This window comes from Lathamus discolor, chromosome 7 (genome assembly GCF_037157495.1).
Source record: "Lathamus discolor isolate bLatDis1 chromosome 7, bLatDis1.hap1, whole genome shotgun sequence".
Lineage (NCBI taxonomy): Eukaryota > Metazoa > Chordata > Aves > Psittaciformes > Psittacidae > Lathamus > Lathamus discolor.
Window position 1 is genome coordinate 23,237,065 of NC_088890.1, and position 128,003 is coordinate 23,365,067.

Here is a 128,003-nt window from a genome sequence, read left to right on the forward strand (position 1 = left end):
AAAAAAGTAAGAATGTGAATTGTTTTTGAAACTAACTTCTGTAAATATTTGTATTACCATCTTAGCCAGTGGCATCTCCAAAAAGCACTTATGTCTAATTTTGTTTGTCTTAACCTCATGAAACTAGCTACATGGGGACTTTCAGGTCTGCTTCTCTTTATCGTTAGGCCTCTTGAGCCCATCTGAATTCTGCCCTGTTCCTCCTCTGGGAAGTTATGAGTTTGTTTTCATGAAAACATGTTTGTTTGCATGAAACAAACAATCACTAATGGATTACTGAAGCCACAGAACCCAGGAGTGTTACATTTGCAGGCAGATTCCTTTCCCGGAGACTAAATCCAGCAACATCTGCAGCCTGGAATGCAGCTGGTGACCCACCCACTACACTCAGCACAGGCGACATTCCCTCCAGGCACTGCATTTTTTCCCTAAACGGAAAGAGTCAAAGACATTAATGTTTTTAATGGAGCCATTCACTAAACAAGCTTTTAAACTAAATATTCTCCTTCTCTTGTATTCTTATTTTCTTAATAAAGCATTTTTGAATCACACTGTTGTACTATTTCAGCAGGTCTGTTCTTATTCTTCTGTCACTTGCATGCATACAGATACTTGTATTTCTCCCTTAGATCACCCTGCAGATAAAGCTTCCACTACAGCAAATGCAGAACTGCACAACCAGGGCAATTATCCTAGCAAATACGTTCAGATAATTTACTGCACACAATTCAACAAACATCCCCAATGCCTAAGTAAAAACTGTTACATCACTCTTCAGTAACAATATAAATTATGTTCATTAGAATCACAGAATGGTTTGGAAGGGACCTTAAAGCTCCTCCAGCTCCAACCCCTGCCACAGGCAGGGACCCCCTCCACTGGAGCAGCTTGCTCCAAGCCCCTGTGTCCAACCTGGCCTTGAGCACTGCCAGGGATGGGGCAGCCACAGCTTCTCTGGGCACCCTGTGCCAGCACCTCAGCACCCTCACAGGGAAGAGCTTCTGCCTAAGAGCTCATCTCAGTCTCCCCTCTGGCAGGTTCAAGCCATTCCCCCTTGTCCTATCACTGCAGTCCCTGATGAAGAGTCCCCGATTAACTTGTGTAATGTAACTCACTGCTACCGGGAATATAAACAATAAACAAAACAGTTCTAGGAATCCCACCTGGGGACTGAAAAGTTGTTAAACTATAGCATAGAACCATATTCCATCAATCAAGGAATATCCTTGTATTGATGGGGTAAACCTCAGCCTCACCCTCAAGACTGTAAGCACACTCCTTCAGGGTTGTTTGTCAATTCTACTGGATAAACAACATCTTAATACATTTTGGAGAGTATATGAGAAATTAAGATGTAACTTCAGGAAGACTTGTCGCCACTGCCACCAAAAGCGTTAGTCCTACTCTCCCTTGTACTAGTTTGTGTACTAGTATGAGTGTTTGCATACTTATTCAGTGAAACCACTCAGATTAAACCAGTCTGATCAGGGCCAAAGCTAGTCCCCGAGAATCTCATGGAACAGCACACGGGGTAAATATGAGCACAAGTAATCAGTTTGCTAGACCTGCAGAAAAGTGGGGTTCAAGTTTTTAGTTTCTCTCAGATAAAAATTACCATTTCTTTAGCCCCACACTGAAAATGGCTCAGGAAGACTAACTGAAATGACGCCACCTCAAAGCAAAAACACCAAGCAGAAAATGCAATTCCTGTTTTCTTTTATTGAGACTGCCGATGTGACTACCTTTACGCAGGCAGATCTTTCCTACATTCAACATATTTCTATTCATTTGGAAGTAAGGTTTTGCCCTCTTTACCCCTCAGGTCACCCATGAACACACAGTTACACTTCTCAGAAGTTTCCACATTCTCTTTTAAGTTTTTTTTGTGGTTTTTTTTATATTTTATTTACTTTTTTTTCCAAATCTGTGTAAAGGTTACTTGGCAGGAATACATGCATATGATGTTAAATGGAGACCAATCCACCAGTAAAAGGTAATGCACATAAAACATAATACAGTACTTGGACATCATTTCAAATAAATACCCACATACAAATGTAGTTATTTTAAATGTAACAATATTTCTTATGAATCAATACTGTAAAAGAAGATGGAAATACAAGTCCCCACATCTAGGAATAATAACGTTCTTTCCAGCAAACAGAAATCTTTTCCCCACTGTCAATATTATTTCAATTTGAACTTTTTTTGAGTAGTGGGAATGCTCCCCCTCAGCAAGTACCAATTTAATCATTCATGTGAGCCTCAACAAACAGCTGAGCAATAGGCACAGCTTGTTGATGCACTTCTCTGTTTCTGTTTCCTGAAATTACAATTAGATACAACATGCAAAAGAAGATATCAATGCTTTGCTGTTCACATTCGCAAACAATACTATGGTTAAATGCATCCACCACCAACAAAGCTAACATAATATCAACATTCCCGATATGCTTTCTGTACTGTTACCACAAATGTGTTTTGTTCAACATGAGTCTGTTTGGTTCCCACAGTGTATTTGGGTTTGTTTAGGTTTGATGGTTTTGTTTTGTTGTTTTTTTTTCTCTACAGCCCTGAATTTGCAAGGATTTGACTGACGAAATATCACTGACTAACAGAATTTGTTACAATTCCTTGAATATATAATCTCTAGAGTAAGACTACCCATTAAAACGTGCGAAGGGGGAGTTCACACAGTTTCACTTATTGCTCCATGTCTTCAATAAATTCCAAAACAGCTTTTCCATTTGTTCTAAGTTACAGGACTTAGACTAAGCTATTCTAAGAGTCTCCCTTAAAATGATTAAAGGCACTACTGGCAATAATTAATGACAGAAAGGCGCTGATATATAACACCCTATCATTGACAACTTTAGAATTTTTCTTTCTAGATGTACCATAATTTGGCACAATAAAATGAAAAAGTAACAAAACAATTCCAATTTGGAATTTAACTGGTATAGTTGTATAAAATTCTGTTAATCAATAATACTTCAACTTCCTAGAACCCAGGAATTCTGGAATTTATAGGTAATACTACTTAAATATTTTTCAAGTGCCTATTACTGTTTTAACCAGAGCAGAGTCAAGTTTTCTTCTTGTTACATTGAACTATTCCTAAGAATAATAATACAATATGAAAAAAACCCCAGAATTTGAATACCCTGGATTTCTTAATTAACATGGCAGTTAAAAAAAAAAAAATCAGTAATTTAAACATATAAAGCTTAATATTTTATAATAAAAAAGCTGCTGAAGCACAGCACAGTTTAGCAGAGCTCCTGTTTTTTTGTTGAAACTCTTTTCTAACTACAACCTAGAGTCCCCAAAAAATCTCTGCCACATGCTGATGTAGAATTCAAAAATCACAAGCCCAAATTGGAAAGAGACTATGAGCACAAACCACTGCATTTATATAAATCATTCTACAAAAGGAATTAAAGAAGCTAAAGAAAAATATCAAAATATCAAAAGTGCACAGGTTTAACAATCAGATAAAAATGAGCATCTGCAATGAAATAAATTCCTCCATCTGAACATTTCTAGTAGATCATAAACTAATATGGTGATCATTATATTTGAAGTAGGTTTCTTCAGCACTTGTAAGTTTTCTTACTGCAGCAGCACTTTTAGGTAAAGCTTGTTTGTTTTATAGCTTCAGACATAAAAAGGAAGTTTCAAGTAGTATATATAGGAAAAGGTGTTTTCAAAATTTAGGATCAGGTCAGTGGTTTTCATTCTTTGTACAATGGACTACCATAATGAAAGAGGCTAAGAAATGTTGTTGCACTGATGGAAAGGCCTTCTCCAGGAACTATTCTACAGCTGGAAAATGGAAAAATAAAATAGCGTTAGGGAAAAAAAATAAAAAATCAGAATCTGTTTATTTCTCAATTAAAGAACTGAAAACAACGTGCTGCAAAAGCAGGTTAGTTGGCTGAGGGTGTCTGTTAGCTTATTGGGGTAGAAGCAGCCACCTTAGCTCACCAGTCAAACAATGCTGTATGAGTTTAGCCTGGAAGCAATAGCTTTGCAGAAAGAACGTTTCTTACAAGTACTGAATAAAGCTTTGCTGTTCAAGCACAACTTAATAGCAATGAATGTGCAAGAAACATTTTCAGTGAAGCTTCAGGTTCTCCAGAAACATGCAGGTCAGTTATATCATGCAGGCCAATGCAGAGAATATAATTCAGAAGAGCCTGCTTGCAGAGGTAGGTGACGGCTTAAGGAATTTTCCATGCTTTATCCCAACCCATTGGAAGTGATATGAAGGACTTACAGAAAATGTACCTTTCAAGAAACTGTTAATCAAGAACGACAAGACTCAATCTTAAATATTATTTAAAAATACAAACAGCAGGATCAAGTCACCTTATCACCACTCTTCACTTCTTTTTGTAACACGTGCTCCAAGAAGTCAAACCATAAACTTGACAAGCTCAAACAGCAGTCAGGTTGGCTTTTTTGCTTGGTTTTTTGATGATTCACAGAAATTAATGAAGATGAAAATGACTACTGAGGCTACTGGCATAACAGCAAAATTGTTCCTACTTGGAACTGAAAGCATGAGTCAAGACTGATAGCAATAGTCTGGTACCACTGTCTGTCTGGTACCACTGTGGTGGTAACACTGAAGTCTTTAAAGAAAGTTCCAATTTGAAATAAACTAACAATGCATCCAGTTATGGTTTCCAATTTACCTTTTTGCCATTAGTATTTTGAAAAATTACTGCCGTTAGAGACATGGAAGCAGTGAAAACTGTATTAAAGATTCCTACCTTTAGTAGTGGAAACAAAATTGTAACTGTTTCTATGGAACCAGGGAAAGTTAGCATTCAAATGTGGCTTTTACAAAGTATTTTTAAATTATTCTTAATGCAACAATGAGAAGAATAAGGGCCTTTTGGAAGACTGTGCAGCAACAAGAAAAGCAGGATTGAAAATTGTTAAAAGATGTCTCGCTTCTAAAATATCAGACCTGCTACTGAGCAAAATTAAAGCTCAAATTCAGGAGAACCCAATGTTTCCTAAAAAGAAAGTAATAATAGATGCATAGGGCCTGGTTTCCTAAAGCCATAATTGCTATTTCTTTAAACTTATCAAGCAGTGAAGTTTGAGAATATTTGAGTAATAATGAAGTTAAGATATTAAGAATTAAATCACTTTTTCCTCCTCTCAATAATGATAAATGCAATTCTGGCACTGAGCTGTGGCATTCCAATGTTCCCAGCTTTGTAGCAAGGTTTCTAATATTACATTTGTTTAAAGACTCACTGCATGAATTTAGAAGTCTTCCCTTTCCCCCTCCCCCAGTATCTGGGAAGCCAAAATTCCCTCTGGTTTCCTCTCACTGGAAAAACAAGCTGTGCTCCTTATTACCTTATATTAGTACTGTGGTATCTCCTGACTACTTATAAGCAGAGTGGCAATGTGCAGGAAGCAAGCTGCTGACCATCTATAAGAAATAGTAGTGAGATGAGGCAGTACCACACCAGGAGTATTAGAATGGCATTATAAAACAGCACGACCAAGCAGACAACTTGCAGTCTCACACTGCTTTTAGTAATACTAGAGGCATACAAAATTATTTGAAAGAGTACAAAATGAACAGGGCTTTACACTAAAATAAAGTTTGAGGCACTTTAAAACTCTGGTTTAGAGAAGTGTGCCTTCCTGTGCTCCACAAGTTTTCCACAATTTTAGAAGCAACATTTTCAATCTTTTTCTCTTATGTAGGCACCAATTATGAAGTACACTTCTGTATTATCAAATATACCGTAATTAAGTGGCTAAAAAGGCCTCTTAGAAGTTTAATAGCAGACAAAGGTTTGCTTGCTTTTAAAGATTAACATGTATACTAAGCTACTTCATAAATAATTATTAGCAGAATGATCTGGTTCAATTTCCTGTGCCTATAATGTAGAGCCCTGTGAAACATGCGCTTGCATAAGGAATACAGTATCTTTTGCGTATTTAAAAAATAAATAATGATCAGAGCTCTGAAATACTAACCCTATTTAGGTTAATACTGAAAGCTGAGAAAACCTGTTTTGTGACTGACAATACTAGACCATAGTCACATTAATTCTACACATATATGTTGTGTGGCTACAGTAATATATAGAACATATTCTTTCCAAAGAGTTATGTTTGCAAGGAGCTATATGAAACCACAAAGATCCTTTCAGGACATGACACTTTTCCACAGCATAACTTCTTAAAGTGGAACTGTCTACCACATAGGATCCCAACTCTTCAAATTTTAAGTTTTATATCAGATGGGGTAAATATTGCATATTTTTAATATAAATGTGCAAGTTTATTCTGTTAACCCTCTGAAGAGAGGGAAGCAGAGTGTAAATAACATACCCTACCAATATTTCTTGTAGCTTTTATAGCCTATAAAAGCTTTAGGACTTTGGACAGTGATGATCTGACAGCAAGTTCTTAATATCTGCCACAATAGGCAAATTAAGTTTGGTTCCAGTTTCAAAATGCTCTGCATTTTAACATTTGCTTTTCATCACTTCTTAAGCCACAATAACAAGGAAGGTTTTCTGTTTGTTTCTGCCTGTAAATGCTTTTTCTGAAGTATGCTGCAACCCTGGAGAAAGGATCACATTTGTACTACACAAACTACAATTAGTAGCACCAGATATGCTATATCAGGTGTACTCTTTTAACACTTACCATAAACAGCAAAACCCATACATGTTAATTGTGGAAAAAAGCTAATTCCTTTCCACTATTAACTCGTTAATAGCATCCCCATACTTATGAATTAGTTACAGTTAAGACCACCATAATACAATTTGTATTACCTGGTTCAACAACATACTAGTACAAGCCAACTCACTGCGACATTAGATAGTGGGGATTTACGCTGACATTTACAGCATAAGGTAAGATACATAATGTGATTTTTTCTACATACCTGTCCTAGTCACAATAGATTTTATATTTCTCATTACAAAACACCTGGTTGTTAAGGACAGATCCTTCAGACCTGTCTCCGCAGGACTGAATATGACTTACGCCCGGGTTACTGCTCTTGGCTTTGGAAGATTTTGTACGTGCCCTTTTGGACTGCTCATGGTCAAGCTCCAAATGCTCCAGCCGCTGGGTCAGTGCCAGTTTCTGCTGGATAGCCATCCGAAGCAAGGAGTTCAGAGTCTTCTTCTCATCCTCAGCTGCTGCAAGCTGCCGCTGCATTTCATCCAACTGTGTGACATATTCGTCACATCTGCAATGAAATATATAAATCTTTAGCAATCCTGTTTCCATCTATAACATATGAATCCCTTGTGTCTGGCCAATATTAGCAGGGATAGCTTTGCAGTTGTTTGCATACACACTCTTTTACATAGGAACTTGAACCACACTGTAGAAAATCACAATTACTTTCACTGGGGTTCTTACAATCCCACATACCACACGTTCATGCCTTTCAGGATGTAGCAGAATTAACAGCAACCTTAAACTATGAAAGTGAGGGGCCTGATATAAAAGTACTCATGTCTAAAGATTAGTCAGATGTTCCTTCCAGTGAGCAGACACAATGCAGTCAAGTTACTTTTATCTCTACCTCTACAGAGACCACTATAGTTCTAACCTTTAGGCTGGAGTCTGAGGAGTGCTGTAAAATGACCATTGCTATTTTACCATTTGATGAGCATCTGAAATTCATAGTTTGTTACTTCACACTTTGGGTTGGAAAGGACCTTAAGATCTTTTAGTTTAACCCATCACGGAGGGACACCTCACCCTTGACTATGTTGCCCAAGGCTCTGTCCTACCTGGCCTTGAACAGTGCCAGGGATGGCTCATTTACCACTTCTTTGGGCAACCCATGCCAGTGCCTCACCACCCTCACAGTAAAGAACAAATAACAGATTTCCACTGGTGACTGAGCAGCAATGTTACAAGCAAGCATCTTTCATAATTCTATTTTAACCTACTCAGATTCCTAAAAAAATCTATAAATACTGGTTTATTACTGTTATCTCTACAGCAAGTGGCCTTTATATAACTGTTTTCACCTTCAGAATTAATTTTAAAACAGATAAACAAAGGAACTGAGTGTTACTGGGAATGCTGCGCGGGGGCGGGAGTGGGGGGTAAGCTGTATAGATGCCTGCAAGCTGTTTCGTCTATGGTCATTTTCACTAAGCTTGGAAGCTACTACTTTAATTGCACAGTGTGTCATGGGAAAACTTGTGTCTTTACATGTAGATGCATATTTACTGCACACATAGAAGACCAATTACGTATATGGTAGAAAAATAAGTATTCATAGGTACCAGGTGGAATTTACAATGGCCATATCTGTAAAATAAAACTTCATAAAAGCAAAAACAATCACAAAGAAGCTTATTTTAACATCAAAGTGGAAAAAACCCTGACTTAATGGGACATTTATCATCATTCATTAAGGGCCAAACCTTACCCCATTTGCCATGAACACTAAAGAAGAACACAGTCTGAAATGGCTCCAGGAGGTCTGAAAAGACAACAGTACATCCTGTGGGCACAACATCCTCCCCTCTCAGTGAAGGATGAGGGCATGGCTACAGAAATAAGCAGCTCACAACATCACGACTAACCCTGCAGCCTGCTGCTCTGCTTTGGCAGAGATGTATTTTCTTCACTTGGTGGGGAACAAGGTACAGACTGAAGATCACTGGGAGGCCTGGGGGGTTTCTCTCCAGTTTTCAAACACTCCTGATATTTGAGGTGAAAAGCGCAAGTCTGGTTATATCACGAGTTACCTTTCTTCTTTAGTTTCTACCCACACCTCAAACCTGATTCCTTCAAAGCTCCATGCATGCAAACCAGGGGAATGTCCAGAAAGTGTTACAAATTCCTTGAGGAATGTAATGTGATTGCTTCAGCAAAATATGATCCGACACTGGAGTGACCTGTCCCTGTCACCCTTGTTTCACTCTCAGTATTCCCCTCCCAAGAGATAAGGGCAAGGTGAAATTATGGGGAGTTTTCAGGCTCCCCCTTTCCTAGCTCCTTTCTTGTGAATCAAAATGTATCCACTTTTTTTGTGTACAAAACAGGATGTTAAATTAGCCCTGGGGTTTCCAGTGCAGTGAAGCAGTGTCAAGATTGCTGTAGACTGTCTACTTACTGACACCAATCAAAGCCACCCAAGGCAGGTGGCAGGTTTTTCCCTGCCCCCCTGCCCCATTTAGAAATAAAAGAGGAAATAAAAAGAAAATAAAACCATTGCAGTAAAACAGAGTAGGGAATGCCACATAGTCTTGCTTATGTCCCTTCATCCTCTTCTCTTAATGTTTCTGGTATTCAAACGCCTCTCGATCTAACAAAATGCCAAACCTGAGAGCTCACTGGTAACACAGACAAAGCTTGTCAAGTGTCTAGAAGGCAATACAGTTGTTCAGACGTGAGCCAAGCTATAATTAAAGTCCTGATTTTGATTTCAAAAGGTTATTGTAGAAAGTCATTATCTCATCAAGCTTTCTGTTAGCACGGAGGTTTAAAATTATAACATCAAATAACTCTCCTTAGAAATTACAAGGCATTCACTATTTCAAATACCTAAATTAGTTCATCTTTCCCTCCCTGCCTTCCTTTTCAACAAAAAAAGAAGTGTTACCAGTAGCATTCCTGCAGCTGCACTTTCTACTGTATTCTAGTAAGTGTTCTCTCCTATACACAGGAGGATCAGGGAGAGGCAGGACTGTTAACTACTATGACTATACACAGTCATACATCCTGAACCTGTTGTCCTGATCTTTAAGTCAAATGAAGTGATACAGCTTTGAGACCTGTCAAGGGTCAGAGGAACACTACACTATGCAAAACACAGCAACTGCTCACTTGATCAGAACAAGTGGGGATTGAAAAGTTTCCTAGAAGCGGATGTAAACATTGCATGTGGAGAGGGATCTGTCTTCTGTTCACTGACTCCCAATTTCATTTTCTCCAAAAAGCTAGCCTCCCTAAGCACTGAAGAGGACGCAGCCTCTAACACTTCCCTACCTAGAGGTAGTTGCTACGTATTGTTACGGTATGTGTATCTATTCTTGTGGCTTTGCAGATACAATGATAAAAGATCCTTCCCTTTTCCAGTTTCATCTGCCATGTGCTGAGCTACTTCCCAGCTGTATATTCAATACAAAAGCCAATGATGGAAAATGTTGTCATTTTAAAACCATCTTTGACAGAAAATAATTGAGTTTTCATGCTTTAAAGAATATGAAATAACTATAAACCTGCTGTACATTTACACATTCACAGTTTTAAGTGGATAGCAGGCTTTGATGTTGCCTGTTTTCTTATGACTGGTAATTAACAACAACAAAAAGGGATCTTAAGGAGACATCAACTGGATTTTTCAAAACAACAACAGCTGAAGCAAATATCTACACAGAGGAAATATCCTGAATGATAAATGTAATGATACAAAATAAAAACTAAATCCTCTAAAACACTATCTGAAGCCAAATTACTGAAAACTAGAAGGGTTGTCTCATTTTCAAAAACTGCATACCACTGCTTCCCACAAATGCCAGTTGTGTCTTATTTCTACATACCATTTTAGTTAAGCTTTAGTTTGTACTATATTCAGTAGCATTTATAGCTTAATTCAGTATTGAATCACGATCTGTTCCAGAAGGAAAAAAGGGATGTAACCAAATGCACCTGGACATAATTACAACTTTTCCCCCTCCTCTGCAATCACTATTAGTATCACATGACAACTTCTAAAAAGCAAAGCAGATGTGACTGAAGATGTGACTGAAGGAAACCTTTAACTTTTAGCTCAAGAGATCACAAGACCTACACAAGAAATTAAAACAGTGATGATTAAAAAAAAAAAAAAAAATCACAATTTTTCAGCTTTATTAAACATTGGGAAACATATTAGCAGAGAAGCAGTTAAAATTATGTAATTGAGTACTGCCTTCATTCTGCTATAAAGGCTAGCTTATAGTCTAGCCAGCTGCTATTTCAAACTGAGTCTTTGTATTAGAAATTAATATTAATGGCTGAATTTTACCACCTTCCCCCACTTGACTGCAGGAACAAGCCCCACTGCTGAGTAAGCATCTTTTAGACATTTTTAGGCTTGCACAGTTGTAAGCCATGCACATCCCAGCTTCAGTAATGTGGTCTTCAAGAATCCCTGAAGAACAAAATAAAGCACAAATCCTGAAGAAGGCAGAAGAAAGAAATCCCAGATTTAGGCAGTTTAGGATTATAGATAAGCAAGTTTAAGGGAATATCTATGGAAACCTTAGCTAATTACTAATTTTCCTCAATACCTTGATCTTGTCCGAGCTCTGTATTTGTATAAATCATTGTGATTTTCACTAAGAACAGAGAATGGCTTATAACCAGCTATAGCTTTCCAGAATGTTCCTAATAAGCCCTGTATAATCAATGTCCATTAGTAAAAACTATTAAAGTAATCAGACCACAAATCTCTCTTGTAGTTTGAAGCATATGGGAAGAGTTATCTCCAGCACTAAAAGGGAACAAGCAGCTCAACACTGCTGGACACTGCACTGCTGGACACTGCAGCTCTTCTAAATGTCCACCGATAAAAACTCTCAAGGAGTAATCATAAACTTTATGGCAAACACCCTCCTCCTAGAATTTAAAAAAAAGCTTCTTTTGTATATTTCAAGGTTGAAATTAACAACCCTATTGAGCTACATTATAAGGAAGTTTAAAGCTATCACGCAGGCAAGACATTTTTCCCAGTTCTTCACTGAAGGAGTTAGCAAGGCCTGGAGAAACTAATCCTGAATTTTCCATCCCTTTCTACCCAAGACCGCTGAAGATGTGCAAGTGCTTTGTTTTTTACAGGCTATGAGCACCTACACTTCATATTAACTGCCAAATGAAACCAAGACTTGCCTATCTAAAACACTATGGATACAAATAACTGCTGCTGCAGTAGTCTCCCGTATCAGGTCACCTAACTTGCTTTCCATTTTCATTAAAAGCAAAAGGGCAAATAGGCAACAAGAGTTGGTATTGTCACTACTATGAATATTTCTAAGGCACCTCCTATGTTTTATTCTCCTTAACAACAGGCATACAAACAAAGCACCACACAGAGGAATTAGTGGTGTGGACACAGCCACTTAAAAAACATCTGGGAAAAGAAGAGTGGGAACTCATCCCTGCAACCCAGGTCCAGCGTCTACCTACAAGGGGCACAATCACCAAGGTCAAGTTTCAATATATCCAGCATTACTTGCAGTACACATTTTAACTGCCAGACACATTTACAGTCTAGAGCAGGCCCACTAGTGTTCTAACCATGAGTATGTGCAAGACATATCTCATGGGCTTTTGTAGCCTGTATATAAGATAGTTGAATGCCTTTGTTCACTCTGGATGTCTCCTTGCTTTCATGTGTGTGCTGGCAGCCCAGGCATTTTTCTCTTCAGACATCATTCATCACCTCTAGATCTAGCATCAAGAATAGGAGGCAAATGCTGGTACTTCCATCTGGGAATCCTGTTCTGGAAATCTTCAAAGTTGTATTTTCTGTGTCTGGGTCCTCTGAGCATTTACTCTACAGGACATTGTTAGAGAAGTTGAACAGTTCTACTGTGTGGAGTCCAGGATGGAGACCCTTTAGCAACAGTTCTCAGTTCTGTTCTGTTCTCTGCTTTAAACTCCTTTATATTCTGCAGGCCTTTGCTGTCCATGAACACAAGAATGTTTTCCCAAATGCTTTGGATACTTGGAAAACTGACAGAGCTTGTATTACTCTTACGTATGCATTCATTTGAAACACCTTTCACCGTTAACCAACAAAAGCTAGCTGCTGTTCCTTATGTGTAATCATGCCTTTGTTTCTTTATCACAAGCACTCTCTTGTAATTATAAGCTCATGTTAAGCACTGTCAGTCTTTCCGGTATGGCCTAATTTTTTAACCACTTGTCCCCTTGCTGACTGCTGCAATTGTTTGTATCTCCCTTTACTTATAATTTATGAAACACTGGAACATGGGAACAGCAATTAATTACAAGTAGGCACATTTGTTCTCTGCTTTTGAAAAACCTTCTGCTAGAGTTCTCGATTACTGTCCTATGTTCATTTTATAGGGATGAGAAATGTCTGTCCTCTTACTATCCCTGCTTCTTCTGAGGCTCTGGGAAAGAAATAGAGAATACATGACTAGCAAATTTGAGAAACCTGCGTCTTTAATCAAAGGAGTGAAGATGTGTCCCAAGTCACTTCTCAGAGACACTTTAAGTCTGTCAAGGTTTATTAGGACAAATGCAACTTCATATAATTGTTTGGGTTTGTTGCCTTCCTTGACCACATAAGCCAAGAAGGAGTCAGCTTGGCTGGGTTTAGCCTGCTTTACTCCATCCACTGCAAGAGTGGCTGTGACCTGTCACACAGGAGGTACTTCTAGAGAAAAGAGATTATGGTGTCCTCCCATGAGGGCACGAGTACTCAACATGTAGGTTAAAGAGACAAGAAACTTGCAAGTTATATCAAATGACAGAAAACTAGTAGTAAAATGACACAGGGAAGAGAAAGCTGAAAAACCATACTGTACTTCCACTGTGTATGGTTTCTGCCATTTCCTAGATTCAGTAGAAATTTTATAAGGATGCTTACTCAAATTCTATTAATTCCAACTCAAGGAAAAGACTAGCATAGCAAAATAAATACCCTTTGCTTTTTAACACGCAGATTTGTGTTTAAACTGCTCTCTTGTCCAATCCATTACAAGCTTTACTCAGTACATTCTTTTTTTGGCTGTGAAGTGATGGCCATACTGGCCTCCTGCTTTTCCTCTAACCATCCTTTAAGGACTTTAACCTGAATTGTGAGTTGCTGCATCTACATACCTGTGCTTCATTATTAACGACAGTGTACTCTGGAAACTGCAGGTTCAGAGGTGTTCTCCAAACAACTAGCAGAACCCTACAGTCTTCTTACCCTCTCCTTCCTTAATGCAAAGTTAAGTGAAACAAGACTCAAGCTTAAATTCTAGATTTTTCTCCTCTGTTTTGATACAGTATTTTTTTTCCTCCAAAATCAATTTTAAGAAACCTAAACTCTAATGTGCTTGCAATTTTGAATGACAAATTGCTTACAGGCAATCTAGAAACATACCTTGACCTACAAGACAAGGAAACTGCTTCACTCCCACCCCAAGTCATTGGAAAACGGGCCATATACACTTCAAGTTCCCTCAAAGCCTGCGGGAGAAGCACTTTGTATAGCAAAGACAGGAATCAGTCTTTCTTCTGACAGTATTTTAAAGGAAGATGAATTAATTTATCTCAAATTTGCTACTAAACTCCCTCCTTTAACAAGGGCAAGTGTAGAGTCTTGCATCTGGGGAAGAACAACCCCATGTACCAGTACAGGTTGGGGGTTGACCTGCTGGAAAGTAGCGAAGGGGAAAGGGACCTGGGGGTCCTGGTGGATAGGAGGATGACCATGAGCCAGCAATGTGCTCTTGCGGCCAAGAAGGCAAATGGCATCTTAGGGTGCATTAGAAAGGGTGTGGTTAGTAGGTCAAGAGAAGTTCTCCTCCCCCTCTACTCAGCCTTGGTGAGGCCGCATCTGGAATATTGCGTCCAGTTCTGGGCCCCTCTGTTCAAGAAGGACAGGGAATTGCTTGAAGGAGTCCAGCGCAGAGCCACAAAGATGATTAAGGGAGTGGAACATCTCCCTTATGAGGAGAGGCTGAGGGAGCTGGGTCTCTTTAGCTTGGAGAAGAGGAGACTGAGGGGTGACCTCATCAATGTTTACAAATATGTAAAGGGTAGGTGTCAGGATGATGGAGCTAGGCTTTTTTCAGTGATATCCAGTGATAGGACAAGGGGCAATGGGTGTAAACTGGAGCATAGGAAGTTCCACGTTAACATCAGGAAGAACTTCTTTACTGTAAGAGTGACAGAGCACTGGAACAGGTTGCCCAGGGGGGTTGTGGAGTCTCCTACACTGGAGATATTCAAGGCCCGCCTGGACAAGTTCCTGTGTGATGTATTGTAGGTTACCCTGCTCTTGCGGGGGGGTTGGACTAGATGATCTTTTGAGGTCCCTTCCAACCCTTGGGATTCTGTGATTCTATGATTCCTTGTAGGGATTTATATTATTTTGCACATTAAAAAAAAATAAAAAAATCTTCCTATTTTCTTAAGCTACTAGGTAAGAGTTTAAAAAATAATTTAAGCCTACCATACTATATTTTTGGAGGTTACAAATTTTTCCCAGGAAGGAAACAGCAGCAGCTCCTAGCTCTCTGCTGCCCACACTCCACTTTGAAGTGACCTGAATACCAGCACAGGATCTACTGCTAGTCTGCTAACTCCTCACTCATTGTTTTCTCATTATATGGGGCTTTTAACATAGGGTGTTGGTCACATTAAAATCAATAAATACTCAACAAACACTTTGAAAGTAGCCCCCTGATTCATATACACCTGAACAAAGACCTGAGTAAGACGAGTTAACCGCAAATATGTGGTCTCTATACAATTTTGTTATAGTGCAATTAAAACTCAGAGGCAGTTCAAACTCTTAGAGCAAACTGCATTTTTAAGACTCATTCTGCCTTTTTGAAGATTTTATTTGAAAACAAATCAGTTCTTAGGTTATACTGTGCAAGGTCCTACACCTGGGTCGGAGCAATCCCAGGCACAGCTATAGGTTGGGCAGAGAAGAGATTCAGAGCAGCCCTGCAGAGAAGGACTTGAGGGTGTTGGTTGATGAGAAACTGAGCATGAGCCAGTTTCAGTGTGCTCACAGCCAGAAAGCCAACCGTATCCTGGGCTGCATGAAAAGGAGCGTGACCAGCAGGTCAAAGGAGGTGATCCTGCCCCTCTACTCTGCTCTTGTGAGACCTCACCTGGAGTATTGTGTGCAGTTCTGGTGTCCTCAACATAAAAAGGACATGGAACTGTTGGAACAAGTCCAGAGGAGGCCACGAGGATGATCAGGGGCTGAAGCACCTCCTGTATGGAGCCAGGCTGAGAAAGTTGGGGCTCTTCAGCCTGGAGAAGAGAAGGCTGCATGGAGACTTCAGAGCAGCCTTCAGTATCTGAAGGGTGGGCTATAAGGATGCTGGGGAGGGACTGCTCATTAGGGACTGTAGTAATAGGAGGTAATGGGTTAAAACTTAAACAGGGAAAGTTTAGATTGGATATAAGAAGGAAGTTCTTTATTGTGAGGGTGGTGAGGCACTGGAATGGGTTGCCCAGGGAAGCTGTGAATGCTCCATCCCTGGCAGTGTTCAAGGCCAGGATGGACAGAGCCTTGGGTGGCATGGTTTAGTGGGAGGTGTCCCTGCCCATGACAGGGGGGTTTGAACTAGATGATCTTAAAGTCCTTTCCAACCCTAATTATGCTATGATTCTATGAAGGTAAAAATTCTAACATGAGTGGTTTGTGTAAAGCCTTATTTTCTTTCACCAATTTGCAAGAATTTAGTCTTTAAAATACAGGACATACCCACTCAGGTATTACTGTAACTCAGTGTTGCAAGTGTAGTGTAAAACTGACTGCCTTCTGTACAATGTTCAATTTTATGAAGACAAGCTGCTCTGTTTTAAATGCCTAAGTAAATACATTTATAACCCTCTAAAAGCCAGAAACCACACTAGTGAATTTTGTACAATGAATTTTGAGAAAGATTATTTTGGGAAGTTCTCTTTTCAAACTGCTGCTCCAGAGAGCTGGTAAAGTACAGGAGCCAGTCTGTATCTCTAGAGAAAAAGAAGCACCACTTCACATCTTGTAATAACGCTGAAGGCTGCACCCTAATGAACATTTGCTACATTGTTTGCCGTTGATTTACATTTTGCAGCACCCAAACTGCCTGTTAGCAAGTGCAAGCCTAGACGACACAGTAAAACAAATGAGATGTTCAGCTTTCCTTTGGATTTTAAACTGACAAGTGACTGCATTCTTTTTTTTTTATTATTATTTTTCAGGAGATTATAAAGTTTACTAATGAAACATCAAATATTTGATTGCAATACAACGATACATAAATACCTACTGCAGTCTAATTAAGCAGATATTTCCATTTTCAGCTCTACAGGTCAGGTTTTCACCTGGCTTCCAGTCTGTTTGTAGATACAACAGGGATATTTGTTTTAATTAAGAAACTCTGGATTTTAACAACACAGCTATTGCACATATATCTATAGTACATTACACAATCCCTGATTTACTCCTTTGTCCAACAACCTGATTTTAGCCATACAGTGTTGTCTAGAGTGCTGGAGCAGACCCTCAGTGCTGGAAGTGTTAATCTGTGTTTTGTAAACTTTCCTTTTTATCAGGCTGAGGTCTTTCTATATTTTCATTACTTATTAAAAATAGCTGGTAGTATTGTCAAATCAGAGGGATTAACCTACTTTGAAAAGGAAATTAGGTCAGTTACTATATTCATGCTCAGCCTTCAACTCTCATGTACTGTTACAGTTCTTATGCATCCTACAAAATGGGCATTTTCCTGTGAAAATACCTATCTGAGGGCAGCAGCAGTCTGCTTTATCCCACACTTGAACACAACACCAAAACAAACACATTGGGGTAAAGAACCTGTCATTTGTGATTAGGCTCTGCTGACACAAACACCTTGGCGAGAGAAAAAACACAACTTACTGCACACTTTTAAGTGACTCAATTCACAGGTTTGTGATGGTGAAGACATACTTCTGATATTTGAAACACACCTAAACACCAGATTCCAAGTGGCTTTTGAGGTTGTCTTTGCCAAAGCACTTAATACCCCTTCCAAACTTACCTTACCTGAAAAAGAGACTTGGATGAAACAGCCACTAACAGACAACAGCACTCAGCCAACCACCAAGCTACTACCAGTCTCTGACTAGAGATCAGGGAGGAAGGGGCAGCAGTACCCTACCTGCAGTAATAGCTCCTGATAGCTATTGTGGCATCTGAAACACCGGGCACAGCGGAAGAAAGCAGCAGTTCCTCATGATCTGCGCAACTGCCACTGTCCCAGGCAAAATATGAGGCCTGGCTGCTTCCCTGCCATGCCTCCACTGGGAATGCAGATGCTCACAGGACTTGCAGCTCAGAAGACCACATCTCCACTCACTCTACCCTCAGTTTTTTTAGACCTCCTTTGCTCTTGGCTCCTTGTTTTTTTCACTACTCTTACTAAGTAAAGCTTAACTGCAGATACTGCAGTTGTTCACTTAGGCAGAGGATCTGTTGTGCATCCCCAGGCAGAGTTCACTCCTGCCTCTCATCACCTGTGAGAGCTCCAAGACAGAGCTCTTAAGTCTGTCGCTTTCAGAAAAACCTTTATTCTGCTCCCAGTTTCCCCACATCAAGGAATTCTGATTGTCTTCCCAGTAAAAAAACAAGACTGACCTCTAGATAATGCATCAAGAGAAAGGCAGAGAGAGGATTACCCTCCAGCATGTCTCTGATAGTTCCTCTCCAAACTATTCACAGTCACTTGATTTCACACTGAGGCAGGAAAATAAACGTGTAGGGAAAACATACTGCAGTTATGTGTAATTCAGACAGCTAGCTCTCTGCATCTAGGAAAAAGAACTGAAAGTTAACAGCATGCTTCCTCTCCTTCCTCTCACCATCAGGCTGATCTACAGCTAACAAAGAGATTGCAATTTCTGCATGTTAAGTACACTGCAGAGGAGCAGAGAGAGGGGAAAGAAAGCAGGACAAATCCACACTGTACAGGGCATTCTTTTCTCTGGCATAATGAGCTGCTGCAATTCAACCTTTAGCATTCCTTGGTATCCATTTTTCCTTTCTATGCTTACCCACATGCACTGATATTGCTGAGAAAGGCTGTATCATCAGGAAGCCTAAGATTAGCCAAGGAGCACAAATGCTGCTGCAGAACCAGCCCCAGAAAAGACCATACTGAAAAGCCTCAGGAATCCTCAGAAGCACTCTTCTGATTCCTTTCTATGGTACCTTTTAGCAGATGATAGAAAAAAATCTTTTCTGTGATATTGGTTTAAGGTTTTTTTTGTTATTTTTAAACATGCCCACAGAAGGCAGCAGCATACAGTGCACACAGACTCCCCCATCTCCTTGGGTTGGCTTAAAAGCAAGTGTCTAGGTTACATTAAACAGCATCCTTTGCAGTCTCTCTTCTCTATCTGCACAGAATATGCAGGCAATGGAACAGGAATATTATATGAATATTATGAATATATGAATTATGAATAATATATTACCAGCGGTCTCCCTGTAAACTCCACAGAGCTGGGATTGGCAACTTTTAAATAAAGATTTTTCTGTTCCCATCTTCCAGGATCATCTCCACACAGGAGCAACTGAATGTTCCTTACCTGTGAAGCAGATCTGGATTTTGTAATGTGATGTTGCTGCCTCAACATTCACCAAAAGAAACATGTAGACTTAAGGAAGAAACCAGTGACAGTAGCAATAAGCAACACGCAGATCAAAGTAGCATTTATCACTTCTACAGCATGTGGTATGTCAACAAGCACAACTAAGAAACAGAAGCAAGTTCCAAAGACATGTGCAACCCAAATCAGCTCATGCAGGTAAATGAAATGTCAGAGATGGCAAGAGCAGGATGGACAAACTAAGAATAGTACAATGTTTGCAAAATCTTTACTTTTTCTGGATTATTACAGGTCAAGCACAGTCGTATCTTTATTGTGTAATAAACGCTCTATTTGTCCTGTTAAATGTCACTCCTTCTCAGAGTTAACGGCATCAAGAACCAGGGACAGTCTTGCACCAGAATTAAATACCACCACCACAGGTTCCTGGTTTGTATCAACATACTATATCCCTGGCATATCACAGACAAACACTGTAAGCAACACACTTGGAAAAAGGCATTTTTCTCCTCTGCATGGGGAGGTGGGCAGGGTGTTCAGCTCTTCCCCCACACAAGAAATGACATTTTGCAGAGTTCTTACGTTCTTTACCTTGTAGCAAACATTGCTCTCAGGGAAGAGAAGGTAGCAGCATCTTCTTTCAAAGCCTTCAGCTCATTTCGTAGCTTCATCATGGTCTCTGTAACCATAGCCTTCTCATTTTCATACTTGCTTTTTAGGTTGGCAAGGGCTACCTCTGCAGTCTGTTTACCAAAAAGAACAGAAACCTGCTAATTAATGAAACTTCACAAAGTGGCTGGCTAAGGCACCTGTAATCACTATTCACATGATGAAACATTCACTTTGTACTGGAATGTTAAAATTTTGGTCAACTTTTCTTGTACAGATTAAATAAGATCTAGTTTTTGAACACTGGAAACAGATTGGACATATGGGTCTCCTACTCCCATTAACCCTGCAGCAGCATCTAGGGAAGTTACAGAATATACATTTAGTGACGCCCATCTCCAACCACTAAAAGAAGTTAAACTTTACATACTTCAAATACAAAACAGTCTATCTAGTATCTCTATAATTAAATGCATTCATCAATCACTTGCACAATTCTCTAAACCCTACAGCATTTTGCCTTTTTGCCTTTTGTTTTGAGACACCTTTATTAAAATGTGCAAAAACCCCCTGAAAGTATGTATATATTTCTTAAACAACACTATACTTTTTTTAAAGACAACTTTAATTTGCATTACTTTAACTTCAGAGGAGACAATGAAGCATGTCACATGTGTCTTAACGGCAGTTATTTTCATCTACAGCACTAAGGTGTATCAAATGGCACAGACCAATCCCCAAGCCCTACTTAAAACCTTTCACCCCTGTTATCTGGACCATGTTCTTATATCACATCCTCATCTTAGTAGGCTTTTATTTTGCAGCTTGAGAGAGAAGAGTACTTAACTCTTTTGAGTTACTACTCAAAATTAATACTAGAATTAGGTTGCTACTAGGATTCTTTCAAGTAGAAAGTAAGATTTACCTCTTCATTTTAGGTGTCTTACATGAAATTTAACCTGATATAATTCAGACAGGCAGTAAGCTTAATAAATAATCTCATGAGTATGTGACAAGCAAAAGTCAGTTAAAGCCACCGTCCTGAGCTTTACAGGACAGCTGTGTGCCTCTAATGAAACAGCCTGCTTCAGTCTGGTACCAACTGAGGGTATGGCAGCATGACCTCAAAGATTCATTCTCTTGTGTTTATGACTTTACTCCCTGACACTATAACCTTCACATCTCTTAAACCTAGTTACCTGTTTATTGGCCTTCAGTACAGTTCTCAGAGTTGCTATCTGTTCTCTCTTGGTGCTCAGCAGGGACTTCAACTTCAGGATTTCTTCCATGAGTGCTTCTTTGTCTTTGTCCACCACCGGCCCAAGTTCTTGAGTGGCAACACGCTGCCTGGACAACTCGGTGGTTCTGTCTACAGCAGCTTGCAGGTGTTTGATCTGATCCCGGATTATAGCAATCAAATTGTAAATATTCATTGGTTCCTTCTGAGGATCTGACATAGGCGATGGCAGCAATGACACTGGAGATGGACTGCTGTCACCACTTCCATTCTCTGCTTTTCCTAGCTCTATAGTTAACAGCCCTTTAGAAAGGAGAATGGGAGACCTTCTTCCCTTGGCCTCTGGACTACTGTGTCCACCTTTACCTTCCTTGTAGTAATCCAGCATCACTCTGTTTGGAGTTTCATTGTTGCACATGCAGACATGGTGATATAAATTGGCCAGTTCTTCACTGAAGGTGACTAGCTCATCTTGGGCCACACTGAGGCTGCCCTGTGTTTCTCCAGCAACATCACTGACTTTCTTTAGCTCCTTCTCCAGCCTGGCCACCTGTTCTCTGTCATGCCTACTGGATTTTTCTAGGGAGGTGATCTTTTCAGTGAGAGCTTGGCTCTCGGTCTCGTATCTGCTCTTCTCTTCCTCATACTTAGACTCACATTCTTTGTATTTGGCCTTAACATTTTTGAGCTCCTCTTTTAGGTCAGTAATTTCTGCCACAGCCACTTTGTACTTGCATTCCAGGATCTCTGGCCCATTGATATCAACTTCATAATAGTCTCCATCTTCATGGCTGTCTCTGTCCTTCTCATTGTCCAGGGCAGACTGATGTTCCTTGCTAACCTGGAGTTTCTTCATCGCATTTAGGTTTTCTGTGAGTCTGCCAACTTTTTCATGCTGCTCAGAGAGGGCCCCCCGTGTATTTTCCAGCTGCTTCTGCGATTCCTGTAGTGTTGTTAACAAGTTCACCTTTTCTCTTTCCATCTGAAATGCACAAACACGAACATATACATAAAGGAAACTTTGTATCACTTAAATGGTTTTATTATAAAAGACAGCAATTTAGCCAAGATCCATATGGTTACAGAAACCCAATCACTTGCACATTACGTGTGCTATTTAATTTATTCTAAAGGTTATTAATTTTTAATTTATTAAAAAGCTATCTCAGTCATTCTAACGCTATGTCGAGCACAGTGTTCCTTGCCAATTCTTTCTCATTTTCACTTCAAAATCCATATTATACATTCTTCCATAGCTGATGGTCTCAGTGTCAAAATATTCTTCCAGCTGAAGATAAGCAAAAGTTTACTATTATCTTTCAAATTATCAAGTTATGAGAAATAGCATTAGAAAAAACAATTAGAAAACTTGCAGCTAGCCTATGGTGGAAACTTGGAGTTTCATGAAAGACTCAGAAATACTGAAACTTTCTCCTCTGAAAGGTTTCATTTTGAAAAAATCCAGCTATTTTTTCCACAAAGGCTTTTTCTATGGAAAATTTAAAAAGTGCTTGACAAAACTTTAAAACATTTCTGGGCAACATAAATATACATCTTGTTTCAAACTCTCCAACCTCGCAATAGCACAAATGTAACATAGAAATGCTTGGTACTTATTAAAATTTCATGTTCTTTGAACTAATTAGAGAAAGGAGTTCTGGTGTATAAAAATTTTGGGGAAGATAACTGGGGTAACTACCAATTTTCAAACAAAGTACTATCTTTCTCGCTAGGAACACAATGAAGTAGACACACCATGTACTGCACAAAAGATGCACTACAATTGTCCTCCAAACACAGGACATGACTGCTAGTTTTTCTGCACATGAGAACAGCAGCATGCTGTATTTTTTCTCTGACAAATTTTTAACACCCTCAAGTTCTAAATCAATCAGAGCCTTTACAAATATAGTTCATACTGTATGCAGTCCATGTGAGATATTGAAAAGACTGAAATAACCCCAGTAAACTCTAGCAGCTATTTGGAACTACACAGTTGTTTAGGAAGCTCATATACCTGTACAAGCTGTTGTTTCAGCTTCTGGATTTCAGAAATGTTTAATTCACTTAGAAGATCTGAAACCAGACTTGGGGCTGGTGGGAAGCTTTCATTTTTCTTGGGTGTTGATGTACTATTCTTGCCACTGCTGAGCTTGCTGAGGCAGTTTTGTTCGAATCCATTCATGATTTCATCATTATTGGGCTCTGTGGCCTCATCACTGAACTTAAGACCATCTAAAGAGATATTTAGATGGCTGTTGTACATGGAGTCATTGATGTTCATGTAGTGAGAGAGCTCCTTACGAAGGGTGTTCTTCTGCTCTCGCTCTGTCTTCAGTGTCTCTAAGGCTTCCTCAAGCTGGCGTTCGGAGATCTCCTTCAGCCGTATGGCATCTTCTAGCTGGCTGTTGAGAAATTCTGTTTCCTCTTCAAGCCTTTTGATTTCATGTTTCAGGCCTTCAAACTCCACCTGGAGATTATACAAACACAGGGGGCACAGGGGAACAGTAATGAAAATGTCTACCTGCAAGGCACCAAATACTTTTGAATGTTTGGTTCAGCAAATATGGTGAGAATAGATTCACTTTTTTTCAGTACTAGAGTCTAGTTTTGGCACTTTGACTCTAAGCTGCTTACACTACTTACCTTCACAAAGAGCATGGAAGAAAATTTCTAAGCAAAACACAAATGAGCTGATCTATTCCAGCTTAATTGAGACAGGTGGGAGATAAAGGATGTGATAAAGGAATAACAAAACAGGCTTTCCTAGCACATTATGAAAATTCCTTCTCTGATTAACAAATTCCCTGTCCAACCTTCCCACAAATTCAAGCTCCACATTTTTAAAATCCAGCATTACAAAGCTATGCTTTTGACACTCTTGCTGCACTGATGTAAAAATATGCCACCAGGCTTAACTCTGCTTTATATATTCAAAATAAAACATTTTATCATCTCTGTCACCATCATCATTTTCAGCACATTTTGAAAGAGCTACAATTTACAGACTCTACACTTCAGACTCTCAATGCTGCTACATGAAATTTGATGTCACATCTAAGTTTTATGTATAAAATTGCCTTTTTTTAAACCTCTCTTACACTGAAGTTATGAACACCAACAGCTGGGGTAAAATTTTGAATCCCTTGGACAAAAAAAAAAATGCCTAAAGAATACTTTATCTTAACCTTGAAAGGAAAACATGCCACATGATACATTTATTTTTGCCAGCTGCTAAAGGAATTTTAGATGCCAACATATAGCAACCTGGTGGTGCTGAACCACACCTGATTTAAAAACCAGGAACCAATTATGCTAATTCAGTTTTGCAAGTTATTCCTGGGAAAACTTGATGGCTTCTTCTAGTTTGTCAGTAGGATAATGAAAGCTTACTGAAATTCATCAAGTAAGATTAGCAATAATCCACTACCATGAACAGAATTAGCTCTTTGTTCTATATATGTCTATATATGAGATCAAATATTCAAGACTGCAGTCTATTTCCAAAGGCTGCAGAATACAAACAGGTAGCCAATAATTACTAGTAACTCATAAGCAAGATAGCATCTGAGCGAAAGTTAGCTCAACCCATAATGACAGCACTCTTGAACATTGGTATTTTAGAATGTGAACACTGAGCTTCCACTTGCTCCTCCAAGTACAATGAATGAAATAAAAATGTCCCTATTTTGGGCACATGAGCAAGGCCAAAATGAAAAAAACATTGACATGGAATTTCACCTGGAGATAAATGAAATATATCCAATATCCCAAATACCTTGCTTGGCAGGCAGCTTTCATTCAGAACCCTGAAGGAGTTCTGAAGCAAATCCTATAAGGTTTTTGCTATGTGTTCATTACAACAGATGGTATTAACACTATTTTTTTTTAGGAGCTTGTATTTTAGGAATATTATACCATTTTCTCAAATGGAATCTGAAGTTTTATTTATATAATAAGGATGACGGGTATCTGAAGAATAAAAATAACAAGTCCCCATCGGACAGGTGAAGATAAGCAAATCATGCCAAAGGCCACATCTAACAACACATCTAAGCTAACTACCTCTGCTAATGGTGACTCAGGAAAATTCTTCAGTTGTTCAAAAAATGCAGTTTTCTAAAATTCTGAAAATAGCAGGAACTGCGCAATTAAAAATGTGACCTTTTGGATGAGCAGTCACCCAGGTCTGACATTATAAAGCAAATGTAACAGTAGCCCATGTTTAATGAAAGTAGCTGCAAGAGAGGAAGAGTATACAACTGGAGAGACAAAGTAAGAAATAAGTAGCATTAAAAATGTATGTTCAGAAATGTATCTGCTTACAGATACTGTAGAAGAGGACAGACGAATGGGTGGATGGACGGGTAGATGGGAGAGTACTGCAAAGAGACATTGAAAAACTAGTGTAGCAAAGACTAAACCAAGTAACAAAGCAGACTGGTAGAAACTTCACTTCCATCAAGGACAGAGCAGGCAGTGGAATGACTTGGAGGTCAAAGTAGAAGCAATAAAGTCTTAAGACAGTGTATAAAAAGAGACAGAAAGGACTTAAACATTTTGGGACAACTCTTGGTACTAAAAGACAGAGATTATAGTCTCAAAAGCAGTACAAAAAATAAGTGGTTGGATGCTGAAATGAAACAGAACCATGCTGTAACACAGGAATTAACTGTTGCTACCAAATCAATGCTCACTATTTTGAAAAACTTGCCTGGTTTTGCTTCAGAACAGACACTTGTTTCTGGAGAGAGATGTTTTCCTCTTCAAGCTCAGTGTAGTCTTGCAGCAAACGTGCTTCTCTGAATTTATATTCCTTAATATCATCTCGTAGACGAGCCCTTTGAATCTCCACATTCTGATTGACCTGGAAAAACAAATGAACCCCACAATGATGGTGATTTGGACAGATAATTATTAATTTTTCTTACGTGCACTAATCAATTAGATTCTATTCAAATAAATTCTTCCTCCCACCTCCCCCACTCTCCCAAATGATATACAGAAACCCAAGTCATTTATACACAATAATTAAATTTTATTTTCTGTCTTCTCTTACAAATTCTCACCCCTGACTCAGAGAAAAGTCAATGAGCAAGCAGGGAAAGCAACATTCACACCTGCATCTCACTGGCTGTCAAAAGTTTTCCAGATCAGAAGTCAATGCCGGAATCTGTTAACACTTAAACAAGATGGGCCTTTTCACAAGAGACAGACAGATGCAGATGACTCCAGACTTTTTGGACATGTATTTGCTGCTGCTTTTCAACAGACCTTCCCTTTAGCCCAATGCAATAATTTGGAAATATGTTCTAACGAAACCCTTTGGAGAGAGACACTTTGAGTTAAACCTCAAACGAAACCCAAGATCCAGGTAGAAAGAAACTAACTGTGGTTGACTTATAAAATGTTCCCTCCCCTCAGCCCCAAGACTTGTGCAAGACCTCAAAGAAAGACCTAAAAAAAAAAAATTAAATAAAAATTAAAAAATTAATATACTGATGGAGGATGATCTTTAGATCTTTTGTGACTATACAAAGACACTTGAATAAATTGAGCTAGCACATATCTAGTTGTGTGAATGGCTCAATGTACTTAGCCCTTATTTTTTCAACATTATTTTCCTTCAAGCCACATTTTAAATCCTCAATTAAAACAAAGGGGAAAATACATCCTGAAACATTAGCAGAAATTTTTTCAGAGATGGGAAAATAGGCAGTATAGTTGCCTATGAAAATAGTGTCCAGGTATTTTAGCAGCTGTACCTGTGAAGTCACAGGATGGTTTTCCAAACAGTTCTAAATCAGTGCAAAACAAAGGTGAGCTCATGAAAGAAGCTGCCTACCAATTCAGCTATGTAGGTTATGTATTTTGTTTCTGGTTCCATCTATCTAGCAGCCTAGCTGGGAAAGCCTAATCCTCTGGTATACAGACTCGGCTTCCCTTAGCATTCTCCACTTCTGGTTAGAAACAGGAATGCCATCAATGAATAAAATCCAGTCTCAGTCCCTTTGCAAGCATGCAGCAGGAATACACAGAAGAAATACAACACAAGTATCAACAGACCCCTACAGAAAGCTAAGAGATAAAGGAAATGTTCACAGCAGAAGCAAACTTGAATCTGATACGTTCTGAACACAAACACAGAATCACCTGCAACTGTTAAGACCAATACATGTAAATTGTAGCTCCCCACAAGTCAGGTACAGAAAGATTATATGCTAGAAACCTGCCTGCTTATTTTTAGCAATGAAGACCACTGCTTCCCAGCACATTGAGAAGCTAAAAATCAACATTAGTTGCTGAAACCAGACACTACAGCAAAGCAATGCAAATAAAAAGTTGCTACATTCCATGTTCCAGGCCTAAGCAACTGTTGGCTCTATCTTTGCACAGACCCAGGGCGCATAGGGAAAGGTGCCTGAAGGTATCTGAAGGCTACCAGCTGACATGAATTCAAATCCCGACTTCTTCCTCCTTAACTGCAATGAAGACCTCTTGCCTTTGGCAGAGCCTTCAGCCAGACAATCCAAACTGTTTAACAGTTAGTCATCGTCTCAGCTTTGCCTCAGCAGAGTTGTGCAAGGAGTCCCTCTGGCCTGCACGGTGCTAGAAATCACAGGGACCAGTTTGAATCTGTCCTTGCTTGCATGTAAGCAATGATAAACAGCTAGGATGCTATTTTCCACACTTTCTACAGGAGAATAAATGTGGTGTGAGTTGCACATATTGCACCTCTCTTTTGATTTTTGTACCCTGCAGGATACCCTGTTGTGGGTATCAAAAAGAGTTTTGTACAAATTAGGAGACCTTATCCATAATTTTCCCAGTTCCTGAATAAAACATTCCGAAGTTTCACCCAGTTCCGAAGTGAAATGGAAGACCTCCCACAAAGTTACTGGTGAGCTGCTCTCCCCACCATTCAGGTTGCGTTGCTCCTCTTACTCTCTTGATGATATAATCTTTGCAGAGGTCAATGCCTGGAGAAATCACTGGAGCCAGTCTTTTCTGAAGAAGGAACGACTTCTGCCAAATTGTGCCCATTTAATTCAGAGCAGCAGTAAGAGCTCGTTACTTAATGTGAAAGTACTGCCATGTTCAGCCTACCACAAGAAAAATCATTCCATTGCAGTGTGTGCAGAAAGGCCAGGTTTAAAAATAGCTCCCTTGCTTCCTGACTGGGGAAGGAAGATATAACCCAGATTTATTGGCTGTTTAGCAAGCTGTGCATTCAGCTTGCTCTTAACATTTTCTTGTCAAATAAACGTGCATGCTTGCAAGCTGCAGGGTTAATTAAACTGGGTGCCATGCTAGCTCATACATCTGACCAAATGCCAAGATTTTTTCTGCAGGGAAGTGAAGCTGCTGCATCCTTCCTTAATCAGATTTTTCTGTTACCCATATGGAAAGTGGTATTTATGTGTTTTAAGACAGACACTGCACATGTCCTCACAGGTGGTGCTTTACAATTCCCCAAGTCTATAGAAATGGTGAGCTGCCCTAGCGATATGTTTTAACCTTTGTGTAACTCTTGTTCCTTCAATGGCTTCTTCCTTCCTCCTCTGTCTGCAATACAGGGGACAAGGGGGAGCGGGGTCACATGGGCAGGCCTAGCTGGGCTCTCAGCTTTATGAAATCCTACTTCCACCTAAAGCAAATCACACAGCACTTTAGAATATCAGTTACCACAGTGGAGAACTGATGGCTGCTGAGTATTCATCTACCTAACAAAATTCCTCAACTTCTCAACCTAGAGAATATTCCCACTACACAGAAGCCTCCCATCCATCCTGTCTAGGAAAAGACTGCAATATGAAAGTGATTTTGACTGATCTAAAGGCCATAGACCAACCCTGCTCCTGCTGCTAGAAAGCTGATCTTCAGCATTTTCATTCTCTCAGCTTTGCCTTGGCAGAGCTCTGCAGAGTCCATCTGGGCTGCACAGTGCTAGAAATCACAGGGACCAGTTTGAATCCGCCCTTGATTACATGCAAACTATGATAAACAGCTAGGATGCTATTTTCCACACTTTCTGCAGGAGAATAAATGTGCTGTGAGTTGCACGTATTCCACCTCCTCGTCTGATTTTTGTTCCCTGCAGGATATCTGTTGTGGGTATCAACCTGACTGTGCTCGGAAACAGTGGGTATGTGCCATGTGAACTGAAGATCTTCAGATCTTGTCTCTTGGTCCAAGAATACTGCAACTTCTGTTAGGAAAAAGAAATCACGCCAGGTTTGCTCAGAGGAAGATGAGGGAGAAAAAGCCATCATAAGAAGGTGCTGCTGGCTACACATGGTTGCTGGTCTGCCTCTGCCCCAAAAGCATTTACCCACTGCCAGGGACTGCGAACAGACTTGTCATGCAGGTGATCTCCACTGCTGTGTGAAAGTCGAGGCTTCTAATAATTAGAACAGTTCTAACAGCTTAGAAACAGTTTGATCTAATGGAACTTTCGGTACTTTTTTTTTTTTTTCTCTCATATAGTTTATATATAATTATAGAATCAATCAGGTTGGAAAAGACCTTTAAGATCACATCCAACCACTACCCCAGGACTGCCAAGACCACCACTAAACCATATCACTGAGGGCCTCATCTACATGGGTTTTGAACACTTCCAGGGATCTTGCTTGTTACTTGGGAGAAGAGAATGACCCCCACCTCACTACAACCTCCTTTCAGGTAGTTGCAGAGAGTGATAAGGGTCCCCTTGAGCCCTCTCTTCTAAACAACCTAGAATTAAACTCCCCAGGTCCTTCAGCCATTCTTTATTGTACTTATTCTCCAGAACATTCACCAGCTCTCCATTGCCCTTCTCTGGCCCCCTCCAGCACCTGAATGTCTCTCCTGCAGTGAGGGGCCCAGAACTGAACACATGGTTCGAGGTGTGGCCTTCACCAGTGCCCAGTACAGGGGGTCAATCACTGCCCTGGCCCTGCTGGCCACGCTATTTCTGGTACAGGCCAGGATGCCATTGGCTTCTTGGCTGCCTGGGCACAAGCTGCTCATGTTTGGCTCCGTCAATCAGCACTCCCAGGTCCTTTCCCATGAGCAGTTTCCAGACGCTCTTCCCAAGCCTGGAGTGTTCCACAGGATTGTTGTGGCCCAAGTGCAGGACCCAGCACTTTGTCTTGTTGAACCTCATCCCATTGGCCACAGCCCATCAAGCCAGCCTGTCCAGATCCCTCTGCAGAGCTTCCTACCCTCCAGCATATCAACATGTCCACCCAATTTGGTGTCATCTGCAAATTTACTGAGGGTGCCCTTGATCCCCTCATCCAGATCATCAGTGAAGGTATTAAACAACAGTGGCCCTAACACCGAGCACTGAGGGACACCACTAGTGACCAGTCTCCAACTAGATGTGCTGCCATTCACCACCGCTCTTTGGGCTTGGCCATCCAGCCAGTTTTCAATCCAGTGAAGAATCCTCCTGTCCAGGTCATGAACAGCCAATCTGCCTAGGAGAAAACTGTGGGAGACACAGTCAAATGCTTTACTTAAGTCCAAATAGACAATGTCCACAGCCTTTCCCTCATTAACAGGCAGGTCACTTAATCATAGACTGAGATCAGGTTGGTCAAGCACAACCTGCCCTTAATGCTGACTGGGCCTGATCCCTCCGTTTTCTTGCACATGCTTTATGATCTCACTTAGGATGTTTTGGGATAATGCTCCCAAATAGCTCTGAAGTTTTAATGGAAAACAAGCAGCTGCACTGAAACTTTTGATCGCAAATGTACAAAAATGGCCTTCATTCTGGTTGTGGGGTGGTTGGGTTTTAGGGTATTTTAATGTATTTATTTTAATATTGTTTTATTTATTCGTTTGGGGTTTTTTTCAGGGTTTTTTATTTACCTGTCCTCCCATTATTAATGATGTGAGGGCTGGAGAACCTGTGCTCTGGAGCCAGGCTGAGAGAGCTGGGCTGGGGCAGCCTGGAAATGAGAAGGCTCCTGAAGGGGAGAACTTAGAGCAGCTCCAGTGCCTAAAGGGGCTGCAGGAAACCCAGAGAGCGGCTTTGGACAAGGGCCTGTAGGGACAGGACAAGGGGAATGGTTTTAACCTGCCCGAGGGGAGACTGAGATGAGCTCTTAGGCAGAAGCTTTTCCCCATGAGGGTGCTGAGGCGCTGGCACAGGGTGCCCAGAGAAGCTGCGGCTGCCCCATCCCTGGCAGTGTTCAAGGCCAGGTTGGACACAGGAGCTTGGAGCAAGCTGCTCTAGTGGAAGTTGTCCCTACTCGTGGCAGGGGTTGGAACTGGGTGAGCTTTAAGGTCCCTTTCAACCCAAAGCAGTCTGTGATTCTGTGGCTAGCCAAACACCCCGTGAAAAGTTCATGGGACCTGATGAAATCCATCCACAGGTCCTGAAGGAGCTGGCAAATGAAGTTGCTAAGCCACTGCCCATTATATTTGAAAACTCATGGCAGTCAGGTGAAGTTCCTGATGACTGGAAAAAGGGAAATATAACCCCCATTTTCAACAGGGGGAAAATGGAAGACCCAGGGAATTACAGACCAGTCAGTCTCACCCCTGTGCCTGCCAGATCATGGAACAGATTCTCCTCAAAACCATGCTGAAGCACAGGAAAAACAACAAGGTGGTTGGTAACAGCCAGCATGGCTTCACTAAGAGGAAATCCTGCCTGACCAATCTGGTGGTCTTCTATGATGGGGCCACAGAACTGATGGACAGGGGCAAAGCAGTTGACATCATCTACCTGGACTTGTGCAAAGCATTTGAACTAGATGACCTTAAGGTCCTTTCCAAGCCTAAGCAGTCTATGAACCTATGACAAAGCCTCTTAGCATGGATACATACACCTCAGGGTTTTCTTTAGTTGAGATTAATGCTGTGTCACCACCTACTGATGTACTCAGCTCAACATTTAATTGGTTTTCTTTTTTTTCTTTTTTAAACCATTAGATAGAAAGCTGTGAAGCTGTGACATTAAGAATGGGTTATCACAACACTAGAGAACAAAGAAATGCACTGTCACGAATTTCTTTTCTGCACAATATTAAGAGACCTGAGCTGAGACTCAGTTTGCATAGCGTATTCTGGAGCCACTTAAAACTGACAACTGCTTAGTCAGCATTAAGTCTTACTACAGTATGTATATCCTATTACTTAATGTGTTGCTTGGTATCTGTTCAAACATTTGATCCAGTCCAGAGTAAAATCCAAAGCACATTCTCAAACCCTTTCATTTTCATGGGGAGGGTTAATATCTGAACACTTGTAGTAATACATCCCTTACTTTTGACTAAGTTCTTTGTATAAGGATGAAGCCTTGCTCTAGCAATGCTCTCCAGCTGGAAGCTTACAACCCACGTGAGGATAAAAACACACACCCCTTGACCCCTAATGGGTGCTCTTCGTCTGGAAGTCCACTGGGCACTAAACACTGGCACTGGTGCAAGCCCACAGACACAGCAGCAGTGGTGCAATGTCTTCACAAAAACAAACAGATCAGTGCTGTAGAAGAAGCTGGGAGGACTGGAATGAACCTTGTGATCAGAAATGGGGGCACTGATAAGTCTCTGAGATCAGAGGATGACTTCTTGAATCCATCTACAGCTGCTTTTCAAATTTCAAATCTAAATGCTTAGCAGCTTTCCGTATCCTTTACTGCCACAAAGAAAAGATTTAACCCTTCCAAGGTCTGACAATAAACTTTTAGGTAGCTGTCATCATCTTTTGACTCCAGAAGGGCTGGCTGAGCCAAGCCAGCTCTAAGAAGGGTCACTGCTACCCAATGTGACCCAAAGCAAGTTTTGAAGGGTTTTCCATGTGCTGTGTTTGCATTTTCAGATGCTAATAAAACAAGCTTGAGGCTTCCCTCAAGCTGAAAGGAAAAGGAAGAGCTCAGTAGCTGAGACAACAGCCCTCTGCATTCAAGGCTTGCCCATCATCTGCCAGGTTTGGGTAGGGCACAGGGATGTCCTTCCCTGGAGGACAGCTGAACTCAAGATACACCTCAGGAATAGCTGAACTCAAGCTCTGACTGCAATAGTTCTCCCTGTGGATGCAAACTAGCAAGGGACTGTTTAGATGAACCATGCTTCCGGGAAAACAGAATGAACAGTAGACTAGCTAGACTTACACTAGAAGCATAAAGAGCCTTTGCTGTCTCTTCTCAGTTTAGTCTACAGCCCACACTTAGGGGAATAAATTAGTAATAAATATGTATTTCCAATAGTAGCTCTAAGTCACATTTAACTAAGTACAGATAGTGACACACATATATATATACGCACACACATCGTGACATCAAACATACTTTTTATTTATATTTCAGATTGAGACTGCTTATCAAAAGCTAATAACCAAAATCAGTCTCCCCTATATCTGCACTCCAGAGAAAAGAGCCATAAAACCTACAAGTGAGATACTGCTCTGCCTGGAGAAGCAGTGGTGGCTCTAAAGAGTTACAGAACAAGAAATCACAGAGCAAGCTTGGAAACAGTAATTTGATGAAATTGATTTCAAACCTTGAAAGCTCTCAGGGTTTCATTTCCCAACTGAAGCATATAATTTAGACTCCTCTAATGCATCAAGTGTCTTAGGAAAGTCAAAACCATGAAATCTACTGTGATAATTTGTTACAGAACAGCCTCAGGACAGATGCAGTGATGAGCTGGCAGTAATGGCGAGGATGTGGCAGGGAATACCTTCAACACCACTGGACCTTTCCTTGACATCATGGCAGCTGATATCCTCAACAGTCTTGCTTGTTCATAACCAAGCCAAAACAAGTCTAATGTTTCAGTATTTTCATAAACCTCTTTTTCTAGCCCATTGATAGCTTCTAAATGCTTTTCTCCCTGGTAAAGTTCTTTTTTCATTGTTACCTTTGTTTTCTGATTTTAATATACTTCTGTTAATCTGTGAGAATTACTGACCAAAACCCTCCCACTTAATAACACTACAGAAGAACTACTCTGTGCTGTGCTCTGTAGTCTAAAACTGCAGTTGCACTCTGCTGTTGTTCCTTTGCAAATCCATGTTAAGTTTGTCCCACCAGGAATATCCACAAACCACATATTTTCAATAATCATGAGTACAACATTCTCTTGTTAATTAAAAACTGCCCTCCCCTGTTCCAAGGTCTGTTGGAGGCTCATTTATTTTCTTACTCATATCTCTTGCTTTAATATTAAAGGCCTATTTTAAAGTTTATAACCCATTTACGGTGGTGACGGTCTTTCTCAGGCAGATTTAACACTGGCAGTGTGACAGCAGGCCAGCAGCAACTTTATGGGTCTGCAGCACTAGACACCATAAATACAGACTTAACAGAATTTATAACCAAAACAATATTGACAAAAAAGTAGAAGTTAGTACAGCACCAAAAATTAGAGGTCTCCTGTTGACTTAATTTGGCCATAACTAATTTCTATGCAAAGCGTGAGAAAAAAAGCTTTGGCTAAATTTGCACTCCCAGCATTAGTAGCCTGTTTTCACGAGGTGCCACACCTCCTGGACGTGGAAAGTGCTTAGTTTACACTACCCAATCTTTCCAATCTTTCAGCAGCCTTGTTTACCACTTTGCAGGACAGACTTTAGTAACTTTCTAATGACTTAATACAATTACTTCATACGTCTTATGAAACCTCTTTCCCTTTTCACAGCTTTATTTCAGACAGTGTGTTACATCGAGCTTGTATTCTTCAGAAACAGTGTAGGGACACAGCAATTGGATCTTCATCAAGCAATGACCAGAAGCTGTTTCCAGAGATTTCTTATTTCTCAACTATTATCTTAGAGCTACAAGAGGCTTTGAAAAGCCAAAAGTACCAAAGGGTCAGTTGCACTGAATATACTTATGCCACAGTAGCCTTTTCCTTGCAGGACACACTGTGGAGGGAGCAGTCAAGTCCTACCTGCACAACCTGGTACACGGAATCTGTGTAGCAGTAATTAGTAAGATCCTGCTTTCTCCACTCAGAAAGTGCACACTCTGTGCCTGTTATTATGCCACTGACCTATATTTCCATAAAGGAAGAAAAAAAAAATAAATCCATCTTTGGCCATTATTTTTCTAAGAACTCTTTTGATTAAACTGAATTTAATTGATTTGATTAAAATATACTGTATAAAAAATCTACATGTAGGCAAATTTGCAGTAAAACAGAAGAGTCCCTTTATCATGAAAAAAGCTATGTTCATTGACCCCATGCTAGCTTTTCCTCCTGCAAGAGCTTTTGTCCAAGTTCCAGTGAACACAAATGAACACATTGTGAAGATCAAACAGCTCTGTTAGAATAACCACCAGAACATACACCACTGTCATTAAAACACAGAAAGGGCAAGTCTTCATTCTAGATTCTTCATTTTAGGGCAAAATACCATGACAGCAGAAGCAGTGGCACCCCATTTTCGGAAGCAGCTGCCAGTGCCTATGCTGACACCCATCTACATTGCCAGTTAGCTGTAAGTAGTCCCAATACTGCTCCTAGAACTGCTTACTAATCTGTTACTTATCAGGATTAAATCAGTCGTTTTTTCAATCTCTGCAACACTGGAGGGTCAGAATAACCCAGTTAAGGAAACCCAAGGATACCTCTTTGCTTCCAGACCTAAGCTACCCCGTGCATAAGCGGACTGGATTTCACCGCATGTGATTATTGAGTACCTGCTTATTCTGTTCAGTGTTTCCCCTGTCAGTCTAACACACAGAGGGCAAGGCAGCTTTGGTTCATGGCAATGCCAGCGATGCTGTGTTTCTCTCACCTGCTCAGCTCTCACAGCAGCACACACCTCCCTCTGGGCAAACAAATGCTCGAAAGCAGCAGGGTTAATGAGTTTGCTACAATCACCAATTTCACTAGAGGGAAAGAATACTGAGCAATGTCAATTAAAAGAATCTGGATCCCCTCCATCTACAGATGATCCAGTGGGCATATACAGAGAGCTACAGAGGAATACTTGGTACATTACCACCCCAAACTTATTTCCCCTAAAAAAATGATCAAGAGGAATACCAGTAAAGTACATCAAAACTAAACTTCAAAGCCAAAACACAGGGTAAAAAAACCCAGATTTTGATACGGCCCCAAGTGTGGCAACAGCCCAATGTTATTTCTGATAGTACAGGCACAGCCCCTCACTAGCTTCTTATGTTTCTGCCCAAGTGCTGTTTTGTCCCAAGCCATGCTCTTAAAACCTACAGAATGTGACTTGAACACAAATCTCAGGTGCTGTTCTAAGCCAGTCCATCAGCACAGAACTGCTAGGTGAAACAAAGCAAATCTTTTCCCCAAGTGTATCCCAGTACTACTTTGTGGCATACTGTACTACATGCTCTTTCCTATTTTCAAAGGAATTCCACTCTGACTTAAACAAATCTTGCTTGCTTGGATGGCCAAGGGTCATCTACTTCAATGGAAGCAGTGCCAAGCCCAGGTGCAAAAAGGCAAATCTGCTTCTGCATCCTAAAACAGTGCTGCCAGCACAGCAGAAGTTTTCACTGAGAAGAGGGAGAGGGAGAACAAACCTCTTGAATTAACAGCTTGTAAAGTAACTTCAAGCCATGATTTCACTGATTAGAGCATTTCCACCTACCCCTGCAATAATGCATATCGATTTCACACTTTTTATAACATCACAGGTGCACGCAAGAGACTTCCTCCCTCCACTGCTCATGCTAGTCAAGACACCCTGGGCAGGCTAAAGGTTGTGATGAAGGTTACCAGGAGCTGTGACTAACAAGAAAGACTCATCCTGCTCTTCCTGCAGCTCTGATAGGCACCTAGCAATTTAATTAGATCAGAACAATGAAAAGATCACCCGGCACAGCAAGCATGCTACCTACGAGTCTTCACACAACAGAGGATTGTGGAATCTGAATTAAGACTTTGAGAATCATGTAGAGTTTTATCATGTCAGAAGAATAGTAATTTAATATTTCTTTAAAATCTGAAAATACACAGTGTTTAATACAGTGTTCAAATGGTGACTTGGAAGACCCCAATTTCCAGTATTAATTCAGTTTTGGCAGCAGCCAAAACAGCAGCCATTACAGCATGAGAAACCGCAGTTGACATCCTCCCTTTGAATGTATCAGTGCCCAACAACAGAGAAACCACAAGCAGATGCCTCCTTGAGTATGTGAAAAGCAAGCCAACTGAATTTCCATGACAATTCATCTTCTTTGGAATGTATTTTTATTATGCTTCAAATGATTACCAACTACATGCAGTGCTTCCTCCTTGTAAAAACACTCAGCTCTCACCATTCTTAAAAACAAACACCAAAAAAAGGGCTTAGCTGATCCCCAGCTGCACTGCTCACATCAGATGTAACTCCTTCAGCGTATTTTAGCACCATTTAAATACAATCCTGTCCACACAGTTGAAAAAAAAAGAAAAAAAGTAACGAATCAATGAGTATCTGCTATACACTGCTGTGGGGTATTATTTGAGCGTTACACTGGAATCCAGAAGGGACCTAAAAAACCATAGGTAATCAGCTCTGCCAGAACCTTTGTGCTCAGAGGCTTTTCCATTAGAAGTCAAGCATTGCTATGGAATTCTTGAAGAAGAAGTGGGGAAGAACCATCTTCACCCCCACAGCACTACATTGAAAGCCATGCCACACGGCTGCTTTGCTCCCATATTCGGTGCTGATGAACACACCAGTTTCTAGGAGCTCTTCTGCAGCCTCTCCTGTACAATGTAGGGAATGGCAGCACACAGTGATGTGGGATATCAACCCTGCAGCCTCTCCTGCAGGCTGGGCAACCACACCATGACCAAGCAGAGCAACCCTCAGAAGGCCTCACTGTAGCCCACCACGCAGAGCAGGACAAACACTGTGCTTTTTCTTCTTTTCTTTTTTAACCAAAATACCCTTTTCTCCACAACTCACTAGCCTGCAACCTGGTTTTATAGAAGTTCATGCAAAGCTCTCAGCTCTCTCACACAGTTCTGTTTGCTTGTATGGTTTTTGTCCGCACCTTGGCTGTAGAACTGGCCCACCACCCTCCGTATCCAACTCTCCCACTCTGGCTAACTTCGGGTTGCTGGTGGTTATATCAGCACTCAGGCAACTTCATATGGTATACAAAGCTGAAGCATAAAGCCACCCTCAAAGCAGAGGCTTTGAGCCTTGTCGTGGTTTAAACGGATCCACACAGCTCGTCCACTCACCCTCCCCCGGCTCTCCTCACTCCCGGAGGGACGGAGAGGAGAATCAGGAGAATGTAACTCCCACGGGTTGAGATAAGAACAGCCCAGTAACTAAGGTATAACACAAATCACTGCTGCTACCGCCAATGATAATACTGATAAGAGAAAATAACAAGAGAATACGATACCACCGCCAAACGAGTTTGACCCCCCCTGAAGAGAGAGTGTGCCCTTCCGGGTAACTCCCAGTTACCTCCCTGGGCATGACGTGCCATGGTATGGAATACCTCTTTGGCTGGTTTGGGTCAGGTGTCCTGTCTCTGCTTCCTCCCAGCCTCTCCTCGTCCCCAGCAGAGCATGAGACTCACAAAGTCCTTGGCCAGAATAAACATTACTTAACAACAATTAAAAACAATCGGTGTTATCAACTCTCGGCCCAGGCTGGAAGTCAAAACACAGAGCTTGCACCAGTTACTAAGAAGGAGCAAAACGGCTCCTGGTAAACCCAGGACAAGCCCACAGATGCTTTCTAGCAAGGCTCACCATATTCTTCAACTAAGCCATCACCCTTTGGTTTAGCTCCTTAAGCAAAAGAAGCTCAATCCTTGCTCTTTGTCAACATTCAACCCCAACTCTCCATTTTCTTCTTGCCTTTTTCTCTAGATTAACCACCCTGCTTCCATTTCTTTTTCTCTCCCAATTCACCCTGCCTCTATGGGATCTCCAACCCTCTGTACCTCCTAGAAGCAAGGCAGAAGTCTTTATTTATACCTTCCCTCAGTGTGACCAAAACTCTTGCACTATCAAAACTCCAAGCTGTATTGCTCCATAGCAACCAAATCTACCATCAACTTCCAGAGCTTTCCAGCCTTCCTCACTCCAATTAATCCAAATATTACTACTACAGACATCTTCTTTTCCCTTGCTCTAAGTCATATTCTCCATCAAAAATGTCCTTTTCTCTTGCTTTCTGAATTTGACACTAGTGCCATTCAGACCTCTTTTTCCATTCTCCAACACTTCTGCTTCCAAAAGCTGCAAATCCTCCTCTGCTACTGTCCTTTCTGCTTGGAAAAAGCTCTAGAGATCAAGTAGTTTTTTCTTCCTTGCTTCCCCAAGATTCTTATCATGAAAGAAAATAAATCTTTCAGCACTTGCACTTCTTTAAGCTGTTCACCTATATAAGCAGCATTGCAGATTAGATACTATTCAGAATGGGGAAAATGGTTTACTTCACACTATGCATATGTGTATGGAAGTGTTCTGTAAGCATATTTTTGCTATATGATTAACATTACCTCAAGTTTCTTTGACCTTTGTAATATATCAAAAAATATTACAGCAACAATGCTGGGAATTTAATATGATTTAGTTGCATCAAAAATGTATCCCCCCTTCCTGTTTATTTAAAAAAGAAAGAAAGAGCCCTCTTGTTTGATGCAGAAACACACATCAGACTACATGAACCACAGGACTTTAAATCTAGAATACATTGTAATAAACTAACACACTTCTGGCCACTTACCAGTAGTGCAGAGTCTGTAACTGAGAACACAATAAAATGTTGTTTCCACTTATTCTCTGCTATAATAAAAGCAATGCCTTCTTCAATCATGACTCCTGATACAGCTCTTAGGGCACAGAGGAGATGGAAGCTCTACTTCCTTGGCTGCAGGGGAGATCTGTTGTGGTTTTTTTCTGTATGAGTTACCAGTGTGTTCAAGAGGAAGAAACAGAAAGCAACCCAAAGGATTATTCAGCATCTTAGTTATAAATCCTAGTGGGAAAGAGATATACACCTGTTGTGGCCCGTAACTCAGAACCATGCAGCCGTTCTCTCACTCCCCGACTTCTTCTTCCCCCACTCCAGGAGGGATAGGGAGGAGAATGGAAAGAATGTAACTCCCATGTGTTGAGATAAGAGCAGTCCAGTAACTAAGGTGTAACACAAACCACTACTGCTACCACCAATAATAACAATGATAAGGGAAATAAAAAAGGGAACAGAATATAAAACTAAAAAGGCAAAAGGAAAAGAAAACAATAAACACCAGCGATGCACAATACAATTGCTCAGCACCCACCAACTGATACCCAGCCTGGCCCGAACAGAGATCTGGGCCTTCAGCGTAACCCCCCGCAGTTTCTATACTGGATGTGACATGCTGGGTATGGAATTCCCCTTTGGCTAGTTTGGGTCAGGTGTCCTGCCTCTGCTTCCTCCTCCCTTCCTCTGCCCCATCTCCTTGGCTGAGCATGAGACTGAGAAGTCCTTGATTGGAGTAAACATTACTTAGCAACAACTAAAAACATCGGTGTTATCAGTGCTGTTTTCAGACTAAAGTCAAAAACGCAGCACTGCGCCAGCTACTAAGGAGAAAAATAACTGCTCCTGCTGAACCCAGTACAATAACTATAACCTTAGGAATACCCTTCCTTCACTGATGATGTTAAAGAAACCTGAAGAACTTCAGCAATCAGATTACTGTATATTTACAGAAGACTTGACAGCCACCATCACTCTGAGCAGACAGGGTCACATATAACAACTTAAGCCATTAAGCTCCAAAAAATAAATGCTTCTTAGCAATTAAACCAGTCAAATATCAGAATCAGAGTCATGGAATGGTTTGGGCTGGAAGAGACCATATAGCTCATCCAGCTCCAACCCCCAGCCACGAGCACAGACACCTTTCACTAGACCAGATTGCTCCAAGCCCCGTCCAACCTGGCCTTGAACACTGCCAGTGACAGGGCAGCCAGAGTTTCTGTGTTCCAGGGCCTCATCACCCTCAGAGGAAAGATCTTATTCCTTGTATCTGATCTGAACCTTGCCTGTTTGAACCCATTACCTTTGTCCTATCACTACAGTTCCTGATGAAGAGATGTGAACAGAGGTGGGAGAGACATTGCTGGGAAGCCCAGGACACAGTATGTTCATTGTTCTAACTGCAAGGCCAAGAAAGCTGACACAAGCACCTGCAGTGTTGCTGCATCCAAGGATATGGAGAGATGACTGCAGGCAATTGCATTACTGAACATGTAAGCAGTCATGGTCAAAGGGATCTAACAGAATGTGTCTTGTTTCCAGTGACTGAAGATCAGCTTCCACTCAAAGCTTTTCTAATCAGAGTGCTGGCAACTGTGTCCTTCAGTGAAGTGTTTGGCTGCCCACAACCAGAGACTAAATTCTAGGTCTTCAACGAAGAATAAAGATGCCAGGGCTGGCTGTTTATTTGTTTTAGGTTTTTTAAAGAGCATGGATGAGCTTCATAAGCTGTAAACTCAGTTAAGAAAATTATTTACAGGATTTGACTAGAGCATGTGTGAGAGACTGATCTGAAATCAGACTCCACTGTCCACTGTCTCAAAGACTGGTATGAGAAGCTGAGATGGGATTCCATGTATCTTTTGTCTCAGAGATGGGTGGGAGGAGTTGAGGTAAGACTCTTGACTGTCCATTTCCTGAGGGATGAGTGGGAAAGAGCTAAGACCCTTAAGTCCATTACCTTGAGGACTGGTGTGAGGAACTGCAACCCATTATCCTAAGAATTGCTGCAGACACATGTGTGTACAGATGCGTGAAGTCAAAGAACTGGTTGCAAGACCAGGGGAAGTGGGCCACCAGGGAAAGCGGGCCACCAGGAATGTATAATAAGTGACACGAAGAGCAGAGGTACTCCTCCCAACTCTTCACAAAAGGGGAAAAAGGTAATCCCCAAGAGACACATTGCCAGGGAGCCATGGCCATGAGGATGACTCCAGAAAGACACCTCCACGAGGACACTCCACTAATGACTACTACGGATCCTGAGGGACACCCTCCATGAGACATCGCCGTGAGGGCAACTCCACAAGACACGCTCCATGGGGTAGCTTCAAAGGGACTCCCGAAGGGTGCCTACACAAGGACACCACATCCAACAGATTCTTGGGGGACACTCTGCTCCAATACCAACTACAAACCCTGAAGAACTCCCACCACTGATGACGACGACAACACATCCCTGGGACACTGCTGGATCCATGGTGGTGACTCTCTATCACTCTCTGCACCCTGAATACTTCCTTCATTTTCTGCCTTTTTTCCAATCTGTCCTATCGCTATCCCCTTTATTGCAATAATTTCTCTTTTTTATAATAACTGTCTTTTTGTAATTTGTAATAAACTGTCTGATTATGGTACGTGACCTCATCTGTGTCTTAATTTCACCACTGGGGTCACGAACTGAAACAGGGTCTGGCACTGGGGTTTTCTCCAATCAGACCCTCACAGAATGAGACTCTGGTTAAACAAACTCATGACCAATTCCTTCAGTGTGAGTGAGACAAGGGAATAGAATGGAGGAATAAACCTGACAATTTTATAGAGGTTTATGTTGCTGGGTATTCCTTTTCTTGAGAGTTAAAAACAATTAAAAAAACCCCAAAACCAAACCACGATAAACAGTTGCATGTCTGTGTTTGACACAGACCTGAGAATCCCAGCATTATCAACCAAAGCAGCAGACAGTCCCCCACACATAGCAGGGCCTGGAAACCACATACCGTTCATTAACCTTCAGACTGACACACACTTTCCTGATAAAACCTATTAGATATACATTTTGTCAGAATTAAAATATACTCATTAAACTATATTTCCTTCTTTAGTTTACATAATCGGAACACCCTTTACTTTCCTGGGAAAGAATTGCTCATTTATTTTTCAGCTTCTCTGGGCATGGCTACCTCATGACTTCACAGCCAAATCACCCTCCGAAATCTGTTTTGGTGCCACTAAAACACTGGCAAGATGAAGAATATTAAAAAGGAACAGCAATTAGCAATTACTCAGGAGCAATTACTCCCAGTGACTCTTCCAGGACAGAGGAACTGCTGAGCTAGCTAATGACAGCAGTAAAACTCATAATCAGTAATCACTCTGCCAGCCTGTCTCAACAGGCCAAAGTTAGGTAATTCAAAAGAAAGCGTCAAAACCACTTGTGCCTGCTCCAGTAACCCAGGTGTTCTGAATGTCTTCTTCCAACAACTCACTGGTTCTATGCAAGTGTCCTGAGAAGACAAAAAAGGAAAGATAGCATATCAAACATGCAGTCATGAACGCACCTCCAACCCATGTGGGTCAACATCTGGTTTCAACCCACCACCACTGCTACTGCCAGCAGCATCTCAAGAGGAGCTGCTGCCTGATGCACTCAATCATCCTCCTTGGGATGCTACTAAAAGCTTCAGTAAACCTCTTGTGTCCTCTCAGATAGCTGCAAAAACTTTTGCAACCAGCCCTGCCAAGCAAATCTCCCTTAAAAATAAGGCAGAGATTCAGCCTCAGTTAATTTCCTGAGTTTTGGTGGTGGGTTTTTTTTTGCTTTTAAACTTCCTTTTCATTTTGACAGAAGAAGCCCTCTGCCTGACCAGAGGACACACAGATAGGCATTTTCCACATCCTTCCTCTTATCTGGACCAAATCCAGAAGAGTTGCAATGGAAGCAGTTTCCTATTCCCCCAGACAACTTGCAAGTCAGTTCTCTCAATAGATAATACTGGACTTCCAAAATACACACTATAAAGAACAGATCTGCCTACAAGTCTTCTCCATCTTGTAGAGAATGGCCACAGCATTTTTTCTTTCATCAGCAACCAGAAGAAATGAAGGTAGCAGTTTCCACCGTCTCCACAGTATAAAGGAGTAGATCATATTCCGCCTTCTTCCCCAACACTTCCAGACTACAGCAGAACTCTATAGCACAGAATCTCCCTGGACAAGTATCAACATAAGACTTTAACTACGAAATGGGCTAAAGCTAAGCTTGGCAACAGGGACTGGAGAAAACCCCACTGCTCATCTTGCTCACTACCTTACAACCACAACACCTCCTCCGTGACTCCTCGTACACAACACTTTCAAATTAAATTTGCTATTAGATCTGCAAATCCCCACAGGAGGCCTGTGCATATCACCCTGTTTCTAGATACATGGACAGCAATGAAGAAACAGCAACTATTTGAACTTCTGCCACATCTTTTGATGTGCATCTTTTGACAGAGAAGCCATGTCCCTAAAGATGGTCATGTTGCCTTGTTTTTTTGGTGGGCCAGGAGAAGGCCGATAACTCTGCTCACACACCTTGTGTCACTGTTTCCTACCAGTAACTACAAGGCAATTCAAACCAAAATGAAACACACAAATAGGCATCTTCAGAATTGTTCAAGGCCAGGTTGGAGCAACCTGATCTAGTGGAAGGTGTCCCTGCCCATGGTAGGGGGTTTGAGCTGGATGAGCTTTAAGGTCACTTCCAACCCAAACCAGCCTGTGATTTTGGTCTTCTCATCTTCAGGAGAAGAATCTCAAACCACACACGATCAACTGGCACAGGTGTTTTCATTTTAACACTACAGCTTTCATGTCATTTCTTTTTCTCCTCCTCCTTTCTTCACCTCACCAGAATTTACCAGCAGCAGAAGAAACAGCTAGGCTAAAAAAAGGCAAGGAAGAAGAACACACACACTGAGATGACACAAAGTGACAGGCAGGGAATCCCCTAACTGCAAAACTCCAGCTGTTTACCAAATTAGGCTTTAATTTTTATTTTTCTGTAACTGAATTAGGTTTCCATTCAAAGTTCAACATCAGACACATCCAATAATTATCATCAGCCTTTATTTCCAGTCTAGCAACTAACTGCATCTTCCCCTGTTCAGCAGATGAGAGCATTTAAAAGAAAAAAGAAAAAAAGAGGAAAGTATTTAAACCAAATTAAAATTTTGACAAGAAACCTGACATCCCTAGCCTCCCCTCTTCCTGCACTCTCCAGTTCTCCCTGGAGTCCAACTCACACAAGTCTGTTTGTGTAAAAGGGGGTGTGAGTGAGGTAGAAGGGCAAAGCACAAGAAAAAAACACACCCTAAATCCATGCAAACTGACAGCTCATTCAAGCAAAACACAGCTCAAAGCAGAGGTGGCTGAAACGTAGCAGTATCTAGAAGGAAAAAATCACCTTCAGCTGCCGTGACACAGGGAGCTGGATTGAAATCTGCCGACCACATGCTTTTGAGCAGCATCTGGAACCCATTATGGATATGATGCTGCCTTCAGGGTGAGGAGGTTTTCTTTTAAACTGTCCTTATAGGTTAGGAAATACAGACAAGAGTTGTGTGTGTGCTTGCAGGGACTGGTTCCTTGCCTAAGCAGAGCACATGGCCTGATTCCAGCTCTGTTCTCCTACAGCCAGGACCTCAAGGGGAGCTTGACTGGCCTGTTTGATCACTTGTGACAGTCTGTCCCACAAATCTCCTTCTTTGTCATACCCAAAGAGAGGTAGTAGTGAACCCTCAAATCTCCACTGAACACACTTCCTCATTAATTTTACCACCAAATATTATCCACGTATTTGTTACTATGACCTAAAGAAATTAAATTAGACATTTCTGATTTTTGGCTGTGATTGTGCATTGTACATGGAGATTAAGACATAGGCTCTTAAGTAATCTCCTCTCCTGGCAAGGGAGGCCAGTCCATTATCCCAGGACTAGATGAGACTAGTATCCAGTGCTTCAAAGAAGATGCAAGAAAGCTCATGAGTAGTAATTGCTAGATGTTTACCACATCCATCTATGGTTTGCAATCTAACTTTTGCTGTCTAAATTTAAGCAATGGCCTGAGCTCTCAAAACAATCTTTTCTTCATCAGTGCCACAGAACTCTTGCTGAGCTACAGATTTCATAAGGAATTAAACTTTTTTACGTCAATTTCTCAGCAACTATTTGCTCTCAGAAACAGGCAGTTTCAATATTAAACAATAAAAGGTTAAAGATACTTTGAGGTAGTAAGATGAGCAACCCATGAAAAAATAAAACCCATCACTTTCATGACAGAAAACACAAGACTATAAACTTTACTGCTACTCTTTTTTAATGTTATGCTCCTGTATCCTGAAAGATAGGGTGGGAAAAGAGATAAAAGGGGAAAGTACGCCCCAAGTATTTTGCAGCAAGAATTGGGAGCAAGGCAGAAAAAGCACATCCCCAACACCACTGTGCTTGGACTAAACAGATTCCTCTGCTTCTTAATGCAGCGGGAACTGATGTGGGGTACGCCCACAGCACCAGTGTGGCTCAGACAGGCAATCATCTGTCAGTCAAATCACCTCTGACACAGAGCAGTGGTTTCTGCAGAATTAGCAGGTATTTGAACAAGGTGGAGTGAATTTGTACTGGATCAGAAGCACTGTGGCCACCACAGGCTGGTTCAGTGGATGGATCCACCAAGCTGCATTTACTGCATTGCTGAATTAGAGCTTCATCTGGATGTAATATTTCACTGAAGAGACAATGCATCTTATCAGCTGCCAGTATTACCGATCAGCTCAAGAATTTTCCTTATTTTTATTACCCAGGACAAGAAAACATAACTACAATACAAGCTGTGGTGCACACTGCGCACCTTCACTCACCTCTTTCAGCTCCTGTGCAACAGAATTAAGGCGTTCATTTTCAGACTGAGTGTTGGCAAGGACATTTCTGAGCTGCTTCAGTTCAGTCTGCAACTCCATAACCTTCTTCATGTAGTACTCTTCCTTGGTAGCAGATTCCTGAATCAAGGTCTCCTCTCTGCTCTCTCCATCTGCTGCTACCTTCTTGTGGTTGGTATGTGCCTGCCCAAAAGCCTAGGACAGTCAGAAAATACACCTTTTATTAGTAAACCTAGAATTTTGTGTAACTTGTATTTTAAAGAGTTGAAAACATTTATGCTCCTATTTCTTTGATGCAAACTTTGGAATAGGCCAGGCCAACCAGAGCAGGGGCAAATGTTCCTTTAAATGTACCTCCCAAGATGAGAGCCAGAAGACCGACCACCTTAAGTGTATACCAATGCAGGCAGCCTGGGGAACAAACAGGAGGAGCTGGAACTCTGCACCAAGTCAGAAAGTTATATTGTATCATTGTAATAACTGAAACATGGTGGGACAACTCACATGATGGGAGGATTGCGATGGATGGCTATAGGCTCTCTTAGGCAGAGGAGAGGAGAAAGAGGAGTTGCGCCCTACATTAAGGAAAGCCTTGAATGTATGTAAGTCAACTTCAGCAATTGTGGAAGCCCTATTGAATGCCTCTGGGTCAAGATCAGAGGGGTCACCTCCAAGGGGGACCTTGGAGTAGGCATCTGCTAACAACCTCCAAACCAAGACAATTAGGTCAGTGAAGCAATATTTGGGTCACCAGAACCTGGTTCTTCTGGATGACTTCAACCACCCAGACATCTGTTAGAAAAACAACACAGCAGCCCACCTGCCACCCATCAAGTTCCTGGAACACGCAGAGGACTGCTTCCCTGTATACGTTAGATGTGCCAACCAGGACTTGCTCCTCACAAACAAAAAAAAAAACCAAAACCTGCTTTGTAGTATTTTGGTTAGTGACAGCCCTGGCACTATTGTGAAGTTGGGCTTCCAGCTGAGCATGCTGAAGGTTAGTGTTAAGACAAAGGTTTTAGATTCTAGAAGAGCAAACTTCAGCTCACTCAAAGCTCAACTGGGAGGGACTCCATGGGAAGCTTCCACAGAAGATACAGGAACTAATGAGTAATGAGAGATTTTCAATAACACTCTCCTGGAAACACAAAACCAGTTTATCCTCTTTAAAGGTAAGGGAAGTAGATGGAGAAGGAGATCCCCTTAACTTAACTGTGAGCTTCTGAATCTGCTCAAAACCAAAAGAGAAGCATACTGGAGATGAAAAAGCAAATAAATACCCATTGAGAACTACAAGGTCACTGCCAGGGTGTGCAGAGATGCAGTTAGAAATGCAAAAGCTCGGCTCAAATTGAAATTGGCCTGAGATATCAAAAACTACAAGAAAGGGTTATTCGGGTACATAAACAACAAGCAAAACAAAGAAAATACTGGCCCACTGTTCAGCAAGAGAGAACTGGTCACAAACAAGGCTGAAAAGGCAGAGATTCTCAACACTTTCTTCACACCTCTGTCATTATCAGCACTGTTGAGCCCCAGGCCTTAGGAACAAAAATCCAGGTTGATGCAAACACAGACCCACAATCAGTGAAAGAAGAGTTAGTGTGTGAAATACTTCAGAAGTTTGACCCCTCAAAATGATGGGCCCTTACTATATCCACCCCAGGGATAGAGAGCTGGCTGATGACATCGTGAGGTTACTCTCCATAATCTCTGAGAAATTGTGGAGACAGGGGGACATCCCAAAAAACTGGAAGAAGGTTAACATCACCCCGATCTACTAGAAGGGCTTAGAGGAGGATCCAGGAAACTGTAGGCCTACTAGTCTTACTTCAGTGCCTGGGGAAAGTTATGGAATGAATCAAGAACAAAAACACCAAAAAAAGGTGATACAGGGAAGAGCTGTTTCTGAGCAAGAGACCAGCATAGTATCCTCTGCCAACTTCTGCAAAAAGCTGACACCCCTAAAGGTCTGCTGAGATCTGACACTAGCCCACATGCTGCACAGGGCTCTTAAAGGCTTTGGAAGCTGCCCTGGGCTGCCTCACTGCGCACAATGCTTTTAGCTAGCATGTAAGTTGAAGCACATGCTGAACCAGAGCAAGAATTGAAGGTGAAGAAAAAGCCTCGGAGCTGCTTAAAACAGACACACAGGCAAGTGAATAGTCACAACACCACCCTCCCCCAACCCCCGTCTCCCCCCCATGTCACATAAAAGCAAACAGCAGAAATAGGATCTCTCCCTCTTAGTCAAAATGATGGGGAGGTTCCTGTGCCGTGAAAGAATACACCCAAGAAACAAGAAATCAACAAAAAACTGTTTCAGTGAAGGCGTTTTGTCAGGTAAGTTGCTTACGAATTCATTTGTCATATCAAACAGAATTAAAATGTTCTCCATTTAGGCCTAGGGGCAGGATAAAACAACTGCTTATGCATGATTTGAAGGCCTAAGAAAGGGAGGGAGTTCTTGGAAGGGGACTTATGGCTCCACAATACAGATCAATGTCTGGAGAGCTCATGTCATCCCAGCAACACCTATAATCTGATTCCTTCAGATTTAAAACAAACAAACAAACAAACGAAAAGGGGAAGAAAAAAACCCACCACCCACCAGAAACAAACCCCAAACTTCAGCCTGTAGTAAACATGAAAAGCTTCCCCTCTTCTTCTCTCCCCACCCCCACCCCCACTCCCCCACACACAAAAAAAAGTGGAATTGGTGTAATTCTCCAGCCTCAACACAAGCCAAAATAATCTTTTTAAAGAAAAATCCTTTGGTCAGCTCATCTCACATACTTTGGTTGCTATTATAGAAACAGTTGAGAATTAACAAAAGAAAAACACAATTTCTCAATCACGCATCAGAAACCAAGGTCAGATTTTCAGAGATGCAGATATTTGCTCAACCAGATCATACACAACCTAGAGTCAAGTACTGGACACTGGTTACCATTTGCAGAGAATGTTACCAAGCTTGCTCATGCCCCTTCACACAGGGGACAAGAATGGATCATGCTGTCCTTTTTGCAACTAGCCATTTGCGATTTCATCCCACCGCTGTAGTACACAGCTTGTTTTCACGTACTAATTGCTCATTCCAGTTGGGCATGGGTTACTAAATGCTGCTCTCAGGAGCAGCAGGGAGAAAAAAGCATTAAAGCTGTTTGTTAGTGATTTAAATATTTACTCCGTCATTGCTTGAAATACACATTTACATATACTCATGAAGTGAAAGCACCACAAACTTGAACACATCTTTCTTGGTCTACAGAAGTCCTACCCAAGGATGCATAAGAAACCCCACGTATAACAGTAAATTGCTTTTACCACCTTTAACTGAAAGCTAGACAAGGATATTTGCAGCCTCTAAGTGGCTTTAACACTGTGCCCAAGTTGCATCATCTGACTGAGAAACAGCTTCTCAGAGGGAATAAAGTTTTGCTATTGTGCACCAGTTGTTTCCCTAAAGAAAAACAGCTCAGGAGCAAAGGAAAAAGGGGATAAGGTAAAATTCAAGTAAATAATCCATTTTTACCCTGCACACAGTTCCCGTTTGCTTGTAGTCCTTAGAGCACACAGACTGCCAAAACAGACTGAGCACAGTACAAAAAACAGGGGCTGGTGTTTTTTGGTCTTGGGCGTTTTTTTTTTGCATGACAGCACTTACAAAATCCTCAGTTGCTCCACAATCACGTACACAGATGCTGTGCTAGACAGAGGACATATTCACTGTTGAGAAGCAGGACACTCCTGGCAACGAAGCTGTACACATCTATCAAGGGACAGCAAGGGAAAAAGATGACCAAACACAGTGCAGTTTTGTTCCTAATGCTTTACAGACCTAAAAATTAAGCTGATTTTTCTAAACAAGGATAAAGAAAGCTTGAAAAACACCAACACAAAGTATCACTTAAATTTTGAAACAAGAACATCAGAAAGGGCAAAGTGGCAATAGTCAAGCTTAATGTCATTAGCAGGTGGGCAGGCACAGAATGAAGCTCAGCTGAGGTCTGAGTCCTGGGCTCTGGAGGCAGAGACACTTTGAGGCTCCCAGCACAAATTCCTAAGACAGAGGTGAAGTGCAAGCAAATCACCCTGCATCCCAGTTACAAAGGGGAATCATAAGGTAATGTCATGAAGAAAATCAGAAATCCACGCAAAACCTTGCGTTTCAAAAAACTTCACTGGTTTACAAATACATGTTTCAGTGGGATTTACCTACAAAAAGCCACCAAGGAAAGGTGATATTGCATGCAAGAGCATCACAATGGAGGGAGCAAGTAAGAAGCACTACCAGAAGGTAAATGATGGCCATCCAGCTAGTCTTTGACCTGTACATCAATCAGTCAACTCCAGAGTTGTTTAGAAGTGAGGGTGCACAACCCATCTTGCATAAGGAATAAAGGAAGAGACATCTATGTTCCACTTTGAGCCTCTTACTAATTTGCAGCGCAAAATAAGCCTCTGACACTGCCCATCCAGAGCTACAGCTGCCTGGGGTAAAGGGTTCACTAATACTGATTACTAATATTGATTACAAATACAGGACTCCTTTTAAGGAGTCATGGGATGCAGCTGCTTAAGTATCTGTAGACATATGGAACAAAGGGGAAAATAAGATTCTGAGCAGAATGCTGAGAGCAGAGGACAGACACCAGCTTTACAGCTGCAATGCTCCAAGGTGGAAACATCAGCAGTAGTCAGTAAGAAAACAAGACTGTGCCAAAAGCTGCCAGCACTGTCCCCAAGGTATCGCAGATGGGGAGCAGGGGAATCTAACCCTAAGCCTTCACATACTGATCAGGATTAGGGACACAGAACCACACAAATGAACCACCTGAAACTGCTGGGGATGTAACAAACATAAAAGCACTATCCTTTCAGGATTCATATAATTTTTCAAAATATTGAGTAACTGGATGCCTTTACTACTAATAGCAACTTAGAAGTTTCAATTTCCTTTCTCGCATAATGCATAACAGTGCTGAATGCATGGCCCTCATACTCCCCCACTGACAGTAGAGCGCTACCTCCAGCAGTCCTAGTTTTCCAAAAAACATTAATGGACATGCATTACAAATGACATCCAGATTACGAACCATGAAGCACCTACAAGCTCCAGCTTGATTTAGGCATGACAAAAATTCAGTATTGCAGGTTTCAAAAGCTTACATGCTTTAATTTTTCCCATGACTTAATTTTCCCCACTACAGAGAGCCTAAACCCAGAGCTGCCAACCTTCCTTTGTTTCCCCAAGCCACTGTATTTGAAACACCTTCTTTGTACGGTAGGTTCTTTTGCTATCTTGAGGGGTCAGATTGCTTGATTCACATAAATACGGAGCTAGGAGAAGCTGTAGTTACATGGTCTCCGCTTATCACAGATTCCCAGACAGCATTAACGTTTGGTGAACAAGCTCTGAATTAACAGCATACAAAAATCACAGGTCTTTTGCAGATATTTCTTGCCATTGATACTGAAATTTGGAAATGTTTCTCTGCTTATTCCACAAACCTGGTACACGAGCAAAAAAGCACACAGAGTCTTAAAAAAATAAAAATAAATAAATAAATCGAAGACCAATTCTAAAATCCTGCCAGTTATCTGTAACTGAAAAAGAGCCAGGGAAAATATAACTATCACTGCAATGGAAAAGGAAAATTAATCCTAGCTTCAACCACAAATCCTTCAGCTGAAGGAGAGTCAAGATGTTAGAAATGTATTTGCAGTAAAGCAATTAACATTTTATATCTACCTTGGAAGGAAGCTACGTGCATTTCTGGAGTAGCTTCAAATTTGTTTTCATCTAATGTCTAGCAAAAAAAAAAAAAGAAGTATTTCAATAAAAATATAAAGAATAAACCATGGTGGGTTGCTACAGAACATTGAATAAAATTACTGGGATGAAAATACCAGCAAGACATTGGCCATTTTGCACATAAAACCCAGAAACAACATATGCATATAGAAGCAAAGGTCAAGACATTCTGGAAGAGTTGTTTAAGGTCAGGCACTGGGACTTAAGCTGGTCTCTTGCCGTTAGGGATCGCTACCTTGTGCTGGTAGCATCATTCTGCATCTTCCAGATGCCTTTTTTCAGATGTTGGTCATTGGCAGAAACATGCTGGACTGAAGAGATAACAGATCTGATTCAATATGGTGATTCATTCGTGCACCTGTACCCCCTTCCCACACCGAGAGCAGCACCTTGGCTTTTGCTGTCAGTGACTAGCTGCTCTTAAAACCTCACACTCAACTGCCATGAGAAAACAAAACCAACCCGAAAACAGGCACATGAGCATGAGAGGTGAAATGCTTTAAATCAGGCCACCCATCCTGCAAACAGGCCCAGGGTGACAATGGGCACAAGAAGTCTCTCCCCCAGGCCCCACCTCTCCCCAGTCTCTCACCCCCTGTCCTTTCCCCCCAGTTTGGGACTTGGTGGGAATTTAATCTGCTTAGGGCAGTTTTACCTTCAGAATTGCAGACTGTGGCTTTTCTGAACTGCTGTGTGGAAACCCAACTTGCAATTGAGTTTAAATATGCCTCTTACTGTGAAAAGCATTTCTCATCAGCAGAGCTGGCCAGGCAACAGACAAGCTACAACCACCTTTGCAAACAGTTTTCACAAGTTTTGAGCAACCTGCTCTAGTGGAAGGTGTCCCTGCCTGTGGCAGGGAGTTGGAGCTGGATAAGCTTTAAAGTCCCTTCTAACCCAAACCATTCCATGATACTGTGATTGAGTTACCCTGCAATTCTGGTATTCTCCCCTCTCTATGAGAAGATCCCACATTTTCATATTTTGCTCATAGCAACTTAACTTCATGTTAATTATCAATATGTCTCATTAGCATTATTATCAATCATGGTATATTAACATGCATCAGAAGATTAATTAGCACTAAAAGCCACTCAATTTTTTTTATATATATTTTTACACTGTCAGTCTGAATTTCATTACAGATTTTAGGACCAGTTCAGCACCTAATTCTTTCTGCTTATCAGATTCAAAATAAAAGATGTTTTCCATAGCTTCAGCAAGCATTGCACATTTTTCATTAATAAAGAAAGTTCATTATGACCATAATGAACTATAATAGCAATAGCAGAGTGCAAAACCACAGCTCTGAAAGGACTGATGCCTCTTTACAGAGAGCAAGGAATTTAACAGAAGCGGTCATAATCCTCTTGTGCACTGCATTCGTATGCTTTCATTTTTAATTTTCTTACATGGTTGGTGGTGCATTCTTCACTTACTAGACCAGCGCTTTGACTAACAGTTTCTCAGTAGAGTCCTTAAATGAATATACCAGACTTATATCAAAGCCTGAAGCTGTATCAACACAAGCATTTTCATATGCTCCCAGAAAGGTCATAATCCTTTGAGTACAACCTAACCTTGACCAGTTCCACTCAGCTCCCAGGTACCCCAGCTGGGTGACCAGGGCTGATGGCAGTATTGGCATGATGGAGGGGATGGACTGATGGAGGGGCCCAGACTGGGGCTAGAAGACACTCACACCTCCTTCCAGCAACAGCCTGCTTAGATGGCCCACTGAGACCAAAGTCCTTAATACCAGCAAGGCTACTGAGCTCCTTCACACTTCTAAATTGTTGAAAGACCTTCAATTGGAGCCTTGCTTCATCTCCGTGTCCTTTATTCAGCGATAACAGTTGGTTTTGGGTTTTTTTCTCCTTCCTAGTAGATGGTGCAGTGCTTTAGTTTGGGAATAACACTGATAACACATCGATGTTTTAGTTGCTGCTCAGTAGCGCTTACCCTCATCAAGGACTTTCTGAGTCTCATGCTCTGCCAGGGAGGAGGGGCATGGGAAGCCAGGAGGAAGCAGAGACAGGACACCTGACCCAAAGTAACCAAAGGGATATTCCATACCACAGCATGTCATGCCCAGTATAGAAACTGGGGGCAGTTAACCAGAAGGCCCAGATCGCTGCTTGGGTCATGCTGGGTATCGGTCAGCAGGTGGTGAGCAATTGCATTGTGCATCACCTGTGTTCATTGTTTTCCTTTTCCCTTTTAGTTTTATATTCTCTCTTCATTTCCCATATTGTTATTATTAGTCTTGGTGGTAGCAGCAGTGGTTTTGTGTTATACCTTAGTTACTGGAATGTTCTTATCTCAACCCATGGGATTTACATTCTTTCCATTTTACTCCCCATCCCGCCCAGAGGGAGGGTGTGGGGGCAGTGGGTAGTGAGTGAGCGGCTGCGTGGTTCTGAGTTACCAGCTGGGCTTAAGCCATGACACACAGGCACCAGGGAAGCTACAGCCATAGCGGAACTGGCATTTTGTGCCATAACAATACTAGAAGAAAGTGCACTACAGGAGCTAATGTTTTTAAGAGACTGAAATTTGAGTCAAAAAGAAAATAAAACCACCCAAAACCAAACATGAGGTTTTTTGGATACACAATAGAAGGTTAAGATGATTTCTGGGTCTTGTGCTGCATGAATTATTCCCATGCAGGCTCCTATATGTTCCTCTCAGAGACAAGAGGGCAGCATGGCAGAGAAGCCAGCAGCACAGTCTCCCTGCCCTAACGCACCTGCCCCAGTAGACCAGAAGGGAAGCTTTGGCAATGCTAAAGAATGAGCCAGGAAGGACAGGATGGCATCAGAGTGGTCAAGCTCTGGTGCTCCTTTGCATCCAATTCAAGCTGTGCTAGTGTGACCATCAAACTTCCCCAAGATTTGACAAGGTTTCAAATTCAGCAGGAAGAAATGCAAATGCCTTATAAGATCAGTGTTCTCCCTTCACAGATTACAGGGACATTTCAGAGATGATTTAGAGGGATTGTTTGGGTGTTTTGTGGTGTTTTTTTTTTTTTTTTATGGTAAAAACACACTGAGGCCTATATTTAGAATATATTGCTTCAGTGCACTGCCACTGGGATGAAAAGATTTGATGACAGGAGTCTAATTTAGCCTGTCAGCTTAGTTATCTAGACATTTAACCTTATTAACTTGCACAGTCCACAGGGCTAAAGGCAACTGTGCCTAAATCCGTAGCTAAGCAGGAACTCTACATCTTGTTACAAGAGCTAGTTGCCAGATGTTGGACACAGCTGGGAAAGGGCTGTAGCCTCCTCTCACATCCTTCAATATATACTCCTTTGATATGACACACCAAAAAAAGTATGTAAATCTGAGGGATAAATCACAGGCAACTGAAAGCAGTGGAAATGGCTCAGAGTAATGCAGGAGCCACTCCACTTAAAATCACCAGCACTTGACCGCTTTTGTTCAAGGCATGAGTACTCCATTTCCATCACTTTTCCGATTTGGTATGTAGGATTCTCTTGCAGGCTGAACGAAGGGATCTAGAGGTTTTAAGAGATTACTGAAGTACAGAGTTTGACTTCAGGTTGGAAATTGCTCAAACAGCTAAAAATCAGTAGGCTTCCAGACTGAATTCATGTGAAAAGGTGTTAACATGACAGGCCTTGAGTCACAAGATTTAGAAACACACACAAGATCCAGCATGATGAGAATCAACAGCGTCAGTTCTTCCCTTCCTGGCCCTACCTTATCTGCCCTTGCAGAGGCAGAGCTGCTTCCCTGCCTGCTCTCTACTTGGCCAGTCACCTGGAAGCTATTCCTACCCATTATAATTCTTGCCCTTCTTCTCCCTCGCTCTGCAATAAAGGTTTGGCTCATTAGCAAGCAAAGCATTATAATACTGCTCGATTTACTAAGTGCAGGCAGATCAGACAGCATGAGCTGAGCAAGGGCAGCAGCAGCAGTGAAGGCACAAGCTTTCCATAAACCACTCTTCCGCAGGCACAGAAGTTCGAGTTGACAACTACTTGGGGAAAAAAAGAAAAAAAAACAAACAAAAAAACCCCCAACAGAGAACAACAAAACCCACACAAATGCACAACACAAAAATTACAGCAAAACCAACAGTGTGAAGACAGTACTGCAAAACAACCCAGCCAGACTTCTTCCATGATCTGTATGCAAAAAGGGTAATAGCTACATACTTCAAGACTAGAAAAGTGCTATTTTGAGACTTTCGCAAAGAAACTAGAAATCTCTTTGGACAATGTAGCTGTGCACCTTCCAGAACAATTCCCCACTCATCTCACGCATTCAAACTGCTTTCTTAATTTCAAAGTTGTCATCACATGGACACCTGCCCATACCAAAACCATCCCTTTGTTTCACAAAGGCCACACACCAGGAATGCAAGCAGCCGTCATTGCTGGACACTCCTCAAGCAAGGTGAAATTTCTTGCGCTGTCCCATCCTGCCCTACTACCAAATTACATTTTGAGGCAGCTCCTATTTTCCTCATGGTATGCAGATAAAACACAGCAAGGAGGGGCAAATGTTGCTTTTGGTCATTTAAAACATCTACTTAACATGCCATCCCACAAAATGGCCCCGTGAGCATCACAGAGACACAAAAGGCAGACTGGGAAGGGAGGAGCCATGGAGGAGCACCACCAGGAGCAGCCACCAGCCTTCATGGCAAAGGGAATCCCTCTGACTGCAGTGACCTGCCCTGCACTGCAAACAGATGGGGCCTGAAAATGGGTCAGGCTGTCACACATAATTCACAGGAGCCTCCCCATGAGTTGTTATGATTAAGCCAATAGCTCTGTGCTGTTACTAAAAGCAAAATCAAAAGCCGGTCACAGATGAGTCACACTCTTCCGATCCACCTGGAACACACACCCTTACACAGACTGCAAGGGTTGTGTTAGGTGTAATGCTACACTGAACAGCAGTGTAAAAGTAATGAAACACGTTTTAAGAAAAGGCTTTTGGATTTGATGGAAAGTAAAAGACTTGCATTGCGTGTCTCTCAGACTGCAGAGAGAAGATGGCAGCTTAAGGTAGCAAATTCATGCTGCAGACTTTCAGTACCTCAGGTCTCTTTTTCTGAGAGAAGACCTACATGACCAACACTTGCATTAAGCTACAGAAGGGTCTCAATTTACTGTAACACACACATAACACTAGGTAAGGATTTACACTTACATCTTTGATTCCTGCTGCTCTTAGAAGATGCTGGAACAGGGGAACTGACAAGCTATTTACCAAAGACTTGCACATTTTTAGTCTCTCTCATCCTGGAAATGTAACTCTCACAGAAAGGAAGAAGTGTTACTTCTTTATGAGAGAAACTGAGACAAACAGGTTGAAGGCCTTACTCAAGGATAAACATCAATCAACATGAGAGAAAGAACAAACCCAAAGCCTGAAGAGTCTCCTAACCAGGCAACCTTCAGCTTCATTTCTCTGCCTCTCTACAAATACATTGAGAATTTATTTCTGCTTGCACACTTTCTCAAACAGTAGTATCCAGCTATCCAGCCCATGCCTAGTCACTACAGCACTGAAAAGACAAGTATGCAACATGCAGAAAAAGTGATCCATCAAGGTACCTGTGAGAAAAATCACAAAATCCCAGACTGATTTGGCTTGGAAGGGACCTTAGAGCTCACCCAGTTCCAACCCCTGCCACGGGCAGGGACACCTTCCCCTGGAGCAGGTTGCTCCAAGCCCCTGTGTCCAACCTGGCCTTGAGCACTGCCAGGGATGGGGCAGCCATAAACATCCAACAGGTTTCTTCAAATCTAAATCAATACACTTAAGAAAAAAAAAAAAAACCCAAAACAACCCAAAACCTAACACCTCATCTCTGGAGAAATGCAGGGGGCAAGGGGGCACCTGAGCAGACAATAAAACCAGTAACATCATGTATGTGGCAAACCAAATTTGGATACAAACAAAAAAAGTCCTTTCCAAAACAACTTAAAGAGCTCCAGGGAGAGGGGAAGAGATTTCGTGCCACACGCCCTCCATATGCGTGACCTACTTCTGTCCCATTTCCTTAGGGTCTTTTTTTTTTTTCCCTTCCTTGTTCACCCAATCTTATGCTGAAGAACAGAGAATGAATTAGAGAATGACACCAGGAGAACGATTTCACCTCCAAGGTCAAAAGGCTGGTCGATAATGTGACAACACTAACTTGCATAAAACAAGATCACCAATACAAATCCAGCCCAAGTTTAGCACAGGCGCAAAGATCTATGCTAGGAAAGGAAAGAGTGGGCCAAAAGGAACAGAGAGAAAAATCCCCCTATGCTGGTGACGCTGTTGTTAGGTACTGCCTTTTCCCAACCCAGCAAACTGCTGGCATAGAGGAAACTCACAACCTTCCCCTGCCTAAAAAGAACAGAATTCTCCTGTCCTCATCCAAATTTCATCCCTCCCAAACATTAAAGGAAACATGCTGCAGGGGGGAAAAAAACCCCACCAAAACAATCAGGAAACCAGTAAGAACAACAAAAAACCTGCCCTTGCTCACAAAACTGCTTGCTCATATTAAATGTGGAATCTAATTTTTGAAATTGCTTCCCTTCAGATAGACTTTGTCAAGTAAGAAAGTAAAGTATTAATAGTTAAAAATCTCCAGTAAACTGGTTTTATTCCCAGCACTTCAATACATTTCCCAGATGACTTTTTGGACAACTGTTTTATCACTTTCTGCTTCAGTTTCCTGACCTACTGTAGGGAAACAAGAGTCCAATGCCCTTTGAAGTACAAGACAGCAGTAAATCTACAAGAAAAGGAGGACAGGAACACAATAAACAAGTTTTGGTTTTATGTTTCACCTACTGCATTCTTCCATTTATATGAAGCAGCAGGTGAAACCAACCTAAGCACTAGTGCAAAAATATGGTTACCGCCAGAAGTGATTTATACAACCAGGAAGAAGGACAAACTTCAGGCCTGGTAACACCCCAGCACTTCTATGTTTTGCAGCCGTTTTCACAGGCAGTCCTTGAATTAGTAAGGTTTCTTCATTAACTTTGTTACAAACTCAGGTTGCAAGGAGAGCACTTACTTGTGGGCATCATACTGAACGCAAGACGCTTGTGGTTACTCCCTACTTGCACCCCAAGTCATGACTAGTATTTCCCATGTGTTTCCATATGATCACACCACTGGCCCATAGCCATCCCTCCAGAAGCATAATCTTCAGAAGGAGCATATTTGCATTATTATATCCTGAATCAGATGACAGAATGGAAATCAATTACACAAGAGAGTATTTTTTTTCCATTCTTATTGATCTTCTGGGAAGGGATGGAATCCAAAGAGACCTTGACATGCTTGAGAGACGGCCAATCCCAGCCTCATGAAGTTCAACCATGGCAAGTGCAAGGTCCTACACCTGGGTCAGAGCAATCCCAGGCACAGCTACAGGTTGGGCAGAGAAGAGATTCAGAGCAGCCCTGTGCAGAAGGACTTGGCAGTGTCGGTCAATGAGAAAATGAGCATGAGCTGGCTTCAGTGTGTGCTGGAGTCTGGAAACAAACCTTATCCTGGATTGCATCAAAAGAAGCGTGACCAGCAGGTCGAAGGAGGTGATCCTGCCCCTCTACTCTGCTCTTTTGAGACTTCACCTGGAGCATTGTGTGCAGTGCTGGTGTCCTCAACATAAAAAGGACATGAAGCAAGCCCACAGGAGGCCACAAGGATGATCAGGTGGCTGGAGCACCTCCTGTATGAAGACAGGCTGAGAAAGTTGGGGCTGTTCAGCCTGGAGAAGAGAAGGCTGCGTGGAGACCTCAGAGGGTGCTGGAGAGGGACTCTTCATTAGGGACTGTAGTGACAGGACAAGGGGCAACGGGTCTAAACTGAAGCAGGGGAAGTTTAGATTAGATATAAGGAAGAAGTTCTTTACTGTGAGGGTGGTGACGCACTGGCACAGGTTGCCCGAAGAAGTGGTAAATGCTCCATTCCTGACAGTGTTCAAGGCTAGGCTGGACAGATCCTTAGGGACATGGTCTAGGGTGAGGCGTCCCTGCCCATGGGAGGCGAGCTGGGACTTGATGATCTGAAGGTCCTTTCCAGTCCAAACCAGTCCAAACTATGATTCTGTCCTGTACACAGCACCAGGATGCTCATGATAACCAATGCATTTCTGCTATTCACTGGCCTTCCCAATCCCTCAATTACTTCAATAATCTATTTTCTAAGATTAAAATGTAACCTTCAAAAACAAAGAAAAGTTTGAAGAACATAATGAAGACACATTCAATCCAATACCATAAAGCATGCTGGCAGCAAACTACACAACTCCTGCCCAACTGCAGACATGCTGGAGTCAGAAGGCTTCATCACAGCAGGCTCTATTGAAGCCCTCAGCTGAAGTGAGAGACAGGGCACCAATGACTGCCTACAGTCTACACACCTAAGTGTGCATATTCTTTTCCTTTAACCTTTTCATAAAGGAATTGATCAAGAAAACAGGACACCAGCATTTCTCATGTTCATTTCTGCTCAAGTGGTACCCACATGGTCTCTGTTTGTCCCCAGCAGTGCTGATCCTGCCAAAAACCCCACTTCTCCCCATTTCCAGGCTGCGCATCCAGCCACAATTAATGCTGAAATGCCAAGCAGTGAGGTGCTGTTTTTAATAAATGCCATGCTGCCCTTTTCTCTGTAGTGAAATATTGCTATATGAAGCTAGCTGTACTCAACAGATGAGCCAATGTTGAAGCATTAACCCTTGCTTTCATTCACTTCGAGATGTTTAAGGGTTGCTTCAGGCCTTCTTATTATCACAGTCACATTATCATGCACCACAAGCAGACTGGAAAAAGCATAATTTGTTCCTCCAAGAGGCATGTTAAGAAGAGGAATTAGTTTCAAGCTCAATTAACAGAAAAACAAAGAGAGATATGGGAGAAAGGTGATGTAAGAGAGCTTGTCTGAAAATGATCCTTTGCCTTTCTCAAAGTTTGGACAGCACAGCGACGTCCCTGTGTGTGCATACACACGGGGAGCAGTGTCACATACATACCATCAGTGGAATAAGCATACAGCAGAGGGCTTGTTTGCACTTTGGGAGCACTGAAGTAGATGCATTTCAGCTTTGCATCAACAGAGCACACCACACATCCTTCAACTGCAATGTGCTCAGAGCACAGATGCTCTCCTTTTGGTGTGGGTGAGCAAAGCCAGCCCCACCAGTACTCTGACTTCCAAGAGAATCTTGGAGTTAAAAGCCAAAGAACATCAGTCACAAGGTATTTCACTCATTACTGTTCAGGGAAGGTAAGCACGGCCTTAAGACACCCTGCCCCTGAGGAAGCCAATGCTAGTTTTATACCACAGTCTGTGCTTTAAACCAGCATTCATATCTTCACAAAATGTGTTCTCTGTCACTCACACGAGACTACTGACATCTAAAATACATTTATTGACAGCACAGAACATTTCCTCAGCCCTCAGTGTCCTGCCCTGGGGACAACCAGCAGGACAGTGCCCCTTTGACAACATCAGAACATGCTGCTGCTTCCACCATTACTCGTCCTCCTGGGAATGTCACCCGGAGAGCAGCCAGCTGCAAAACTGCCTGCAGGTAAGTGGCTCACCAGCAGCAGCTGCTCTAGCTGTTCTCAGCAACCAGAATGGACATTAAGCTGAGGTTTGGGGACTCTTTCTTCCTTTTGTTTTGTTTGTTTGGGTTTTTCTGCTTGTTTTAAAGAAAAAAAATGCTGTAACTATATAGCAGGAAAGGAAAATTAGAACACTCTAAATGCATTTTGCTGAGCTTAAATTAGAGAGGAATGGGGTTCCAGTGTGCATACATTTGTGCTTTCTTAAAAATAAAGAATAAAGGAGAGCATGTGGGAGTAGGAAGGTGAAGGGAAGCAACACAGAAATCAACACAAAGAAGTCCTCCTTTCAAGCCTGCAGGGTGAAGGATAAATAAAAAAAAAAAAAAATTAATAATAATAAAATAAAACCCACCAAACAAGAAAGCAACAAAAAAAAAAAAAAAAAAAAAAAAAAAAAAAAGCCTAGGCATCTTTCTCTCATCTGCATCAGAACAGACCAATGATCTCTGCTACAAGCAGACATCTTCACAGCTCCAGTCCAGGCCTCAGCTCCAACCCAGGCCTCAGAGTAAAGACAGATGCTGCGATAGATAGAAATGCGCAGGATAAGGAGTTAATGCCACTGTACATCAGCTCTATTCTGCAGTTCGAGAGCTGAAGAGACTATGGAATTCTACTCACTCGTGCACAGGATGCCCACACACTGGCGTATCAAAGCACAGCTAAAACTCGCTCTTTTCAAAATCATATCACAGAAATTTTAATTGGCAATTCTAACTTCTGACTTCTAAACTCTTCTGCTAAATTTGATAAATGCTTTATTTACACAGGCCAGTTCACAACACCAGTTTGATCATGTTTAAGTAGCCTATCCATTCTTCATCTTCTCCTGCGTATGAATCAAGAAGTGACTGCATAGATTACGAACAACAGTGCCCTGTTAAGATTGTCATTCTTCTGCAGGCACTAGAGCTGAGAAACTGTTGTACTATCATTTAAAAAAAAAAAAAAAAAAAAAAAATTTGATGTAGGTATTACCTACAGTGGAATAATTTTTTTAAAACTTGATAACAAAGATCAGTGATCAGTAGACTCCAGCAGCTGACCATAAAGCATAAGTAACTAAAGGCCATCAACAGTCCTGAGAAGTATGCAATGAACCTCCAAAGGTTATAATGGACACTCGTAATGTTAGCAAAAGCCTGTTCCTTCTTTCAATGTTAGCTCTTTACTCAAAACTCAGGAAGGTCATACTGAAATTACACACTCCATGAAGGACAATGTAGGGTGACTTTAAGTACATGCCTCACACAGCCTTTGTTATAAAATATATAAACATTATAAATCATATTTTATTATAAAAAAACATAAAAGATAAAACCCCTATCTAATGCTATTAAACACTGATATCCATTGCTGCTTAGCAAGTACCTGATCAATAAATCCCTGGAAAGGTACCTCTGCTGACAATATTGCATTCCTTCTTGTCTCTAACCTATGAAGATAACTTGACAGCGAGATAATTAGGAATTGATAAGTTAATACTTATCAAGTAACTTAATATTCAATACCATTAACACCAGCATTTCTCCCCAATGTGGGTGCTATTTTGCTCTTTTACATTTAGCCTTCTGTATCACATCATGAGGCTTTTTCCACAGAGCCAGCTGAACTTCTGTTACCACTAAAGATTTCTGCAAGAGAATGAAAGAAAAATCAAACGAGATCTTCGCACTCCAAACACACATGTGACCATATTTAAAGGTCGGAGGAGTTATACTTAGCTGACAAAGCAAGGAGATGCATCATGTCCTTCACATTAGACCAAAATGGAAATTGTATAATTGACCCACACAGACACCCCTGAGAAAAAGATTTTTTGTTTATAGTTGAATATCTGCAAACAGTTTTACTGCTGGGGAACATGCAGTGAGAACACGTGTGGCCTTGATAGAAGCAAATGTGGCAGAATGCCCTCATGGCAGCCTTTCAGCCCAGCACCACCACGTTTCCTCCAGAGCCCTGGCCCATGGCCACACTGTGGCCAGCAACCATGTAGTGCAAGCACACACACCTTCTCACTTGTTCCTCAGCACTGCAAAAGCTCTCATATTGCCACAAGTCTGGGAGCAGCCTTTTTCTCACGTACTCAAATATCCCCAGGGCCCAAACATAAACCTTAGCTAAGCAGCACTAGATTCACAAGCATCAGCTCACTGTTGACCCGGTACCTACAGGGAAGTAATAAGGCTTTCTAAAACAATACATCACTTCCCTACACACAGTCACCAAACTCATCTTCCAAGAGGTGATGCAATGATAAAGATTTGGGCACACTCCACGAAGGAGTCCAGCCCTTCAGCTGCCTTTGATTTTGTTAAAATGATGGTTTATGCTTTCTTTGGTGAAAGCCTGATTAATAAAAAAAAAAAGAAAAAAAAAACAAACAAACAACAAAAAACAAACAACTATAGATTGCCTTTCTAGAACATGTTGTGGTATTAGCTGGAGCAGGATAGTCCTGTGGCAGAGCTTGCTTACTGTTAGCTGCCTGTTAAGTAATAGAATGTAACTGAGGAAATCAAATGACATTGCAGAAATTCAGGGTACCAGGCTCCTTACCTACTCCTATAAAAGCCTGCTGAATGTCCTTCAACAGGATGGGTTAACTTTAACAATTGAGAGATGTTGCTGCAGTATCTGAACACAGCATTTTCAGTTGGAGAACTGAGAAGACTAGTGTTTTAACTGAGTGCAAGTCTGAGCATTGAGGCACACGAAGACGCAGCTTCCACTCTTTAATCACTGCTAACCAAAGGATCACCTATAAGCACACAGTGCAGCACTCTCTTCAGCACTGAGACTTAGTGCACTGTGGAAGGTTTTATACCCCAACAAATGATCTTGTATCTCTATGGCTAACAGTGAGCATAAAATTCTGCAGTAATATGTAATTTTCTTTCCATTATATAGTAGTTAATGGACACTGGCATCTCACATCATGAGGAATCTCCTGACAAAAGAGCACTGCTTGCTTGCGTGTGCACACACACTCAAGAAACAAGAGGAAGCAAGCTGCATCCTGCAAAACATATTTAATGTAAAGCTCATTACTCTGCTGCTTGTTGAACAGGATAGTGGCTTCTTCCGTTTGTGTGGCACTAATAAGACTTTCATGAACAAACCCTGCACCACAAGAAGCAAGAAACACAGTTGCATAAACACAGCCCAGCACATGTAAATACCTGCAAGCTGTCAGTACCAGAATGCACAAAGATAAGAGGCACTTTAGGGGAAAATAAAAAAAAAAAAAAAGAATCTCGGACCAAAGTATTTAAAATACCTAAGCGCACTTTCAATCACTGAAGTACCAAAGGAGACTAAATGGTAACTGTGGAATCATTTACTGCATATGCTAAAGTTACCTGTGCTCATGTGAGCTCAGCTGCTCATCCTGTACACAGACAGCTTCATAAAAATCAAACCTACCAGTCAGGCATTTTGGTCTTAGTGGTCCTCAATCATCTTCACACGCACACAGAAGACTGCACAAGGTATATCATCAAACATACATTTAGTAGCATTTTCTGCACTGCAAAAGCAGACTTTTTCTTGTAATTTTAATAGCTTTTTTTTAATTAAAATCTCCTTACACCCAAGTAGTGAATTTATTTTCCACTTCAAGGCTAAAGAAAGGCCCAGAGAATTTAATCCAACTGCAACTTCATAATCAGCTAGGGCAGTATTTACAATGAACTCCAGATGAGTCTCTTCATTCCATTTCACATTTCTTGCTTGCAGCCTGCGTCCAGGCTTCACACTGAACCATAGCATACCCACTTGGCATTGCCCATTATGGTTGGGTATTGTTTAAAAAAACCCACAAAACTAAACAAAACACTGCACACACATTTGTGCATTTGTTTTACGGTTTGAGTTAAAAAGCAAGAAGGAAGGGTAAGGGGAAAAAAACAAATAACAACAAACCTAAAAAAAAAAAAAAAAAAGAAAATGAAAACAAACCGAACAGCCTTCTCCTCATAACAGAGTTTCTACAATCAGACAGCAGAGAGCAGCTGTGACAGCACACATAGCCGAATCACTGGTGTGCACCATTTCATCTGAAACATGCTGCTGAACTGAATGTTCAGCAGGGCTGTTGGGAGGTACAGTCAGAGGCAGCGCTGTTAGGGTGCTTGCCACATGCTCCAGTGCCTAGCTGCTAGTGATACCACCCTAAGAAACGATTCAAGGACAGGCTTTTTCCACCATCAAAAAAAAGGGAGGACAAATGCATTTCAATCTACACAACTCCCCATAACACCTTCTGAAGGCAAGAGGAGGATTAGGGAAAAGAGATCTACAAAATACAGGTGAAAATGAAGCGCTGGTAAACACCAGCAAACAGGAAGCAAAGGCTTCCTTTATAGCCACGCCCCTCCCCACGGGTTCCCACCCGCAAGCTGTGCAGGCTGGAAGGAAGTACCAGCGCCACATGACATCCCCAAATGCGCTGGTAGCTATTTTTACATAGCCTGGTCAGGCTTAACAGCCCTCATTGCTTATTTCAGAGCAGGATGGCTGTCAAAATAAAGAAATAACGTACACTGTTCTCGTTGGCAGCCAGAAGGAGAAAGAAGTTTTGCTAAAGTGGGTAGTACAAAACACAGACTGTCAGACAACCATACACATGTTAAAGTGATTATGGATCCTACCCCTCTGCTCCAGCCCACAGTAAGCAGCAGCCACAGTACCCAAAGAGACTGCACCAAGGTCCAGTTATACTGGGATGTGTTACTGCTCTGTAGCCATCTGAACGGTCTTAAATCACCAAATCCTCATGACACTATCAGCAGCAAAGCAAGTGCCTCTTTCTCTCCAAACATTCAAATATTTCTCATACTTAGAATCACAGAATCATAGAAGAGTTAGGGCGGAAAGGACCTTAAGATCACCTAGTTCCAACCCCCCTCCCGTGGGCAGGGATGGCACTCACAAAACCATGTCGCCCAAGATCTCGTCCAACCTGGCCTTGAACACTGTCAGGAATGGAGCATTTACCACTTCTTCGGGCAACCTGTGCCAGTGCGTCACCACCCTCACAGTAAAGAACTTCTTCCTTATATCTAATCTAAACTTCCCCTGCTTCAGTTTAGACCCGTTGCCCCTTGTCCTATCACTACAGTCCCTAATGAAGAGTCCCTCTCCAGCACCCTCTGAGGTCTCCACGCAGCCTTCCCTTCTCCAAGCTGAACAGCCCCAACTTTCTCAGCCTGTCTCCATGCAGGAGGTGCTCCAGCCACCTGATCATCCTCGTGGCCTCTTGTGGGCTTGCTTCATGTCCTTCTTATGTTGAGGACACCAGAACTGTACACAGTGCTCCAAGTGGGGTCTCATGAGAGCAGAGTAGAGGGGCAGGATCACCTCCTTCGACCTGCTGGTCATGCTCCTTTTGATGCAGCCCAGGATAAGGTTGGTTTCCAGACTCCAGCACACACTGAAGCCAGCTCATGCTCATTTTCTCATTGACCGACACTGCCAAGTCCTTCTGCACAGGGCTGCTCTGAATCTCTTCTCTGCCCAATCTGTAGCTGTGCCTGGGATTGCTCTGACCCAGGTGTAGGACCTTGCACTTGCCATGGTTGAACTTCATGAGGCTGGGATTGGCCGTCTTTCAAGCATGTCAAGGTCCCTCTGAATGGCATTCCTTCTCTCCAGCATATCAAGCGAACTACACAGCTTAGTGTCATCGGCAAACTTGCTGAGGGTGCACTCAATCCCACTGTCCATGTCACCAACAAAGATGTTGAACAAGACTGGTCCCAACACCGATTCCTGAGGGACACCACTTGTTACTGGTCTCCAGCCGGACATCGAGCCATTGACCACAACTCTTCGCCTGCGGCCATCCAGCCAGCTCTTCATCCACCAAGTGGTCCACCTATCAAATTGATGTCTCTCCAATTTAGAGAGAAGGATGTCGTGTGGGACAGTGTCGAATACTTTGCACAAGTCCAGGTAGATTATGTCAACTGCTCTACCCCTGTCCATTAGTTCCACAGCTCCATCACAGAAGGCCATCAAATTGGTCAGGCAGGATTTCCCCTCAGTGAAGCCATGCTGGCTGTCATCAACCACCTCATTGTTTTTCACGTGCCTCAGCATGCCTTCCAGGAGAATCTGCTTCAAGATTCTGTCAGGCACAGAGGTGAGACTGACTGGTTTATAATTCCCTGGGTCACCCATTTTCCCCTTCTTGAAAACGGGGGTTATATTTCCCTTTTTCCAGTCGTCAGGAACTTCATCTGACTGCCATGATTTTTCAAATATGATGGCCAGTGGCTTAGCAACTTCATTTGCCAGCTCCTTCAGGACCCGTGGACGGATTTCATTAGGTCCCATAGACTTTTGCATGCTCAGGTTCTCAAGATGGTCTCGAACCAGATCCTCTCCTGCAGTGGGCCTAAGGTCTTCATTCTCACCATCCTTGCATCTGCCTTCCAAGACTTGGGTGGTGTGGTCAGAGCATTTGCCGGTGAAGACTGAGGCAAAGAAGTCATTGAGAACCTCAGCCTTCTCCAAATCCTGTGTAGCCATTTCTCCCGCTAGCTTCCAGAGAGGGCCCATATTATCCCTTGTACTTCTCATTATTTAAGTCCATTTTTGTTTTCCACCTTTCAAGCAAACCCAGTCTCCAAAGCACAGGCTTGAGAGTACCACAAGCTGCTTCGGCACCTCTTTTCTAGTTTCTTTCAAGTGGCATATTGTTTTAATAATTACAGAATATTGGCAATTGATATCATCAGAAAGCTTCCTGCTTGCATTTTATACCCTTAGCATAGCTAGGAAGTACCTACTTGTTTCACACTATAAATCTTAAAAAAAACATTAAAAAAAAATAAAATCTCAGTTTCACATTCATTTTCCTCCATTTTTTAGATACACAATATTCCAGATACTCATTTTCCAGCTTCCTGAGGAATGAGTCAGGTACCCACCTACCTTGTGTACAAACCTCAGAATTTATCACAGACTCCACTTGAATAATAAAAGATGTCCATGTTTGGCACCAAATAACAAAAGATGCGTTAATTCCTGTTATCACACAGACAACCACAAACCATTCAAGTCTCCAGCACTGGGCACTGCTCGTTAATGTTAGGTTCTTCAACTGTGACCTACAACTACAATTCTGTAGAATTTTAAAGATTTGCTTAGGAACACCAATTAATACATTGCTGAAATCAACATTAACATAAGCCCATTTTTTTTATTTCCTTGACATCAAGGCTGCAGCACCTTGACATATAATGGCATCAAGAGGAGTCACAAAATTCAGCATGAAGCCAGAACAAAAGACATCCATAACATTAAACATCTTGACAATCCCAAATAAAACCTAAGATCTTTCTTCAAAGCATGGATAGTCTGCCTTCATTCCCTGTGAACTCCTAATGCTTGTCAGAGCCACATATTAACTAGTTGTGTCATGGTATGAGAGAAAGGCATTTTTCCTCCGCCTCCTGAGTAACTCCAAAGCATCACAGGAGCAGTTTAAAGACCTCTGTAGTTAACCACTGGCAAATACCATTCTTGCCATCTCCAGCCATAATTGATTGCTGGCTCAAAAAGGCAACTTAAGTACAAAGTCTTTCCTGTTCCCATTACCTGCCCTAAATTTTACACCAAGGGCTTCAGTTCTGTGTTCATTTACAGGAATGAAAGTGGAAGATAGTAAAGACTTAGACTGATAGAAAGAAGTACAGAAAACATACCACATCAGAAGAGACATCTTAGTCTTTATACATGCTACACAGTTAGATTCTGTTTGTATCACAGAAAGAAACAAAACATTCAGTACATTCAAAATTTTCCTGGAATTGCAATTATGCCATTCTGGTAGTGATTTCTTTTTGTACTACTGCTGATGTTAGTAAGACAACTTGAATGCACCCAGGAAGCCTCACTCAATACAGATGCTAATTTTGTCCATGGTCAGTGCTAAAAAATTAAAATAAAATATAAAAACAACGTCTTAATTCTTCAGCTCTTAATGATGTTAATAAGCATCATGTGTTGTTTAGAACTACAAAAAAATTCCCACTCCCAAGCTGTGAATGCAGAAGTCCTGCTGCTGTGAATTACAGATCCCCATTAATAGTATCGATCCCTCAGTGGTTGCCACTCTTCCAGCTATGAAGGGCCTTTCTGTTTAAAACACTGAGCATTCCTTAAATTAGAACTCTCCATGTCACTTTATAGTCTTGCAGCCCCTACGGCCAATTCATATTTCTTCAACTAGATTTAAATTTAACAGAGAGTCTTATAATTTTTCACTTTATTTATTACCATTAAGTATAGAGGTCTCCCTGTAAGGCTTTAGTCTAACACATGCACACACAAACCAAAAAGACATTGTTAACACTAGGGAATCTTCACTAGCACAGAACTACTGCAAAAACAAAGCTGAAGCATTGGGAAGTCACCCATTACGGTGTCCGGTTTGTGCTCTGCACACAGGATGCCTGTGACACAATTCCATACTGACCACAGTGAAATCAGCAGCCAGATACAGCCCAAAGGCACTCTCCCTGCTGTTGCAGGTCCTCCTCCCCGATGACGCAGCAGAATAGCATTGATCCAAGTGGACTGCATTAAGACATTAAAGCTTTTATTATCCTATGTATTCTGCCTGAACTGCAACAGAATCAAGTTGCTGGAAACACAAACAGGTTAAGAGTAAGAATACAGGTGAACAGTCAAGGAAACTACATGCCAGAATGCAAAACACAAAAGCCCATGTAGACAGGTGCAGAGTGCAGAAAATAGTAAAGAGTTTGTTCGTAGGTATTGGATTTTTACTTACAAAATTATAGCTACACCAGGAATCAATCACCAGCTGGCAATCATCAAAAAGGACAAAGCCCTTGAACATCAGTCCTGCCCCTTTTAAGTGGGCAGAAAAAAAGGTGACAGACAAGTTAGCATGGAAACAAGGAAACAAAGAGAAGGTAAATTAAAATCAACAGACTCAAAGAAATTCCATGACAGAGGCCACACAGTCTGGATTTCAGGACTTAAGCAGTGCATGCCAGCACAAAGATCACTAGAGCTAAAGTTACTTGTGGCAGCTACTTCTCAGAGCTGCTCTTCCCCTTATGTACCAAGGGACCATGTCCCCTATATTTCAGCCGCATAAATACAAACATCAAATAACACAAGTGACTTCAGCCTCTTCAGCTGGAAATAATGGTCTTTGCTCAAAATGCACTAAACACAGTAATTAAAACTGATAAGAAAAAAAAAACCAAAACACACCAGATCTCATTCCTCTAAACTGCCCAATTTTTCAGCCAAATACAAGTTAGATCTGCATGAGTTGTATGGCAGAATCAGTTCATTTTGATACTTCTACTTCCACCAAAATATGTCAGTGGGGAAAAAAAAAATAAATAAAAAAATCCATCTTCTCAATGGCTTTCCAAATTCCTTCTATTTATTTATTTTTAAAAACAAAAGATGGACAAGTCAGCATCATCCATGCATTGAAAGCTTGAGTCTCAGAATTTACTCAGCACAGTTTATGTGGATGCAATACCACTGATCATACCAGTCACACTGCAGACTTGCCCTTGTGCAAGTAAATGCCAGATCATGCCTGTAAGCACAGAATTAGGGAATACCAGGTTGGAAGGGACCTCAAGAATCATCTGGTTCAACATTTTTTTGGCAGAGCATGACCTAGACTAGATGTTCCAGCACCTTGTCCAGCCCAATCTTAACAGTGCCCAAGGCCGTGCAGTCACCACCTCCCTGGGGAGATTATTCCAGTGGCTGCTTGTTCTTGTTGTGAAAAATTTTCCTCTTGTGTCTAGTCAGAATTTTCCCAGGAGTATCTTGTGCCCATCAGCCCTCCACTTTTCCATAGGACTCCTTGCAAAAGAGAGTTTCCATCTTCTTTGCAGCTCACCCTTAAATACTAGAACTTGGTGATAAGGTCACCCCTGAAACTTCTTTTCTGCAGCCTGAACAAGCTCACCACTCTCAGCCTTTCCTCAGCTTTCCAGTCACTGGATCATCTCGGCAGCCCTTCTTCTGGACCCTCTCCAGCCTGTCCACATCTTTTTTTGTACAGGAACAGATCTCTTTTGTATAGTAAGAGTGCACACCCTCCATCTGATGGGTTCCTATGACAAACAACATGCCTTTGGGTTTAGGAGTGAGGACGTCACAGTTCCCACTCCTGGCAAAATAACACTACTTTCATCCTCATTGCTGACTAGCTAACTAGAAAAATGTGATTTAAGGACAGGCACAGACAAGGACTTACATCTTCACATCCACATTTGTGGATGCCCAGAATTAGTCAGGTTCAAACTGATTATGAAAAAGCAGGAAGAGGACCAAGTGCTACAGTACTTTTATAACAAATGAGACATGGTCTACCTGAGAGCAATTACAGCTCTAAGAAAATTGAAAGCCTGTTACATATTTCAAGATTTTCAAAACAAGCAGTGTAAAACACACATTTTTTTATACAGAAGGTTCTCGGTCCCACCAGGACAGATCTAACCTTTGCCCACAGGAAGACAGAAACTGAGTAAGACTCATCACTTGCAAGACAGAGCTGTGAAATGCAACAGAAGACTCCTTGTCTAGATACCTTATCACAGCGATGCCCGTTGTCTGAAAGCAGGATAAACTCAGAATTACAGAATCGCAGACTGGTTTGTGCTGGAAGGGACCTTAAAGCTCATCCAGTTCCAACCCCTGCCACAGACAGGGACACCTTCCACTAGAGCAGCTTGCTCCAAGCCCCTGTGTCCAGCCTGGCCTTGAACACTGCCAGGGGTGGGGCAGTTACAGCTTCTCTGGGCACCCTGTGCCAGCACCTCAGCACCCTCACAGGGAAGAACTCAAAAATCAAAATTCTCTAAATTGGACGTAATCTGAGATCGAGAACTGGTTGAAAGGAAGAAGGCAGAGAGTTGTGGTCAATGGCGCAGAGTCTAGCTGGAGGTCTGTGACTAGTGGAGTCCCTCAGGGGTCGGTGCTGGGACCGGTGCTGTTTAATATTTTCATCAATGACCTGGTTGAGGGAACTGAGTGCACCCTCAGCAAGTTCGCTGATGACACAAAACTGGGAGGAGTGGCTGACACACCAGAGGACTGTGCTGCCATTCAGCGAGACCTGGACAGGCTGGAGAGTTGGGCGGGGAGAAACTTGATGAAATTTAACAAGGGCAAGCGTAGAGTCTTCAAAGTTGTATTTTCTGTGTCTGGGTCCTCTGAGCATTTACTCTACAGGACATTGTTAGAGAAGTTGAACAGTTCTACTGTGTGGAGTCCAGGATGGAGACCCTTTAGCAACAGTTCTCAGTTCTGTTCTGTTCTCTGCTTTAAACTCCTTTATATTCTGCAGGCCTTTGCTGTCCATGAACACAAGAATGTTTTCCCAAATGCTTTGGATACTTGGAAAACTGACAGAGCTTGTATTACTCTTACGTATGCATTCATTTGAAACACCTTTCACCGTTAACCAACAAAAGCTAGCTGCTGTTCCTTATGTGTAATCATGCCTTTGTTTCTTTATCACAAGCACTCTCTTGTAATTATAAGCTCATGTTAAGCACTGTCAGTCTTTCCGGTATGGCCTAATTTTTTAACCACTTGTCCCCTTGCTGACTGCTGCAATTGTTTGTATCTCCCTTTACTTATAATTTATGAAACACTGGAACATGGGAACAGCAATTAATTACAAGTAGGCACATTTGTTCTCTGCTTTTGAAAAACCTTCTGCTAGAGTTCTCGATTACTGTCCTATGTTCATTTTATAGGGATGAGAAATGTCTGTCCTCTTACTATCCCTGCTTCTTCTGAGGCTCTGGGAAAGAAATAGAGAATACATGACTAGCAAATTTGAGAAACCTGCGTCTTTAATCAAAGGAGTGAAGATGTGTCCCAAGTCACTTCTCAGAGACACTTTAAGTCTGTCAAGGTTTATTAGGACAAATGCAACTTCATATAATTGTTTGGGTTTGTTGCCTTCCTTGACCACATAAGCCAAGAAGGAGTCAGCTTGGCTGGGTTTAGCCTGCTTTACTCCATCCACTGCAAGAGTGGCTGTGACCTGTCACACAGGAGGTACTTCTAGAGAAAAGAGATTATGGTGTCCTCCCATGAGGGCACGAGTACTCAACATGTAGGTTAAAGAGACAAGAAACTTGCAAGTTATATCAAATGACAGAAAACTAGTAGTAAAATGACACAGGGAAGAGAAAGCTGAAAAACCATACTGTACTTCCACTGTGTATGGTTTCTGCCATTTCCTAGATTCAGTAGAAATTTTATAAGGATGCTTACTCAAATTCTATTAATTCCAACTCAAGGAAAAGACTAGCATAGCAAAATAAATACCCTTTGCTTTTTAACACGCAGATTTGTGTTTAAACTGCTCTCTTGTCCAATCCATTACAAGCTTTACTCAGTACATTCTTTTTTTGGCTGTGAAGTGATGGCCATACTGGCCTCCTGCTTTTCCTCTAACCATCCTTTAAGGACTTTAACCTGAATTGTGAGTTGCTGCATCTACATACCTGTGCTTCATTATTAACGACAGTGTACTCTGGAAACTGCAGGTTCAGAGGTGTTCTCCAAACAACTAGCAGAACCCTACAGTCTTCTTACCCTCTCCTTCCTTAATGCAAAGTTAAGTGAAACAAGACTCAAGCTTAAATTCTAGATTTTTCTCCTCTGTTTTGATACAGTATTTTTTTTCCTCCAAAATCAATTTTAAGAAACCTAAACTCTAATGTGCTTGCAATTTTGAATGACAAATTGCTTACAGGCAATCTAGAAACATACCTTGACCTACAAGACAAGGAAACTGCTTCACTCCCACCCCAAGTCATTGGAAAACGGGCCATATACACTTCAAGTTCCCTCAAAGCCTGCGGGAGAAGCACTTTGTATAGCAAAGACAGGAATCAGTCTTTCTTCTGACAGTATTTTAAAGGAAGATGAATTAATTTATCTCAAATTTGCTACTAAACTCCCTCCTTTAACAAGGGCAAGTGTAGAGTCTTGCATCTGGGGAAGAACAACCCCATGTACCAGTACAGGTTGGGGGTTGACCTGCTGGAAAGTAGCGAAGGGGAAAGGGACCTGGGGGTCCTGGTGGATAGGAGGATGACCATGAGCCAGCAATGTGCTCTTGCGGCCAAGAAGGCAAATGGCATCTTAGGGTGCATTAGAAAGGGTGTGGTTAGTAGGTCAAGAGAAGTTCTCCTCCCCCTCTACTCAGCCTTGGTGAGGCCGCATCTGGAATATTGCGTCCAGTTCTGGGCCCCTCTGTTCAAGAAGGACAGGGAATTGCTTGAAGGAGTCCAGCGCAGAGCCACAAAGATGATTAAGGGAGTGGAACATCTCCCTTATGAGGAGAGGCTGAGGGAGCTGGGTCTCTTTAGCTTGCAAAAGAGGAGACTGAGGGGTGACCTCATCAATGTTTACAAATATGTAAAGGGTGGGTGTCAGGATGATGGAGCTAGGCTTTTTTCAGTGATATCCAGTGATAGGACAAGGGGCAATGGGTGTAAACTGGAGCATAGGAAGTTCCACGTTAACATCAGGAAGAACTTCTTTACTGTAAGAGTGACAGAGCACTGGAACAGGTTGCCCAGGGGGGTTGTGGAGTCTTCTACACTGGAGATATTCAAGGCCCGCCTGGACAAGTTCCTGTGTGATGTACTGTAGGTTACCCTGCTCTTGCGGGGGGGTTGGACTAGATGATCTTTTGAGGTCCCTTCCAACCCTTGGGATTCTGTGATTCTGTGAAAGCCAAAGATGATGTGTGAACATGGTCTATTCCTGCCTTAAAAAAGTTTCAGAGGAACTGTCATTAAAAAAAAAAAAAAAAAGAAGAAAACACAAACACCAAAAATAACCCCACACTAAAACCCAAAATGGGTCTTCAGAAAATAAAACAACACAACCCAGCAGTCAGGAGCCTGTCCTTGTCAGCAATGCAGCAGCAAACAAGCAACAGGAAAGAGACAAGAAAAGGCTGGCTTCAAACTACAGATTAGTTGTACACAATCACAGGCTACTCAAAAGAGATCAGAATGATTTATTTAAAATAAAGGACTGAATGATAACAGAACAAGGCCTGATTATTCTTAGTGATGCCAAAAGGTTTTTTGGGGTTTGTTTTTTTTTTTTTATTTTATTAAAGACTATGAAGACTCAAGTACATTTCTAAATTATTGTCTGAACTTTAAAGCACCTCAACAGAAAACTGTTATTAAAAAAAATAAAAGAAAAAAAATTTAAAGTTAAAAGATGCTTCAAAGCTTGCAGGTTCAAACACAGAAATGATGGAATTACCAAACTCTTCAGAGAATTGCTCAGCAGACATTTTAAGAAACATGCAAAGAGCAGCTTAACTACAGTTAGAAATCAACAAAAATAAAGATCATTACAAGTTCCAGAAGACTGTCCTGAAAACATCTGTCTTGCAAGTCCAAATTCAAGGTCTGAAATCTGAAATTATACTACAGCTACAAAGATCCAGCGAAGACCAATTAAGATGTTCAAACAGCATGATGGATTTACACATAGTGAGAAACTGCAACAAACATTACAAAGGAAAGGAGTACATCAAACTTCAGCAATCTGTTCAAGATTATCAAAGACAAGAAAATTGAATAATCTATGTTGTTACTTTATTCTAAAGCCCCAGACATTCAGAAATAAAAGGCAATAAATTAAGTCTGTGACTTCTGGAGTCTTTGAAAGCAGATAATAGTTAGAGCTCCTAAAATAGCTGGTGTAATATATCTGTTCATAGCCAAGTCAAACCATAAATACATCTTGTATTTCATTAAAAAATTTATTTCCAACTAAGAAGACTGAGACTTCATATGTATACCTAGTGAACTGATTTTCTCTCCTTCCAAACAGATTTAAAAGTAATTAAATATTCTCCTTCATTTCTGGAGATAAAAATCTCATTTTTGCCACCTTGCTCCGTGGGTAATTGAAGTGCTAGGTATGCAGATCTGGTATGACTGTACATCCCTTGTGTAAAGGTGTGAATTCAGTAGTTAGCACGGCAGACATCAAACACAGACAAGATGATAAATGTAAAATCCTGCCCACATATCCCCAGTTGCTTGTTAAACAACAACACAAGACAGAACTGCATACACAGAAACAAAATAGAAAGACGCAAGGGCTAAGCTCAGGCTAACTCTTTTTAAGCAACACTAATGAAGTGGTGGCAAATATTGTTTAGAAATAGAAAGGAAGTATTTTTCTTCCTCTAAATGAATCTAATTTTGTTGTCTTCTGCTCACAAGTTCATCATGCTCCTGATTTCAGCAGCGTAGAAGCCTGCAGCAGAGCAGAGCAGCAGGAAGCAAGGAAGGATGTTTACATTCCTCAGCCCTGCTCTCATCAACTTCCATACCCACTAAAAGAAACAAATGTCATTACCCATTTAAAAAATTTTTTGATTTTAGACATGTGAGGAAACTTCACTTTTTAGCTGCTGCAAGGACTAATTCAAAGGCTACTTTCCATCGGCACAGCTGTTCATCCAGCTCTTCAGTTTTGCTTACGTTGCTGTTTTCCAAGACAGGGAATGCCTGTTAGAGATTTTACATATCTCCAGGCAAAGCCCTTCACATGGTGCTGCCTGCTTTCGGAATACTTGCTACAGATGGTAGCTGCTCATTGATAAAACATCTTCAAACAAGTAAACACATCTTGACTCAAGTTCTGACCTCACATTTAGTAAAAGCATAACGCAGGTTTCATTGTCATTAATTATATCCCAAACATCTCTATAAAGGTTCAGCCATGGTCACCTGCCTTGAGGTGGTTGTGCATCTGAAGCCACCTGCCAGCAGAGAACCAGCAACTCTGACGCTTCAGTGAGACCAGAGTATTATGGAATTCATCTCTTCCTGGAGCCTGGTACCACACCAAGAAAGCCAAAACCGGGACTGATATTTATAGGAATGTTACAAATGTGTATGTATCTGGTCATAAGCGAACAGAAAGAAAAATAAAATCTTGTATAACAGAGGATTTTATATCATAATACTTTATAATACTATAGGATTCCACCAACCCCACCCCATTCAAGGAATGTGTGTTAAAACATGTAATAAAAGCAAGCTTCTGGACACATTTTACAATAGCACATTCACTGATCAGTTGTGCATCAATTTGCTCCACCATTCTGCCCCCCTGCCTCCTACTCAACTTCATTTCCTTATTTAAGAACATTTTTAAAATCACCTCCACATATTTTCAAGCAAATACAAGTTTTGATTGCAGCTGGCCGTATGGACACAGTAGTTCACCTAGAAGGAGGCATAAATGCCTAGTGTTAACAAGTGATCAGAAGCCAGTCCCTGACTTTCCCCAAAGGTGAAATTTGTTGCATATCATGTGTATTAATCCAGACCACCAATCTCAAAAGAGAGGTCAAAAGTTAACCCCCCACCTCACCAATTTATGTTGTGGCCATAGCCTTGTGTCAAACAACAATAATTTAAGCTAAAGTTTTATGTACATAGTTGCCTTGATTAAAACAAACCAACACATGCTGCCAGGACTCTTTCCTTCAACCTAATGCTCCTACCGTGCACAGCCAGCAGCTGATGAGCTGCAGCTGACAGCACGGACCCAGCACACAGTCACAAGGAAAGTCCTCTCCCCACTGCCATGGCAGCCTTGATGAGCACTTCAGAAAACAAAACCTCCTCATAATTTTCAAATCTAATACAATACAAGAAAGTGGTAAATAACTCCTCTGCTTCTCCATATCCCCCATAGAAGACCTTTGAGTAGGGTCTACACAGAGAGACTGAATAAAAAGTTTGATTCCTCTCAACAGTCAAATTGTCCAGGCCATTGTTGTCCAGGTCGGCTGGACAGTGGCCCAAACAATAAGCTGTTTTTAGAAAACCGGAGATTCATCCTCTTATGTGGCATGAGGGAGGGATTTAGCCTTAATTTAGCACCATTTAGAAAAGATTACCCTTTAATTGCAATAGGAGTTGGCAGACACAGGCAGTTGACAGACACAAGCCTTCCTCCTGCAAAGCTTCCAACCAGGCGGCCCTGTCTGGGCAAAGGAGCCAATGGACACACAAACCCCCAGGCCCCTATTGGCCTGTAAATCGGGAAGAGCCTGAAGAGCCAGTGGTGCTGAAGGGCAGAGACACTGCCACAACACAGAGGGAAGAGCTGCAGCCTTTTGACAGGCTCAGATGTAAATAACGCACCGGGCCTCAGGTCAGGGCCCCAGCTGGTGCAGGTAAAAGGGAGATGCCAGTATCTTCCATTTCAGTGTCAGGTGAGCCAGGTCAGCAGAGGCACCTCCCCAGCTAATCCCAGGTAATGGGGCAAGAGGCATTGCACTGTGTGTTCAGGCAGCTGGACGACACACATTGTGTGCCTTAGGTGCAGGGTGGTTGGAACCCTATCAAGAGCCAGTAGCTCATAGCCACTCAGGAGCCCATTACATGTTATCTAATTTGGAGCAATTCTAATGTCCTTCCAGAAAAATTTAATTCTTGGTCAAACAGATTTTGTTGCAGTGACGCCTATCTTACATCCATGCTCAATCAAACTGGAATAATGACAGTTTAGGCTGGCATAGGGCATCCCGGAGCATACTGCACAGTTTAACTCAACTCAGCTTTATTTTAAAAAGTTCAGCAATGTAACATAGTAATTTCTATGGATAGACACAGCCTTAAGGCAAGATTAAACCTCCTCCCCCTCCACTTCCTACTCAGCTTGGCATTCCCTGGCATTTCTGATGACCTCAGGCCTGAAAGATGATGCCCATCTGGCTAAGCCATGGGAATATCCTGAAACCAGGGAGGGGTGAAAGCTTCTGCAGCAAGTGGGCTAGGAACTGGAAAAGAAAACTGTCAGGAAAAGACTGATGAGAAGCCATGAGAACCACTAGTGTCAATGGATAAGGCAAAGAACACCTGTCTGTGGGAAAAGGTTAAGAGAAGACAGCCAAGATAGTGGCACAGGGTAAAAACAACAGCTGGCAGATCAAGGGAACCTGCACTGCAGAGACTGCAATGGAGTTCAGCGGGAAAATGAGGAAAAGGAACAAACCAAGGGCAGGGGAAGTAGGAGTGGGAGGAAGAGATGCGAGTCTGTAGGTAGCTGCTTGACAACGCCGCCCTTCAGATATGAATGGGCAGCCAATATCCTTCATCCCCTTTGTGCAGTAACTGGTTCCAACTTCTTAGCCTAAGGCTACAGCTGGTCTCCCCTTCTAGCCTCCCAAGGTAAAATGCAAAAAGCAGCATCTCCAACAGAGCTATGCAAGAGTTGTTAAAAACATCCCACATTAACCAAATCTAGCTAACCAGCAACTGTCAGAGACACAAGTCTTGAATAGACATTATTTCAGTCTAAACCTTCATACAGGACAGGGAAATTATCCTAGCTGGGACAAGGAACAGTGCTAGTTTAAACTTACCAGTGTGCAAGAACTAGCCTTTTTGACTACTGTTCACACATGCAAGCCTCCCTTCAAGCTGTGGCAGAAGCTCAGGTAAAGAAAGTGGGTAACCAAAACGCAGGTTCAGTATGTAAGCACATACTAGTTTGAACACATTGTTAGTTGAGAACAATACCTGACTTGAATAATTGCATCATTTGCCAAGAGCATTCTTCCCTAGTTCCCTTCAACACCAGTAGCCTGGCATAACGCTCAAAAATGACTTCAAGACATTTCAGAGGATCAAACAGTAAAGGGATTTTGACTTGCTTGGTTTTTGTTTTTTTTTTTTTTTTTTTTTTTTTTTTTATGAGAGATACATTTTTGCAGTTACGTATTCAGAGTGCTCATTTAATATTATCTGACTCAATGAACCATGTTCTTGGCATGATGATAGAAGTTGCTCTGCTACTCTTCCCGGAACAAATGTGAAGCAATTCTGCACACTAAGGTGCAACTAGCAGTGAAGTTACTGCCAACTGAAAGCATTGAACTACATTTAAGATGTCATGTGCTATGAGACATGCATTATATGCAGACAGAGAATGGGCCTGGAAGGAAACCAGAGCCCAAATATACAATATGTATTTAATGCAGCCACACAGCAGGGACACAGCAGATGTGCTGAGATGTTTACAGTGCCATGGAGTGCCTTAAGCTACACCTCTGTGTTTAGGTTCATGAGCTGCTGTAGCACATCTCCATTCACATTTGCCCTACTCTGATCACAGGGAGGTAATTCATGAAAAGCTCATTTTCTCAGATTTAGAACAGTAAGCAAGAGACTGCAGTAAAGAGCAAAGTCAGGACTGAAGGAAGTTCTAAGGCTACATTCTCCAGCCTTTCAGAATCAAACACACAACTCAAACACACACAATTGCTGAGGTGAGCAGCTCGAAACAGGATGCCTTCAACACCGGAGCGGGGCAGAGATCAGCGTCCAGGAGCCTCAACTCAGAGCAGAAACAGCCACCGAGGGAGCCTCGAGTCCTCAACAGGACCTGCCCAGGAGCCGGCAGCTCCGCGGACGCGAGCCGCTGACTCACAGGGGGCAGAGCCAGGAGCAGCGGCACCAGCCCTGAGTGGGTAAAAACCTGCCCCAGGGAGCGCGAGCGACAAGGAGCGCGGCGAACAGAGTGGGACGAGGCAGTTTGCGCAGCACTTTGCGCAGGCAGGCGAGCGGGATGGTGAGTACCCGTTGTATGGGCAGGGCCCGCTCTGGGAGCTCTGCTCTGGCTGCCCCGGCGGTGGCCAGTGTAGGCACCCAGACAGAGCACGTGAGAAGGGAGGCTGCAGTGCAGAGCTCGGAGTGTAGAGGGTGCCTGCACTGGTCTCGTGAGGGGAGGGTGCACGATGGGCAGGGATGCACTCGGTGCTCCCTGGTGGAGGTCCTCCTGCAGCAGGTGGCTGAGCTGCGGGATGCTATTAGCGGGCTTCAAGATGTCAGGGTAGCTGAGAGGAAGCAGGGCTGCTTGCTCCAGCCCCATACTGTGCGGGGGCCTCAAGCTTCCCCTGCAGCTCATGAAGGCCACCAACCCGGGAAGTTGGGAATTAGTGACAAAGAAAAATAACAAAAAAAAAAAAAAGGAAAAGGACAACTAAAGGCAAGGGACTTCCTCCTAAATCTGTTGTCCCCACCAAAACCACTTTGCTGTCCTGCAGGAGCCTAACGAGGAAACGCACTTGCACCACAAACAGCTGGATTATGCACGGGTAAAGATCTCTACTGGCGCTACCAAGAAAAAGTGGCGGGTCGTAGTAATAGGGGACTCTACTTTGAAAGGGACGGAAGCACTCATCTCTCGGCCTGACCCGGTCTCGAGGGAGGTGTGCTGCCTACCAGGGGCACGGATCAGGGATGTTACAGAGAGGCTGCCTGCTCTAGTAAGTTCCACAGACTATTACCCGCTCCTGGTGATCTATGTGGGTGCTGGGGATATAGATAGTAGTAGACTGGGGAACATAAGGAAAGACTACAGAGCCCTGGGAGAGGGGGTTAGGGGCTCCAGTGCTCAGATAGTCTTTTCGTCAATTCTCCAGGACACAGGGGAGGACCAAGAAAAAGCTAGGAGGACTGGCCAGGTTAATAAATGGTTAAAAGGGTGGTGTCATAGTCAGGGGTTTGGGTGTCTTGAACATAGGACTGAAGTTAGTAGGCCAGGTCTACTGGGGGCTGGTGGAGCTGCTCTGGTAAAGAAGGGGAAGAAAAGTTTTGGTAGAAGGCTTGCCAGACTGGTCAAGGAGGCTTTAAACTAGATGTGCTGGGGGAGGGGGGCATCATTCCATCCCAACACACCCAGTCAGTTGCCAGAACCTACAATAACTGCTTGGAACAATGTGCATATATACTGGCTGCTCCAGCCAACGAGCCGGCTTCAATTGGAGCTTGTCTCAGATGCCTCTATGCAAACACCTGTAGCATGGGGAACAAACAAGAGGAATTAGAGATGTGTGCACATCTACGGGGGTATGATATAATAGGCATCACAGAAACATGGTGGGATGGCTCCTATGACTGGAGTGTTGGAATGGAAGGTTACAGGCTCTTTAGAAAAGACAGGCCTGGCAGGCGGGGAGGGGGAGTTGCCCTTTATGTTAGGGATAGGCTGGAGAGTATGGAACTTTGTCTGGGGGCAGGTGAGCAGTTTACAGAGAGTTTGTGGGTCAGGGTTAAAGGGAAAACAGCCGTGGGAGACATTACTGTGGGAATCTGTTGCAGGCCGCCTGATCAAGGAGAAACTGTGGATGAAGCACTCTACAGACAGATAGGAAAAGCCCCACGCTCGCAGGCCCTTGTTCTCATGGGGGATTTCAACCACCCTGACATCTGTTGGAACGATGGCACTGCACGGCACAAGCAATCCAGGAGGTTCCTCGATTGTGTGGAAGACAACTTCCTTCTGCAAGTAATAGAGGAGCCGACAAAGAGAGGTACCATGCTTGACGACCTTGTGCTCACCAACAGGGAAGGGCTCGTTGAGAATGTGGTACTCCAGGGCAGCCTTGGATGCAGCGATCACGAGATGGTCGAATTTGAGATCCCCAGGACAGTGAGAAGAGTGTGTAGCAAGCTCACTGCCCTGGACTTCAAAAGAGCAGACTTTGGCCTCTACAGGAGCCTGCTTAGTAAGGTTCCATGGCATATAGCCCTGGAGAGCAGGGGGGCCCAAGACTGTTGGTTGATATTCAAGGATCATCTGCTACAAGCTCAGGAGTGCTGCATCCCAGCTAGAAGGAAGTGCAGCAAAAAGGGCCAGGAGACCTCCTTGGATGGATAAGGAGCTGCTGAGGAAAATTCAAAGGGAAAAAGAGGCTTATAAAAAAATGGAAGCAAAGACAGGCGGCCTGGGTAGGGTACAGGGATGTTGTCCAGGAAGCTAGGGACCAGGTTAGGAAGGCTAAGGCCCAGTTAGAATTAAACTTGGCCACGGATGTTAAGGATAACAGGAAGGGATTCTACAGGTACGTAGCAAACAAAAAACAGACTAGGGACAACATAGGCCCCCTGAGGAAGCTTTCGGGAGAACTGGCTACACAGGATTTGGAGAAGGCTGAGGTTCTGAATGACTTCTTTGCCTCGGTCTTCACTGGCAAAGGCTCTGACTGCACCACCCAGGTCTTAGAAGGTAGATGCAGGGACTGTGAGAATGAAGACCTTGGGCCCACTGTAGGAGAGGATCTGGTTCGAGACCATCTTCAAAATCTGAACGCACACAAGTCCGTGGGACCTAATGAAATCCACCCGCGGGTCCTGAAGGAGCTGGCAAATGAAGTTGCTAAGCCACTGGCCATCATATTTGAAAAATCATGGCAGTCAGGTGAAGTTCCCGACGACTGGAAAAAGGGAAATATAACCCCCATTTTCAAGAAGGGGAAAATGGAAGACCCGGGAATTACAGACCAGTCAGACTCACCTCTGTGCCTGGCAAAATCTTGGAGCGCATTCTCCTGGACGGCATGCTAAGGCACATGAAAAACAACAAGGTGCTTGGTGACAGCCAGCATGGCTTCACTAAGGGGAAATCCTGCCTGACCAATCTGGTGGCCTTCTATGATGGGGCTACAGAGCTGATGGACAAGGGTAAAGCAGTTGATGTCATCTACCTGGACTTGTGCAAGGCATTTGACACTGTCCCACACAACATCCTTGTCTCTAAATTGGAGAGATATCAATTTGATGAATGGATCACTCGGTGGATAAAGAACTGTCTGTCTGGCCGCACACAAAGAGTTGTGGTCAATGGCTCGATATCCGGCTGGAGACCGGTAACGAGTAGTGTCCCTCAGGGATCGGTGTTGGGACCTGTCTTGTTTAACATCTTCGTTGCTGACATGGACAGTGGGATTGAGTGCGCCCTCAGCAAGCTGTGTGGTCCGGTTGATATGCTGGAGGGAAGGGATGCAATCCAGAGGGACCTTGACACGCTTGTAAGGTGGGCTGATGCCAACCTTATGAAGTTCAACCATGCAAAGTGCAAGGTCCTACACGTGGGTCGGAGCAATCCCAGGCACGGCTACAGACTGGGCAAAGAAGAGATTCAGACTGGCCCTGCGGAGAAGGACTTGGGGGTGCCGGTCGATGAGAAAATTAACATGAGCCGGCTCTAGCGTGCGCTCGCAGTCCAGAAAGCCAACCGTATCCTGGGCTGCATCAAAAGGAGCATGACCAGCAGGTCGAAGGAGGTGATCCTGCCCCTCTGCTCTGCTCTTGTGAGACCTCACCTGGAGCACTGTGTGCAGTTCTGGTGTCCTCAACATAAAAAGGACATGGAACTGTTGGAACAAGTCCAGAGGAGGGCCACGAGGATGATCAGGTGGCTGGAGCACCTCCTGTATGAAGACAGGCTGAGAAAGTTGGGGCTGTTCAGCCTGGAGAAGAGAAGGCTGCATGGAGACCTCAGAACAGCCTTCCAGTACCTGAAGGGGGCCTATAGGGATGCTGGGGAGGGACTCTTTGTCAGGGACTGTAGTGACAGGACAAGGGGTAACGGGTTAAAACTTAAACAGGGGAAGTTTAAATTGGATATAAGGAGGAAATTCTTTCCTGTTAGGGTGGCGAGACACTGGAATCAGTTGCCCAGGGAGGTTGTGAGTGCTCCATCCCTGGCAGTGTTCAAGGCCAGGTTGGATGAAGCCATTGTGTGGGATGGTTTAGTGTGAGGTGTCCCTGCCCATGGCAGGGGGGTTGGAACTAGATGATCTTGAGGTCCTTTCCGACCCTAACTATTCTATGATTCTATAACTCTTAAAGGCACACTTAACAGCAAGCACCCATCCCACCATTTCCCTGGATAACATTACATTCACTGCCACTGCTACTCTTGCTTATTCTCAAAGAAACATAGGTACATCTATGGACTAACCTGTACAGCATGATTAATTCAAAACCAAACTATGATGCTAACACAAAACTAGGAGAAGCAGAGATCCCCATCTTGCACTTGGTGACATACTGAAGCAGATCAGTTTTATTTTTTAAGACTACAGGGAAAAATTCCTTGTCTCTCCAAGAGCTCATTTTACATCCAGAGCTGTAATTTGGCCAAGGTGTTCTGTTGCATCATAAATAGACACTGTTTTCAGGCATACAAAGGCCTCAACAAAAACTGAAGAAATGGAGTAAAAGGAACTCATCTGTCCTCGCAGATGTTATTCAAATTCCCCAAACATAACTTTTTCTATTATCACAGTAGTTTTCTGCACTCCAAGAAAAAGAAACAGAAATACAAACATTATCTACAGTCCTGAAATTTGAAGACACTAGATCACTAAGTCCAATTGGAAAACACTGTAGCTAGGCTCTGCTGCAACACCGGTACCAAAGGCAGCATTAACACCAATCTTAAAACTCAAGAGGAAGGTTAAAAATCCAAGCCTGTGCAATGTAGAGCATTCACATGCATGAAGAAACGAAGTGCTGGGCTGTTCTTGTTAGCTCTGGCAATCTTTTACAAGTAAAACCTAGCTTTAGAGCCTCATTAAACCAAGAGGCAATGGAACAAAACTCAGATCTGCATAAACTCCACATCTTGTGGAGGATCCATTGCCTTGTATAGCAGAGCCCACTGAAGATTAAGGCCACATTCTTCATACAAAGCCTAGTATTATGTGCAGTAAGACAAAGCTAACACAGGACAAACAGAGCCAGCCAAAGGGGAGCCCAGGGCAAGAGAAATATTTTCAAATTAATCGCTTTCTATGGAGATGACCCTGCCATAGAGAACAATGACAATAAGATGAGAAAATACACTCCTTGTAAAGCACACATAAAAATACAGTGTTAACGCTATTTCAGGCCTATTGTAAGTACAGGACAGGACTGTTGTGAGGCAACAAACCCCACACTGATCAAGTAGAAGCTTGGTAAACCACGGGGTCCAAAAATACTCTTTGAGACCAGTTCTCACAATTGTCAGAGCCAAGACCTTAGAAGAGAACAGATGCCTTGCAGGGGCTTCACCAGCCCCGGATGAGCCAAATTCCAAGAGAGGTTCCCAGCTGCAGTCCCACAGGCTGAGGAGCATGAAAGGAATGAATGCCCTACTATGCTCCCCACAAACCCTAACAATGGGGATGTCAGAGAAACATCAGACCAATTTTGATGTTAACAGGCTTTGTGTCACTTTAAAAGGGTCCATTTGCTTCAGTCCCAAGAACTCATTTGTATTTTAAAGTGCCTGCCTACACAGGCTAGATTAGAACAACCAGCTACAAACCATTACAGTAGCTAATGTAAATCCACACAGCTTCCAGTTTTATGCAGATGTACCTGCAGGTATCAGCAGCTCCCTGTCAACATATTTCTTACTGCACTCCTGTTGTTTCGCTTCTACCTGTTTCCAAATTCAATGAGTAGGCAGCAAGGAATCTAGTGAGACATTTCTCTTCTTTGTCTCCTTCCGCAGAGAGTATAAAAACAAACTGATTTGCAATAAGTCCTTGGATGAAGCTTGTCCTAAACACAAAACTGCTGTGAAAAGCTATGCTCCCCCTGCCCTAGACATATGCATGAGAGGCTGAAATATAGAACATTTTGATGGGAAAGTTCTCCTCCAAATTTACAGGCCAGATGGTGTGTGGCAGCTTCCAAGTGCACTATTCTCTCTTGCAGTGCCCATCATCACAGCACCCAGCACGCTCACTCCAGATAAACCACCACTTGATCAAGAAAAGACACATGAGCAGCAAGCTATTAACATGAAAATCTTCTGTAAGATCACCATCAGCTCTCCACTACTGACAAACTTATCAGTCTTGCAAAGATAAACTTTCATTTGAAGTTGGCTGGTATCCGGATTCTCACAAGAGAGGGAGACAGCTTGTCTGGACATTACTTGTCCCAAGGCAAAACAACATTCCTTCCCTGCTTAACTATGCTTCAAAGGCCAAGATTTACCATTTTCTTTTTAAGCCAATGGTGCAAATACTTGTACACCTGCCATTGCTAGAATATTACATAGTGAATATAGAAATTACCATGTAATGTTTACCTACATACATAAACCATGCAAGACGAAATGTGACATACATGCACAACTGAAAGCAACAGTTACATATAGTAATTGCTAACATTTTAAGAAAAATTACAGGCTTGTAACAGATTTGTAATGTAAAGTTTCAAATAAAACTAGTATTTTTTTATGTTGTTATCTGAGACTCCACTTTTGACAACCTTTTGGTAGAAATCCTTCCTGAAGAGAAAAAGGAGAAATTTTATAAAGGTTATGTAAAGTACTCTGCTCTCCAACTGCAGTGATTTCACAATCAGCAACAGACACACAACAAAACCAAAGCCCTGTGAATCTACTGAGAAACATACAGCCCCAAGACAGGCAAGAGGCTGGAGCCTGTGGTCCATTGAACTGAGCAACTGCAGTTTCTCCTCGTTCCTGTGGGGAGCTCAGACCCACTTGCCATCCTCCCAGTTGTCCAGCCTTCCCAGTTCACATTACCCTCAGCCTAAGAGAATCCCTTTCAAGTCCATCAAGACTGTGACTCTCGAGTGCACAAGACAGGCAGGAAGGTGTGAGAAACAGTTCTTTTGAGAAAACTTAAAATGGAAAAGGTTTGATACATTCAAAGAGATTTCTCAATGCAGTTCACCAAGGTCACATTAAACTAGCCAAGTCTGTCCATTCAGTGTTTAATTGTACTGTACCGCATATGAGGAAGTGCTAATCTCATGGACTGTATATAAGGTAATTTTATCAGTAATTGCTTAAGTACATTAAGTTTTACTTGAAAACACATTTGTGGAATGTCAGGATGTAGCTCCTTTCTCAACAAGGGTAACAAGATTAAAAATTCAGAATTAAAGAAGGAATGAATGTTAAATTAAGATTAAACTTCAGTAGTAAAGAGTAAAATCTAAAATCACTTTCCTTCAATTTACTTTATCACGAATTTTAATAAGGGAAACATCCTTAGTAGCCTCAGTAAGGAAACTTGTGATGCTTTAAACCAAGGATACAAGAGGACTGTTTAAAAGCTAAGTCTGCTGTTTCAAAAAGAAAATAGCTATTCTAATTCCAAGAGAGTTTTGGCTGTTTCCAAAAGGGGAGGGTTCCTTCCACTAGTTTATTTAAAACAGCTGTGCTCACAAAACAGTCATTCCCATTTCCTGCCCATAAAATATTCCTAACCCATTTAAAATAAAGGAGGGAGAAAAACAAGACAAAAATCTGGTGCTTGCAACTGCAGAATTAAATCCAAGTATTCATGAGGTTGTCCCACTGAGCTTCCCCACTGCAGCGCCTGCTCTCCAAAGCAATGCTAGCACATCATTTTCACGTTGGGGAAGCAGTCCTGGTCTTTAGGTTTCAGGGTCTGTCTGCATTTCCATTAAATCTCCCATTTGTAAGTAATTAGAGCACAACAGAACACATTTTTGTGCTGGATTTAGAGAAGTGCAACTAAGGTTCTTTGAACGCATGAGCCCTAACCCACGTTAAATTCACAGCAGCTATAGAGTTCTGGGCATGATTTTATGCATGCATTTGTTTATATTGGGGCTCAGAAGTACAAACATCTATACAAGGTCAGACACTGAGTTAACATCTCAGATGTGCACATACACACATACATACACAAGTATCAGAGGTCTTAAATGATCTGGCATTTAAAATACAACTACTGCAGTCCTCTTCAGGAGAGGAGGAGGGGAAACACAGGGGCAGTTCAAGTGCCTCCTAGCCTCTGCGGGTGCACAAAAGAAACAAGTCACCCAATTCTCAATTCCTCCTTCCTCCAGCCTTACTTCAAAGAACTGTAGGCATGATTTTTTTTTTAAAAAGGCTCAATTCTTGGCATTCAAGACTGGCAACACTGCCAATAAAAAGGCAGTGCACAAAGCCAAGATTTTGTCTATGAAAAGCTGTATTTGAGGCTAGAGGGGCAGCTTTCTCACATTTGTCTCCCCTGAACAGGTCTGCTGCACCAGGGCACGTATGCCACCACATCCTGTGTGACCCCAGCACACAGAAGAAAAGAGGATTTAATGTTTTCCTAAGTTCCTCTCACTTCAGTTAGTTCTGGCAAGCTTGTCATAACTCACATATGAAACAAAGTGATATGAGGCTGGTCTCTGTCCCCACTGAAGTCTCAGAGGACCTCATCACAACTGAATCGTTAGCTGTTAGAGAAATCTTAGAAATGATGGAAAGTAACTACTCTGCACTTGTCAGCTCTCTGTAACCTCTGCAGTTGACATGAGAGAGGTAAGTGCCTTCCTGCCTGCCTGAAATGGTTTTGATCACAAAAATACCAGCAGGTAAAGACCATTATATCCTAACACAAGCAGACTGAGAAAATCAGAAACGTCTGCCAAAACCAATGACACAAAAATTACAGAAGTTTGGATTTAAAGTAAAATTCTTATTAAAGATAGACAAGGAAAGAAATTGCAAAGCAAGACTAAAAATAAGCCCAATGTAATACCTGAAATTGCAAATTTCTCCTTGCTATCAGGGAAAAAAAGCCTCCACAAATACACAAACAAGGCCTAATAAACCTGCCACGGTAAGGGGATTTTCCAACTTAACAAAATGTTCTGGTTTTCATGCACTTGAAGTTAACTTATTTACCCTATTTAACTGCAGATTTTCTGTAGCTCTACCATATGCTAAAGATCCCACTTTCAAATTGGGCTTACTTCTTATGTACACACAAGGCAGATTTTTACATGACAGGATCTAATTCATCTCGAAAACCAACCAGCCATTCAAATTTAAAAACAACCATCTGTATTGTTATGAAAGACCAGAAAGCTGGCCGACAAAAGCTACAGCAGTCAGATTTATTTAAGATCACAAAGCTTAGCACTCAATTATAATTGGGAGAAAAGAAAATCTGCGAATTTTTCTAGACAACAAGGCCAGGACAAAGCCTTCTTAAGGGTACAAATACTTCAGAGGGTGCACAAAGGTTTGCATTTTCTTGTATGTTTCATCACAATGCTGATTCTTCTTTAAAACTCTCTGCATACCACCACAGTTGTAAGATGATGAAGAACATCCCAATACTGCTGAGTGACAGAATAAAAGCCATTGCCAAACGTGTAAATTGGATTTTGCAATGAGAAACATATGAGATTGAAGCCACAAAAGTTTGAGGAAGGAAAAAAAGAATTGTGTGAAAGAACACGTATTTGATGAAGGGCAAAATGGCACCTTTTGTTATAGGTCAAGTCTCACATTATAGCTGTTAAATTATGTACATTTATATAAAATTTGAAAGGGACAAATAAAAATTTGAGCTGGAAATTAACAGCTTAATCCCTGTTCCTCACTTCAAGAGAAATTATTTATGTGAAACATGATTACCTGATTGGAGAAAACACAAAATAATTCTATACCAAATGCTTGAAAATGCATTCTCTATTTCCTTCCTAGCATCATACTGTTGAAAGCTTTCATTCACAGCTACTGGCAGTGCACCCGCTGCCAAGCTCTAGCAAGAACTAGTGGGCTGGGCTGAGTTACATACATATCACAATATTTAGCCACACTGGACATCCCAACCAAATCCCTCCCAGAAAACATACCCAGCCTTGTGGGCACGGAGTGCAAGAAAATTTCTTCAACTTTAGAGTTATCTGTTCATGCAACAGAACAAGTGCCAAACAAACATCATCCATCGATCATTTCAAAACAAAAGGATTCTGAACATGGAAAGAGACTAAAATAGAATGTAACAAAATCTCTGTGCACAGGAAGCAATGAAACTTGCTTGATTTCAGCAGGTTAGATGGCAGTTCAAGTGTGTCCTTTTAGTTTGTAGCAATACTGAAGAAATAAGTTTATTCATCCATTAGATCAATACAGTTCTCTGCCTTGGAACCAGAGCTGAACTACAGGACCAGTTCTGTTCAATAATGACAGACAAGACATGCAGAGAGACTTCCTAATGAAGTCTATTATAATGAATTTATCATAATACTGCTTCATTGTCTATATCCAACATCCGGGCTGCATGTTAGCAGCAATTAAGGGGTGAAAACAAAAGATTTAAAAGAACGAAGCAGTGTGGCATATGTCACAGCAGAGAGCAGTACGCCATGAGGCACACCATTTGTTTTAGTGAGAGCTGCATGGGTCCCAGTGCTGTACAGCTGCTCCCCAGCCCAAGTGCCAAACACAGCCACAGCAGTGCAGAGAAACCAAGATCATCACCACACGGCACTTCAGTTTGGGCCAAACATTCACAATTAGGCCTATGTCCAGACACACAGATCCTCCCACAGCCAAGATGTTTTCTGTGTGGATCCCTGCTTCCCTACAGCCCCAGGGGCAAACCGTCCCATTTTATGGGCAAGACAGACCACAGCTCTTAGCAGACTCTTCAGATAGGTCCCATCTACCCACTCCAAAGTGATGCCTGCCTGCAGGCGAGTGGACGGATGTTGGCTTGTGGAAGCAGACTCCACTTCAGCCACAGCAATGATGGGAAGAGAGAAGGGGAAGGAAAGCAGGAGGTGGAAGAAGGGAAAAATACGAAGAAAGTCACATTTCTGCAGTTACTACATTTAAAACTTCAGCTATTCACCAAAATGGAGAATCCTGCATTCATTTGGATTGAAATTTATTTATGTCACTTGCCCCTGCTAAGGTTTTGTAGATCATATTTCCAACCCACTTATATTCCTCTGTTGCTGGGTTACCAGAACTGAACAAACAATTCCCTGCAGCCTGCCAAAAGAGAGAAAGAAAGCAAACTAATGCCTGGAGGAAGCACCACCCTCTCAAAGTCATGTTATGGCCCCATGCTCCTGCAGATTAGTCACAGCCTCACACACAGTAGAGCAAAAGAGGAAATGGTGAATCCATTAATTCTGGGGCAGCACACAGGCCAGAAGAAACAAGTTTATTCATCCATTAGGTCAATATAGTTCTCTGCCTTGAAACCAGAGCTGAACTACAGGACCAGTTCTGTTCAACAGTGACAGACAGGACACAGACCAAAACCTACTTTTCCCACCCACTCGCCCTCCTCCTAGGGAAACCAGGTAATTTTCCAAATAATTAGAACTTTCTTTCAGATTCTAAGAAAAATGGCCCTAAATTCAAAGTACAAATTCTTCATTAACAGCCCAGAAACTAGTGAGCGCATTCCAGCAGATGTTGAAATGGCAAGTAAGAATTGTGATTTAACTGTGGGTATCACCACGGCAGAGCTGCACAAAAACCCCATGTGACAAAACACTGATGACTGTAGGTTTGAGACTTTCAGTTTCCAGGCAGCATGTCTAGCACATCAGGGCTGCACAAACTTCCACTCCAGGGATGTACGAACACACAGCTGCCATTTGCAGAGCTGTGCCTGTCAGAACCCCTCTAGGTTCACACAAGCCCTTAGCAATATCGCTTTGAAATAATCTTACCCTGTGGCACCTGGAGAGGGACTGCCAGTGTGCAGAATCACAGAATAGTTCAGAGTGGAAGGGACCCTCAAAGCTCATGCAGTCCAACCCCCCTGCAGCGAAGCAGGGACAGCTTCAACTAGATCAGGTTGCCCAGAACCACATCCAGCCTGGCCCTGAATGTGCCCAGGGATGGTGCATCCACCACCTCCCTGGGCAACCTGTGCCAGGATTTTACCACCCTCGTTGTAAACAATTTTTTCCTCACATCCAGCCTGAATCTATTTTAGTTTAAAATAGTCACTTCTCATGCTATCACAACAGGCCCTGATTAAGTCTTTCCCCATCTTTCTCATTTTAATCAATGAAAGGCTGCAATAACATCTCCACGGAGTCTTCACCAGGTTGAACAACCCCAAGTCTCTCAGCCTTTCCTCATAGGAGAGGTGTTCCATCCCTCAAGTAGTTAATCCAGTATTTCTTCTGCCTAGACTGCCTGTCCCCTGGGGCTGACCCTGTCACCTTATCTCTGAACACCACGGCAGCCCTCCAGCCACACACAGAGCCTCAGCTCTCAGCTGTCCCCATCTGGGACTGTGCACTGAATGATGCCAAATGCAAGTTTCTAACAGGAACAGTTTATCTGGGTAAAGACAAAAAGTGTTGCAAGAGAGACTACATCCCAGTAGAGATCGCTACCATAACTGCCAGCCTGACAATAATGCTGCTGCCACAGCAGCACCCCAAGACTGCTAATTCCCAGCAGCCCAATGAGATGGACCCACGCACACTGCACAGGCTGTGGGGTTTGGACTATTCAGGCAGCAGTTTAATGGTCAAGCTCAGCAGCAAGACTAGCTTGAAATACTCATTACCTATTTCCTGCTGCTGCAACAGGTTTGTTGAGACATAGTGCCTGCACACACCAGAAACCCAAATCTGGGAACTGACGTAACTCGAAAGCAAGAAGAAATCTGCTACAAAAACAAAACCAAACAAAAAAAAAACCAAACCAAACCAAGCAAACAAACAAAAAAAAAACCCCAAAAACACAATAAAAAAAGAGCACAGTTCACTTTATCCCCTCCACCAGGACAGCAAACACCCAGCACTATATCATAAATGGCACTACTGCTGCCAAGCTTTTGTTTCCTAAACCTTGGGTTTAATCTAATGTAGAAAATTAGAAACAAATTATCTAATACTTGCTGGAGGGCCAGAGACAGCCTCATTCTGGGCTGAGGCACAGACAAGCATCACAAAACAGAAGTAAAACATGATGTTTCACCAAGACCCAGCTCTCAACTGACACTACAGCAGTTTAGAGAAAACCACTACTCTAGAAACATAGGGGTTTTTAACAATTTAAGTCACCCAAATATCTATGGATGTTATATTACCTCAGGTGTAGGGAATTTTATCAGAAAAAGGCCAATAATAAAATTCAGCAATTTCACAAGAACATAATTTGAAATCATCACTTTAAGAATATAATTACGCAGATTTTTAAGAAAGGCAGTTCAAGCAACACTGGCAAACAGAATGAAGTTAGCAACATGAAGCCTTACAGATTACTATTTCTAGTACAGCAGGAAAAATTGGACTGTTCAATTTCCCAGATTTTCTTTTTTTTCCAAAATAAGGATATGTAAGAAAAGTAGCTTTTCCAAAATACAGTACTAAGGCTTTTTACCACTGCAGGCATCAGATTAAATTACAGGTATTCTTAATGTACATCAACTATGATTTACCAAAATATAAGAAGCTTAGTTTAGATGGGAGTATTTTACTTACCTCAACCAGTTTCCAGTCTGATTCTGCACTAGACACAGCAATTCTGTTCTATTCTTACATCTGAGCTGTTGCAGGTGCTAGGGTCCAAGTAACAATTGCCATTAAATCCACAAAATAGGTTAACAGAAGTATAACTATTTTCCATTAGTATGTGAAAACTCGTATCAGTTCCCCAATATCAATTTGTAGTTGAACTTTTCTTATTCTACATTTACATGTGTATAACCAGAATTAAATTCTAATTAAAAAAAACAAAAAAAAAAAAAACAACAACCCAATACACACACACACATACAAAAAAAAAAGAAAACCACAAAACAAAAACAAACCACCAAACACATTTCCTTTTGTTTTAACAGCACTGGAAGGTTAGGGGTAATCTCAGTGTCATTAAGGTCCTTCCCTTTCAGGAGGAATCAATATCACACCTGAATGTTTATTAGGAAGAGGCTGCAGAGGTGTACCTGAGGCCATAGAGCTACCAAACGTTGTTATTTACTATGACAGAATGGAAAAACAGTCAATCGAGCACCAAACTATGAGCACAGAGGATTTAATCCTGGTCTGCCACTGGCTTGTTATGTGACTCTAGAGCAGCCATTTTTACCTTCTTTGTCCTTATGTTCCTACACACAAGATGAGCACAGCAATACAGCAGTACAATTGGTAAAATGTTTTGAAATCAGATGAACGCAGTAAGGAAAAATCACTGCTACTTTCGAAGGCGCACAGTGAAAACACGAAACCAATCTGGATGATGTATCACATATTCAAGTAACTGTTACATATTTAAGTGAATTAAGCAAATCAAAACTTCTGCCAGTGATCACAGATACTGTACACTCCACCTGAGCAGCACATTTAAATAAACAGCACAAATATTACAGCCCGGAACATATCTCCTCAACTGCATAAGACACCCCACTTTAGCTTAGTCAGAAACAAAGGAGGAATGTGTTATTTGAATGTTTTCTGTCAAAGACAGCTTCCAAGTCTACCAGGAATCCTCTAGCCAATTCAAATCATGGTATAAAGTTAATACATGATCCTTAAAGGCAAAAAAATAAAAAAGCCAACAGATATAAGGTCACCCTACAGATCATTACCAGCCCTCCTTATAAACCACCCCCTACCCCCCTTAAAAACCATGTATAAGCTATATACATCACATTAACTGTGATGCACCGACACATGCTTTTAGACTCTTAGGACAGCCACAGTCTATTTGCATACTTTTATATTACAGAACTAAGTAATTCGTAACACCCATGTTTCCCAAAGGATTTAAATGCAAGTCTATAACCACCAATGCAATATAACTACCTAATCAGAAAGGAGCTTTGGACAGCAGCCAGTTTTATAACTGAGCTCATAGTTATCAATCTAACTGACATCTCAAAAGCAACTCAAAAGTACTGAGTTAAGCAGTACCCTATCCAAGTTAACATTCTATGCCACATTCCCCTACAAATCATCAGGAACACAAATAACAGAACCCCCAGTCAATCAATTTTGTGGGATGCACCAAACAAAGAGCTGGCCCTACCTGTCTTCGACAGCTCAGACAGGTCAGAAGCCCTGTAATTTACACAGTTAGCACTACTGCAGACAAAGGCTACCAAATGACTTACTAGTTGAACACAGCCTACAGAAACAACTCTTCATTACTACATCTCATAGAAGCGAAAAAAAACAGCAGTAAAAATTATACGCATACAATGTGACGATGTCATTCCAAGAAAGCTAGTATCTTATTCCTTTGAGTTAGGGAACACATGTATAAAGTTTAATAAAGTTTGAAATCAATTCCCTTTTACAAAGGCAAAGGTAGGACTCAAGATAATCAATAAGTTTACTTGGGAAGACAGTTTGTATTTAAATTTAGCTCTCTCAAATCAAAATGATAGAAGAAATGCAGCACAAATTACCATAAAAGATCCGAGATCAAATCAGCACACAAAGCAGAAAAAGGGACAAACTCAGGACAGTTGACAGTTTATCAAGGACCATGACTAAAGAGAGGGTGGTGTGGACCCTCAGTGCAGGACAGAACAGCTCCCCAGCTTCACCAGGAGGACCTGAACTGCAAACACTGGGAATACACACAGACATCTTTATAAAATGGGGCACAGCTCTGAGGATGCCATCTGCACTTACCAAAGGGATAAAACTGTGGAGGTTAAGGCAATGACATTCTGCCAAAGTCAGGGATGGGAGACAGGTAGGAGAACCTGACCAGAAAGCTATGAAAGATCTGATGACTGTAGCAGAACAGCCTGTACTTTCAGTAAATTATATTACAAATTTCCTAAACTGGGAGCCCATTTACCTACAGTATGAACAGGGCCGTGATATGGGGTGCTTTATAACATTAAACAAATTAAAGTTTAACCAAACCTACAACACCCAAGCAGTGCAGGAAACTTCTTTGTATGCTTGCACAACATTTAGCATAACATGGCCTTGTGCTACTGAGGGCTCCAGATACAGTAGAAAAGAATAAATCTATAGAGACTAGAACTGCTGCATTTTAAAAGCAGCCTGAAGTCACAGTTAAGAAGCAAGAGAAGGAAAGCATTCCTGTTCTAGTCTAACATGCTACCATTAACCACCTGCCTCCCCAAGAACAACCTCAGGTAACCCAAGGTGGAGTCCCTTTAGGTTGGAGCTTGACATGTGGCAAGGCTTGTATGCAACACTCCTCTAGCTGTGCCTGGGAAAAGCAAGAAGTTGCACAAGCAGCAAAGAAGACAAACTCCTCCTCTGACAACATGCTTCATGCATCTGCTAAAGGTTTAAAAGATCTAATGCAGACCAGATTCTTCTACAATATCCCAAGAAAAACTAGAGGAGCAATGCTTTTTCCCTGTGTAGGCTAGCTAGCAGGGTCCAAGCTGTTCCCAGAATTGTTTGCCTCCCAGGTTTTGACTTAATTACAACAAGACATGCACACACAAAGCAAAACCTTCAAAACATTAAAAGCAAAAAGGAGTGAATCATTGCTGATCCTGCCATTTTTTTACCTCCTTTTTTTTTTTAATAACTTTTACAATCTTCTGAAGTGTTGCTGCCCTATAAGAACAAAAAGAAGTTGTCTTCAAGCCTTTTTCTGTGCTGAATGAGGTTCACCTCTAGATGCCATGTTTCCCATCCCACCTACCAAATGGGCTTACTGACTTCTTTCCTGTTAATACCATTCTATTGTTCTCGTCTTCTTTTCAAGACTGCCTCTGTCCTTGACTTTTACACAGCATCTTTGTTACTATATGGTGCTGTAACCATGTTGGTCTTATGTGGCTTGCACGTTTAGTTAACAAGTTTATAGCCACGTAATTCAAAGTAATTAACCTCTTTTGCTTATGCTTGTGTAACATAATAAAAGCAGATTAAAGCTTTATTTACAAGACCAAAAGACACTCAGGAAGAAAAGACATCCACAGATTCAGCTGAATTTGTACAAGTCAGTTTAAAACTTTACCTTTGAAACAGTGTATTGGGATGTTACTTCAAATCCATTTCCAACTGAATGAGCTAAAGAGCCATTAGATAAAATTTGCACCAGTCAAGTAAATCCAAACACATTCATCTCTTAGGCTTTATCAGATCTTCTGCAATCAAGGCAAGACCTAAATCAGTTGAAGAGCAGTAAAGCATCTGCCTGCACAGAAACAATCACCAGAATAACCAAGGTATAGGCAAACAAGTTCCCATGGGCCATGCTATGTAGCAGACTGGCAAGGGCTCAGCTATGCTCTCACAAGGAGAGCTAACCATGTGTCTACAAATGCTGGGAAGTAAATAACACTCTGAAAGAGCTCTTCCTGAGGCAGCACTGTTCAGTGTTCTAGACCTGCAAAACACCTTGCATGAGAAAAGTTTTTGAGCCAGCTGACCTAAGAAAACGGAATTTCTCCTGGCAAGCCTTACTCCTCCACACAGATTAGAGCTGAAGTTTCCTTAAAACATGTATATATTTAAACAAACAAACAAAAAAAAAAAAACCAAGCCACAACCAAAACAAACAAACCAACCAAACAAAAAACCTCACCACCACCACCAGGGAACTCCAGCAGAGCAAAGCTGTGGACTAAAGCCCACTATATAGTTTTTGTGGTGGTCCGCAGTAAAGAAGTTACTGACACCAAAGCAGGATTCCTCCCTCCACACAAAAGCCTCCAGAGGCTCCCGGTCCCGGCCCAGCCCGCTCGGTCCCCGCTCGGAGGAGCCGTCGTTGCCGGCAGCCCCCGCCGGGGAAGCGCTACAACGCTTCGCCGGGGGCGGCCGAGAGCAGCCTTCCTCTCCTGCCTGCGGCCCGAAGGCCGACCTGCCACTAAAGCCTGAGGCAAGACGGGCCGAGAAGAGACACAAAAGCATTTACACACTTCCCTCGCACATTCCCCCGGCACAACACAGGGGGTTAGAGGCAGATACGCAAACGCCCCCCCCCCTTTATTTTTCCACTTTCCTGGTCTGAAAATCAATTGTCTCCAAGAGCTGTCATCTTGGAGAAGGGTTTGACCGCCCCGCCGGCAGCAAGACTGAGGCCTGGTCGCCCTCCTCCGAATTCTGCCGGCAGCCCAGACTCTCAGAGTGCCCCACCACAGCCCCAGGGCCCCTCAGCCCATCGCCCCGGGCTCCACTGACGGTGACCTGCCCCGCTCCCCTCTTCCCCTAGCCGCCTTCGCCTCTTTTTCCCGCAGCGGCCGGGCCCGCCCCGCAGAGTACCTGCCCCGGGGTCCCCCGGCGCCGCCTCACCTCCTTTAGCTGCTCCATCTCGGTGCGGATGGTCTCGTACTCCAGCTCCAGCTCCTCGTACTGCTGCTTCAGCTGCTGTTTCTCCTCCAGTACGGCCAGCCCGTACTCCGCCGCTTGAATCTTCTCTCGGGTGGTCTCGCCTAGCTCCTGGAACAGCCGCTTGATCTCGCTCCGCAGCCACTCGGGCTCCGATTCCATCACCAGCTTGGAGTATTCTTCTTCCTCCATGGCCAACGACATGTCGACGGGAGCAGCCGCCGGCTCCCAGCCGGCTCGGCCGGCGGGCGGGCGGGCGAGAAGGCGAACACGCAGCCCGTGTGCGGCTCCTAGCAGCACCGCAACCCACGCACAGCCATGGCGCGGCCCGCCCGGGCTGCCATCCGCGGGCGAAGCGCCCGCTGAACCGCCGCTCCCCGAGCGCCGCTGCTGCAATGCTCACCCCAACCGCCGACCGCAGTGAAATCATACAAAAGGAACGGCCGGCCCGGCGCCCCGCGGCACGCTGGGAGTTGTAGTCCGGCGGCCGGCGAGTCCAGCGGGGAGGCGGTATGTAGGACTACAACTCCCAGCGTCACGACGAGGGGAGGCGGAGGTAAGGGGGGAGGAGAGCGGCCCCTGCTGGGCGTCGGCGATTGTGCCCGCTAAGTAGCGCGGGGGAAGCTCTGCGGGGAGGAGCACGTATCGTCCTGAACGAGGTCAGCCGTCAGCCGCGGCATCGAAAATAAACCCTAAAGCATCACAAGGGAGAGTGTGCAGCAGAAAATGTACCCTACGCACACATCCCCAGCGCGGGCTCCTCGCTGACGACTGCTTGCAGGATGGTACAATGTAAGGGCCTGCGGCTGGGCCGGACATCCCGAGCACAAACACAGGATGGATGGAGAATGGACTGAAAGCCACACGGAGGAGAAGAACTTGGGGGTGTTGATTGACAAGAAGCTCCCCATGACCCGGCTTCAGTGTGCGCTTGAGCCCAGAGCCCCACCGTGTGCTGGGCTGCACCCCCAGAACGTGAGCAGCAGTGTCCTGCCCCTCTGCTGTGCTCTGGGGTGACCCCCCCTGCAGTCCTGATCCAGCTCTGGGGCAGCAGCACAAGAGGGACGTGGAGCTGCTGGAGCGAGGCCAGAGGAGGCCATGGAGATGCTGCGAGGGCTGGAGCAGCTCTGCTCTGGAGCCAGGCTGAGAGAGCTGGGCTGGGGCAGCCTGGAGAAGAGAAGGCTCCTGAAGGGGAGACCTGAGAGCAGCTCCAGTGCCTGAAGGGGCTGCAGGGAACCTGGAGAGGGGCTTGGGACAAGGGCCTGTAGGGACAGGCCAAGGGGAATGGCTTTAACCTGCCCCAGGGGAGACTGAGATGAGCTCTTAGGCAGAAGCTTTTCCCTGTGAGGGTGCTGAGGCGCTGGCACAGAGTGCCCAGAGAAGCTGTGGCTGCCCCATCCCTGGCAGTGCCCAAGGCCAGGTTGGACACAGGGGCTTGGAGCAAGCTGCTCTAGTGTTAGGTGTCCCTGCCCACGGCAGGGATTGGAACTGGATGAGCTTTAAGGTCCTTTCCAACCCAAACCAGTCTGGGATTCTATGATTCTATGACGGCTGAAAGTCAGGAGGCATTGGAAGCAGTTGAATGTAAAAAGGTGAATACTGTGCAAGGGAGATATAATAGCAAGTCCCACATGTGAATAAAATCATGGCTATGGTGGGATGGTTCCCATTTGCCAGAATAGAAGGTATCGTAGGCCATACCAGTGTGGAAAGCATAAAAGGTTAATTAACATGAGAAGTACTGGTGTCAGCCCCAGTTCCAGATGCAAGACTGTCAGCATCTTGATTCCCGTGTTTCAGATGTTCAGTGCCATTCCTGCTTCGAGTAGTTCTCCATCCACCAACAGAGAACAAAAATTGTCTTCCCCAGTGTCATCCTGAGGAGAAGCACATCCACAGGACATGACTCTTGCATACTGCAGGACTGCTCAATAGAAGGAGGGAAATGGCACAGGACATTCAACTGGCATAAATAGTTGTGAGACTAATACTTGGGCAACTTTATTACACTCTTGAAAAAAGAGTTGCCAGTCTAGTAGGACAATGTGATCAGCTGTTGCTACAGGGTACACTATTGGGCAAGTATGGCAGCAAACAGACAGCAACTGGGATATTCAATTCTCCACCACAGGTAGCATTAATTTCTAAACCATAATGAAGGCTGAACAGAGCCCAACACCTCTCTTAGTTGGACCATTGCAATTCATAAGCAGCTCCATAGAGGCCATGTGAATGTGCCTCTGCTTTACTCCCAGGCGGGGGAGAGAACTGCTTCACACACACCACCATCACCCTCATCACTAAACTGGTAAGCACATGACAAAAATAATAAAAGCAATTACATGTTTGAGCACTCCACAAGGTCTAGAACATAAAGTAACTTGTCTGCAACTGTGGGGTTTTTCAAACTACTTTCAGCTTCTGTGTTCCTCACCCTCTGTCCTGGTACATATGAACCCTTATGCCTTTCATAAACTGTGTAATGACTGGATACTGCCTCTTATTTGTGAAACTGGCTCAGCCAATTTTTCTTCTTCAGGGCCCTGAAACTGCCTGAAGTTCTCTGTGCTTCACATGCAGGGATGTATTTGTCTCATGAGCAGCAATGCAACACTCAGTCACCTGGATTGAAGAACTAGCAAGTCAATGTTCTCAGCCTATGTCGTGTATGTCAAATTCTTTTAGCTTTATATTTTCAGAATTCCTCTGGGAAGTTTTTTGTTAATAGCAAATAAATATCGGTTGGCTTAAGCCAGAAAATAGTCACATACCCCCTCTGTAATAAATATGTCGGCATTGGTACGGTGTCAGGTCTTTATGTTCCTCTGAACCCATGTCAGCTGCACGTGTTGAAGCCCACTTAAAATCTGTATCTGTTACTTATAGGCACTAACTGGGCTGCCTGTGATTGGTGCAGAACATAACATTGCCCTCAGTAGATTCAGATCATGAGGCAGCAGGACTGTAAAACCTCCAGGCAACCCCATATTCATGTGAAACTATTGAAATACACTTTTGCTCCATTACCCCGTATGAGAACTGGTAGGTTGACAGCAGCTAAGGATGTGGAGGAGAGCACCCTGCCTCACACTGCTGCATCAGCTTTCTTTTCTCATTCCTAACTTCTACCCAAAACTTGAGACTTCAACTATTTACTATTTGGTTGAGGTTTTTTGGTTGGTTGGTTGGTTGGTTGGTTTTGGGTTTTGCTTTTTGTTTGGGTTTCGTTGTTGTTTTTTTTTTTTTCTTCCCAGGGAATGTGCTGCATTGGCAAATTACACCCCAAAGAGAGGTAGTTACTTCATCACGAATTGTGCAGTTTGGGGTTTGGGTATTGAGAAGTGCTTCTGACAGATATCCTCAGTGAGAAAAGGTACATCTCATGAAGAACAGAGATATCACTGAGGGTCATTTAAAATCAGTAATATTTCCTTAGAGTTCCTTTTAATCCCTTAACTCAGCTGTCCCTGGGAGTAGCCAACATGCTAGGAAGGCAGAAAAATATATCATAAAGGACATAGAAATAAACAAACTTCTCTTCTTCCAACTCAAACCATACTACAGCTCTGTGGTGGGAATCTTGCACCAGCTCTGAATATCTTGAAACCCACCAGGGGAAGAGTGACATGGAGGCAGAGATCCAGGCCTGACAGGGGACCTTCACTGGACCTCACCCCCTAAAATCCTGCCTCAACCACACTCAGCTGAACTGGCAATGCCATCTCCTACTCCTGGTCTGCTCAAGCTCTGGTGGCCTTCAAAACTGCCTCCTTTGTGCATTTATCAAGAAATGCCCACATTAAAATAGCAGTAGCTGCAACCCACCATTTCCAGATGAAATTAATGTGAAAAATAAAAGTTCAGTGCTATTTCCATAAAGCCAGATTCTTATGTAAAGGTGTCTTCACTCTCTTACACTGGATTTATGCTGCTGTACCCCCACAGCCATCAGGTCACTGTACAACCTAGAATGTATCTAGGGGTTTAAACATCCTGATTCTTTTTTAAACACAAGTAAGAAAAATAAAAACATTGCCTCTCAGATTCTCTGCCCCACTATGTTTTAAAGTATTATGATTTCTTCTCAAATATTTTGCTGTTTATGTTTTCTTTTGTTTGCCCCTGCTATGCAGCACAACTGTTTAATCAATAAGATTTTTTTACATAATAAATTCTATCTTGTTCTCTTGCGCCTCATACTTTCTGAGCCTTCATTGTGCTAAGGTGGGTTTTTTTTGCAACTCCAGACTCAAACAAATCAGCTACCCTTCTGCGCTCCTCCCTTTCTGAAACTGAAATCTTGAAATCTGCATGTAATGACATGCTCTCAGGACATGGAGCTTCAGTTCACATCCTGAATATTGCTGTGTTTACAAGTAAATTGTGAGACCTGACCAGCTTTGGGGATTAATAGAGGTGAGTTCGTCAGCTCATCATAGCACAAGTGTCTTCACTGGGTAATTGTTTGTTTTCAAGGTCATTCTTAAAACTAAGATGGCGTTGCTAAGTTTAACACTTTGCTGTTTTGATAAATTGCCCAAGATGCAAAGGCAAATATCCACCAACAATTATAAATATTGTAATAACTGTTTCAAAAGCATTTCTGCACAGTTTTAGAAAAGTGAAGTGGCTTGTCAAAGCTACGTTTCCCATAATTGTTCAAGGTAATGATGCAGCATAATAAAAGCTTGTGATGACTGCACGCACTTGTGCAGCCTGGTGGGTGCCCATCACCTCTTCCTGGGCACAGTCAGAGGCCACTGCCCATTTTGGTGCAGTTCATTGTCCCCAGACTCCATTAATGCAAACGTTTACCAGCTGTTACCCCCTGATTCGAGGTGTCACAGTGGTGCTATAAACCTTACACAATAGGTAGAGAAGGCACAAAGTCAGTCTTCTACTGTGATTTTAAGGCTAACCACTGAGCACAAGGTGGTAGAATTACACAAGAACCATCTTGAATACTAAAATAAAGCTGGATAGTCTTTCTTCTTGTGGTAGTTAACCTACAGAAAAATGTTTCCCCAGTGGAAAAATCACAGCAAAGACAAAGCCCTGCAATGCTATGCAATGCTAGTTTTATTTAACCTGAGTCCAGACCCCAAGCAGGTAGGTGCTTTAGTCTAGTGCTGCAAAACGTTCAGGTATCTGCAGGTATGATCAGCTTCAAACAAGCTGAATTTTCTGATAATCCCTGCTGAATGAATGTGGAAGGCCAACCTTACCTATGCAGACATGAGAATCCTTAAAAATGCCTTTCTTTTTGTATCTTCATTTGGATCAGTTCAAGTGTACCATAATAAGGTGGTACAGCATAATTTTTTCATTCTCCTTTTATCCACTGCATTTGTGTACAGCTCAGCTATAGCAAAATCAGAATAAAAATATCTTTAAACTGGCCTGACACAACCATAAGAAACCCTGGCAAGCAGTCCCCAAATCCTTCTCTCATTTTCTATTTAAGAAAAAAAGAAAAACAACCTTTAGGGGTAAAGACACTTTGGGACTGACTAGATGTTTGCATAAGGTATGGAAATGACTGCTCTTAAAACATGCTTCAAAATAAGAACTTGAAAGGCCCAGGTGGCTTGAAAATACAGATTTTCAAGAGTCTGTCAAGTTCCTGGCAAAAAGCTGCTGGAGAGAGCACTTGCCTGCCAGAAAAGAGCACAGAAATTATGAGATGTTTGTCGTGAAACCAAAGTCTTCAGATGTCTAAGCATCAGGAGAAAGAGGCGACTTAGCTTTGGCCATCTTATGAAATGCCTGGGCTGGATTTGGGAGCAGGGATTTCTCCTTGACCCGAGCAGTTGGATATCCAACCTGATAAGCACTTGTCCTACTGCCAGGAGCTGCAAAGGAGGAATGTCTGGAAGGTCCAAGCAACAGTATGTCTGGCAAACCATCTGCTGGGCGTAGCTCAGAGCAGATGCTCAGGATACTTCCTTGCTCTGCCCTGGGGGGAAACAAGCCTGAGAGGAAGGTAGTATTTTCCCACACCTCCCCCAGACCTCTCCCTGCTTTCTCCTCCTTTCCACTGCACAGCAAGCCCAGCACCTCCCTCAGAGCTACCTACAGCTTCTCTAGACCATGCTGTGCCCTCTTGCTTTTCAACATTTTTCTTCCTTGGTCTCATTCACCAGAGGAAGCCTCTCCTGTGTGTCTGCTGAAAGGGCCTGGTCATCCCAGGTGGCTGAAATTGCAGTAAAGGATAATCTTTATACTTCATGCTGCTGAACATGAATTAATGAATAGCAGGTTGGAAGGGGCCTTCAAATCTTAACAAGTCCAACCCCCTTGCAATGAGCAGGGACATCTTCAACTAGATCAGGTTGTTCAGAATCTGGTCTGATGAATTCTTTACAACAGCTCTAATGCACAAGGAAAGTAACACGCCCATACCACCTTTGGTCACAGTCATCCAGGCCTTTACTCCTGACCATCAATATTCCTTTATAAATTATCTTTGCAGATCTGATTGAGGAGCAGTAAATGAACTACCATTACTGACTTATTTTCTGATGAGGTAAATGTGCCCTTATTTGAATGTAAACCATGCCTGTTTCATTTTAGATAAATCATTTAGGCACATGTTTAAACAGAAACAAAACAAGAGTTTGTCGGTGGGGTGTACCAGTATAACCAAGCAGATCTCTGCAATGCTATTGCTCTCTCTCTCTCTCCCCGCCACCCCCCTTAATTTTCCCCTACTCAAAAGGGATGCAGGTGCCAAAGGTCAACTGCAGGAGAGTTATACAGTTATGTATACATCCAGAAATGCAGCAGTACTTTGGCTGGGACAGATTTCATTTTCTCTGTACTTCTACTTACTTCCACCAGTGTGAGAAAAGAAGTTAATTTATTTTCCCTCTTCTCATAAGCTCTGAAGTGAGACAGGCATAGCTAAAGCCTGCTTTTGGCTGGACTCTTACACACATGAAGTCAGTTCATTGACATGGGTAAAATTAGTGGGTCAGTTCTGGTGCCAGGGAGGATGCTTTTATAACACCAATGGGACATAACAGCTTTGGTGCCTTTGAAGAGTGTCTCTGCACCCCCCTGCAACTTGCCAGAATCCCAGGATGCTGCTGGCACCTCCTTCTCTGTCATTTTTGCTTAAGAAATAATTTGGAAGAAAAAATGAGGCAGCATTTCTCAGTCAGATGATTTCCTCACTAGAACAACTTCCTGACAGTGCCAGTTTTCCTAATACAAAGCAAGCCTCTGGGAAGTGCATCAGATCCGCTTTTGATTTAAGACAAGGCTCATGTAAAAGTCACTTCCAAAAGTTTCTATTTCCAAGAAAGCACAATTCTGTGGCACCTCATATCTGGGACAGAATTGCATCTATTTTGGATGACTTAATGTCACTCAATAGATGACCCATAAGTTAAAAATAGAGCATTTTCCCCACATCAAGGAAGCCCAATTGTAAATTACATTTCTTGAGGACCCTTTGACATGTCCATTGCACTGTTAAGTCCTCAACGAGGTGAGAAATAGCTGTTAAGTCTTTCACTCATTTAGCCCTGTTCTGAACACAATATTCCCCTTTTGTAGAGACTGAGGCATTTTGGAGGCATTTTCTAGTTTTTAGGATTAAGGAAAAACTTCAAAAATCCCCTAAAGAATTCACAGTAGGTCTGAGCTCACTGTTATTTTCTTCTGCTATATTAAGGGCACTCAATGACAAGATATGTAAGGGTACTCAATGAGGAGCATCAAGTTTATAAAAGAAAACTCATAAGGCTGCTGAAGCTGTGTAGGCTGGTCGAGAAGCAAGAAGCACACAGAGAGGTCACAGCACAGGGGGGACAAAGCTGTCAAGCAGCCAGCTCACTGGTAGCAGTAACATAAAGGAGACAGGGTGTGACCCAGAACCCAGCTGAATCGATCTGTGCTTTTAGCACTTGATACGCGGATAGACTGCACAACATTAAAGTTGTAAAGTAGGTGTGCTTTTATTCAGCGCTGAGATGCATGGGGGATAGCTCCTCCAAAGGCATGCGTGCCTCAGCATCTTTTCCCTTTACATTTATCCTCTAAAGTTATATATATGCATGAGGTTGCACAACATGCCTATACATATTCATGTCCTATCCCCGCTTTATATTAGAATGAGCTAAGAAGCCCTTTGCAGTGCCTCCTAGTGGTCGTGGGCGAGGGTCTCAAGTTGAAGTAAATGAGTCTTCTTGTGAGTAGTGGTCTTCAGGAGGAAGTAAACGAGTCTTCCTCGAGCCTGAACTTTTCACCTCTAGCCGTCACACGTTCTTTAGGAGTCTGGTCAAAGTTCAAACCGCAAAGCTGTCTGTGTCTCCCCCTTACCAGTCTGTTTCTCCCCCTTATGAGTAGCTTATTGTCCTGGTACTGCATGGCAAGCATGATAGGTATTTGCAAACAATACTTTCTGTTAAACAAGCAAAATTCCTTTAAACCCCCCCTTGTACAACCCCCTTGCACAACCCCCCTGTACACTGGGGCAACCATCTGCATCTGTCCCCCTGTTTTCTATAAACTGAGTAAATTCTTTTACCCTTCAGACAAGTTCCTCTTTCGACCGACACCTGCGGAAGGTATCTCTCAGCACCTTACCATGTGCATTTGATAGAGAGGTCAAAATTATTATGCGTTGTAACATTCACCAGTTCCAAACAAATAATCCAATAGACAATATGAAACTAATACTAACTAATATTAGAAGGACAACAATGGGGTGACACAACGTATTCAGTATACCAGTTGCAGCTGGTGACCATCCGAAAAGTACATCCCACCAATGGTGGCTTGTATCTTGTCCTACCCTTAATAGAACTCTGCTTATTTCTTCCGTGTCATGATGGACAATAATTAAAGTTTTCTTTCCATTTTCCTGGACCCCTCTTATTATATTTACCAGGTCTGGATGTTCTATTGTCTTACCAACGTAAGGTCCATTCTAGTGGGGGTAAGTAATAGCTCGTGGTACATTGTGTAATTGATTTTATCAGTTGGTGGGATACAACTGGTGCTGAATATGTAAAGTCACACTCAGTGACCTTAGTAAAATAACAAATACAAAAATTAGAATGATTCTTAACAGTCACGATTTCATTATCATTATCTATGCTCACAAAAGCACAAGCAGTTCTTGAGCACACACATATATACAATATATACAAGTACTATAAATATACAAGTACAGTCCTTTGAGTAATGTGTGGATGGATTTCAAAATGACAAATGCCTTGTTCTGTATCGAGGCATATGTCCTTAGCATCAATTGCTTTTCTTCTCAAGCTTTCACAGTTCTAGTTGGAAAGGCTTCTGGACAATCTGAAAAGGTATCCGTTAATACCAACAAATATCTATACCCCTGTCCTGGGTTGAGCAGCAGCAGTCATTTTTCTCCTTCTTAGGAGCTAGTGCAGTGCTGTGTTTTGATCTTTTGGCCTTGGAGCAGTGGTGATAACGCCGATGTTTTCAGTTGCTGCTCGAATGTTTGGTCTGGCCAAGGATTTTCTGAGCCTCATGCTCTGCCAGGGAGGAGGGGAGGCCGGGAGGAAGCAGAGACAGGACACCGACCCAAACTAGCCAAAGAGGTATTCCATACCACAGCACGTCATGCCCAGGATGTAACTTAGAGTGACCCGGAAGGGGTAGAGGGACTGCAGGGTTGGAGGAGGTATCGGTCGGTGCTCGGCTGGGGGGAGTGGGGCGAGTTATCGGTCGGCTGGTGCTGAGGTGTTGTATTCTTTCCTCTTGTTATTTCCTTTATCCTTATTATTATTGGTGGCAGCAGTAGTGATTTGTGTTATACCTTAGTTACTAAACTGTTCTTATCTCAACCCGTGGGAGTTGCATTCTTTTCGATTCTTCTCTCCGTCCCTCCAGGAGCAGGGGGAGGGCAAGAAGGGGGGGAGTGAGTAAAAGAGGTTTGTGGTTGGGTTCAAACCACGACAGTTCTTTTTGGCGCCCAACGTGGGGCACGAAGGGTTGAGATAACGACGGAGATGATCAGATTAATAGTCGTCACAGTGCTGATTTATTGGCTCTCAAAGTTGTTTCTCTTGCTCTCAGCGCTTCAGAATGTAGTACATTACATAGAGCCGGTATTCCCTGTGTTCGTGTTTATCAAGTGTGGGGCTTGGGCTAAGGTTTTTGTTTCACTGTACTTTATGGCAATGGCTTGTAATACGGTTGGGCTCCAGCAGCAGGGAGAGATGGATGTGGCCGTGGACTTGTACCCGGCCGTCCCGCTGCTCTTCACCGCCCTGGCCCTTGTCCTCACCTCCATCTTTGTGAGGCTGCGGGGAGCCGAGGGGGAGCGGCCCCGGGAGCCGGCGGCGGCCGAAGCGGCCCGGGAGAGCGGCCCCGGGGACCAGGCGGCGGCGGGAGCGGGGCCCGAGCCCGGGAGGAAGGCGGCTGCCGAGCAGCGGGAGGAGGCGGCCGAGGAGTCGAGCCCCGCGGAGGAGCCCAGCCCCGCGGCGGCCGAGAGCGTCCCCCGGCAGCCGCCCGCCGAGCCCCAGGAGGATGCAGGAGCCCACGCAGCATTTCCCAGCAGGGCAGAGGAGGAAGAGCTGCACCCAGGAAGAGAGAAGCTGGTGGTGGGAGAGCCGGCAAGCACAGCAGCTACAGCAGCCCCAGGGACAAGTACAGCAGCATCACTGGAGAGTTCTGAAGGGTTTGAATGGCCTGTGGGTACCCTTGGGACCTGCCTGCTGATTGTGATGGGGATCAGCATGCTGGCACATACACAGAGCGTGTTCAACCCACGGCCATTTTGTCTGATCTCAGAAGTTAAGCAGAGTCAGGTTTGCTTCTTGTCTGGGGTTAGACAACAATATGGGAGGACCAAGAGATCTTCCCCAAGGCTGAACAGCCGTGAGTGGCAGGGTGTGTGGGACAGTATGAGCGAGTACCTGGTCCACTGGGCCCCTCCAGTGCTTTGGAAGCATTGGAGATGGAAGGCAGCTGTATGGAGTCCCCAGCAACAAGCTGCAGAAACTGCTGAAGGGGACAGTGAATTATTTCGAGCCTGGTGGGCCATGACACTTCAGGCCATCAGGGCAGAGATGCAACATAGAGATGGACTCATGATCGAGGGGTGGACTTAGCAATGGACACTATTGCCCAGGTTATTCATGAGTGTGAACACTGCACACAGCCTCTCCTGCTCTGAGAGACTGTAACAAGAGATGGAGCCTGACATCATGGACCAGATGGACTCAGCAGCTTTATAGGTCCATGCACTAAGAAATGATGTTTTTCTCTGTGTATATGTAGATGTATATATATATATGTAAGAGTGATGGCATATTGAAGATGTGGGATCTGAGCATGACGTGAATGGTATGGAATAAGGGGTGGATAATGTCCTGGTTTTGAGCAGCAGCAGTCATTTTTCTCCTTCTTAGGAGCTAGTACAGTGCTGTGTTTTGATCTTTTGGCCTTGGAGCAGTGGTGATAACGCCGATGTTTTCAGTTGCTGCTCGAATGTTTGGTCTGGCCAAGGATTTTCTGAGCCTCATGCTCTGCCAGGGAGGAGGGGAGGCCGGGAGGAAGCAGAGACAGGACACCTGACCCAAACTAGCCAAAGAGGTATTCCATACCACAGCACGTCATGCCCAGGATGTAACTTAGAGGGAGCCGGAAGGGGTAGAGGGACTGCAGGGTTGGAGGAGGTATCGGTCGGTGCTCAGCTGGGGGGAGTGGGGCGAGTTATCGGTCGGCTGGTGCTGAGGTGTTGTATTCTTTCCTCTTGTTATTTCCTTTATCCTTATTATTATTGGTGGCAGCAGTAGTGATTTGTGTTATACCTTAGTTACTAAACTGTTCTTATCTCAACCCGTGGGAGTTGCATTCTTTTCGATTCTTCTCTCCGTCCCTCCAGGAGCAGGGGGAGGGCAAGAAGGGGGGGAGTGAGTAAAAGAGGTTTGTGGTTGGGTTCAAACCACGACAACCCCCCTTTTCTCGGCAGTTCTGTAAAGTCGATCTGCCACTGTTGTCCTGGTCTGTTGCCCCTCCCAATTTGACCCGTTTTGGGTTTAGGATTACTTTTGGGGATTGTTTGGAGGCAGAGATCACACTGGCAGGTTACTTGTTGGATAGTAGTGTACAGATTTCTAGCCATAATTTTGCTTATCAAATATTTATGCAAGGCATCCACTTCCCAGTGTGTTTTTTGATGTTCATTCTTCACTAAGAACCGTAACAAAGATGAGGGGACAATTATCCTCCCCTGTGGTGTACTAGGCCACCATTCCTCATTAAATATTCCATCTTTATCTACAATCAATTTCTGATCTTCCTTATTATAGTTTGGTTTACCTTCCAGGGAAATCTTCCCATCAGGAATTAAAGCTCCTTCATTTGTTATCTCACCTTTTGCCACTTCTTTTGCCTCTCTGTCCTCCAGCTCATTTCCTTCCTCTAATTCTGAGCTCACCTCCTGGTGTGCCTTGATGTGCATAATTGCCACCTTCTTAGGTAGTTGGACCACTTCCAACAGTCTCAATATTTCTTGTGCATGTTTAATGTTTTTAGCTTGTGAATTCAACAGTCTTCTCCTTCCAAATGGCGCCATGTGCATGCACAACTCCAAATGCGCATCTTGAGTCTGTATAGACGTTTATGCTTTTTCCTTTTGCCAGTTCCAGAGCTCTAGTCAGAGCAATCAGTTCCACCTTCTGTGCAGAGGTGTTTATGGGTAATGGTAAGGATTCTATTACCTAACTGCATATCCAGCACGCCATTTTTTCCACTGATGACATAACTGCTCCCATCAGTAAACCAGGTTTCTGCGTCATCTAAAGGGGTATCTTTCAGTTCCGGACAACTGGAATATGTGGCCTCAATAGTCTCCAGGCAATCGTGGTGTACTGGTTCTCCCTCATTTCTGCTGAGCAAAGAAGCTGGGTTGACAATGTTAGTTACCACTGTCTCTACATCATCTTGCTCCACCATGATGGCTTGATATTTCAGAAACCTTTGTGGGGAAAGCCAGTGCCCACCTTTCACTTTCAGCACTGCTGACACTGTATGGGACACCAGCATAGTAGTTTTCTGGCCCAAGGTGAATTTGCGTGCTTCTTGGATGTTTAGTACAACTGCTGCAACGGCTCTGAGCATCCAGGCCATCCTTCGGCTGCAGAGTCCAATTGCTTAGAAAACTAAGTAACTGCTCGCTGGTACAGGCCCAAGTCCTGTGCTAGTATCCCTAAGGCAATTCCTAGTTTCTCATGGGAGAAAAGAAAGAACGGTTTACTCACATCTGGGAGTCCTAAGGCTGGTGCCGACATCAAGGCGGTTGTTTTTAATTGGTGGAAGGCTCAAGTGGCTCCTTTTGTCCACTGAAGGTTCTTGTTGTCTTTTACGATTAGTTCATATAGAGGCTTAACAATTAGTCCATGATGGTAGATCCACAATCTACACCATCCCGTCACACTGTCCAGGCCACAAAGGCCTCTTCTGTCTGGGTAGCTATTAGGATGTCATCTATGTACTGCAATAACTTCCCTTCTTCGATGGGGCTTCCCAGGACTCTAAGTCTTTTGAAAGTTGTTCTCCAAACAGGGTGGGACTGTTCTTACATCCCTGAGGCAACACCGTCCACCTGAGCTGGATTTTTCACCCGCTCTTAGGGCTTTCCCATTCAAATGCAAAGATTTTCTGGCTGGCTTCCTGGAGAGGGAGGCAAAAGAAAACATCCTTCAAATCTAGACCGGTAAACCAAGTTAGCTCTGGTGTTAAGCATGTTAGCAAAGTGTATGAATTTGCTACTACAGGGTAAGGATACTCAGTTATTTTGTTAACAGCCCGTAAGTCCTGTACCACTCAGTATGACCCATCAGGTTTACGAACAGGTAAAATAGGGGTGTTAAAATCAGATTGGCACTCTTTTAGCAGTCCTAGCTGTAGGAACTTTTCAATCATTGGGCAAATTCCTTCCCTATCTTCCCTTTTCAGGGGGTATTGTTTATTCCTGACTGGCTGTTTTCCCTCCTTGAGCTTAATCTGTATCGGGGGTGCATTTTTGGCCCTTCCAGGTATGCTTGTACCCCATACCCCTGGGAATACCTGATCCAGTGTATCTTCCCTCACTTCTCCCTCTACGTGATTAGTGATCAAAACTAAGCTTTAACATCTCTATATACTGTTGGTCGTTTACTTTTAAAGTGATCTCGCCTCCTTTGAAAGTAATGATCGATCCCAAGTGTTCTAACAAATCTCTCCCCAAAAGAGCTTTTGGGGAGTTAGACATATACAAAAACTTATGGATGCCCCATTGTTTTCCCAATTGATATTTTAATGGTTTACAAAAATAAGCCTTTTCACTTTGGCCAGTCGCCCCTTTTACCATAATAATAATCATCCTGTTAGCGTAAGATTAAACACATAACCACCGGAATGGTTATATGAGGTGCTTTATTGCAGCGCTGGGAAACCAGGGGCACTCGCCCAAATCTGGCTTCAACCTCGTCACATCGCGTCCACAATTTATATCCTAAAAGTTTCACAGTTAATACATATTCATCATAGGTTACAACATTTAACTAATACATATGCATTAGGGATTGCCATATCCATCTATTACAACATCAGCCTCTTCTGCGCTTGCGCGGCCCCCTCTGGTGGTCGTTCCGATGAAGTAAGAGTCTTCCTCAGATGAAGTAAGAAGTCTTCCTCAGGTTGTCCTTTTCACCTTTCCCCCACTTGAGTATATTCCAAACGTTAGCACCCTCTTATCTTCTTTCTGGTATGCTCTTCCAGCTATCTTATACACAGGTTCCACTTGGGTATAGTCTCCAGTACATACTTTTCTAAATCCTTTTATACTCCTTTTACCATATTTGGTTATGCTATGTTTTTGTAGCATTGGGTACAAGACAGCTGTGATATATTGCAACATTAGAACCGCCGTGATACAAAACCACGAAGTCACAGCATTTTCTAATATACAAAACCTCACTATTAATTTATAAATTTCTCAAACATAATAATTTTTACTATTTTATACAATTGTTTTATCATACAAAATTCTGCTCTTTCCAACATTTCCCTCCTTTGAAAATACTTCACTTATTTAAGTAAGTATTTTCATTCCTTTAGATAGCTGTTTCCTAATAAGTAGGAGGAGGTGTCAGATATTGAGTGGTCTCTGGTCACTGCTCCTATAATTCGATGAGTCCATGCGTTGTTCCTGGCTATTTCCTTTTGGATACACAGATACATTAGGTAGATCATCAGAAATACAATTAGTACCATGATTATGGTCTGCACGAGGGAACGAACCCATCCCGTGAGGTGAAGGCCCAAACCATCAAACAGTGCTCCAACCCAATTTTGTTCAATATATTCCTTTTCTTTTTCTATTTCTTGTTCAATGCTGTTTAGTTGGGAGATGTCATGTTCTATATCTGCAGTCACATTAGGAATGTGAATACAGCAGTGATCTACTCTATCTTTTAAATATCCACAAACACCATGTTCCTTAAGTAACAACATGTCTAATGCCATTCTGTTCTGCAAGGTCATTTTGGTTGTTGCCTGCAATTGTAAATTCAAATCTCTGAATCCTTTCTTTGTTGGCATTGGTCCTGTCAGAAAGGTATCTGTGAACTTGCAAATCAGAATGGCATCCTGCTTTAAGTTGTGTCAAAACATCTTTTCTACCTGTCCACTAGATTGGGGCCTCCAAGGAGTGTGTAAGTTCCATAATATTCCTAATAGTTTACTAACTTCTTGTACTACGGTTGCAATAAAATGTGAACCCCTATCTGATGATATACCTAAAGGGACTCCAAATCGCGGGATGATTTCTCTAAGCAACCATTTCACTACTTCTTTTGCCTGATTGGTGCGACAGGGAAAGGCCTCTGGCCATCCAGAAAAAGTGTCAACCGCTACTAATAGATATTTGTACCCTTGTACCTTTGGTAGTTCTGCAAAATCAACCTGCCAATAATCTCCTGGTTCCATTCCTATCCTAATTCTTCCCATCTCAATTTGTCTTTTTACTACTGGATTGTTTTTCAAACAGATTTCACATTTTGATCCCACTGATTTTGCCATAGTTAACATCTGTGTGGAAATTATTCCTCGTTTTAGATAAGTTACCAATGCTTCTGCACCCCAATGACATTTTTGATGTTCAGTTTGTAGAATCTTTCGCATTATTGCAGGTGGCACTATTACTTGTCCCGTTGTTGTTACATACCACCCTTCAGAATTCTTTTGGGCCTTTAAGAGTCCTGCTAATTTTTATCTTCTGTTGAATAGTTTGGGCTTTGTGAAAGATAGGTGTGGAGTGGGCTTACCTTCAGAGGTATTAAAGCCATCATATTCCACACCTCCCAGGCTACTTGGCGGGCTGTCTGATCTGCTAGTGTATTTCCTTCAGATACCTTTGAAGTTCCTCCTTGATGTGCCTTGCAATGCATGATGGCTACTTGTTTAGGTCTTTGCACAGCAATTATTAATTCTAAAATTTCTTTCTGATATTTTATGTTAGTCCCTTGTGAAGACAAAAGTCCTCGTTCTTTCCATAATGCTCCCTGAATAAGTACTACACCAAATGGATATTTTGAGTCTGTCCATATATTTACCTTTTTGTCGTTGCTCAGCTCCAATGCTCTTGTAAGAGCTATCAATTCTGCTTTTGGGCTGACGTTCCTTCGATTACCTTTTGCTGAGTTGTCACAGCATATCCTGAGTATCGTGTCCCGTTCTCCACAAAGCTGCTGCCATCTGTAAAGAGTTCCCAGTCCGGTTGTTCTAGAGGTGCATCCTTCAAGTCTGCTCTGGTTGCATATGTATGTTCAATGATTTCTACACAATCATGTTCGAGGGTTCCTTCTTTTAGGTCTGTTCCTAGAAAAGCTGCTGAGTTTAACAGGTTAGTAGTTTTCAAGCTTATATCATCCTGTTCCATTAGGATTGCCTGATATTTCATCATCCGGCTAGGGGACAACCAATGCCCCCCTTTTTGTTCCAGAACAGTGGTTACCATATGTGGCACAAATACATCAATGTGTTTTCATAATCATCTTTATCACTCGAGCTACTTTATCAGGATTTTCTCTATATGTTCCTGCCGATTGTTTCCACATAACCAAATCCCCAGGGGAGAAAGGTATTTTAACATACACTGGTCCTTCAACTCCAACCCCCTGTCTTAAAGGGGCAAGGACCGCACTAGCTGCTTGAAGCTGTGTGTTTCCTTCTCGCCCTCCCCTCCGACGAGTTCTGTGTGAGACTGGGGTGACGGGGGAATTTCTCTCTCGATCTCCTCCATTTTCACACTCTTCTTCACTCTTGAGATCGCTATCACTTTCCTCCCCCCTCCCCCCTTTCCTCATTTATCACTAGCGGAGCTACTAACAAACCAGGATCTTCCTCGTCCCTTTGATGTCGCCGACTATTTCTCATGGCAAGGCATTTCACACATTCCTTTTCTCCAGCACACTCCCTGCATTTTCAGCATTGCTTGTTTTAACAACCATTATTCCGCAAGATTTCTGCCACTTATCATTGTTTCTTGAGATAAAGAAAAGATCCACATACGGTACTTCATCCCATTTTCCTTCCCTTTTATAATATAACATCAACTGCAAAATAGTATTATATTGTAAGGTTCCATTTTCAGGCCATTTTTCCTGGTCTTCTAATTCATACTGCGTCCACCATACATTGCAATAATCAATTAGTTTGCTTTTCCGCATACTCTGCCCAAATCCACCCTCCTTCCAATGGCTTAAAATACAACCTAAAGGAGATGATTTAGGAATTGGCGACATTTTATAATTACAAGATGATTTCTAAACAGGCTCCTCTCTCACACACACACACACCACTATATTACAAAACTTATACAGACAGATGCTGATCCCGCAGCACAAATACCAATACCATAACCACGTTTGCCAAACCTGCAGAGCTTTCGCTACTGTCTAACGGACGGCGCCTAGGCTTTTACCCCGAGAGCTCTCTAGCCCCAACCAAGCGCAGCTTTCACCGCGTCTAACAGGCAGGCTTTACTACTAGCCCAGCCAAACGCAGCTTTTCGCTGCGTGTAACAGGCAGGCTTTTACTACTAGCCCAGCCAAACGCAGCTTTTCGCTGCGTATAACAGGCAGGCTTTTACCAGACCTTACCAAAGGTCAATACACCATACTTTTACTAGAAACTGGTTCTGTAACTTAAATAAAGCACCTTTCTTACCATGTCAGAGGCCCGTCGTGAGCAGCAGAGGTCGGTCGCGGTCGATAGCTCCCCGAGAATCTCTCGGTGCCGGCTGGAGCGGGGTCGAAACGCGATCTGCCTCAGCAATGCCCGCGAGGTCCCATCTGGGTCGCCAAAATGTTAGCGTAAGATTAAACACATAACCACCGGAATGGTTATATGAGGTGCTTTATTGCAGCGCTGGGAAACCAGGGGCACTCGCCCAAATCTGGCTTCAACCTCGTCACATCGCGTCCACAATTTATATCCTAAAAGTTTCACAGTTAATACATATTCATCATAGGTTACAACATTTAACTAATACATATGCATTAGGGATTGCCATATCCATCTATTACAACATCAGCCTCTTCTGCGCTTGCGCGGCCCCCTCTGGTGGTCGTCTGGTGGTCGTTCCGATGAAGTAAGAGTCTTCCTCAGATGAAGTAAGAAGTCTTCCTCAGGTTGTCCTTTTCACCTTTCCCCCACTTGAGTATATTCCAAACGTTAGCACCCTCTTATCTTCTTTCTGGTATGCTCTTCCAGCTATCTTATACACAGGTTCCACTTGGGTATAGTCTCCAGTACATACTTTTCTAAATCCTTTTATACTCCTTTTACCATATTTGGTTATGCTATGTTTTTGTAGCATTGGGTACAAGACAGCTGTGATATATTGCAACATTAGAACCGCCGTGATACAAAACCACGAAGTCACAGCATTTTCTAATATACAAAACCTCACTATTAATTTATAAATTTCTCAAACATAATAATTTTTACTATTTTATACAATTGTTTTATCATACAAAATTCTGCTCTTTCCAACAATCCCCAAAGGCATTAAAGCTTTGTTTAAAACTGAATACGTTGTGCCCGTATCAACCAAAAATTCCTTTTTTTTTTCTTTCTGTCCCCTAGCTCCATTATAACCAGTGGATCTGCTAGGGAGGATTCCCCTGGTCCCCGTCAGTCGAGTTCCAACTCAGTCACCGGAGCCACCCCAGGGCACTCCCCCCGCAGGGCAGTCTCACTTCCAGCGTCCAAACTCCTCATAGCACTCACACCGATCCGGTTCCACAGAAGAGGAGGCCACTCCCTCACCTTTGCCTGACGTTCCTCCTCCACCAGTTTCACAGCAACCAGCGCAGCCGTGGCTATAGCACGACCCAGCTTTTTCTTTTCTACCTGTTTCCGATTCCTATACACTCTCCATGCTTCCCTCTTCACTCCCGTCCATATTTATTCAACAACCCCTCAGTCCCGTCTGTCAACATGTCTGTTCCCACTTGTTTGCCTGCCCCAGCACCCATCCCATGCTCAAACACAGGAACTGCGCGAGCTCCCCTCCTTTCCCCCTTGGTTTTCCCTACATTTTTTCTTTTTTTTTTTTTTTCCTCACAGTTGCTCTCCCTGCTCTGCAGGGGTTACAGATGCCTGCTTCTGCAACAGCACTTCTGGTTTAACCCCTTCTTAACTCTGAATGCGAATGTGCTGCTTGTTGCCAGTGACAGCAATCTCATCCTCCTTATCAATATCTGATAGATCAGATATAGAGGGTGCTCCTCTCGGAGGAACCTGTGATATATAATTTTCCTATTTATTTTCCTGATTACTGGTTTTTAACTTTCAACATCATTCCCCCAATATCACAGGCTGAACAACATCTCTCCAGTTTAGCTTTCTGTTTCTCCCTGTCCTTTTCCAAAGCCAAAATTAGGGATCTGTCAGAACCATATTAATTTCACATTCTCTCTGCCACTCCGGGTGGTTTCTTAAAGTGAAAAACATATCTGCATACATTACTTCATCCCATTTTCCTTGCCAGCTCAAAACCAACATTAATTGTAACAATGTATTATAATTCAGAGTTCCATTTTTAGGCCATTTCTCCTGATCTTCCAAAGTATATAAAGGCCACCATTGGTTACAATATTTTGCCAACATTTTCTTGTTTACCGAGCCCCCAGAAGACCCTCCCAGTTCTTTCCAATGTGCCAAAATGTAACCCAATGGGCTTTTCTTCAGAATTCTCTTGTTTTGACTAGCTCCCATTTCAAACAATCTTTTACAAATCTCTATAGCCTCTCTTTCCCAGTGCTCTGCAAATGCACTTATAAAAATATGAGAGCACCTACACACAAGTTTTATGATATTCTCAGGGGGTTCAGTAAAATAATAACTCTGGGTTCTGCAGATCAACACCCCTGTTGTTAGATCATAGTTTCGGTTCCAGCAAAATTTACACTGCCCTAGTATCCACGGCATGTTCCACTGTTCAAAAGTTATTATGCACCCATACGTGAGGCTACAAGCCTCTGGTACTGAGTGTAAAGTCCAGGTCTGAAAAGTAGGACTACAGATATTAGAGGATATACTTCTCTTATACAGCCACTGGGGTGCAGAGAGGGAACTCTTCTTAACACCACCACCAGCACCCCCCCCCCCCCCATTAGCCATGGTTTACTTTTGTCTACTCCTCCCCCACCGCTTAAACACTGTAATCTTTAACACTAACAACAGACATATACACAAGAACAGACACAACACAAAACAAATACGCTTCGTCTGTCTCCAGCTGCTCAGAGAACACGGAACCGCAGATCAGGACTCCACACTCACTTCGTAGCTATGCCATGTCTCAGCCACACAAAATACTTTCACACCCACACGGGACACTGCAGACACACTCTTCACAGTGGTTCCGCTTACCCTTCTCTTGCTTCCTACACAGTCATTAGCAGGTCCGTCCTGTCTCCCAGAACATGGGATGCAGTGAAAACCCGGACTCACCCGATCCACTCTCAGGATCACTACCGGCCGCTCTAGCGGTCGGCGAGTCCCCAGCTTGCAAGCCCTACCTGCCAAGGGGAACTACGCTGTGCGCCAGATGTCTCTGCGCGCCTTACCAGCAGCCCCGGGCCACGCGTGCGACTTATAGACCCCCAGAATTACCAACATAAATTCCAAGGATACCGTTTCTCGGCAGCCGGCACAGGTTGTTGTCCATCCCCGCAGTGAGCGGACAAGAAGCGGAGCTCCTCCAGGCAAACGCCCTGGGGGGCACCTAGGATATCCTTCCCTAGCCGATCCTGCAGTCCCCGCCAAGTTGATACGCAGATAGACTCCACAACTCATTAAAGTTGTTAAGTAGGTATGCTTTATTCAGCGCTGAGATGCACTGGGGATAGCTCCTCCAAAGGCATGCGTGCCTCAACATCTTTTCCCTTTACATTTATCCTCTAAAGTTATATATATGCATGAGGTTGCACAACACACCTATACATATTCATGTCCTATCCCCGCTTTATATTAGAATGAGCTAAGAAGTCCTATGCGCCTGCGCAGTGCCTCCTAGTGGTCGTGGGCGGGGGTCTCAAGGTGAAGTAAATAAGTCTTCCTCGAGCCTGAACTTTTCACCTCTAGCCGTCACACATGTTCTTTAGGAGTCTGGTCAAAGTCCAAACCGCAAAGCTGTCTGTGTCTCCCCCTTATCAGTCTGTTTCTCCCCCTTATGAGTAGCTTATTGTCCTGGTACTGCATGGCAAGCATGATAGGTATTTGCAAACAATACTCTCCATTAAACAAGCAAAATTCCTTTAACCCCCATGCACAACCCCCTTGTACAACCCCCTTGTATAACCCCCTTGTACACTGGTCAACCCTCTGCATCACACTGAGCTAATGAGTTATGAGACAGAAAGTTATTGTTTTGGGGAAAATGTTATTTCTATTTACTCATTTGGGAATTCACAGATCTTACTGACATCTGCTGTAATTCCTGTATTAATTACTAATAACTTGAATTAATATTAAATTTGTATTCTTCCTAGTTAAAATGTTTGATAACAGCAAAATGTATCCTTGTGGTCAATGTCAGCATCTGGTAACTGAGACCATATCCTGCTTTATACATCTGGTTAGAAATAAATAGACTTATACTTTAGTCTTTGTCCTTTGATATTGATCTCTGCTCTGGCTTTCAGATAATGTTGCCTTTCCAGAACTGATTAAAAACACTTGCTATAAACCAAACAACAACAACAAAAAAACAAACAGCCAAAACCCCACATCGAAAAGAAAGCAACCCAGGCAACTGTAAAAACATCAGATGTATGAAAAGGGATAACTAACTTGTTGATATGGGTAGTGTTTTCACTGGGTGTGATAAAATCCAGAGTTAAAATATAATAAAATTCCTCACTGTTCAGTTCAGAGCCCTCACTGGACGATTCAGGAAAACGAAGGAACAGCCTCCACATTAATTAAACCTTGTTATATGCAGCCATTTAAACGACTAGACCTTAACTGGGTACTTTCTGTAGCTACTGCAGCTGTATGTGTCTGAATTATTTTCCAGTGAAGCTTTTGTGTATCTGCAAAACAGATGCAGGCGTGTACTAGTGCAGGGTGTACACTCACAAGCTGTGTAGTAGGTGTCTATTCACACCAGTTACCGGTACAGCTCTAGTTAGTCTCTGGAGATTCTAACTGGTGCATAGCAAAGAGTCAGGTCCCTTCTACAGAGAGCCTTGCTTAAAAAGCAAGAATGAGCCTACATTTACACTGATAAAAAAACCCAGAAGTGCAGTACTTCAGAAGCACATGCTTATACCCAGCAGTCAAATTCTTTGCTGCTATAAACATTACATTTCATAGAAAGATAAAAGCAGACATGTGTCGTGGTTTAAACAAAGTCACCATAAATCACACAGTTGCTCTCTCACTCCCCCCACTTCTTGCCCTCCCCCTACTCCTGGAGGGACGGAGAGGAGAATTGAAAAGAATGCAACTCCCACAGGTTGAGATAAGAACAGTTTAGTAACTAAGGTATAACACAAATCACTGCTGCTACCAACAATAATAGTAATGATAAAGGAAATAACAAGAGGAAAGAATACAACACCTCAACACCAGCCGACCAATAACTCGCCCCACGCTCCCCAGCTGAGCACTGACCGATACCTCATCCAACCCTGCAGTCCTAGCCCTTCCAGGTAACTCTCTGTTACATCCTGGGCATGACGTGCTGTGTTATGGAATACCTCTTTGGTCAGTTTGGGTCAGGTGTCCTGTCTCTGCTTCCTCCCAGCCTCCCCTCCTCCCTGGCAGAGCAGGAGGCTCAGAAAGTCCTTGGCCAGACCAAACATTTGAGCAACAACTGAAAACATCAGCGTTATCAACACTGTTCCCAGGCCAAAAAATCAAAACACAGCACTGTACTAGCTACTAAGAAGGAGAAAAATAACTGCTACTGCTGAACCCAGGACAACATGTCACAGCTTTTCCTAAGCATTATCTGTGGGATTAGATGCCTGCATCCATAGTGTCAGCCCACCAGACTGGCCACTAGGTCCTTGCAAGGGAATAGGTGCACTTAATTGTCTAGTGAAGAGAAGCTGTGTGGAGACCTCAGGGCAGCTTCCAATATCTGAGAGGGGCCTACAAGGATGCTGGAGAGGGACTCTTCATCAGGGACTGTAGCGATAGGACAAGGGGTGACGGGTTCAAACTGGAACATGGGAAGTTCAGGTTAGATATAAGGAAGAAGTTCTTTACTGTGAGGGTGGTGAGGCCCTGGCACAGGTTACCCAAAGAAGTGGTAAATGCTCCATCCCTGGCAGTTTTCAAGGCCAGGCTGCACAGAGCCTTGGGTGACATGGTCTAGGGTGAGGTGCCCCTGCCCATGGCAGAGGGGTTGGAACTCGCTCTTTAAGGTCCTTTCCAACCCTAACTATTCTATGATTTTTCTTAGCACCTGCCTGTTTTCTTCTGGTAACTGGCTAAGGCTTGCTATATGATGCTGGACTGTCAATAACACATTAAAAAAAAAAAAAAAAAAAGAAAAAAAAAGAAAAAAAGAAAAAAAAAAACTGATGGCAAAAATACAAACAAAAATAGAAATATGAACAAAAATAGAAATAGATTTTTGTTTCTTCTTCTTCCAGGGAAGACTATAGGCTGGCCCAAATATAAGCTACTCCTTTCATCACCGTATCTGGAAAAAGACCTGTAGTTGGAGGGGGAGAACTGGAAGCCAGAGGTAGCCTGATGTGAAACCATGTCCAAAGAACTGCAATCATCTATCATCCTGTCATGAAGAAATTCATGCTATTAGACAGGTAACATCACTCAACATGTAGCATGAATAAAGAAATGTTAATGGTCCTATTCTTGACTGGAATACTTGCAATTCTTATAGTCAGTAATGAGTGAAAATTATATGGTAATTATACTCCATCATTACAATAAAAAGGTCCACTGAAAAAGTGCTACCATAAATGAAAACCTACATCTATGCCATGACATAACCAGCATTCTCCTGTTTCCGTTTCAGCATACTTTCCATGCAGATATCCCATATGCATCCCAGATCTGTCACAGTTGAAAAGATTCTCCACATGTTTGTCATTTCACTGTATTTTTTTCCTGTCATTATGGCTACTCAGGCTCTGGTTGCAATGTAATTTCCCAGTGAGAAGATCTGGGGTGAGAGTGAGAACTAAGAAAGTTATTTAGAAAACTGAGATTGGTGAGATGCCCTTGGAGTCATCTCAAGAAGATTTTATTCCATGGCCTCATCATTCCCCTACCTCAAGAGTCTGTATTCTACTAAACTATTTACATTCTACATGAACTAAGAATGGGTGGAACCAGAGTGTTTTGAGAAATAGATGCTGAGGTTGCCTTTTCCTTTTTCTCCTGGCAGACAGATGATGTCTCCATTAAGACTGATCCCATACAACTATACTTGCAGGGTTCAATTTCTGTTTTATTCAGTTTTTTTGCTACTATTCCCTCATGCCGTTTGCTGTCCAGTAAACCTTTAAAAGGCTCAACCCCACCTTTAGATTGAACAGTTGGAGCTGACCACAGTCTCCTTTAGTAGAGCTAGCTGAGCTCCTGCAGTAATTCTCTCTCCTGCATGTTTACATTCCTTGTATTCCCACTTCAAATGCTTCAGTGGATGACCCTTGCTTTTGAACACATTCAGGCTATACAAATATCTTAGGGCACGCTTGTTCTGTCTCCCTGTCACTGGACCAGCAGGAGCAGCTGGGCAAGCAGTTCACCTGCCCTGGCATGCTTCCCTGCAGCTGCAGCTGCCAGGACAGGTCTCCCTGAAGCTGTCAGGCAACCCAAAGTACTGGAAGGTGGGAAAGCCAACATCAGTGAGGACAAACGTTGTTGCACACCTGGAGAGGGAAGCTGCAGCTGCCTGGAGGACCTGTCATCACAGAGGGAACACAGGTGAAAAGCCAGGGTTCAGCAGGGCAACATGGGAGGAGGATCTGATCAGTGAGTGAGAGAGGATTGCACACCTGCTTTGTTGAAAGCCGGTAGGTTTTGTATCACTATAAATGAGTTTAATCATATATGCAAGTGCCAAATGATTCCTCCAAATATTTAGTTATTAAAAAAACAAACAAACAAACAAAAAAAAAAACAAACCCAAGGGAAAGAAGCTTGTGAGTGCAAGGTACTTCAGGGCAAAGTCACTGAAGTTAATCCTCATTAACTGTGATGAGAACAAGCCTTTTTACTAGTACACAGTGAGCCTTCAGAGTGTTTTGTGAACACTCTGAACATTGCGACCTATTGCTTAATGCTTCTTTCTCAGACAGTTGTATCTGTCCTGCCAATAACTAAGGAAATAGTATCTATAACAAGAAGACAGCATTATATCAATGATGTTGGCAATTGCACATGGGTATGGCTGTTGATCCTATATTTTTTTCCAGTTATAAGACACTTATTTATTTGTTTATATGACACTTACTTGGTTTTTATATGACACTTGTTTTATTTGTTTATATGACACTTTATTGTTTTAAGCAGTTTTAGCAGCACATAGTGTTCTGACGTAAAGAATCTGATGTGACAACTTACCGCAAGCAGGAATCAAATATTTATTTATTTTTTTTTTTTAGTAGTAAAGACAGCATAAGATTATAATGGGTTTATCCAGGTTCTGGACAAAAATAAGCTTTGAGACTGTTTTTGAAAAGGCAGAAATGTTATATAGTAATTCTTCCCTCTCCCTATAGCATCACACATATGCTTGGCTTCTTGAGAACATTGTTAACTGTAATTTCTTCAGAGAAATGAGATTTAATCATCCTTTTGATAATTACACATACTCCCTAGCCTCAGGGCGTTTCTAATTGAAGGTAAGCATGACCAGACCTGAATCAAGAGTGCAGGAAAAGGAGGGTGTGGAGATCATTAACAAGGAGACAAAGGTAAAAGCAGTCTCTCAAAGAGTCAAGTTTTTCTGGAAGGATTATCAAAAAAGGAAAAATAATTGAAGTACAGAACACAGAAAATGCCAGGAGAGCCCAGGGCATTTCTGGCAGAAGGAGCAACTGTGCAGGTCCCAGAGGTGGCTGTAATAATGAAGACAATGTTTATACAGTAGTACTTGATCTTTTGAAACACAAGAGGGAAAAAAAAGAGACCAGGAATAAAGAAATAACAGGAAGAGGATGGCCAAAACAGACGAAAGGGGAACAATCTGTGTCTAGGATTTCAGGTGATGACTGTAGCAGGAAAAGCTGAAAAAAATATATATACAGTCTTCTGTTTCATTTTCACTGACTGTTGTCATTGCAGCAGTACCTGAGTCTCTGTGCAGGCACTGGAACATACCAGGATAGACAGTCCAGCAGTGTGCCAGCTGTGGGCATGTGAGTGCCTCCAGTGCAGTGCAAGTGCCCCTCGCTGCACTCTGCTCAAGCTGAGGGAACTGGTGGCAGGGGAAGTGCGACAGTAAGGGTCTTCGAGATGGATTTTTGTGGCCCCTCAAGTCTTTCAAGCGGCAATCCTGTACACACCCTGCGCAGGGACCGTGTAACACTTCCATCTAGCGGACAGTCTGGCAGATCTGTGCTGTTTTGTGCTAAGGTCTGGGCCACAGGCTGTCTTTGACTTCTCACCGTTTTATAAAAGAGTTCCTTAAAATGGTGGTATCCAGTTCTTCTGTATCAGTGTGGTGGGGATCAGCTCACCTGGGAGAAAAGCTTCCAGGTTTCTACCTGGATATCCAAATTCAGAAAGTTCCATTTGATAGTGTAGGTGGCTGTGAATGTGATGTCTTGGGACTTGACTGTTTGCTCCAAGGAATGCTAAGGTGTGGTTTAGGGTAAAGTTGGTAGGCTTGAATAGGTTTTAAATATAAGACAGATAATTTCCAAACTTAATTCCAGTTCCATTGAAGCTAATGAAAAGTTTAGACGAACAAGTAGACCAAAAAAAAAAAAAAAAAAAAAATCATGCCCTACAGGCTAGGTAAAAATGAACTTAAAATGTTCCTTAAAATCCAGTATATTAAGCCTATGTCAGAGAAAAAAAAACCAAACCCCACTCTTTTTCAAAGTGTTAAAACTCATTCTGGAGAAAAAAGAAACTGCCTGATCACTTTGAAAATAGGCAAAGGAGGTTTCAGAAGAAGAGAAGTTTCTGCCATGTTTTCTACACAACCACCACAGAGAAACAGTCTGTCGGCATCAATACACTTAATGTAAATTGAAAGAATGAGTTGGATGCTCTTTCTCTGTTTATCACAGCTGCAAGGATTAAAATTTAACATGCTATTGCTATTACTGTATATATTTTTGAAGTCTTTTCTGTTTCAGACCTTA

At 42.7% G+C, this 128,003-nt stretch overlaps 1 protein-coding gene and 1 long non-coding RNA gene across 6 annotated transcripts; both read right to left on the reverse strand.

The window, feature by feature from the left end:
- Positions 1-1,699: 1,699 nt before the first annotated feature.
- BICD2 (BICD cargo adaptor 2) lies at positions 1,700-100,586 on the reverse strand. 5 transcript variants are annotated; one of them, XM_065687260.1, is made up of 10 exons: positions 100,129-100,586; positions 46,779-46,991; positions 43,309-43,380; positions 25,905-26,057; positions 23,208-23,660; positions 21,153-22,172; positions 19,936-20,087; positions 7,036-7,243; positions 5,380-5,455; positions 1,700-3,825 (listed from the first exon to the last, which is right to left on the reverse strand). In XM_065687260.1, the coding sequence occupies exons 1-9, from the start codon at positions 100,366-100,368 to the stop codon at positions 5,408-5,410; spliced, it is 2,559 nt and encodes an 852-aa protein (XP_065543332.1). In that variant the 5' UTR covers positions 100,369-100,586; the 3' UTR covers positions 1,700-3,825; positions 5,380-5,407. The 5 variants fall into 5 exon arrangements, with proteins under 5 accessions (XP_065543332.1, XP_065543335.1, XP_065543336.1 ...); XM_065687263.1 differs by having other exon boundaries at positions 43,363-43,380; positions 100,129-100,585; XM_065687264.1 differs by lacking the exon at positions 43,309-43,380 and having other exon boundaries at positions 100,129-100,585.
- Positions 100,587-114,427: 13,841 nt separating this feature from the next.
- Positions 114,428-118,356, reverse strand: LOC136018147 (uncharacterized). The gene is made up of 2 exons (XR_010614272.1): positions 116,748-118,356; positions 114,428-115,353 (listed from the first exon to the last, which is right to left on the reverse strand). It is a non-coding gene; the product is annotated as an uncharacterized LOC136018147 (long non-coding RNA).
- Between the last annotated feature and the right edge of the window lie 9,647 nt (positions 118,357-128,003).

Coding starts and splice junctions, on each gene's coding strand:
- BICD2 (XM_065687260.1), bottom strand. CDS start 100,368: ATGTCGTTGGCCATGGAGGAAGAAGAATACTCCAAGCTGGTGATGGAA. Junction 46,992..100,128: donor AGATGGAGCAGCTAAAGGAG/GTGAGGCGGCGC, acceptor TGACTGTCCTAG/GCTTTTGGGCAGGCACATAC. Junction 5,456..7,035: donor CCAAGAGCAGTAACCCGGGC/GTAAGTCATATT, acceptor TATTTCTTATAG/ATGGTCAGCAGCTTGCTTCC.